Source organism: Ammodytes marinus (assembly GCF_949987685.1).
Source record: "Ammodytes marinus genome assembly, chromosome: 13".
Taxonomy (NCBI): domain Eukaryota; kingdom Metazoa; phylum Chordata; class Actinopteri; order Uranoscopiformes; family Ammodytidae; genus Ammodytes; species Ammodytes marinus.
In genome coordinates, this window is record NC_137217.1 from 19,525,698 (window position 1) to 19,669,375 (window position 143,678).

Here is a 143,678-nt window from a genome sequence, read left to right on the forward strand (position 1 = left end):
TATTATTCTGGTGTACCCTGTTATAGTTGACTCACTTACTGTATATCAATGACATTAAGTTGGGACAGTATTGCACTATTTGGTTAAGTACAACACTTGTTGGTATGTGTAGCCTACTGCATGCTTTTAATTTGAGTTTTAAATTCTCTTGGGTAGTTTTTATTTTTAATAAATGTAGTTCTAATTGCCCCCCCCCCCCCTATCACTATACGTATTTATTTAAAGATATCACTTTGCAAATTATATATTAAAATAGATATAAAAAATAACAATAGAAAACGTCTAAACCTACCACACAAAACTGAAATTGTTCCTCGCGTGACCGCTGGGGGCGCCGAGGTGCCACTACGACACGAGCATCAGTCCAAAACTGTCGGCTCTGCTGTGTCTGTGATGTGAACAGTCAAATCGTAATGGCGACTGCTGGAATAGCAGACTCGGGATCAACAGCCCCGACAGGTATATTGTTGCTTAACCTTTCCCCCTTTGTTGCCTTAAGACGAACATTCAAACGGAACGGTGGAACATTTTGGGTCGATGGAGATGATGTAACTCGTTGACTGTGGCGTATAGTCCCGCTTAGCACAGTTAGCTCGTTAGCATCGAGGCTTTCAACCCTAACAAATAAACCAGCAATGGCTAGCTTGTTTAGATAAAGCTTAGATGGTGAATGTGTTTTAGCACACGGAGCTTTAGTTAGTAAGGCTACGGGTTTTATTTCATGGTATCTATTGGGGTTAATAACACGTAAATAAATAATTCCTGGAACCACGTTGGCTCGAGTGCTTTCCCCCCCGTCTTGCTTTATTAAGCCGGTTATTTCGTTACCGTTATACGGTCTTCATGCTAAAAGAGTGCTCTGGTTGCTAGAGGATATTGTGGTTTTAGCTAAAAATCGCTCTACTGTTTGTAATAAATACATAATAAAATGAATGGGACGCGCTAAGTGGCTGCTGTTTCAAATTGGTCTTATAAACTAGTCCGTTATACCTGCTTATTACGCTTCCACGCTTGTTACACCCTCTTCCTCTGTTTGTCTGCTGTTCCAGGTTTGTGTTAGTTAGCAAGCAAATTCACTTTACACCCATTAGCCCCCACCAGTTACTCTTCAAAGTTCCGTAATTGATTTTATGTATAAACCAAAAATGTATACAGTATTTTGATCGTTCAATATGACACAGGCTTCACGTGATTATGAAGTTATTGAACAAGCTTAGTTCTTTTTGCTGTCCCTGGTCAGCTGATAAAATGTTAAGTTTCATATCTGTACACTGTGAATCCCTCATGGGCTGGTCTTTCTCTGTTTTCAGTGACCACAGAGATGGGCTGTGTGCAGTTTGAGTTTCAGAGGTTTCTTGTTTTCTGAGTCAGGACAGATGATGGCCACTTTTGCATCTCTAATCCATTTACATTGTGCGTCACTCATTAGTTGGCCTGTGTGCAAAGGAGTTGCTCTTCCCATTTAGTATCTACCCAATCTGAAATAGTGAATAAAAATAGTGGCTCCCGCATAGCCTGAGAGCCCCAGACTGTACAATTACAAGATACAGCATTCTGTAAACACACAAAGACTCACACTGTGAGTGACAGTAACATAATGTGGTGGTAACCGTACTGGCCCTTGTCTCCTTTTTGGTTCGAGAACCCACTGTATGTATGGGAGTTTTTTTACAGGCAGAAAATGAAGTTAGGGGAGTGTGTGTGTCCCATATTATTGCCTTGTGCAGGCTGCGGGCTACATGTGAACAACGTTGCAGGGCGTTGTTTAGTAAACAGGGAGGAACAGATGGTTTGCCTATTGTCGTAAGGCCCGTCTATGACAAGCTTAAGTAATTTTTAAGTAATTGGGTTGAGTTGGTTTGGACAATTCCTCTCCCTAAATCTCCTGCACTGTGTGATAGTATCCAGTTCTAGGCTGGCTTAGGAGAAAAAATGCAATGTTATTAAATGAAGACTGCAGCTACTGTTTATTTTCATCATTAATTAACATGGCATATTATTTAACAATTGAGTGAACAATGCTGTCAGTTAAATCTCAGAAAATAAATAGTACAAAGAATGCCCATTCATATTATCCAGAGCCCTGGGTGTCAAATTTCTTATTTTCTCTAAACGTCAAAGATATTGCTTACCATATATGGTAAAAGAAAGCTAATTCTTAAATTTGAGAGGCTGGAACCAGACAATATTTGGAATTTTTGCTCAAAAATTACCTAAATGATCTGTTGATTATCAAATAAGTTGCTTGTTAATTTTTTTATTGAATTATTGATGTATCGAATAATAATTTAAAGGTGCAGTGTGTAATATGACATCAAGAAAGTTCTAGAAAGTTCTAGAATGCACCACTCCCTGGGTAACCCCACCTCTTTCGAATAATAACAGAAGCTACAGTGGCCTTCAAGGACAAGAACAATTCAAAATTTTAAACAATGCACCTGATGACATTCCAACTATGACACTTTCAAGATGGCGGCACTAGGCCTTGGTCCAAAATATGCAGAAATATGGACATATATGAGACCCTTTCTAAGGGGAAAAAAATTATTCAAATTTTTTTTTCAGCTATTATGCACTAAATTAAATGTACTTATGGATATTATAATTACTTTCTACAAAATCTGCTAGGAAATAAGACCCAAAATTCTACACACTGCAGGTTTAATTAGCATATACAGTATGAAAGATATTCCCTTGTGCGTGTAATGCTTTAAATGTGTTTGGTGTAGGGGTGGGAGAAAAAAAAATCAATTTTCCGATTAATATCGATTCTCTCTCGGACGATTCTGAATCGATTCAGAAAAGTTAATAATCGATTTTTTATTTTTTTATTTTTTATAATTATTATTATTTTTTTTGTAAATACTAATACTTCCTGCGCCATTGCGCATGCACACCACACATGTGCGAGTTGTTTCCAAAGTGGCTTCAAAAGGGCTGAGAGCAGCAAACCCATGACCTGCACCGGCTTTATCTCTGTTTACGTTTTTGTATGAGAGCTGAATTCCAAGCCATACTTTTTGTACAATGTGTTGAAATGACATAGAAAATAATAGATAATAGAATATAAATCCTATAGAAACATGATTTACGAGATTAAAAATCAAATAAAACTGAATCGGTTTAGTTTTTACATACTTCCATATTGTGTTGAAATGCAAGCTGCATTGATTATTGCACTGTTCATAGAAAGTCATATTTGTGACAAGAAAAGCTTTTCTCTTAATACAATATTAGAGAAGGCAATTCATCTGTTGATTGTCTTTAATGATCATCACAAAAGTAGGAAGTGATTAGCAAACTCCGAGTAGCAAACTCAGATGTGCATATAAATATATTTTTGAAATTCACACATGGGTATGTACATAAAAAATGTTTTGCATTGAAAATCGATTTTGAATCGAATCGTTGACCTCTGAATCGGAATCGAATCGTTAGGTGCCAAGAGATTCCCACCCCTAGTTTGGTGTAGCTCAGATTCGCTAGGTTTAGGTGTTAAGGTTGACCATATTCTGCTCCACAGATATTAGGACTCAGTTCTGGAGGAGAGCGTTTCAGCGAGGTACTCGCATGGGTGTGTGTGTGTGTGAGTGTTTCTGTGTGTGTGAGCAGAAACTGCATGAGTAGTGATGGTATGGTGTGTTTTTTACAAAATTAGAGAGAATGTGGGCAGAATGATGCTCATTGTTTCTCCGGTGGATTGCCGTGTGTCCCTGTTAACTGAGGAGAGATGCATGGCATACTGTGATTCTGCCTGAAATTGAATATTAACACTCCTAGCTTACTTGGGTTGAAGTGTCCAATTACTGTGCATCGCCTAGATTGAAACTGCTAGGCGTAGACGAGTTTTCACATACAGGATTGTTACTACAGGTGTATCATCTTACTAATATCCTTTTGTGTGTATATTGACCCGAGGCACTGCAGCATTGAAGTAGGTGTTGCCATTGGTTACAGGCTAGAGGTGCCTGCAGAGTGGGCGAGAGAGTAAGTTTAAACAGCAAGTTTACGTAAGGACAGGAACTCATGGGTAGTATTTATAACTACTGTTTGCTGTTTCTGTTATCAAGAGGGTAGACCCATGTGTCTGGGTTCATGTATTACTTTTTTACATTGGTTGGCATGCCAGTTAATTTTACACACAGTCATGTCTTTGCATGACTGACTCGGACCTTAAGCATGTATTTACCTTACCTACAATATCATATTCCTGTGATGATCAGTTGATGTTGCTGAATGAAATCATAAGGTTGGCATTTTGAAATGAAGCTTTATGATAAAAGCAAAGTTACTGTGAGACACAAAGTAGGCTGTAAGTGGTCCCTACACACATGCGCAGGGACCTGATATATGTGGAGCAGCAGACTCAGGGGAGAAGTAGTTCCAGTTCACATAGAGCTGGTATATCGGGGCCAGCAGTCTGTAACTGTGGCCACATTTAGTCATGGACTCCTCATTGGCCTCATAGTCATCAGCTAGTGCTGGAAATAGCCCTGCCAATTAACCAGCAGAGGGTTTCTTAAACTGTCATTATCAAATTCTTCCATGTTAAACGCTGCCAACTCAAGGTCTGTAAAATAATTTTAAGCATCACATTTACAATGAGACTACATAGGTTGGCATAAACATTGATAACATGGAGTTGAGTCAGAAGCTGAGAAGCAGTGTTTTCCCCAATAAGTTCTCAAGAGTCAGTGTCTTCCTCACGTCATTAATCCCAATTTAACTTGTTGTTTTATGTCTTAAGGGACCAGTGGGATCCGAAAAATGGCCCCTCAAGAGGTAAGGATGTGAGAAATTGTCATAATCAATTGATAAAACATTAAACACCTTCATCATGCAAAGCTTAACACAGTGTACATTTTGAACCAGTAATCATGAGGAGGGAAGAACAGGTAAAGGGAGAAAATCCTGCCATTGAAAGTCTTAAGGATATCAAATTAATATAAGAGTCTTTGTTGGGATGGAGTACTTGTTGAATAATATTGACCAAAAGGCAAGACTAAGAACAAAACCTTTTTTCTTTTTTTTCTTCTAATTTAACTGCAATTACTTAATACAGTAAGCATTAAGGTATCGCTAACATATGAATAGTCAGGACAACTGACATTGCTTTTTTGCGCCACACAAGTTGACCCTCGCTGTCAGTCAAATGCAGGCTGAGATGCCATGGTTGTCATGTGACGATGTTTACCCAATAATACCCTAAATACAGCTAGCTTTTTGTCTCCACAAAGCATTAGGGGTGGGAAAAATAATCGATTTTCCGATTAATCGCGATTCTCTCTCGAATGATTCCGAATCGATTCATAAAAGTTAATAATCGATTTATTTAAAAAAAAAATATATATATATATAGGGGAGAACGGGGGAATCTGAGGCATCGGGTAATGTGAGCCACCCCCTGTATCTAGGCAACGTAAAACATTTGTGGTCATATATGTTTTCAAGCCCCTCTCATTTCCCCATGGCCATGAAAGAGAGGACCTCATGGTGCTGTGGTAAGCATGTTTTTTTCACGTAGAAAAACTTCTATCATACGTGTTGATGAACTATCAACATATGAAACCATGTGATGCTGATAACTGAAGATTAGCCTGAAATGCTAAGAGAGGTAGTTTTTTCTCAAATTGTGGTGGTGGGGGAAAGTGAGCCAAATGCTGTGGGGGAAAGTGAGCCACTGTCTCACTTTCCCCCACCATGAGGCACAAGTTAAGTTTAGTCTTAAACATATTTTAATGTAATATTACATGACATATGTTTTATTTAAATGTCATACACATTGTAGAAAAGCCATCATGCCAAGGAAATACACCAGGAAGACGACCTGGGGCAACCACACGGAAAGAGCACCTTCTCATCTTTCCCTGTAACCTTCAGGGCTGGAATGTAGAGTAGGCCTAGTTGTAGAGTATGACAGGCTGATGTTATAATCCAGTTGGGTCTTCTCCTGTGTTCTGAGTCCAAGGCTGTTCTCGCTGGTTCTGATTTTCCTATGCTTTGACCCCCAGACACTATCTGGCTCTAATGCCTCGTTTCCACCGAGTAGAGCGGGTCAGATCGGAGCGGCTCAGAGCGCGACAGCTCACTTTTAAGAATCTCGGTGTTGTTTCCACCGCCGACCCTACCCTTACTGGTAGGGCGGGGTTTAGGCTGGACTGCGATAGCCGCCGCCAGAATGTGGGTCAAACTATCGGGCTGTGGAACAACTGTGGTCAAGCCAGCGGTCTCTTGTTTTTGCTTGGTCAAACCAGCCGCTTTTTTATTTATTCCCCCCGTGTTGTGAGCACAGAGACGGCTCGGTGCAACTGATAAGAGACAGTGAGCGAACAGCGCTGGCTGCGGCAGCTACGTGACATCGTAGCAGTGGGACACAGTGTAGCCAACTGATTCATTTAATGACGAGGAAAAACACCACACAATAAACAGAGCCGCGCTCACATTTTCGCCAAAACTCTCTTCACTCTTGCTGAGATGACTACACATGGCGGAAATGATTCTTTCGACCAATCAAATGACGGCAGTGTGTAGCTCCGCCTTTTTGGCACCCTTTCAGGCGGCTAGTACCCCTACGGAGGAGTACTGAGATTTGGAGCGGCTCAGAGCGGTTAGGTGCGCTTAAACCGTACCCTACCCAACTTTTGGCAAATGAAAAGCCAAACTACCCGGACCGAACCGCTCCGATCCGACCCGCTCTACTCGGTGGAAACGAGGCATTAGGGTCCTGTGTTCTGACCCCCAGACTGTGTTCTAATCTAACTGGTTCTATCTTTCATTTGAATCTTATTAAAACCATTTGAATTATAATATGTTGTATTTGATTTTGTTTCAGAGTTACTTTCAAGTGTTTAGAAAATTTGCTTTGCTTAATTGACCAAACCCCATCATTCTTTTACTAGTCCGACATTAGTTCTGGAATGTGTGGCTAGCTTTCAGGATTCTTACTGTTACAATATGTGTTGTTATGGTAGTTTCAGAGTGGAAAAAGGAAGTGGATCAGTTTACCCCACAGCTGGGGTAAAGTGAGCTACATGACAACTTTTTTTAAAACAATCATATTTCCACTGCCCTTTGTCTTGAAAAAATTCTGCTAATGCCCATTTCTAGGAAACATCCTGAATGAATGGGAAATGTGTAAATTTGAGTGATAAATCATTTTAGCTCGCTTAGAGGGGAGCAAATGTAAAAAGTGGCTCAGATTACCACGTTCTCCCCTATATATATATATATATATATATATATATATATATATATATATATATATATATATATATATAGAGAGAGAGTATTTAATATTAGTATTTCCTGCGCCACTGCGCATGCACACCACACAAGTGCGAGTTGTTAAAAGTGGCGACAAAAGGACAGAGAGCAGCAAACCCATATGACCTGCACTGGCTTTGTGTCTGTTTACGTTTTTGTATGAGAGCTGAATTCCAAGCCATACTTTTTGCACAATGTGTTGAAATGACATAGAAAATAATAGAATAGAAATCCTATAGAAACATTTTTCATTTCATTTCATTTAACTTTTATTTATCCTCGAGAGACCAATTGAGGGGTTCACAAGAGTAGAAAGAAAATTAAACTGAATCTTAGAGAAGGTAATTCATCTGTTGATTGTATTTAATGATCATCACAAAAGTAGGAAGTGCAAACTCTGAGTAGCAAACTCAGATGTGTATATAAATATATTTTTTAATATCACACATAGGTATTTACGTAAAAAATGAGAATCGATTTTGAATCGAATCGTTGGCCTCTGAATCCGAATCGAATCGTGAGGTGGCAAGAGATTCATACCCCTACAAAGCATACAAGCATTTCTCTCTGCCCCCTTTTCTCAGATGCCTGGCTCTTCGGGCACCACTCAGAGTATGAAGAAGACCATAGGACACCGGGGTGTGGAGACCACCACAGGAGAGACCACCTATAAAAAGGTTAGAATTGGTCGGAGGCGGTTTCAGTGACCACCAGTGGGGTGTTTCTTTGGAAAAGGTGTTTATGTTCTAAAATTAGTTTGGTAATTCCTCTCACAAGGCGCCCAAGAATAGAGAGTGATACGGCAGATTACACACATAGGTAAAATATTGTTTGTTACCAGTGTGCTTACTATCTTTTCCTCTGTGACCCCTCTAGACCACATCATCTGCCCTAAAAGGCGCCATCCAGTTGGGCATCACTCACACAGTTGGCAGCTTGAGCCAAAAGGCAGAAAGAGATGTTCTCATGCAGGACTTTGTGGTGGTTGAAAGCATCTTCTTCCCCGGGTTGGTAACAGAAGTCTTTAGTGCAATATGTATACAGTGAGTTTGTGGTTTTTTGATTTCACATTGTGGTTCAATGGCTGTTCTGTGTCTCATGTATTTTCAGTGAAGGCAGTAATCTGACTCCTGCTCATCACTACAGCGACTTTCGCTTTAAGACCTACGCTCCGATTGCCTTTCGTTACTTCAGAGAACTCTTTGGAATCCGGCCAGATGACTACCTGGTCAGTACTCAAACACCAGTATGCACTGCCATGCTTATAGGAATTGCTCTTGTTATTGCTTCTTTTGAGAAAGTTTCTCAGTATTTTGAAAGATTTAAGGCCTTCACCAAACACCTGGCCATACATTTATGCTCCTTGGTCAAGGATCTCTGCCATCACAGGTCTGAGTGAAGCCTTTATCCAAGTACTTGGACTTAGATTTTTCTTGCATTTGGGGTTCTTTCTAGCCTGGAAATTCTGACCTGCCGCTAGGCGCTGGCAAATTAAATTTGCTGCGCCAGTTGATCTGGACACTCTCCATTGATGCTCATTAATTATGTCAAGAAATCCTGAGCTACGTTTCAATTGGTTCTATCTGATATGGGCGGGCCAGAGCCCTATGTATGTTTCTACTAAATGGTCTTCAGGTGGCACCAGAATACGTATTTTATGCATTTATTAAAAAACTTTCACGTTAACTTTATTTAACAACCTTCACAGGACCCCCTGCCACCCCGAGGTGTTCTGACTGCCCCAGTTAACAACCTCTCATTAGAGTTGAGGATGTTAAAACATGTTTACTCTGTTTTAAAAGAGAGACTAATGCAGAATGTTTTTCCTCTTGAAGTATTCTCTGTGTAACGAGTCCCTGATCGAGCTGTCTAACCCCGGAGCCAGCGGATCTCTCTTCTATGTCTCCAGCGATGACGAGTTCATCATCAAGACTGTCCAACACAAAGAGGCAGAGTTCCTCCAGAAACTCCTGCCTGGATATTTTATGGTGAGCATGACAAGTGTATATCAGAAAGTGTGAGTGTGATCAGTGGGAGGGATTCATATTGCTGTAGCTATAATTACCAGGAGAGAAGGAGGCTTAATTGAGTGGGAGCCCTAATCATTTAAGCATGTCAGATATCTAATCTGTTTCCGTATTCATCCTCCCTTTCAGAATATAAACCAAAACAAGCGCACCCTGCTGCCCAAGTTCTATGGACTGTATTGCGTTCAAGCAGGGGGCAAGAATATCCGTATTGTAGTGATGAACAATCTTCTGCCTCGGATCATCCCCATGCATCTCAAATACGACCTCAAGGGCTCCACCTATAAGAGACGAGCTTCCGCCAAGGAAAGGGAAAAGGCCGTTCCCATTCACAAAGACCTGGACTTTATCCAGGACCTGCCTGACGGCCTGCTGCTGGAAGCGGACAACTTCAATGCCCTGTGCAAGACAATCCAGAGGGACTGCTTGGTGAGTCGCAGAGAGACACTTGTTTTTCACACCTTTTTATCCAAGCCATTTCAGACCACATGGAATTAAAGGACACATTGGTGTGCCTTTTTACAATATGCAAGTGTATTTACATTTTTAAACCAGCTCAGATGATACACCAGTAGATTACATTAGCAATGTTGCCTCGCGTAAAAGATACTGTATTTTCTGCCAAATAGATGTGAATAAAAAATTACTTTCTAAACTTGACATCACAACAAATGTAAAGATGTGAAATACATTTTAGATCATGATTTTATGAATTGGACTTTTTAGGTTATAGTTAAAAATAAACACGCCTAACTCTGCTTTCACCAATGATATCAGAGATTTGTTTTGTCTATATTTTCAGTTTCTGTTGTTGGCATTTAGTAAGTGTTGTTAGACAGAGTTGTTTCTTGCTTATTATTTGGACCCACCGCTAAAGGATCATAAACGGTCAAGAGATGATTAAACTTGCATGACACTGCAAGCTAATACTTTGTTTACTTACATTTGTTTTGTTTACAAAGGAATGATACCTTTTTCAAATGCTTGAAGAGCTTGGTGGCATTCATGCAGTAAACACAGGCTGCCTCTATGTCTTGTTTATCAGACTTGGGGAAATTAAAACAACTTATATGACAGAGGCTACAAATGATTTATTCCATCAAAACTTATTTTTGTATCTGAGACTATTTGTGTAATTTGTGGTTGCTTTCTGGTCACTTTGCTTCTTGTGCATCCTTAGTTTTACATTACAATGACCAACAATGGATTTATCACCACTCAAGTAATAACCATATCTCAATGAGAATGACAGCTCTGTCTCGACTTGTTATTTTAGTCATTGTGCCATTATGTAAACAAAGTGTTGCTGTCTGATTGGTCGTTGGTGCAGCTTGTGTGCAGTTTTATCATCTTTATTTTATCAAATTCTCTAACGTATTAAAAATGTCCTACCAGCCTATATTGATATGGCACTGTCAAATAGTTTCAAATTCAACATGCCTAATCCACATTTCTGTATTGTGAATGTGAATTTTGTCATTTTAAAAGTCAACTTATTTATTGCCTTGTTTTATGTTTTGACGTAGCTCTTGCAGAGTTTCAAGATCATGGATTACAGTTTGCTTATGGGCATCCACAACATGGACCAGGCCAGTCGAGAGCGGGAGCGTGGTGGGGGAAACTCGGGGGACAGCGGGGGGTCGGATGGAGCGGTGACCCCAGATCAGCGCAGGCCACAAGCCCAGAGAAGTCTGTACTGTACAGCCATGGAGTCCATCCAGGGAGAGGCTCGAGGGAAGGGAGCCTTGGATTCTGAAGACCAGTGAGTCTTAATTGCTGACTACAATCAGAGCTGAATTTGAAACTAGTGTTTGCTTGTCGTTCCAAATCTGTGACTGCGATGTGACATTGAAATGATCTGTTCTAACCCTGGCCTCATCTTTTCAGCATGGGTGGTATTCCATCTCGTAATAATAAAGGAGAGAGGCTGCTCATCTACATTGGCATCATTGATATTCTCCAGTCCTATAGGTCAGTGTCAGCCAAGTCACTTCCTCGTAAAAACACTCATTCTTAACTCATGAGCAAGCCTCCCATCTTCATTACCCATTTATAGAACTTGCAGTAAGTTGTTTAATGATGTATGATTGTTTAGGTTTATTAAGAAGTTGGAACACTCCTGGAAGGCACTGGTGCATGATGGGGTAAGAGCCTACACACTCAATGTTCCATAAAGCTAAATACAAAAAATGGTTAAGAATCAAATAACGCTGTTTGAAGGACAGTTATGATCGCACATAGACTTGAGTGCTCAAGTAACTGTCAGCTTGTAATGGCTTGGTCTTTCGTTCGTTTTTTTCTACTTTAGGACACGGTTTCAGTTCACAGACCTGGTTTCTATGCAGAGCGTTTCCTGCGATTCATGTGCAACACAGTGTTCAGAAAAATTCCATGTAAGTATGCCAATGTGGGCTTTTGTGAATAGTCTGATACATTGACAGCTTAGAAATATAGGAGCGCTTATTGATAATTTCCACTTTGATGTCCTCCATCTTCAGTAAAACCATCACCATCTAAGAAGAGTCGGGGGGGAGGCCAGGGGGGTCTCAGAAGGGCCCCCACACTGGGAGGTGCCACCCAGGTTTCCCACGCAACAGGACAGTCAGCCGGTGAATCCAGACTGGTCTACCACAGCCACTATAAAAGTACTGACTCAGAGGCAGACAGCGGTAAGAACAATACGTAGACCTGTTTCACTAAACAACCTTTCCCTCAATAAAGTGCTTCGATTGGATATTCTGGTTTCTTAATGATTCTTTGTTCTCAGGCGTGCAGTTGGGCAGACCCGATCTTGTTCCGAGGACCCCTCCACTGGTAGACAACCCTGCTGACTATGACGCCAACCTGTCCACATCATCACTGGGCAGCACAGGAGTCGCCTCCACCTCTCCCCCACTACGGTTAAACATCACCCAGAAAAATGATACATAACATTTTAATCTTCTATCTCACTTTCACAATCCATTTTAATTGTCTTTACTCTTGACTCCCCTCCGTAGGTCTGTAGGGGTGGAAGTGCACAAATCAGCCAACACGGATATTGACCAGAGTTCTTCTCACAGGTATGAAAAACTGTGATGGGTCCTAAAATTGTTACTTCATCAGACTGTAAAATATTTTTTTATATATATTTCTATATATGTAAATTATATTTTTTATATATATTTTTATATATATAAATTATAATCATTGATTTGTCTCTTTTCCGTTCCAGTTTTGAGGCAGAAGGAGCTTTAGATAATTCCGGCAACCTTTCTGGAAATGAAGATGTAGTTTCGCTCTCGGACATCATCCCTGAAACCAACATTTGTTTTGTAAGTCAGAAAATCGATGAAACTGTCATTGAATCTGTAATTGAAGACAATTTATAATTGTATTGTGGAAGTATTCACTTTTACTTGTGCATTGCTCTCCTCATAATCTTAGTATCGTTATATCTTCACAGTAAGAAACAGACACGGTGCCACTGAAAGGCGATGATGTTTCTGGGCGAGGTGAGTCGCGTGGAAAATAAGGACTTAATGAGTGAAAGTCTGCCATCCTACATGGACCCTCCGCTGCACCTCGGTTGCTGGGTCACCCATACAGGGATCGCTGGATGAAGCAGCGAGGTGCAGCGCAGGTTGTGACAATGAAGAAAGCAAGCTGGGAAGAAGATGGTGTGTGTGTGGTAGGCTTTAGGCTTTCCCAACAATCAACACTGTCTTTGTGTGACTCCTGACCCTCATGTCCCGAAGCCTGATTGTCTTTGATATACACCTGGAAAAACAGCTTATGGCCCTGAATTTGAGGCTCTTTAGTAGCTCTCGCAGCACTACTTAAAACAAAACATTTCCTTCTTGTCTACTACATGAAGGTGGCTGCGATGCATAATAAACAAAAAAATGATCTGTATATTGTAAAAAATGAATTTAAAAAAAGTTAAAAGAAAATGCCCATGCCCCAGTCACCAGTGGATGGTGAAGACAGTCAAATTACCCACCGAATCAGCCGTCGTGTCCACTTTTCACCGCATGAAGCCATGTGAAATCGCACAGACAAGTTCAGCAAGAACACTAACAATAAAAAGCACATGAAGGGGCATCGTCTGCATTTGAAGGAGTGAACATTTTTCTCCTGTGTGTTGGTGCAGTCCATCAGTGGATTACAATTTTCAATATTGAATTTGACACTCCTGTTCCCGTTAACGCACATCCATCATCTCCTTGGCACTCCTCATGAGCACTCTGAGCTATCAGTGGTTCTTTGTTACAACACATCTTGCTGCTGTTGCCGCTGCAATCATGTATGCATTTATTTTCTTATTCTTACTAATTGTTGATATACAGTATTTGTGTGATTATGAAAAAGTTGAGGAATGGGTTGAAAGCAGACCTGTACGTCGTCTTATTTCACGTTTTGTTCTAAGTTATTCTGCTGGAAGCCATGGTCGTGCTGCAAAGGTCCAACTAGATCTAGCCGCTGCTAAATGTTCATTACAATGTTTTTCTTTACATAGAAGGTGTCTTATTAATACGGCAGACCACATTTGTACAACCCTGAAAAATGTCCCCCTCTGATGTGACCATAGGTGCTGAAGTATGAGTGAATACAGAAAGACAAGACGGTGAAAAGCTTTGCTGGCCGTAAGAGGTTGAATGAAGTCGTGCTATTCAATTAATAGAATAGAAATCATTTCAAGCTACTGTCACCTGTCTGTCATGTCTTTGCCTTGTATATGTTTGTCAATTACCTGACGTGTGTATAACTGACATTTTGTACAGGTTAGGGTTGTACTCATACAGAGAAAAAAACCTGCCTTATCACTACAGCTGAAGTCATCAAACTGCCATTTGTATTCCTGGAACAAACAAACCATAATTTGTCAGGGTTTAAACTAATTTCACATTTGACTGCAAACACTAGTACAATCCCTTTTGGTTATGTGTATGTCGAGGGTTGGGCCACTGTGGTTCATCAGCTAAGCTAATCCTTTTAGACAGTAAGGATTGTCTCTTTATTTCTGCTGGTTACAGAAATGACACTTGCCCTCATCCACTCTTGGACCAACTTTACTAACCAGGTGTATAACTAATATTTGTATTCTTTTTTTTTCATATCCAGTCTTACTCAGCTTTAATGAGCTTTTCATGAATATTATACTTTTTTAAACAATGTTTTGCATTTATCTGATTGTTAAGGGCACTAAACAAGCTACTGAGGTGACTGGCAGAGAGATATTTCTGATTCAGAAATCTAAATCCTGACAAGTCATTTAATGGAATAGGGTTTACATTTGGCAGGCACATTCGGTCCATGCAGCAGAGAGGGAGAATGGGGAAATGTAAGTTGTATGGAAAGAAGAAAAACTATAATAATGCACGGTTGAGGATTTAAGACTGTCAAAGACAGCACCAAAGAAAAGAGCAGAGAGCTGTTCAGAATCCAGTAGTTAACATGAAGATGAAATTAGACACTCCTGGAAAAAAATGCTTTGACTCATGTTGTGTATGGTAATAACACTGGGTTGGCCTGTGTTTTTTTCTATTCTTAAACTGGATGTTTTTTTTTTTTTGCTAAATCAGCTGTATCTGAATTACACCCTGTAAATATTTATTTTTTATTTAACAAAAAAATAGTTTACATCATGGCCCAAGGCATTTCAAGATTTAACATCACATTCCTGTGAAATTAAATGTACTACACTTGTAGCTCTTTGAACCTATTATTAACCATTTTCTCTTTAGCCGGGATCTTGTACTTGATATTAATCCTGGAATTCTGAAATGTAAAATATTGATTATTTCAAACGGATAAGTTTAAAGTCCTTGTTAGCTAGTTGAGATTTGAGTATAGCCACCAAAGAAAACAGTCCCAAGAACTCTCCTCATTAGAGAACTCCAGATTTAGTTTTGTGACACTTGCAATTTTGATGTTTTGTTGTAACTTTTTTTTTGAATGGGTGCTACTGTGTAATTGCTGGATACAGACCAGTTCTGTCACAGTATGTACTACACCCTGGCGCAACCTTTGGTGCTTAAAAAGCGGCACATTCATTGTAAACACTACACTATATTTGAAGTAATGCAATATGAACCACAATCTTATAGCTCCGAGAAGTATATTTATTATTGATGGGATTGCTGCAGGCTGAAATTATCAAAGTTGTATTATGTACCATAGATGATTGTACGTATACTGACTGAAGGATGTCTGAAACTTTATAGCACGTTTTCTATGAAGGGGGACTATTTCTTGTTTAGATTGTGATAGGCGATAGATACTCTCCATAATGATTCTAGGTCGTTAATCTCCCGGCTTTTTCTACATGAATGTTTCACACGGCTTACACAAGACAACGTTGCTGGTCATCTATACGCTTCAATTACTATATTTGTACTATGTATAAAATGTGGATATGTACATATGTGTCACGGAAATGCCTTTTCATGCAATATGTGCTGCCTGTCCTTCCTGCCATGTTTCAGTTATGTGGTTTTGTTTTTCATGTCTGATTTGAAAGGATTAAACATATTTTCTAAATCTTGGTTTTGGTCCCTTTTGCGCATGTGTAACTATTAAGATCAAACTACTTGTTATGCATTTGCAAATGATAGTGTGTGTGTGTAAAAAGACAATGGCCATCTTGTCAGATTCTGAAAATATTTTATTAACCTGCAGTGAATAATTTACCGTTTCACACCCTGTTACATGACTGCAGACTCCTCCTCCACCAAAGCCAGCCCATTCATTTCATACGACAGAGCTCTCCAGTTGAACACATTGCCTGGAGAAAATGCTCCGTCCTTCATATATCGGTCGATCTCAGCACTGGAGAGAACGTAGTCCCACATGTGAAGTTCAGTAATGAACCCAACGAAAGATTGTTTTTCATTGAAATCCCCGCCCAATGAATCCTGCTCCTGACCCAGGATGGTGACGGGAAATCCAGTGATGGGCTGAGCTTTGATGAATCTCTTGATAGAGGCCTTCCCGTCTAGCCACACTTGAGCCAACCCATTGTCAGAGCGCCAGGTGGTACACATGGAGTGCCAGGTGTTAGGAGCAAGTGCCAGTGACAGGAAATCGTCGCCCTCGTCCAGAGCATTCACCTTGATGACACCCTGTGAGTTTGTCATAAAGATCAAAAAGCCGTTGTTGTATGAGGGGACAGCCAAAGAGAAGAGTGCATAGTTCCTGGTGAGGTCTGTAAGAAATCTGAACAGAAATGCCAGTTGTGAGAAACAACTCTTTAAAACATTACCGCCATTGCTATTTAACCTGTTGAGTAATGCGACTTCCTCACTTGCCCCAAGTCCATACAAGGGAGATATGAGTGGCTCATGTGCCCCTCTGACATGATCTAATTGTGTGTTCCAGAGAAGTAGGATGGGCCCTAAGCCAGAGATACTGATAGTAACTTTTCATGTTGCATAGTCAAAGAGCTCCGTCTCATGTCAATAACGAGATCACAAAAGTCTTCCCAAAAACCTAAAGGAATAGCCTAAATATAAGGATACCAATTCAAATGTAACAATGAATAAGCCCCTGAATTAGTAGGAGAGAAATACAAAAGCAAGTGCAAAACAACAGCAGTAGTAGCTCTGTCTACAGGGCTTCATAAGTGCCCTGCCCCCCCCCCCCCCTCCCTCCCCACACACACACACATAAGCTTTCTACGTGCAAATTCTATAGTGATGTGGTTCATAAAAAGTAGCTATCCACTCTTTATCTGAAATTGGGCCCTTCCATATCATATAACATGAGTCTGCAGACCAATCTACTGTATTGTTTTTGCATGTCCGGGGTATCCCGCCACAGTCTCCCAAAATCCAGTGGGAAACTCTAACTTCCATAATGCTGTTGCCATTAATTGTGTGATCTTTGAAGACAAGTCAGTGTATGTGAATGGATAAGGAGGAGTGGGGGGCCCTTTAAGAGTCTGGGCCCAGGGGCCCGGCCCATTATCTCATAATCCATCTATGCGTTTTATGATGATTGATGTAACGTCAGAAAACTGATTCTCCGTGAAGTTGGGGTAGCTTGATTTTCTCCATTTTCTCAGATAGGAACCAGGGGCCTCATTTATAAAGCTTTGCGTGGGATTCACGTGGAAGCTGGCGTACGGAAGAAATGTAGGACGTACGTGCGAACAAAAATATTCGGATTTATAAAACAGTGCGCACTCACGTCCTACGCCTGTTTCCCTTTATAAATCACAATCTACTCTAAATGTGGCGCAGCCTTTGCGGGCTTCACGTACCGCCCATATTTACCCATACATAGTCATCGACACGCCCGAATTAATATCATTTACTGAGTGCATGAAGGCGGTAGTGGCAATCGCCGACTGAAAGGGAAATGGAAAAATAAACTCCACACGGTGTGGATCACTGCGGTCACCCCGAAGTACCCGTTGGAGAAGTGGCGAACAGGGAAAATATAGTTTGGTGGCAGTGTGAGCGTAAAGGCGATAGAGTGCAGCCTGTGGCGATCTCTGTGAACGCTGTGGCCGAAATAAAAAGAAGTGATCCGACATAAAAGTGGACGCAAACAAGTGCATATCCTCACACAACAGTGTTTGTGCCACGAGCGGGGGGCACTGAGACCCCCCATGAGATACAGATTCGGAGAATTCATCCCGGGGCAGTGACGGGCGGCGGAGGGTTAATAATAAACTTCACAGTCCCTTTCAAAACACAATTGCGACGTGCTTAAACACAAAGAAAAACACATAGATAAAACGGACTAAAAGCCGTGAAAAAAATCACAGTAGCCTATGTGATGTACAGTAGGCTTATCATTAGTGTATGAAAAGGTGCACTCCTGTCTGCCTGACTGAGGCATCGAGAACAGCGTCAGTGTAAAAGTAATAGGCTGTATTCCACCTCAATATTATCAGAATTAATTCCACAACATGCAGATAGGTTATTCCCAGGTCGAAAAGAAGTATACTTAAGTAGATCTTTTCCCAAACATACTTAGTGCATTTTGCGTGCTCTAATACTAAGTGCATACTAAGTGTGTTATTTTGGAACAACTTTAAGTATGATAAGTGCTCTTTTAGATATGCTAAAGTTCAACTTAAAATGAACATAAATACAATTTAGTGTACTTAATTGTGTTAAATTGGAACAACTTTAAGTGAACTTTAATGCAATTTAGTGTATTACTTTAAATTATATTTAAAATACCCTTTCAGTCACATTTGAAGTGCTCTCTGTGTAGATCTTTAATTTCATTTAAATTTGCTCTTTTTTAATGATATTATTATAAGTATACTTGAAGAGCCACTAAAAGTATAATAAAACATACAGTAAAACATACTTTAACACAACTTAATATAGACTATAGCTCATTAATAATGCATTTAAAATAATGCATTTTAAATATATTACGCTGTAAAAAATGTATTTAAATGCCAACACACACAGAGAACATCATTTTACTGAATTTAATGTAGAGATTGTTAACATAACAGACAAAATATTTCCAGAGTAATAATAATACATTTTATCTAAAGGCGCCTTTCACTGCACTCAAAGACACCATACAGACATTTAAAACTTTTAAAAAGCAGTAGTGAGCAATATAAAATAAAAGCAACAATAAAAACAACAGAGAGAAGCAGAGCAATTTACATCAAATTAAATAGGCAGTTTTAAACAGATGTGTTTTGAGTTGTGACTTGAAATGGGGGAATGAACCAATGTTTCTGAGTTGGGGTGGTAGTAAATTCCAGAGACGGGGAGCAGAGCGGCTGAATGCTCTGCTCCCCATGGAGGTGAGACGGGCAGAGTGGACAGACAGGTGTATGGAGTAAGATGAACTGAGGGAACAGGAGCCAGTGGGAATCTGGAGGATATCAGACAAATATGGGGATGGCCTTGTATGTATTCAGTAGGATTTCAAATTGGATAGGGATCTGGACCGGGAGCCAGTGGAGCTGTTGGAGGACACGAGTGATGTGATGGATGGAGGGGGTTCGAGTTATGATGCGGGCAGCTGAATTCTGAACTAGTTGAAGTTTATGGAGGGATTTGTGAGGTAGGCCGAGGAGGAGAGAGTTGCAATAATCCGGACGGGAAGTGACGAGGAGACTGTGGACAAGGATGGTGGCAGTGTGGGGGGTAAGGGAGGGGTGGAGGCAAGAGTACAGCAAGTACAGTATTATATCTTGACCAAAATTAAATGCAAATATTCTGGTATGGCAGAGCATATTTAAAGAAGCAAAATGTACAGAAATTAATATCCCATTATATAAAGCACAACAAGAATGATTATCTTAGAGGCATGCTCCGCATTGAAATGTCCTGCACAATAATAAAATGCTTTTTTCACAAACTAAAACACAAACTGAAATTAAACATTACATTCTCCCATCTTCATCTTTCCAGTGGAGTGGTTTCCTTTGAGTAGACCTGGTCTGCAAATTCTTCTGCAAATGAGGGCTTGCACTTCCGGCAGTGTTGTTTGGAAACTTCTTCATCTCGGTGTCTTTGAAAGGGACAAAAAGTTAATATAGTTAGCAAAAAAGGCTTTAATTGTCATCTTTTCGGTTTCCATTTTGATCCTCTTGTTCATCCATGCTATATAGCTACACCTGTAAAAACCTATGGTTAGCTGTAATGTGCATGATTAAATATGCACTCACTATTTAAAAACCTTATTTTTTTCTTACTAGAATATAATTGAATGTTGTGGATGAATTGAGAATTAGTTATTTCAGTGATGAATGCATTCTAACATGTTGTTACTGGGTTATTTCACAATGTGGACATGTGTCCCTGCCTAGCTAGCTGAGCTTAGTCATGCTATAACTTTGTTGCTAACGGTTAGAATTCCACACCAACATTATCCAGCTCGCAAAATATTTTATGAACTCGGAGGATGCCCATATAATAGTAAATTAACCAACTGTGTTGTCTGCCGAAAAATTTAACTTACCGTCAAGGAGAAGTAGTTTGGCTGGCAGTATTTTCGTTTTTCCATGTCGGATTCGGCTTGGCAGACACACACTGGCCCTCTTCACGGTGAAGTTCATCACGGTTGCTGACCGGAGCTGACTGATATTCCGTTCTTCTTTGTTCCCCTTTTATTATTTCTGAGCAGTCTACCTGCCGATGTCCGAATCATGAAGCAAAGCAAACCTTGGAAACGATTATTCAAACGCCAATTCTTTCTTGAAGTTGGCCCTATCCGTATGTCTCTATCAGCAACGGAAATCTGTCACGTGACTCGGTGACTGGCCCCCGATTGGCCAGTACGCACATTTGATTCGGAAACGTGGACTGTGATTGGTCGAATTAAATGCACTGTGCTGACTGTCTGTTTTTTGTTTTTTTGGTTCGGTGAAGATCTCACCATGTCACCTGTGGAAGTGCACTGCTGCTATTCGTTCAGAACAGAACCTACCTGCAAAATGCTGAAGCCATTTAAAACCATGTTTACACGTTAGATTAAAGGGGGTACGTTTAAACAATATGCCTATTTGGTATAGTGTTGTAATGAACTATTGAGATGTTTTTTTTCTTTTCTTTTTTGTAATAAGTAGGCCTAATGTACAGTGCTACATAAAATACATTTTATAAGTACAAAAAAATCTGAATTTTTTGATTAAAAGTTACATTATACTCTGAGATGTAATTATATTTATAATACATTAGGAGTGCACTTTGTTAAACTACACCTGCACGGATTATAGCTACCTACAGTATAGTATAATGAAGTTTAATTAATATGCTTTAATAAAAATATACTTAAAATGTATAAGAAAAACATGCTTCAAAAATCCTACTTCTGATAAGAAGACTGGTAAAAAAGTAATATACTTTAAAGTACTAAAAATGTACTTAATTTTTTGAAAGTACATTTCTAGCACATTTTCACTTTATGTGTTAAAATAAAGTAAACCAAAAATATATTATAAATGTATTAATTACAAATATATTATTTCCTCAGTAGTACTTTAGTTTACTTAGATAAAGTACACTATTTATTAATTCATATTAAGTATATTCATATAAAATATACCAACACTGAAATATATATAAGTGTTTGATTAGTATATTTATTTAAAATGTACTTCGAATGTGTTAAATATAAGTTTAATGTCAGTGTATTTGCATCTACTTTTATCAAGTGCACTTTTAGCACCCTTTCAATAAGTTCACTTTTATAACACTTTTTTTCATATCATTGTTAGCACAGCAGTGTTAAAGTGCACTTAAAATAAGTATATTAATAATTGAATACTACTTCAGTGGTAAATTAGTGTATTCTTCATAAGTACACTATAAACCAGAACAAATTCATCAGTATGTAGCCATCCCAGGCGAAAAAAAAGTATACTTTAACATACTAAATTTAAGCACACTTAGTGTACTTCATAAGCACAACATCATTATACTCAAAGTGTGTTATTTTCGAGTACTAAAAACGTACTTAGTATACTAATGATATATCATTATTGCTACTTAAGATATACTAAAATACATCTTAGTGTACTTGACTGTACTATTTTGAGACACCATTAAGATTAACTTAAATATACTTAAGTACACTTTTCTCTACTAATACTGTACTTATTTATAATGTTCTTAAGTTCGATTTAAAGTATACTTAAATCCACTTTTCAGATTACTATTAATACATTTAGAATATACTGGAAATGTATTTCTAATTTAATCTGAACAGCAACAACAGAGCACCTTTCAATTGACGATGTGCTTTTATTTAATGCAGCAGTCACCAGTATTTCTAATAAAAAAACAGTACAACCTTGTGTATTTCTTATCATCACATGGAAAGTATTCTAAAGCTTGGATTGTTTCACTTACATTTGACAGCAATCAGAAAACATATTAGACTTATGAACATATTAAGATGTGTAGATAACAGGAAATTTACTTTGCTGCTTTACAGAAAAATGAATCTTTGATTAATGCACAAGTGCTTCAGTCTTCTTATCAGAAGTGGGATTTTTGAAGCATATTTTTCTTATATATTTTAAGTATATTTTTATTAAAGCATATTAATTCATTTAAACTTCATTATACTATACTGTAGGTATAATCCGAGCAGGTGTAGTTTCACAAAGTGCACTCCTATTTTATAAATTTAAATATATATATATATATATATATATATTATACATCTCAGACTATACTAATGTAACTTTTAATAAAAAAATTCTGATTTTTTTGTACTTATAAAATGTATATTAGCAATGTAAATTATAGTGTAGGCCTACTTATTACAACAACAACAAAAAAATCTCAATAGTTCATTACAACACTATACCAAATAGGCCAATTTTTTTAAACGTACCCCCTTTAATCTAACGTGTAAACATTGTTTTAAATGGCTTTAGCTTTACATGTAGGTTCTGTTCTGAAGGAATAGCAGCGGTGCACTTCCACAGGTGACATGGTGACTCTTCACCTCACCGAACCAAAAAAAAACAGCCAGTCATCGCAGTGCATTTAATTCGACCAATCACAGTCCACGTTTCCGAATCAAATGTGCATACTGGCCAATCGGGGGCCAGTCACCGAGTCACGTGACACACAAGGTTTGCTTTGCTTTATGCTTCGGACATCGGCAGGTGGACTGCTCAGAAATAATAAAAGGGGAACAAAGAAGAACGGAATATCAGTCAGCTCTGTTCAGCAACCGTGATGAACTTCACCGTGAAGAGGGCCAGTCATGGCCGAATCCGACATGGAAAAACAAAAATACTGCCAGCCAAACTACTTCTTCTTGAAGGTAAGTTTTTCGGCAGACAACACAGTTGGTTAATCTACTATTATATGGGCATCCCCTGAGTTTATAAAATATTTTGCAAGCTGGATAATGTTGGTGTGGAATTCTAACCGTTAGCAACAACGTTATAGCATACTAAATGTCTAAGCTCAGCTAGCAAGGCAGGCACACATGTCCACATTGTGAAATAACCCAGTAACAACATTTTAGAATACATTCATCACTGAAATAACAAATTCTCAATTCATCCACAACTTTCCATTATATTCTAGTAAGAAAAAAAAAATAGGTTTTTAAATAGTGCATATTTAATCATGCACATTACAGTTAACCATAGGTTTTTACAGGTTTAGCTATATAGCATGGATGAACAAGAGGATCAAAATGGAAACCGAAAAGATGACAATTAAAGCCTTTTTTGCTAACTATATTTAATTTTTGTCCCTTTCAAAGACACCGCGATGAAGAAGTTTCCAAACAACACTGCCGGAAGTGCAAGCCCTCATTTGCAGAAGAATTTGCTGACCAGGCCTACTCAAAGGAAACCACTCCACTGGAAAGATGAAGATAGGAGAATGTAATGTTTAATTTCAGTTTGTGTTTTAGTTTGCGAAAAAAGCATTTTATTATTGTGCAGGACATTTCAATGCGGAGCATGCCTCTAAGATAATCATTCTTGTTGTGCTTTATATAATGGGATATTAATTTCTGTACATTTTGCTTCTTTAAATATGCTCTGCCATACCAGAATATTTGCATTTAATTTTGGTCAAGATATAATACTGTACTTGCTTTGTACTCTTGCCTCCACCCCTCCCTTACCCGCCACACTGCAACTCTCTCCTCCTCGGACTACCTCACAAATCCCTCCATAAACTTCAACTGGTTCAGAATTCAGTTGCCATTATCATAACTCGAACCCCCTCCATCCACCACATCACTGGCTCCCGGTCCAGATCCCTATCCAATTCAAAATCCTACTGAATACATACAAGGCCATCCCCATATTTGTCTGATCTCCTCCAGATTCCCACTGGCTCCCATTCTCTCAGATCATCTTCCTCTAAACACCTGTCTGTCCACTCCGCCCGTCTCACCTCCACGGGGACTACCACCCCAATTCAGAAACATTGGTTCATTCCCCCATTTCAAGTTTAATTTCTATTTCCTTTTCATTATTGTTTTTTAGTTAACTTGTTAAAGAGTATGACTAAAAAGAATTCTCTGGGGTCAGATGATCCAAATTTGAATAAAAATGTTACGATGAAGAGAAACTGTTTGAAAATGTTGTTTAAGAAGTTGTTAATGTATTTAAATGTACTTTATTATGCACATTTTCCCTGTAATGCCGTGCATGTTAAAAATAAACTTTTTTTCTACCTCAAGTATGTTCTAAATATGTTTTATGTTTACTTAAAAGTAATTTGAAATTCAAATTAATTATAGAAAAAATGTACTTTCTGTGTACTGTTGAAGTGTACTTTAATGAAATACATCTAGTATACTTTCTGCACACATAACTAGTGTACTCACAGTATATTATTTTCAATGTGCTAACAATATACTTAGTATACTAATGATATATCCTGAGTGCTACTTTAGACATACTAAAGTACAACTTAGTGTACTTATCTGTACTATTTTGAGACAAGATTAAGATGAACTATAATATGCTTAAGTAGAACTTTTTAATTTTTATTTATGTTTGTAAATATATTTAAAATACAATGGCAATACATAAAGATTAAATTAGAAATACATTTCCAGTATATTCTAAATGTATTAATAGTAATCTGAAAAGTGGATTTAAGTATAATTTAAATCGAACTAAAGAACATTATAAATAAGTACAGTATTAGTAGAGAAAAGTGTACTTAAGTATATTTAAGTTAATCTTAAGTGTCTCCCAAAATAGTATAGTCAAGTACACTAAGATGTATTTTAGTATATCTTAAGTAGCAATAATGATATATCATTAGTATACTAAGTACGTTTTTAGTACTTGAAAATAACACAATTTTTAGTACAATAATTTTGTGCTTATGAAGTACACTAAGTGTGCTTAAATTTAGTATGTTAAAGTATACTTTTTTTTCGCCTGGGTGAAGCACTTGTGCATTACATAATAATATACTTTGGTACCAATTAAAGCAAACATGCTATAAGTAGCCTATACATTTATAACACTTGAAGTGGAATTATTTTTAAATGCACTTAAACAAAGCACTATAAAATAGCACTATAAATAAGCATAAAATAAATATGTTTTGGGTAAGTACACTAAAATGTTCAAAATAATATGCTTACATTTTAGTATATTTTTTAGAAGCATAATTTAGCATATATTTAATACACTAGTAATCAAAGTATACTTTTGACTAGTATGTTAAAGTGCAAGAAAGGGTATCTTTAATGCATTTCAAGTAAGTACTTTAGAAATACCAATGTACTTCAAACATACTATTTGAACTTCCAGTACATTTTTTATGCAATTAAGTATACTTCTTTTCGACCTGGGTTCTTTAATAACTGCAGAGCTTATTCGAACGTTGCTTGTTTTCATTTGCACTCATATGTCTCCGTTTGTAGGCTATTTAAGATCCTAATTCGTTTTGTTTTTGTTGGTATCACTCCATGGAAAAATCCGTGGAGGCATTTGTTCATTAGTTGTAAGAATGGCTTCATCCGTTTTGCAAAGGAACTCCCAATATATGATAGACCTACATGGCTTATAATAGGCCTATCTGGATACATTTTACACAAACACATTCGTTCTCGCACTTCATACATGTGCCGACGGAGTCGCCGTTTCTCCTTTCTCCACTTTCTGTGCGTACGCATGGGTCAGAGTTTGCGTGGAGGACCGCACATCTCCCGTCAAGTTTGGTTTTTATAAATCCCAATATTTGCTTAGAAATTGGCGTGCGCCCTCTTCTGGGCGTACGCAACGTTTATAAATGAGGCCCCAGGACCGCTGCTAAGCTTTTGGGTGCCCTAAGCTTAAATTGTCAGTGGTGCCTCCCCCCCCCCTCTCCCCCCTGGTGCACTTTGAGAGGAAATGTTAGAGGCTATATCAACTCCTGAGATGCAGAGGGAACATTATTTTTCTTAAAGGTCCCATATTATGCTAAATGCACTTTTTAAATGTGTTCCAACATATCCATGCGTCCACGGTGTGCCTAGAGACTGCCAAAATATTAAAGAAAATAACAATCTCTCCTTTTCTCACTCTCCCCTTTTCTGAAACCCCCACCCCTCCCCCCAAAAACACTCCAGTCAGAATTATCCCCTTTTCTGACCTCACAAACCGTAAAGCCAGAAGCTTCCACTGTGCAGCCCACACCCCTATTTCTTATTGGTCCACGGCCCTGACAGACAGAGGGCGAGGCGTATCTGGCTTCGCTTCCGGACAGGGGGCGGGGGCAGCTCAAAGATTGTATATTTACAAGGGGACCTGCAACTCTTTTTTAAAAAATAGGCCATTGTGAGATTAGCTGAACATCAGCATAGTACAATAAATTATCTGAAAGTTTTTTTCAGCAAACAATTAAAGAAAAACGTATTAGGGACCACTAAGACCATATAATATGGTGTATAATAGAACCGAAAAGTGTATAATATGGGAGCTTTAAACAGGCATCACTCCTTACTCTGCAACTCTGATCCATGTTCTATGATGGAGGGGCCCATTTCAACAGATAAAGGGTGGATAGCTACTTTTTATGAACAATTTAGAATTCACACATAGAAAGCTTATTTGTGTATGTGTGAGGGGGCCTTCAAGGCCCCTCATGGAGCCCCTTACACAGAGCTAGTAATGCTGTTGTTTTTAACTTGCCTTTGTATTTCTCCCCTACTAGTTGAGGGGCCCATGATGATTTCTATCTTGTTACATTCTGATGAGTATACTTATATTTAGTCTATTCCTTTTTGGACCCTGTTATTGACATCAGTGACAGAGCTCTTTGACTATGCAACATGAAAAGTTACTATCAGTATCTCTGGCTAAGGGCCCCCCTGAGCCCCTGTGCCTGGTATGCCTGTGCAGTAATCCACTCCTGGATAGGTTGCACAATTAAGACAAAACAACAATGGGCCTGTTCATAACTAATTTATATATGTTTTGTAATGTAATGATCATCATGAAGTTTTTTTTAAAAACCTCAATGTTGGGCAGCCCCCGGATCATATATTTATCCTTTTTCATAAAAAAATAAAAATAAAATTATTTTAAAAAAAATGTTGGGGGCCCCCCAGGAACTTGGTGCCCTACGCACTCTGCGTACCCTGCGTATAGGGAGCGGCGGCCCTGATAGGAACTCTGACTTTTAAACAGCGTTCCAGTCTTATTTTCCTATAGGTCAGAAAATGACTACTTCCTAGTTGTCTGGAACACAGAATTAGGGCCCCTGAGAGAGTCTGTGTGCATGCCACTGATCACCATGAACAAAGCGGTATTCTGGTGACACCAGTTACCTGAGACAGAAGGTCACAGAGTTGAATTTGGTTTGAGACGTCAGGAGCTTAACATGATCAATTTTGCTCTCTCTGGGGAAGACGAACACCTTGTCTGACAGATCTGCAAAGGTGGAAAAATCAAACCAACAATGTATTTTGTATAGGAGGGGAGACATTTTTCAAATAAATATCAGCTATCACTCAAATTAAAATGATATTCAAGTTGATTGAACAAATGATGACTTACCTTGGGGTGTGGCACAACATGACACAATCATCACCATCAAAAGCAAGAGTTTTTCCATCTAGGATTTCAATAATGTAAGATCAATAAAAATTGTTCTTGAAGTAATTTTCTGGTCATTAAATTACATCAGCTAAACATTTTCTTCCTTCATAACCGTCTGGCAACTTCTGCAGATGCAAGCCCCACGTTTTAATTGGGGGCAATTAATACACAGCATAAAGGGCCTACCCTACGCTGTGTATTAACAATGAATTTGTCATCACACATACTGATAGGCTACAATCGTGAGGAGATATTCACGGATTTTGACGAAGTGATTTTAACAACAAGCATTCTCCTCAATCGCAGACTCCACCTTTAAGCTTTGAGATGTGCAGAGTAGGCCTATTACCTTGTGGCTTTGCTGTGTCATTTTCTTGTCTTGGCGTCTCAGTTTTTGGTTGTTTCAACTGTGGGCTGTCAAGTAAAGTTTGCTAAGCGAGGCACGGATTCAAGTCCAACACCTGACTTGAATGAACAAATCAGTGTGTCCATGATGATTCAAGCTCATGCAATCACACTAAGGCTGTGTCTTGATTCAGAGACCACGCACTTGGTAGGACGCAGTCTCGCGGTCTATGAAGGCTATAGCCTATGAAGGCCGATTTTAAGGCCGGTTTTAAGGCCAACGAGCCTTGTTAAACGAGACAGTCTCCGCAGGTCTCCGTTTACGAGCATTTCCGGTGTACGTAACAAGCCGTTACCTTGCGTGACGACTCGCCGCTCCTGTGCTGCCTAGCAACCCTGATTGCTGCCAACGGAGACGAGAGGCACCTATTTGGAGACGCATGGGGAAAGTGGAGTTCCACCGGAAGTGGATTTCATTGGTCAGAATTGTAACCTATTTGTTTTCTTCTTTTTGTTTTACTGCCGGAGTTCACCTAGCGGTGAATAATAATACACGGTTTCCACCGGTTATGATGCTAGTACACAGTAAAATACGTCAGTTTGTTAAGGGTCCCAAGTGGCCAGGACGGTGGTAAAAAGTACATGTTGAGGTAGAAGATGAATGAAGCAACGAAGCTTTGTGTACATCTTCTGAAATCCGTCTGTTTAATTCACAATCATCACGAGTAGGTCAATCACATACAAATATCAACTCTTATAAATGAAACACAAAAAGTGCCACCACATTAAAATAAATAACTCATTTTAAAAAGTGCAAACACATCAAAACACACAACTCATTTTAAAAAGTGCAAACACATCAAAATACATTTTTTTATAAGAGTTTATATTTTTATGTGATGTGTGGGCATTTTTTGTGTCTTTCAGTGACCCCCACATTATTATTTAGTGTGTGTGTGTGTGTGTGTGTGTGTGTGTGTGTGTGTGTGTGTGTGTGTGTGTGTGTGTGTGTGTGTGTGTGTGTGTTGGAGAGGAAGGTGGGCCGTGAGCATGTGCCTTTTGGAGTCGTCCTCTAGCAGAGTCCAATGGCATCTGTAGACCAAACATGCAACATGTTATTGCGTCATCATGTTCATGTGTATGAATGATCAAGTGCAATGTGGTACACATGGAGTGCCAGGTGTTAGGAGCAAGTGCCAGTGACAGGAAATCGTCGCCCTCGTCCAGAGCATTCACCTTGATGACACCCTGTGAGTTTGTCATAAAGATCAAAAAGCCGTTGTTGTATGAGGGGACAGCCAAAGAGAAGAGTGCATAGTTCCTGGTGAGGTCTGTAAGAAATCTGAACAGAAATGCCAGTTGTGAGAAACAACTCTTTAAAACATTACCGCCATTGCTATTTAACCTGTTGAGTAATGCGACTTCCTCACTTGCCCCAAGTCCATACAAGGGAGATATGAGTGGCTCATGTGCCCCTCTGACATGATCTAATTGTGTGTTCCAGAGAAGTAGGATGGGCCCTAAGCCAGAGATACTGATAGTAACTTTTCATGTTGCATAGTCAAAGAGCTCCGTCTCATGTCAATAACGAGATCACAAAAGTCTTCCCAAAAACCTAAAGGAATAGCCTAAATATAAGGATACCAATTCAAATGTAACAATGAATAAGCCCCTGAATTAGTAGGAGAGAAATACAAAAGCAAGTGCAAAACAACAGCAGTAGTAGCTCTGTCTACAGGGCTTCATAAGTGCCCTGCCCCCCCCCCCCCTCCCTCCCCACACACACACACATAAGCTTTCTACGTGCAAATTCTATAGTGATGTGGTTCATAAAAAGTAGCTATCCACTCTTTATCTGAAATTGGGCCCTTCCATATCATATAACATGAGTCTGCAGACCAATCTACTGTATTGTTTTTGCATGTCCGGGGTATCCCGCCACAGTCTCCCAAAATCCAGTGGGAAACTCTAACTTCCATAATGCTGTTGCCATTAATTGTGTGATCTTTGAAGACAAGTCAGTGTATGTGAATGGATAAGGAGGAGTGGGGGGCCCTTTAAGAGTCTGGGCCCAGGGGCCCGGCCCATTATCTCATAATCCATCTATGCGTTTTATGATGATTGATGTAACGTCAGAAAACTGATTCTCCGTGAAGTTGGGGTAGCTTGATTTTCTCCATTTTCTCAGATAGGAACCAGGGGCCTCATTTATAAAGCTTTGCGTGGGATTCACGTGGAAGCTGGCGTACGGAAGAAATGTAGGACGTACGTGCGAACAAAAATATTCGGATTTATAAAACAGTGCGCACTCACGTCCTACGCCTGTTTCCCTTTATAAATCACAATCTACTCTAAATGTGGCGCAGCCTTTGCGGGCTTCACGTACCGCCCATATTTACCCATACATAGTCATCGACACGCCCGAATTAATATCATTTACTGAGTGCATGAAGGCGGTAGTGGCAATCGCCGACTGAAAGGGAAATGGAAAAATAAACTCCACACGGTGTGGATCACTGCGGTCACCCCGAAGTACCCGTTGGAGAAGTGGCGAACAGGGAAAATATAGTTTGGTGGCAGTGTGAGCGTAAAGGCGATAGAGTGCAGCCTGTGGCGATCTCTGTGAACGCTGTGGCCGAAATAAAAAGAAGTGATCCGACATAAAAGTGGACGCAAACAAGTGCATATCCTCACACAACAGTGTTTGTGCCACGAGCGGGGGGCACTGAGACCCCCCATGAGATACAGATTCGGAGAATTCATCCCGGGGCAGTGACGGGCGGCGGAGGGTTAATAATAAACTTCACAGTCCCTTTCAAAACACAATTGCGACGTGCTTAAACACAAAGAAAAACACATAGATAAAACGGACTAAAAGCCGTGAAAAAAATCACAGTAGCCTATGTGATGTACAGTAGGCTTATCATTAGTGTATGAAAAGGTGCACTCCTGTCTGCCTGACTGAGGCATCGAGAACAGCGTCAGTGTAAAAGTAATAGGCTGTATTCCACCTCAATATTATCAGAATTAATTCCACAACATGCAGATAGGTTATTCCCAGGTCGAAAAGAAGTATACTTAAGTAGATCTTTTCCCAAACATACTTAGTGCATTTTGCGTGCTCTAATACTAAGTGCATACTAAGTGTGTTATTTTGGAACAACTTTAAGTATGATAAGTGCTCTTTTAGATATGCTAAAGTTCAACTTAAAATGAACATAAATACAATTTAGTGTACTTAATTGTGTTAAATTGGAACAACTTTAAGTGAACTTTAATGCAATTTAGTGTATTACTTTAAATTATATTTAAAATACCCTTTCAGTCACATTTGAAGTGCTCTCTGTGTAGATCTTTAATTTCATTTAAATTTGCTCTTTTTTAATGATATTATTATAAGTATACTTGAAGAGCCACTAAAAGTATAATAAAACATACAGTAAAACATACTTTAACACAACTTAATATAGACTATAGCTCATTAATAATGCATTTAAAATAATGCATTTTAAATATATTACGCTGTAAAAAATGTATTTAAATGCCAACACACACAGAGAACATCATTTTACTGAATTTAATGTAGAGATTGTTAACATAACAGACAAAATATTTCCAGAGTAATAATAATACATTTTATCTAAAGGCGCCTTTCACTGCACTCAAAGACACCATACAGACATTTAAAACTTTTAAAAAGCAGTAGTGAGCAATATAAAATAAAAGCAACAATAAAAACAACAGAGAGAAGCAGAGCAATTTACATCAAATTAAATAGGCAGTTTTAAACAGATGTGTTTTGAGTTGTGACTTGAAATGGGGGAATGAACCAATGTTTCTGAGTTGGGGTGGTAGTAAATTCCAGAGACGGGGAGCAGAGCGGCTGAATGCTCTGCTCCCCATGGAGGTGAGACGGGCAGAGTGGACAGACAGGTGTATGGAGTAAGATGAACTGAGGGAACAGGAGCCAGTGGGAATCTGGAGGATATCAGACAAATATGGGGATGGCCTTGTATGTATTCAGTAGGATTTCAAATTGGATAGGGATCTGGACCGGGAGCCAGTGGAGCTGTTGGAGGACACGAGTGATGTGATGGATGGAGGGGGTTCGAGTTATGATGCGGGCAGCTGAATTCTGAACTAGTTGAAGTTTATGGAGGGATTTGTGAGGTAGGCCGAGGAGGAGAGAGTTGCAATAATCCGGACGGGAAGTGACGAGGAGACTGTGGACAAGGATGGTGGCAGTGTGGGGGGTAAGGGAGGGGTGGAGGCAAGAGTACAGCAAGTACAGTATTATATCTTGACCAAAATTAAATGCAAATATTCTGGTATGGCAGAGCATATTTAAAGAAGCAAAATGTACAGAAATTAATATCCCATTATATAAAGCACAACAAGAATGATTATCTTAGAGGCATGCTCCGCATTGAAATGTCCTGCACAATAATAAAATGCTTTTTTCACAAACTAAAACACAAACTGAAATTAAACATTACATTCTCCCATCTTCATCTTTCCAGTGGAGTGGTTTCCTTTGAGTAGACCTGGTCTGCAAATTCTTCTGCAAATGAGGGCTTGCACTTCCGGCAGTGTTGTTTGGAAACTTCTTCATCTCGGTGTCTTTGAAAGGGACAAAAAGTTAATATAGTTAGCAAAAAAGGCTTTAATTGTCATCTTTTCGGTTTCCATTTTGATCCTCTTGTTCATCCATGCTATATAGCTACACCTGTAAAAACCTATGGTTAGCTGTAATGTGCATGATTAAATATGCACTCACTATTTAAAAACCTTATTTTTTTCTTACTAGAATATAATTGAATGTTGTGGATGAATTGAGAATTAGTTATTTCAGTGATGAATGCATTCTAACATGTTGTTACTGGGTTATTTCACAATGTGGACATGTGTCCCTGCCTAGCTAGCTGAGCTTAGTCATGCTATAACTTTGTTGCTAACGGTTAGAATTCCACACCAACATTATCCAGCTCGCAAAATATTTTATGAACTCGGAGGATGCCCATATAATAGTAAATTAACCAACTGTGTTGTCTGCCGAAAAATTTAACTTACCGTCAAGGAGAAGTAGTTTGGCTGGCAGTATTTTCGTTTTTCCATGTCGGATTCGGCTTGGCAGACACACACTGGCCCTCTTCACGGTGAAGTTCATCACGGTTGCTGACCGGAGCTGACTGATATTCCGTTCTTCTTTGTTCCCCTTTTATTATTTCTGAGCAGTCTACCTGCCGATGTCCGAATCATGAAGCAAAGCAAACCTTGGAAACGATTATTCAAACGCCAATTCTTTCTTGAAGTTGGCCCTATCCGTATGTCTCTATCAGCAACGGAAATCTGTCACGTGACTCGGTGACTGGCCCCCGATTGGCCAGTACGCACATTTGATTCGGAAACGTGGACTGTGATTGGTCGAATTAAATGCACTGTGCTGACTGTCTGTTTTTTGTTTTTTTGGTTCGGTGAAGATCTCACCATGTCACCTGTGGAAGTGCACTGCTGCTATTCGTTCAGAACAGAACCTACCTGCAAAATGCTGAAGCCATTTAAAACCATGTTTACACGTTAGATTAAAGGGGGTACGTTTAAACAATATGCCTATTTGGTATAGTGTTGTAATGAACTATTGAGATGTTTTTTTTCTTTTCTTTTTTGTAATAAGTAGGCCTAATGTACAGTGCTACATAAAATACATTTTATAAGTACAAAAAAATCTGAATTTTTTGATTAAAAGTTACATTATACTCTGAGATGTAATTATATTTATAATACATTAGGAGTGCACTTTGTTAAACTACACCTGCACGGATTATAGCTACCTACAGTATAGTATAATGAAGTTTAATTAATATGCTTTAATAAAAATATACTTAAAATGTATAAGAAAAACATGCTTCAAAAATCCTACTTCTGATAAGAAGACTGGTAAAAAAGTAATATACTTTAAAGTACTAAAAATGTACTTAATTTTTTGAAAGTACATTTCTAGCACATTTTCACTTTATGTGTTAAAATAAAGTAAACCAAAAATATATTATAAATGTATTAATTACAAATATATTATTTCCTCAGTAGTACTTTAGTTTACTTAGATAAAGTACACTATTTATTAATTCATATTAAGTATATTCATATAAAATATACCAACACTGAAATATATATAAGTGTTTGATTAGTATATTTATTTAAAATGTACTTCGAATGTGTTAAATATAAGTTTAATGTCAGTGTATTTGCATCTACTTTTATCAAGTGCACTTTTAGCACCCTTTCAATAAGTTCACTTTTATAACACTTTTTTTCATATCATTGTTAGCACAGCAGTGTTAAAGTGCACTTAAAATAAGTATATTAATAATTGAATACTACTTCAGTGGTAAATTAGTGTATTCTTCATAAGTACACTATAAACCAGAACAAATTCATCAGTATGTAGCCATCCCAGGCGAAAAAAAAGTATACTTTAACATACTAAATTTAAGCACACTTAGTGTACTTCATAAGCACAACATCATTATACTCAAAGTGTGTTATTTTCGAGTACTAAAAACGTACTTAGTATACTAATGATATATCATTATTGCTACTTAAGATATACTAAAATACATCTTAGTGTACTTGACTGTACTATTTTGAGACACCATTAAGATTAACTTAAATATACTTAAGTACACTTTTCTCTACTAATACTGTACTTATTTATAATGTTCTTAAGTTCGATTTAAAGTATACTTAAATCCACTTTTCAGATTACTATTAATACATTTAGAATATACTGGAAATGTATTTCTAATTTAATCTGAACAGCAACAACAGAGCACCTTTCAATTGACGATGTGCTTTTATTTAATGCAGCAGTCACCAGTATTTCTAATAAAAAAACAGTACAACCTTGTGTATTTCTTATCATCACATGGAAAGTATTCTAAAGCTTGGATTGTTTCACTTACATTTGACAGCAATCAGAAAACATATTAGACTTATGAACATATTAAGATGTGTAGATAACAGGAAATTTACTTTGCTGCTTTACAGAAAAATGAATCTTTGATTAATGCACAAGTGCTTCAGTCTTCTTATCAGAAGTGGGATTTTTGAAGCATATTTTTCTTATATATTTTAAGTATATTTTTATTAAAGCATATTAATTCATTTAAACTTCATTATACTATACTGTAGGTATAATCCGAGCAGGTGTAGTTTCACAAAGTGCACTCCTATTTTATAAATTTAAATATATATATATATATATATATATATTATACATCTCAGACTATACTAATGTAACTTTTAATAAAAAAATTCTGATTTTTTTGTACTTATAAAATGTATATTAGCAATGTAAATTATAGTGTAGGCCTACTTATTACAACAACAACAAAAAAATCTCAATAGTTCATTACAACACTATACCAAATAGGCCAATTTTTTTAAACGTACCCCCTTTAATCTAACGTGTAAACATTGTTTTAAATGGCTTTAGCTTTACATGTAGGTTCTGTTCTGAAGGAATAGCAGCGGTGCACTTCCACAGGTGACATGGTGACTCTTCACCTCACCGAACCAAAAAAAAACAGCCAGTCATCGCAGTGCATTTAATTCGACCAATCACAGTCCACGTTTCCGAATCAAATGTGCATACTGGCCAATCGGGGGCCAGTCACCGAGTCACGTGACACACAAGGTTTGCTTTGCTTTATGCTTCGGACATCGGCAGGTGGACTGCTCAGAAATAATAAAAGGGGAACAAAGAAGAACGGAATATCAGTCAGCTCTGTTCAGCAACCGTGATGAACTTCACCGTGAAGAGGGCCAGTCATGGCCGAATCCGACATGGAAAAACAAAAATACTGCCAGCCAAACTACTTCTTCTTGAAGGTAAGTTTTTCGGCAGACAACACAGTTGGTTAATCTACTATTATATGGGCATCCCCTGAGTTTATAAAATATTTTGCAAGCTGGATAATGTTGGTGTGGAATTCTAACCGTTAGCAACAACGTTATAGCATACTAAATGTCTAAGCTCAGCTAGCAAGGCAGGCACACATGTCCACATTGTGAAATAACCCAGTAACAACATTTTAGAATACATTCATCACTGAAATAACAAATTCTCAATTCATCCACAACTTTCCATTATATTCTAGTAAGAAAAAAAAAATAGGTTTTTAAATAGTGCATATTTAATCATGCACATTACAGTTAACCATAGGTTTTTACAGGTTTAGCTATATAGCATGGATGAACAAGAGGATCAAAATGGAAACCGAAAAGATGACAATTAAAGCCTTTTTTGCTAACTATATTTAATTTTTGTCCCTTTCAAAGACACCGCGATGAAGAAGTTTCCAAACAACACTGCCGGAAGTGCAAGCCCTCATTTGCAGAAGAATTTGCTGACCAGGCCTACTCAAAGGAAACCACTCCACTGGAAAGATGAAGATAGGAGAATGTAATGTTTAATTTCAGTTTGTGTTTTAGTTTGCGAAAAAAGCATTTTATTATTGTGCAGGACATTTCAATGCGGAGCATGCCTCTAAGATAATCATTCTTGTTGTGCTTTATATAATGGGATATTAATTTCTGTACATTTTGCTTCTTTAAATATGCTCTGCCATACCAGAATATTTGCATTTAATTTTGGTCAAGATATAATACTGTACTTGCTTTGTACTCTTGCCTCCACCCCTCCCTTACCCGCCACACTGCAACTCTCTCCTCCTCGGACTACCTCACAAATCCCTCCATAAACTTCAACTGGTTCAGAATTCAGTTGCCATTATCATAACTCGAACCCCCTCCATCCACCACATCACTGGCTCCCGGTCCAGATCCCTATCCAATTCAAAATCCTACTGAATACATACAAGGCCATCCCCATATTTGTCTGATCTCCTCCAGATTCCCACTGGCTCCCATTCTCTCAGATCATCTTCCTCTAAACACCTGTCTGTCCACTCCGCCCGTCTCACCTCCACGGGGACTACCACCCCAATTCAGAAACATTGGTTCATTCCCCCATTTCAAGTTTAATTTCTATTTCCTTTTCATTATTGTTTTTTAGTTAACTTGTTAAAGAGTATGACTAAAAAGAATTCTCTGGGGTCAGATGATCCAAATTTGAATAAAAATGTTACGATGAAGAGAAACTGTTTGAAAATGTTGTTTAAGAAGTTGTTAATGTATTTAAATGTACTTTATTATGCACATTTTCCCTGTAATGCCGTGCATGTTAAAAATAAACTTTTTTTCTACCTCAAGTATGTTCTAAATATGTTTTATGTTTACTTAAAAGTAATTTGAAATTCAAATTAATTATAGAAAAAATGTACTTTCTGTGTACTGTTGAAGTGTACTTTAATGAAATACATCTAGTATACTTTCTGCACACATAACTAGTGTACTCACAGTATATTATTTTCAATGTGCTAACAATATACTTAGTATACTAATGATATATCCTGAGTGCTACTTTAGACATACTAAAGTACAACTTAGTGTACTTATCTGTACTATTTTGAGACAAGATTAAGATGAACTATAATATGCTTAAGTAGAACTTTTTAATTTTTATTTATGTTTGTAAATATATTTAAAATACAATGGCAATACATAAAGATTAAATTAGAAATACATTTCCAGTATATTCTAAATGTATTAATAGTAATCTGAAAAGTGGATTTAAGTATAATTTAAATCGAACTAAAGAACATTATAAATAAGTACAGTATTAGTAGAGAAAAGTGTACTTAAGTATATTTAAGTTAATCTTAAGTGTCTCCCAAAATAGTATAGTCAAGTACACTAAGATGTATTTTAGTATATCTTAAGTAGCAATAATGATATATCATTAGTATACTAAGTACGTTTTTAGTACTTGAAAATAACACAATTTTTAGTACAATAATTTTGTGCTTATGAAGTACACTAAGTGTGCTTAAATTTAGTATGTTAAAGTATACTTTTTTTTCGCCTGGGTGAAGCACTTGTGCATTACATAATAATATACTTTGGTACCAATTAAAGCAAACATGCTATAAGTAGCCTATACATTTATAACACTTGAAGTGGAATTATTTTTAAATGCACTTAAACAAAGCACTATAAAATAGCACTATAAATAAGCATAAAATAAATATGTTTTGGGTAAGTACACTAAAATGTTCAAAATAATATGCTTACATTTTAGTATATTTTTTAGAAGCATAATTTAGCATATATTTAATACACTAGTAATCAAAGTATACTTTTGACTAGTATGTTAAAGTGCAAGAAAGGGTATCTTTAATGCATTTCAAGTAAGTACTTTAGAAATACCAATGTACTTCAAACATACTATTTGAACTTCCAGTACATTTTTTATGCAATTAAGTATACTTCTTTTCGACCTGGGTTCTTTAATAACTGCAGAGCTTATTCGAACGTTGCTTGTTTTCATTTGCACTCATATGTCTCCGTTTGTAGGCTATTTAAGATCCTAATTCGTTTTGTTTTTGTTGGTATCACTCCATGGAAAAATCCGTGGAGGCATTTGTTCATTAGTTGTAAGAATGGCTTCATCCGTTTTGCAAAGGAACTCCCAATATATGATAGACCTACATGGCTTATAATAGGCCTATCTGGATACATTTTACACAAACACATTCGTTCTCGCACTTCATACATGTGCCGACGGAGTCGCCGTTTCTCCTTTCTCCACTTTCTGTGCGTACGCATGGGTCAGAGTTTGCGTGGAGGACCGCACATCTCCCGTCAAGTTTGGTTTTTATAAATCCCAATATTTGCTTAGAAATTGGCGTGCGCCCTCTTCTGGGCGTACGCAACGTTTATAAATGAGGCCCCAGGACCGCTGCTAAGCTTTTGGGTGCCCTAAGCTTAAATTGTCAGTGGTGCCTCCCCCCCCCCTCTCCCCCCTGGTGCACTTTGAGAGGAAATGTTAGAGGCTATATCAACTCCTGAGATGCAGAGGGAACATTATTTTTCTTAAAGGTCCCATATTATGCTAAATGCACTTTTTAAATGTGTTCCAACATATCCATGCGTCCACGGTGTGCCTAGAGACTGCCAAAATATTAAAGAAAATAACAATCTCTCCTTTTCTCACTCTCCCCTTTTCTGAAACCCCCACCCCTCCCCCCAAAAACACTCCAGTCAGAATTATCCCCTTTTCTGACCTCACAAACCGTAAAGCCAGAAGCTTCCACTGTGCAGCCCACACCCCTATTTCTTATTGGTCCACGGCCCTGACAGACAGAGGGCGAGGCGTATCTGGCTTCGCTTCCGGACAGGGGGCGGGGGCAGCTCAAAGATTGTATATTTACAAGGGGACCTGCAACTCTTTTTTAAAAAATAGGCCATTGTGAGATTAGCTGAACATCAGCATAGTACAATAAATTATCTGAAAGTTTTTTTCAGCAAACAATTAAAGAAAAACGTATTAGGGACCACTAAGACCATATAATATGGTGTATAATAGAACCGAAAAGTGTATAATATGGGAGCTTTAAACAGGCATCACTCCTTACTCTGCAACTCTGATCCATGTTCTATGATGGAGGGGCCCATTTCAACAGATAAAGGGTGGATAGCTACTTTTTATGAACAATTTAGAATTCACACATAGAAAGCTTATTTGTGTATGTGTGAGGGGGCCTTCAAGGCCCCTCATGGAGCCCCTTACACAGAGCTAGTAATGCTGTTGTTTTTAACTTGCCTTTGTATTTCTCCCCTACTAGTTGAGGGGCCCATGATGATTTCTATCTTGTTACATTCTGATGAGTATACTTATATTTAGTCTATTCCTTTTTGGACCCTGTTATTGACATCAGTGACAGAGCTCTTTGACTATGCAACATGAAAAGTTACTATCAGTATCTCTGGCTAAGGGCCCCCCTGAGCCCCTGTGCCTGGTATGCCTGTGCAGTAATCCACTCCTGGATAGGTTGCACAATTAAGACAAAACAACAATGGGCCTGTTCATAACTAATTTATATATGTTTTGTAATGTAATGATCATCATGAAGTTTTTTTTAAAAACCTCAATGTTGGGCAGCCCCCGGATCATATATTTATCCTTTTTCATAAAAAAATAAAAATAAAATTATTTTAAAAAAAATGTTGGGGGCCCCCCAGGAACTTGGTGCCCTACGCACTCTGCGTACCCTGCGTATAGGGAGCGGCGGCCCTGATAGGAACTCTGACTTTTAAACAGCGTTCCAGTCTTATTTTCCTATAGGTCAGAAAATGACTACTTCCTAGTTGTCTGGAACACAGAATTAGGGCCCCTGAGAGAGTCTGTGTGCATGCCACTGATCACCATGAACAAAGCGGTATTCTGGTGACACCAGTTACCTGAGACAGAAGGTCACAGAGTTGAATTTGGTTTGAGACGTCAGGAGCTTAACATGATCAATTTTGCTCTCTCTGGGGAAGACGAACACCTTGTCTGACAGATCTGCAAAGGTGGAAAAATCAAACCAACAATGTATTTTGTATAGGAGGGGAGACATTTTTCAAATAAATATCAGCTATCACTCAAATTAAAATGATATTCAAGTTGATTGAACAAATGATGACTTACCTTGGGGTGTGGCACAACATGACACAATCATCACCATCAAAAGCAAGAGTTTTTCCATCTAGGATTTCAATAATGTAAGATCAATAAAAATTGTTCTTGAAGTAATTTTCTGGTCATTAAATTACATCAGCTAAACATTTTCTTCCTTCATAACCGTCTGGCAACTTCTGCAGATGCAAGCCCCACGTTTTAATTGGGGGCAATTAATACACAGCATAAAGGGCCTACCCTACGCTGTGTATTAACAATGAATTTGTCATCACACATACTGATAGGCTACAATCGTGAGGAGATATTCACGGATTTTGACGAAGTGATTTTAACAACAAGCATTCTCCTCAATCGCAGACTCCACCTTTAAGCTTTGAGATGTGCAGAGTAGGCCTATTACCTTGTGGCTTTGCTGTGTCATTTTCTTGTCTTGGCGTCTCAGTTTTTGGTTGTTTCAACTGTGGGCTGTCAAGTAAAGTTTGCTAAGCGAGGCACGGATTCAAGTCCAACACCTGACTTGAATGAACAAATCAGTGTGTCCATGATGATTCAAGCTCATGCAATCACACTAAGGCTGTGTCTTGATTCAGAGACCACGCACTTGGTAGGACGCAGTCTCGCGGTCTATGAAGGCTATAGCCTATGAAGGCCGATTTTAAGGCCGGTTTTAAGGCCAACGAGCCTTGTTAAACGAGACAGTCTCCGCAGGTCTCCGTTTACGAGCATTTCCGGTGTACGTAACAAGCCGTTACCTTGCGTGACGACTCGCCGCTCCTGTGCTGCCTAGCAACCCTGATTGCTGCCAACGGAGACGAGAGGCACCTATTTGGAGACGCATGGGGAAAGTGGAGTTCCACCGGAAGTGGATTTCATTGGTCAGAATTGTAACCTATTTGTTTTCTTCTTTTTGTTTTACTGCCGGAGTTCACCTAGCGGTGAATAATAATACACGGTTTCCACCGGTTATGATGCTAGTACACAGTAAAATACGTCAGTTTGTTAAGGGTCCCAAGTGGCCAGGACGGTGGTAAAAAGTACATGTTGAGGTAGAAGATGAATGAAGCAACGAAGCTTTGTGTACATCTTCTGAAATCCGTCTGTTTAATTCACAATCATCACGAGTAGGTCAATCACATACAAATATCAACTCTTATAAATGAAACACAAAAAGTGCCACCACATTAAAATAAATAACTCATTTTAAAAAGTGCAAACACATCAAAACACACAACTCATTTTAAAAAGTGCAAACACATCAAAATACATTTTTTTATAAGAGTTTATATTTTTATGTGATGTGTGGGCATTTTTTGTGTCTTTCAGTGACCCCCACATTATTATTTAGTGTGTGTGTGTGTGTGTGTGTGTGTGTGTGTGTGTGTGTGTGTGTGTGTGTGTGTGTGTGTGTGTGTGTGTGTGTGTTGGAGAGGAAGGTGGGCCGTGAGCATGTGCCTTTTGGAGTCGTCCTCTAGCAGAGTCCAATGGCATCTGTAGACCAAACATGCAACATGTTATTGCGTCATCATGTTCATGTGTATGAATGATCAAGTGCAATGTGGTCAGGCTGAGCAGGCTGGAGGTCAGGCTGAGCAGGCTGGAGGTCAGGCTGAGCAGGCAGGAGGTCAGGCGCTGCACCATGTGTATTAAGTTGGCATAAAGCCAAATGCCTTTCTATGTCCACTCTCTGTATGAGTGTCTGTGGACAGTTAGGGCAGTGGTAATGGCCAGTAGCTCTGCATGGCTGACTGCACCTGTGTAAGATGTCTGAACAAAAAAAGATTGCTCATGTTAAAAAAATAAATACAACAACATCAAGTCAGAGTTCATTTCAGGGAAAAACTTTAGGCTGCAAACATACCTTTGAAGCGTGGAAGAAATAGTTTCTGAAAAAGAAAGTAGCATTTTCGTGAATGCTGCATTAATGCTATACATAGTTATTTTATCTGAAACAATAGCTCAAACATTAGGCTAACGTTTGTGTAACTAATGTTAAGGTTGCTTGTGACCATAGTTCTGCCTATCTGTCTAACAAACAATTAGGCCTATTTCTATTACAGTCCTATCTGTCTAACAAACAATTAGGCCTATTTCTATTACAGTCCTATCTGTCTAACAAACAATTAGGCCTATTTCTATTACAGTCCTATCTGTCTAACAAACAATTAGGCCTATTTCTAGTATAGTCCTATCTGTCTAACAAACAATTAGGCCTATTTCTAGTATTTCTAGCCATTCTCATTACTTTTATTTTAACAGTTGACAATTAGGCATATCTGTGTAACAAATATATAATTATCCTGACTTCCAAAAGCTGCTTGTCTTTTCCAGCCATTCTGATATGTCATTTATAGCTGTCAATCATTGAATGAAGCTGTCAAACGTACCTGCACTTATAGCTGTCAAATTTTGAAATCGTCTTCTAAACCAATGAAATCGAGAGTTCATGGTTTTCGACCAATGAAATGACGTTCGGGGAGGGACAACGCTTTTGACTAATTATCCTGACTTCCAAAAGCTGCTTGTCTTTTCCAGCCATTCTGATATGTCATTTATAGCTGTCAATCATTGAATGAAGCTGTCAAACGTACCTGCACTTATAGCTGTCAAATTTTGAAATCGTCTTCTAAACCAATGAAATCGAGAGTTCATGGTTTTCGACCAATGAAATGACGTTCGGGGAGGGACAACGCTTTTGACTAATTATCCTGACTTCCAAAAGCTGCTTGTCTTTTCCAGCCATTCTGATATGTCATTTATAGCTGTCAATCATTGAATGAAGCTGTCAAACGTACCTGCACTTATAGCTGTCAAATTTTGAAATCGTCTTCTAAACCAATGAAATCGAGAGTTCATGGTTTTCGACCAATGAAATGACGTTCGGGGAGGGACAACGCTTTTGACCAATGAACGAATGAACTGAGTTTGGGGCGTACAATTCTGACCAATGGAATTAGTTTGGGGCGTGGCCCCATCTTGCTTCCGGTGTAGTGGAGGTCCGTTTTCTCCATGGACATATAAAGAAATGGACACCGGACTGAAACACGGCGCTCATTCATTCCTATGAAACTGCTCATTGGCGCAGGGAAGCCACAAGGAAGTGATATGCGGAAATTCATGCGGTCCATGGTTCATGGCGATAGGTCCATGAGCATGACGTAGCGGCATTATGGACCTATCAAGAAAGAGGGCGGCAAGCGTAGCAATGACGTAGCGGACTGGTAGCGGATGTAGAATCATTCTCGTTCTGTAGCATCCGTAGCATCTAGCATTGTAAGCTAAAGGTCTTTATTATACTATCTATGGTCTTAGCGAGCAAAGTTGTATTGCTTACCGACCATGGTCGTATAAGTCACTAACCCCCTAGTCTCGCAAAGCCAGACCAAACTACAGCAAGTAGTAGGGTCTGGAAGCACTCTGTTTAGAGCCGTCTATTCGGGTGGGGAAACCGGGGGAAACTGGGCTAGCCTGTTTGTATTTGTTTAAACCAATCACAATCATCTAGGGCGGGGCTAACCCCGGGAAGCAGCAGCGGTGTCCTGCAAAATAGTGCCGGGGGGGACTTATTTTGATGGAACGTCTTCACGTCCAGAGACTGTCAGAGAAATGGCTAAACCCGCAAACGCCACACAAAAACTATTAAAGACAAAAGGAATATACATAGTGTGTTGCTTTCTAACCAGCATGTCAAGACACCATACACTTTAGCCCCCGAGGAGCTCACGGGATAACTTAACCGGAGTTAACTAGCCACCCACGTAGTGTTATCTCTGGTAACATTATCATCGGCGGTTGAGAGGACGGCTACGGCGGTCGAGTATCATTTTTAGCATTCGAGAACTTATGTCACCACCTCCTATCGCTGTAGTCAGAGCCGTAGTCCGTCTGTTTACAGGCAGAACAGGGTTTTGACGTCGTGAGCGCTACACCAACTGCAGCAAGTAGCCGTAAGAGTTGCTAGGTGATAGTGGAAGCCGTTGGAATCTTTCCCCGTCGCTAGAACACCGCTGCATAGTCCCTAATTCACCAAAGAAAGGGAACGGCGGATCTTAATCTAGCTGGTTATAAGGTCCGGTGCTCAATTCAAACCCCCACGCTTCATTTTCCAGAGTTTATGAGGGTATTTCTGCCCGGGGGTAGTTGTACAATGAAGTTGGACAGCTAGGCTAAGCTAGGATGCATCCCGGACCGCCGCCGCCAATATTATTATCCCGAAGTATCGCCACACTTTATTTCTGTCTACAGTAATGTGACTTCTCACACCCTGTGTGTGTGTGTGTGTGTGAGAGAGAGAGAGCGCTGCACATAAGCACACGGGTTGACTGAGCGAATTGTTTCCGAATTTGAGGGGGATCACAATAGGGGAAAGCCAGCAACCGGAATAGGAGGGGGCTGCGTCAGGGCTGCGTAGCTTTTCGACGCAAGCGAATAGACGCTGGCGGAAGTGGTCATGCCAGACTACTAACCCCCCGATGAACCGCTATATGTGATCTTTGAATTACACTCCGTTTTTGTAAAGTAAAACAGTGGTGAATAAGTTCTAAACTACGACTCTGTTCAGCTGCCCACGGCTGCCCCCTCCCTCCTCCTCCCTCGAAAACAAACTGAAAGCCGTTAAAAGCCGTTGGGCTAATAAGACGCTTGAGGTGGCGTTTTGAAATGAAAAAACTTCAGTTTTAATAGTATATGGTCTAATGATAAGTATGAGCCTATGTTTGATATTCAGAAAAATTTTGCGGAGACACAATCTTGTTCGCCGCTTGTATTGTGTGGACGGGGAAATCTACCTCAGGACAGCATGAAAATAAGCTCCACCCCCCAGCCCCATTCACAGCATGCAGTACTAATGGTTTGGCCACTTGTCCATGCTGGTTGCTCGGAGAAGGCAGTGTCCTGGGGCCCTGGTTTTCTCCATGCGTCTCCAAATAGGTACTCTTGACGGAGACAGCCCTGTCAGCGGAGGAAAAAAGAAAAATAAGTTGTCTACCAGACGAAAAGAAAAAAAAGTACAAGAAAAAAAGAAAGGAAGATAAAAGTTAAGAAGATGGAGCAACACGTTGCTGTTTTGTTATTTTTTATTTTATTTTATGCAATCTCTGAAAAAAACGCAATGAATCTTGGGATATGTTGGGCCACGAAGGATACATCTGATGCAGCCTTCAGAACTGCTTCAAAACCGTGAAACGAAGGCTGCATTTCACGACCGCATATGAGGAGCCTTGCAAGGAACCTTGCAAATGGGACAGCCTTTGCGCGCCGCTATGACGCAATCGGTCTTCAAATGCAGCCTACGAGGCCGGTTCCAAGACCGCAACCCCTGAATCAAGACACAGCCAACGGCGCGGCAAGCCCTCGCCTTTCAGACGGAAACAGGAAGTTTGTTCAGTCTTTATTTCTCACCATTAAATAAAATTCCACCGCATTTATATTTTAAACACTAATATATAAATTCAGTAACGATTAGAACCTTGTATTTTTTTAGGCCTGTTTTGCTTGTCACTTCACCTACAAGTCCAAGTTATTTTATGCTTAACCTGCACGGACAGACAAGCTGGCCGAGATGTAGACGCCGCCAAACGGAAGCCAAGCTCTTGACCGTACCCTGGCATCCTGCCATGATGAATCTCAGCTCTGTTCCCCCCTAACCTCCCCCAGAGACCACCCATCTTGCTAAGTAAGTATCTCCTCACTACCTGTCCTCACTGTGTGTCCGCTGAATACAAATCGTGTTAATACACAGCCTAGGCTCTGTTAACTGGTAGGCTATGTAAAATAGTGGGCCCGGCGCAGCTATTAAAATGCCCATTTACAGAGCATAAACTGTGTATAAGAATTAGTTAAACATTTGCATTTTTAGCATTGTTGCCTCACTCTCCTGATCAAGAAAAGGCAACAGAAAACCATACATTTAGCTGTGTTATTAGCTGGAAGTAGCTACTTAGTGTTAGGGTATACCAGGCTGAATAGTGAGAGCTACCTCTGACAGACACCTAGGCAGCCCTCACTTTTCAGCCTGGTATGCTAACACTTTGTAAGGGGCAAATTTAAAATTGATTCTGCATGCACTACCTGTGGAAGAAAATGTGCAGAATTATATATTTGTGAAACTGGGACAAAAAAGTTAAATACTTACCTGAAAAAACTAGCATTCATGATGGAAGAAAACATTAAATGGCATAGGCTGAAACTAAACTGCTAACTAAACTAATTATGTGCTTGACTGAACTGACACATCAGGTACAGCCCCCAATGTGTGATCCAGTACCTTTTCTTTGCAGTAGGATGTAATTTGATTCTCTGCTTGCCAAAATTCAATATAACCAATGTCTTTTTTTTTTCTTCTCGACTACAGAATCGTGTATGCCTGCCCGTCTTCGGGTCATACGGAAGGAAGACGAACACAAACTTTATTTGCCTTTAGGAATCCCTGAGAGTTTGGAATAATTGAAAAACATCGTTCAACAAACATTTACAATTGAACCTGCTTGTAGTTTGCAGTTAATGGACTTGATTTTCAGTTGTTTACACTTTTTGGAACCCAAGACTTAAAGGGGACATATTATGCAAAAACTCGGGTTTAAATGTGTATTTCCGAGGTCTACTAGAAAAGGTTTTAATGGTCTATTGTACAAAAAGCCCATTAGTTTTCTACCAATGCCCATTTCTTCATTGCCTTTTCAGGCCTTTTTTGGCCTCTCCCTAAAAAATTTGGTTTTGACTTTTACCCCCCTCCTATCTACATGGGCGTGCATGCACCGCCCTGCTCATTTACTCTATACCTACCTATATGGGCATGGCACACGCCCAGCTGTCAGTTTTGTTTACTTTTGGCCAATGCAGCATGGAGATCGATGTTACCATGTTTACCTTCATTTCTACAGCAAATATCAGCACACTTATCACTTCTAAACCAAAAGCTTTACAACTGAACCTGGTCAGGCAGGAGTCTGAGCTGAAAACTGTGAAAATTGCATCAAGATTTCTGGTTTCCCTGACATTATCCTCAGCTAAATACTGTTTAAATATGTCACAGTCAGTAACAGAATATGAGCTAAGTATTTATGAATAAACTCTCTAAACTTGTAACATACAACGTTGTATGTATGTCTCTACAGGTTAAACTGGGGAATGATCTACAACCCAGTGGAGTGAAAAATCTTTGGTTGTGAAGCCATGCTGTAAATGTACAGTAACGTGGCAGGAAAGGAATGTATCATGTCAAGATCCACTGGAAAGACATTATCTTTTGTAAAAAAAAATATATAGAAACAATTACAGTCAGAGCTGCAAATTATCTGACACCCTTTCAATATCTAGTAGGTAATGTATCATTTGTATTGTGATCACTCATTTATAATAAAGTTTTACTGTTAAAACATGTATTGTGTTGCTTACTGTCACTGTTTGCTTCGTGTAGTAAAGGATTACTTGAAACTCACATTTTCATAGTCAGGATGTTGGACTAGTTTTCAGACCGATCTACATGCATTGACTTATACGTTTTTTAATTCAACCCTTTATCTCTCTGAAGATGTTTTCTTTGAAACAGTATCATTACATTTTAAAATGACCAAAACCATACTTAAAAATAAAGCAGTTTATTCAAAGCCAGTGAAATGGAAATATAAAGTGTACATAATTCAAACAGAAGCAAAGCCATATTGTATGTAACTGTCCAGTTGTTGCTGGTGGGCCCTGAAGAAGACCACCTGTTCCACCCAGTGAACAGTCCTCTGATGGAACAGATAGTGTGACGGTCCTTGTGGGTCAACGCTCCGTCAGGTCACCCAGATAGCTGTAAAACATGGCACATTCAATGTTACATCATGTGTAGCCTACATACATGATACATCTGTAGTTATGGCAAAGCTACAAACTAATGAAAATATATTTTTTCTTCCATTATTAAATAAGATGGGCCACTAATAAGTTCAGTATAGCCCTTGCTCAAGAAGAAACGAGTTCTGAGTGATACTGTGTGCTTTTTGAAATATAATGGACAGGAAACAAACAGCAGCAGAGGCAACTTACAGTAGGCTATTCCTGTCTATTATATGACACTGGAGATGTAATAGGCCTACTGCTGCATGTACCACGACTGCTTGCATAACTACACACTGTCAACAACAAACAAATACTCTTCAGTTTCCAACACACCATACAGTTTCACCGTCTGTTTTCACACAGGGGCTGTCACGGACAGACTCACAGATCTAACCGTTAGCATAAAAGCTAACGGGCGCTAACGCTAACTACTTAACCCAGAGACATTCTCTCGTTTCAGTCGGCGTTGGTTATTATAGGAGGGATAAATTAAAGCACATTACACACATTGAACTCATAAACGGACAGATTTGTTTTTAAATAGGACTACTTACATTTCCAGAGGAGAGATGGTGTCTCTGTCTTCCAGGCACAATCTCCTCCACACTCCAGTATAACAGCAGATCACACTAGATTGCCAACCTTTGCTGGGCATAGCCAAACAAAGAATTAAGTAAATCCATTCAGCCCCGGTCTGCTTCAAGGCTGGGGTGTGATGGTAGCTTGAGGATGAGCTAACACTGCAGCTTGCTTCTCCTCTGTTGTTGCATGAGCGAGTGGAGGCTCAGCTGTGTGTGATTACCAACGGGGCGTCTTGATTTGCCAATCAACTACCGAGTTTCTGGTAAGCTTTCCCGTGGGAGTATTTATAGTAATGAAAACCGACCGGTTTCGTCACCAGTCTGTGTTTTTTGGAAGAAACCTTCAAATCCCCCTTTTTTCTAAAAAAGCATCCCTGAAGAAACTGACACATTTGTTTTTTTGAAGCTTGTGTGTGCTGGTAGAGACCCCAATAACCTAAAAGGGTGCCCAAACACCTGCAATGTTTTGTTTTTCATAATATGTCCCCTTTAAAGGATAAGGACACCATCAAGATATTTCATGCAATATGTGCTGCCTGTCCCTCCTGCCATGTTTCAGTTATGTGGTTGTTTTTCATGTCTGATTTGAAAGGATTAAACATATTTTCAAAATCTTGGTTTTGGTCCCTTTTGCGCATGTGTAACTATTAAGATCAAACTACTTGTTATGCGTTTGCAAATAATAGTGTGTGTGTGTGTGTGTGTAAAAAGACAATGGCCATCTTGTCAGATTCTGGAAATATTTTATTAACCTGCAGTGAATAATTTACCGTTTCACACCCTGTTACATGACTGCAGACTCCTCCTCCACCAAAGCCAGCCCATTCATTTCATATGACAGAGCTCTCCAGTTGAACACATTGCCTGGAGAAAATGCTCCGTCCTTCATATAGCGGTTGATCTCAGCACTGGAGAGAACATAGTCCCACATGTGAAGTTTGGTAATGAACCCAACGAAAGATTCTTTTTCAGCGAAACCCCCGCCCAATGAATCCTGCTCCTGACCCAGGATGGTGACGGGAAATCCACTGATGGGCTGAGCTTTGATGAATCTCTTGATAGAGGCCTTCCCGTCTAGCCACACTTGAGCCAACCCATTGTCAGAGCGCCAGGTGGTACACATGGAGTGCCAGGTGTTAGGCGCAAGTGCCAGTGACAGGAAATCGTCGCCCTCATTCAGAGCATTCACCTTGATGACAGCCTGTGAGTTTGTCATAAAGATCAGAAAGCCGTTCTGGTGTGAGGGGACAGCCAAAGAGAAGAGTGCATAGTTCCTGGTGAGGTCTGTAAGAAATCTGAACAGAAATGCCAGTTGTGAGAAACAACTCTTTAAAACATTACCGCCATTGGTGTCTATGGAGTGGGAAACCGCCTCTGCTCTTTTTGATCAGAGTGCCTAAGTGCCCTTTTAAAAAAAAAATGATTTAACCTGTTGAGTAATGTGACTTCCTCACGTGCCCAAAGGTCATACAAGGGAGATATGAGTGGCTCATGTGCCCCTCTGACATGATCTAATTGTGTGTTCCAGAGAAGTAGGATGGGCCCTAAGCCAGAGATACTGATAGTAACTTTTCATGTTGCATAGTCAAAGAGCTCCGTCTCATGTCAATAACGAGATCACAAAAGTCTTCCCAAAAACCTAAAGGAATAGCCTAAATATAAGGATACCTATTCAAATGTAACAATGAATAAGCCCCTGAATTAGTAGGAGAGAAATACAAAAGCAAGTGCAAAACAACAGCAGTAGTAGCTCTGTCTACAGGGCTTCATAAGGGCCCTGGCCCCCCCACACACACACACATATATAAGCTTTCTACGTGCAAATTCTATAGTGATGTGGTTCATAAAAAGTAGCTATCCACTCTATCTGAAATTGGGCCCTTCCATATCATATAACATGAGTCTGCAGACCAATCTACTGTATTGTTTTTGCATGTCCGGGGTATCCCGCCACAGTCTCCCAAAATCCAGTGGGAAACTCTAACTTCCATAATGCTGTTGCCATTAATTGTGGGATCTGTGCAGACAAGTCAGTGTATGTGAATGGATAAGGAGAAGTGGGGGGCCCTTTAAGAGTCTAGGCCCAGGCCCGGCCCATTATCTCATAATCCATCTATGCGTAAAAACCATTGATGTAACGTCAGAAAACTGATTCTCCATGAAGTTGGGGTAGATTGATTTTCTCCATGTTCTCAGATAGGAACTCTGACTTTTAAACAGCGTTCCAGTCTTATTTTCCTATAGGTCAGAAAATGACTACTTCCTAGTTGTCTGGAACACAGCATTAGGGCCCCTGAGAGAGTCTGTGGCTGGCTGTATCCCGTTACAGAGACCGCCTCCTTGGTAGGACGCGGTCTCGCGGTCTATGAAGGCTATAGCCTGTGAAGGCCGATTCGAAGGCCGGTTCCAAGGCCAACGAGCGTTGTTAAACGAGACGGTCTCCGCAGGTCTCCGTTTCGCTCTGTTTACGAGCATTTCCGGTTTGCGTAACAAGCCGTTGCCTTGCGTGACGACTCGCCGCTCCTGTGCTGCCTAGCAACCCTGATTGCTGCCAACGGAGACAGCCCTGTCAACGGAGGAAAAAAGAAAAAGAAGTTGTCTACCAGACGAAAAGAAAAAAAAGTACAAGTAAAAAAGAAAGGAAGATAAAAGTTAAGAAGATGGAGCAACACGTTGCTGTTTTGTTATTTTTAATTTTATTTTATGCCATCTCTGAAAAAAACACAATGAATCATGGGATATGTTGGGCTGCGAAGGATACATCTGATGCAGCCTTCAAAACCGTGAAACGAAGGCTGCATTTAGGTCCATGATATGAGGAGCCTTGCAAATGGAACAACCTTTGCGTGCCGCTATGACGCAATCGGTCTTCAAATGCAGCCTACGTAGACCGCAAACCCTGAATCAAGATACAGCCGCTGTGTCTTGATTCAGGGGTTGCACCCTACGTAGGCTGCATTTGAAGGCTGATTGCGTCATAGCGGTGCGCAAAGGCTGTCCCGTTTGCAAGGCTCCTTGCAAGGCTCCTCATATGCGGCCGAGAAATGCAGCCTTCGTTTCACGGTTTTGAAGGCTGCATCAGATGTATCCTTCGTGGCCCAACATATCCCAAGATTCATTGCGTTTTTTTCAGAGATGGCATAAAATAAAATAAAAAATAACAAAACAGCAACGTGTTGCTCCATCTTCTTAACTTTTATTTTCCTTTCTTTTTTTCTTGTACTTTTTTTTCTTTTCGTCTGGTAGGCAACTTCTTTTTCTTTTTTCCTCCATTGACAGGGCTGTCTCCGTTGGCAGCAATCAGGGTTGCTAGGCAGCACAGGAGCGGCGAGTCATCACGTCACGCAAGGTAACGGCTTGTTACGTAAACCGGAAATGCTCGTAAACCGAGACCTGCGGGCTGTGTCTGAAATCGCGCACTCACGTAAGTGCACTTACATTGAGTGCACTTTATTATCCCTACAGTACACTTACTTATAGACGCAGTGCTCTCATTTCTACAGTGCACTGTCCAAACTGCCGTCGCGCACCTACCGGAAATGACTTTGTATTTTGAAGGTTCTTCTTCGGTGGTATTTTTTTTTTAACGGTCGGATACAGTCTAAAACAGTGTAGTTGTACGGAAAAACTAAACAAATGTGTAATTTAACTTTTGTAGAGCGCGTCCGTCTCCACAGTTGCTTCAAGCTCCTCTATTTTGATTTTAATGTTCCGTCCTCTCCGCTACGTAGGCAAGATGGCGGCCGTTGAGTGTGGAAAGTGTCCATCGCTCCACACTCAAGTTTTAGACCGTTTTGAGTGCACGACCGAGGAACTTACAGTGCACTGCATTTTGGCACACTCTCCGTTTTTGCGCAAAGTGCACTCAAAAAAGTAAGTGTAAGTACAGAAGTGCGCGATTTCAGACACTCATTTAACAAGGCTCGTTGGCCTTAAAACCGGCCTTAAAATCGGCCTTCATAGGCTATAGCCTTCATAGACCGCGACCTACCAAGTGCGTGGTCTCTGAATCAAGACACAGCCTCAGTGCATGCCACTGATCACCATGAACAAAGCGGTATTCTGGTGACACCAGTTACCTGAGACAGACGGTCACGTAGTCGAATTTGGTTTGAGACGTCAGGAGCTTAACATGATCAATTTTGCTCTCTCTGGGGAAGACGAACACCTTGCCTGACAGATCTGCAAAGGTGGAAACATCAAACCAACAATGTCTTTTGTATAGGAGGGGAGACATTTTTCAAATAAATATCAGCTATCACTCAAATTAAAATGATATTCAAGTTGATTGAACAAATGATGACTTACCTTGGGGTGTGGCACAACATGACACAATCATCACCATCAAAAGCAAGAGTTTTTCCATCTAGGATTTCAATAATGTAAGATCAATAAAAAATGTTTTTGAAGTAATTTTCTGGCCATTAAATTACATCAGCTAAACATTTTCTTCCTTCATAACCGTCTGGCAACTTCTGCAGATGCAAGCCCCACGTTTTAATTGGGGGCAATTAATACACAGCCATAGCGCCTACCCTACGCTGTGTATTAACAATGAATTTGTCATCACACATAGCCTACTGATAGGCTACAATCGTGAGGAGATATTCACGGATTTTGACAAAGTGATTTTAACAACAAGCATTCTCCTCAATCGCAGACTCCACCTTTAAGCTTTGAGATGTGCAGAGTAGGCCTATTACCTTGTGGCTTTGCTGTGTCATTTTCTTGTCTCGACGTCTCAGTTTTTGGTTGTTTCAACTGTGGGCTGTCAAGTAAAGTTTGCTAAGCGAGGCTATAGGATTCAAGTCCAACACCTGACTTGAATGAACAAATCAGTGTGTCCACGATGATTCAAGCTCATGCAATCACACTAATTCGATTGAGTATATTAGCCTCGTTTGAGTAGGAGCCATAGACATTATAAAGGATAATGTCTATGGTAGGAGCCGTCTGGCTCAGACCCGCGCAATTATGACGCGCGGGTCAGCAAGACCCGCGTCATAATTGCGCAGGTCCGAGCCAGACGGCTCCCACTCAAACGAGGCAAGTGTGTATATTTTGTGCATTATGGAAATTTTGAACGATTTTAACAAATGTAAAAACTTGAGTGGGGAGAAAAGAATGTGACGGCAGGTGAAAATTAAATATAGAACATTGTGAAGAACAGTACGTTTGTCTATAGGCTGTAGTGTAGCCTATGAGAAATTGAGGAGCTTGATGCTATGATAGTCCAACCTCATGGTGTTTATTAATTGCAACTGACAAAAACAACAACACAACACAGAGGTGGCCTTCATAATTTTAGCCCCTTGAGCACATCACTGGTTCAAACACACGATATGACTTGACCCCATAGAGAAAGAGAAGCATAATAGTTGATGATATAGCCTAATATATTGTCATGGATTTGGAGTTAATTGCATCCAAGCATTACATTTTTTTAAATTAATAATCCTTACAATTTGCCTCATCATTGTATGAAATATGTCGTGTTTTCTTCACTTTCTTTGTATAAATAAATAAATAAAAAAACTAAACAAAAAAACAATTACCCATAAACCATCACGACGATGACGTAGTAAAGCGCAGACATCAAGATGGGGCTTGAAAGTACTATGGTCTGGTAAGGAATGAGAGATATGTTTAGAGTTAAATTGTAAAGGCTTACTATATTCAATATAAGTTATCATTTGATAGATTAAATGTGTGCCTTTTTGATGCCGTAGGTCTAATACATCAGGTTTGCTTGTCATTTGTTGAATTGATAATGCTCGAGCTGTTTCCTGAGTCACTCCGTAGCATCCAGCACCAAACTAAACAAAGGCTTTTTGGTCAGGTTATGGCCATTTAACAAAATACATGTCTGATAACGGTCAGCATAGTATGTTTGCTACCTTACGTTTGAGGAACTGAAATGAGAACTTCATATTTGCGCTTCAAGTTGAATATTAATGCCATAGTCTAACGCGTTAGCATTAGCTTGCTAACAAAACCTACTGTCATCTACAAAACATGCAGCTCATAGGGATCTGCTGTTTACTTTATTTCACTAAGCGCACTTATAACTCAGTTATCACAATTGACGTTGTCTTTCAATTGTAGATGAATACAGAGACGGTACTCAAGATGAAAAACTTTGTTGTCAAACAACATACTTTAATCGTTTGCAAAGGTAGCAGCACTGCAGGGCTCTTTTACATTGCTTTTCCCATCACTTCAGATATGTGTTCTCATTACAGATTTATATTTTCATACTTTGGCCTGCTACCAACAGCCACTCTTTTTCCAATCTCTAACTTGTTACTAGACCAAGAAATTGTTAACACAGCTGTTCATTTTTTTAGTGTGGACAACAGTGAGTACATGCGCAATGGAGACTTTCTGCCAACCAGGCTGCAGGCACAGCAGGACGCAGTTAATATAGTTTGTCACTCCAAGACCCGCAGCAACCCTGAAAACAACGTTGGCCTCATCACCATGGCAAAGTAAGAGTTGGTGCATTTGAAATAGTGTACTGACATTTAGAAAGGTTAATAATACATTGTTGTATCCCTGTGCAGTAACTGTGAGGTGCTGACCACACTGACTCCGGACTCAGGCAGGATACTGTCCAAGCTGCATGCTGTGCAGCCAATTGGAAACATCTGCTTCTGCACCGGCATCAGGGTGGCACATGTGAGTTTGTGACTTTTGTTTCACAGTGACTTTGCTGATCCTCTTGCAAGTAACCAGTGAGTAGCTGTGGAAAAAGTTTTGATGTGTGCAGTTCATTTTAGGCACAGTAGAGAATATGGAGAGGAGTTGAAGTTACTACCGTTAATCAATAAGCACTTGAGTCTTGAGTGCTTCCCCTCTCCAACCATGGAGTATGAACTGCTTTTAGCCACAGTGCCCCTGTCTCCTGGAACAGCCTACAACATCAAATTAAAATAAATACATTTATAACTGTTAACCAATTTAAACTTATTATTTTGAATCAGCCCCACTCCACTTGTAACTGTTTTAATTAGGCTATTGTTCTGCTTCATTCAATTGATCTGAATGTTTTAATTGTTGTTCTCTCTTTGTAAGCTTGTTGTGTATTCTCATTGTATATTGTATATCTGTATTTGATTCGACGTCATTGTAAAAGAGGGTCACCCCTCAATGATCTTTCGAGGATAAATAAAGGAAAATGAAAATGAAATGAACACAGGACTAACAACATGAATGCATTCTGCTAGTTCACAAAGTCTTTTTTATTTTAATTTATTTTCAATTTGCTATGTTTCTCTCTATAGTTGGCCCTGAAGCACAGACAGGGCAAAAACCACAAGATGCGCATTATTGCATTTGTTGGCAGCCCAGTGGAGGACAATGAAAAAGAGGTAAGCTAAGTTCTGACATAATTCGATGTATCTTTCTCATGATGTGGTTATGTAATACCCAGTAAGTAGCAGATTTGTGACTTTATTTATGACTACGGATAAACAATATCAGATGGTAAATAATTTGTATAAATAGTAATACTGAGAGCTATTTAACCACTTCTTCCTGAATGCACAAAAGTAATATTTACAAATAATTATTCATACTGTTTTTCTATTTACTGCTAATGTTACTATAACATAATCAGTTAAAAACAGCATGGGCCTCCCTCACAAAGGAGGATTAAGTTCTCCTGGATATGTTTTTCATCTTGAGTTTTATTTATTGTTTTCCTTTAGCTGGTCAAAATGGCCAAGCGCCTAAAGAAAGAAAAGGTCAACGTGGACATCATTAACTTCGGAGAGGAGGTATTTATCCATCCAAGTGACCTACACACTCAAATGCTTGAATATCCAATGCGCCAGTGTTTCCCCTACCATTATACAGGCCTGGCGGGCCCGCCAGGCCAACGGGACCCCCCGCCAGGCCAACAGCTGCCCAAAAAAAAAAATGTAAAAAAAAAAAAAAAAAAAAATTAATCTTTTTTTTTTTTTTTTTTTGTCTGCGCTACGCCGCGCGATGCACGTGTGCATTCGGAGCGCACATGTCAAACAGGGAAACTGACGAGAAAGAACCTTCCTTTATAGGTCTATGGCATAGGCTACACTGGAGATATTTAGGACTCAGTAACAGGGAGTTGAACAGGAAAAAGTGATGAGCAAAACTTAGAAAGTTAAAGTCGCTACGTCGCCATGGCAACCAATATGTATCAACAGCTGAGACAGCGCAGCAAGTTATCTTGAAAACAGCAGGCTATAGTAGCCCTACAAGCTTTATTTTTTGGTATTTTCAATGCTACTTTATTTTTATGTTTTAAATTGACTAGGCTACATGAAATATAATGGGTCGGAATACAAAATGTTGCTTATTTTGCACACATTTTGATTGATAGGCTAATCATGATGTGTAGCCTAGGTTAATTCATTTATTTTAAATGAATATTTGATAAATTAAAGAAAATGTTTCATGATCCAGATTATTCCAGAAAGTAATACTAGACAGGATATACCTGTCTATATTAGGTCTTCGTGTTTATTGTATTTTATTTTCATATCTATGTGTTTTTCTTCAATAGTTTATATGGCTTGTGTCTCCAAATTATTCCATAAAATTGTTTTAGGCAGGACATATGACAGCTGTTTACAGAGCAAAAAAAATAAAATCAGATTTAGCTTCTCAAAGTGCACCAGTTTGATGCATTTAACTTTAAAAAGGTAAAGGTTTTCTTCCGCAGGGGCATGCCCCAAGACCCCACTAGAAGGTCCATTCTCCCCCAGCAGTCTCAAAAAATCCTGAGGGAAACACAAAATGTACAAACGTACCGAATGTGAAGGCATAACCCTATGCCCTGATTTGTAGCGGGCTGTCAAAAGAGGCTCATCCATAATACAGTTATTTTTGGTCAATTTCTACAACAAATTTGGTACGCACGCCGCGCGCATACTCTTTATCAGCTTTTACCACCGGGCCTAAAAACAATTCTAGGGGAAACACTGCAATGCGCTATTATGTTGGTATTTTCCCCATTAAGTCTGGTCCATGTGCTAACCCTTCATTCTTCCTCACCCCTGCAGGAGTTGAACACAGAGAAGCTGACAACCTTCATCAACACACTGAATGGCAAAGAGGGTGCAGGCTCCCACCTGGTCACGGTGCCTCCAGGCCCCAGTCTGGCTGATGCCCTGCTGTCCTCGCCCATCCTGGCTGGAGAGGGAGGGGCAGCGTTGGGCCTGGGTGCCGGTGACTTTGAGTTTGGAGTGGATCCCAGCGCAGACCCAGAGCTGGCCTTGGTAAGAGATTAGGGGAAAGACGCTACCAGTGTTCCCTGTGTTGAATGTATACAGTAGCTGGCTTTTATCACACCCTTTTGCCTCTGCTTGGCGTTTGATTAGAATGTATTTTTCCCCCTCATTTCTCTTCTCTGTAGGCTCTGCGGGTTTCTATGGAGGAGCAGAGACAACGACAGGAAGATGAAGCTCGCAGAGTCGCTGTTGCATCAGCTACTGATGCTGGAATTCCCTCCCCTGCTACAGATGGTGAGAAAAATGGCCACCGACATTGGTTGCTATCTTAGATGCCAATGTGTCATTTCGGTAGACGGCTTATGGCTCCCAACTTGAGTGTTAACATGACAAATCTTTCTCCTGTAACAGAGTCTGAGGATGCCCTCTTGAAGATGTCTGTTCCCCAGACAGACTCTGCCAAACCGGCAGTTCCAGACTTCAGCCGCATGACAGAGGATGAACAAATCGCCTATGCTCTGCAGATGTCAATGCAGGGAGAAGGAGCAGGTGAAACATGAACTTTTTCTGAATTCAGATAACCAAGAATACACCACATTAGCGAGATTTAGTTTGCATCACAATATAAAATGCATAGCATAATTATTTTACAGCAATATATTCCCACTCAGCACATTCTGTTCTGGGTTGATGCAGCCTGACAGTCTCGGAGAGTGCGTTAAGTGAAATTTAAACAATGGTCACTCAGCTTTCAGCAGTAAAAGAGGGTTAACTGTGTAGCTATTACCTTTTTAAAAGTCTAAAAATGAAAATCTGTTTCTGCCTCTGATTGAATCTAATTATTTTCTTTGGCTGGCTGGTGGTTCAAGGCGTGTTTGAGGAAACAGAAGAGCCAGTTTTTATGGCATTGTTTTATAGGAGCTGCATTGAATTATTGTTGGTCTGATTGATTGTAGAACCGTGTGTATGTAGCTGCTACTTTGGAGAATAATTACCTGGTGATGATGACATTGGTGTAATTGTTTTGTCAGTTATTGCCCCTCTTATATAATGTATTAAGTCTGTTGGAGCCTGGAAAAACCTTCCCACATACAGTATCTTGTGTGTGTGATTAATGAACGGAAGTGTTTTTTTTTTTACTGATCCGAGTGCATCATTTGAGTGCAAGCTTGTTTTTTTTTGTACATTCTAGAAAAGAATGACCACAATTGTCCATCAATAGTACATCTTTTCCCTTTTTCTTGCAGAGTTTGGTGCTGAGGACATGGACACAGGAGCAGACATGGCGTCCAGTAAGGCTAAGGTAAGCACACGCCTTTTTATAAGTTCTCATTTGTCTTTTGCATCAGTTTGTAAAGGGCAAATGAATAAGTTACCAAAAAGACATGTTACAATATTTTTTTCTTCTTCTTCTGTTTCCAGGATGAAGAAGACTACGATGTGATGCAGGATCCTGAGTTCCTTCAGAGCGTCTTGGAAAACCTTCCCGGAGTCGACCCCAACAATGAGGCCATCCGTAATGCCATGGGCTCTCTGGCTTCCCAGACAGGCTCTAAACCTGACACCAAGAAGGATGAAGAGAAAAAGAAATAAACGCCCAAAGAAAAGGACCTAATATATGAAAAATTAAATTTAAAAAAAGACCTGAGAATTGCACTGCATGTGTTATTCAATAATATCATTACTTTCCTAAGCTCACCATTATGTTTATCTTCTGATTTATGTAATTGTGTAAAACTACGTTGACCTTTTCTTAAACTTTTGGTTAAAGCCTGTTCTGATTAGATTTTTTCGTGTAAGGAAGATGTGCTAACTTTGTAATCTTTTGTAATATAACTACTCAGTATCATGGGCAGATTTCCTCAATAAATTTACAGAACAAAATTCTGTACTTCATCTGATGCTTGACATTTATTATAAACCTACTTTTTCATGATATTAATGTTCCATTTAAATATATACACATACATATTTTTACTGGTATGTCAAAGCTAGTGTAATATTCAGTGCATATTAAACTAATTTAAACTTGTGCTGAATATGGAAAAATATTTTTTTTTATTATTGGATATTTTTATTTAGACTAAATGTGGACAATGCATTAAAGGGAACGGTCGAGACAATCATGTATACAAAGAATAGACGGACCTATTAGACCTGACTTCATATTATTTAACTTTGTATGTAACTTTAGAAAGCAGAAAATGCGTTTTATGCAGATACTTTTCTTGCAGAACTTTCAGATTCGTTAAGAATAATCTGCATTTGTGTTAATGTAATATGTACAACCAAATATTTTTATTTTCGGAAATATTGTTGTGAAAGGTTAACAAATGCATTCTCATAACACCTTTTATTTTGGTGACGGTGTAAACTTCTGGGAAGTCACTGTCGCATGATGTAGTGACGAGATACGTGCGCGTCCGAGAGGAAAGTCAGGAAACCAACTTCGCTAACGAGAAGGTAATTCAAATAAACCAAAGGAGAGCCAACTTAACACGATTTAAATACAATTTATTTGCACCACGTAAGTTTTTTTCGTTGTAGTTGCAAGTTATAGTTTTTGTGTGGATGAAATTTTGCTGGTTGACGTTAGCGAGGCCAGCTAACAGTTTAATGCTAAGGTGTAGCCTGTAGCTAGCTGTTGGCAGAGGGAGCCACTTGTTGCAACATTACGTGTTAAACAGCGACTTTGTTTAACTTTTATCATTTGTTTAGACTAATTTATTTTGAATAAGTAAAGTCTGGAGCACAATAACAACACACTATAGATTGTGTTTGGCTGTAAACAAACACCATCCACATTTTTGTGACACCAGCTGTCACATTTGTGTGTTCAGTGAGCGATCAGCTGTGTCACCCCGTGTCCTGATTTAAAATAAACTTTATTTAAAATGTGTCTGTTTCCCTTCTAGGTTTTGAGCCTTGCGCTGGCGATGGGGGACATGAAGACCCCAGACTTTGATGACCTGCTGGCAGCTTTTGACATTCCGGACATTGATGCCAAAGAGGCCATCCAGTCAAGTCCAGAGGAGGAACGTGATGAGCTGGGGAACCAAGCGGAGGAGAGAGAGAGTGGGTCTCCTCCCTGCTTCCCCTGCCCCCCAGCCTCACACATGGACCACCCTGTGGTCAGCGTCATAGTGAAGAACACGGTGCGCTCCGAGTCTTTAGAAGAAGACGAGAAGCCCCTAGGAGATAAAGCGCTCACTCCTACGGGCAGCGGCTTAAACTCTCAGGTTCAGGTCAAGTTTAGTGACCTCGCCTCGCAGCCCACTCCCAAAATGCCCCCTGATGCCCCTCAGGTGCCCCAGATGGCCAATGGCTTAGAGGGATCCTCAGTCCCCAGGGATCAGGGACTGTCCAAAGCAGAGCTGTGGCCCAGATTATCACCGCTGAGGTCCACGCTGAACACTGATGAGAGTGAGAGCGATAAAGGAGCAGAGGTTGGATCGGTCCAGCAGCCGACCGATGTCATGAACAGTTTGAAGCCCCTCCCCTTCCTCCGGTCTTCGACCAATGCCGGTCCAGGCTCCTCTCCTTCTCCCTTCCCACACTCTGTCAGCCCTCACTCCCCTCAGAAGGATGAAACCTGTCTCCTCAGTAACCCACCATCCTCTCCTTTATCCAAACAAAACGGGACTATTAAGGCTGCAGTGAAGCGTGTTATACACTCGGACGACGATGACTCAGAGCCAGACTTGGGAAGTCCATTGGTGATCCAAATGAGCCCCGAATCGGTTATGTCCTCCCCTCCCAAATTTAAACGCAGAGCAAAAGTAAGGTGTCAAGTTCTTGGGTCCCCTGAAACAACTTCTTGTCCTGTTTTTCATCCTACTCCTCCTCATCTCACTTCTCTGCCACCCACAAAACCTAAACCCCAACTCTTAGAAAAAGGGCGACCTGCCACCCCCAGTTCTCCTAAGTCACAGGGCCTCCAGGACCCTGGCGGCCCTGTCTCAGAGTCAGTCCAAGAGCAGAAATACCCAGAGCATGTGATTGATGAGAGGGACTCCCCTGAGAGCCCACCGCCCAGTGAGACTGGTCTCGCCTTCCCCACGAGGAGCAACAGCCCTGATTTAGCCCAAGCATCAGGTCAAGCAGCGAACCACAAGGACTTCCATCAGCTCGAGGAGCCAATGGAAAGTGATCCTGGAGAGGAGAACAGGTCAGGTGACACTGAGGACCCGCAGAAGGCGACTGGAAACGAAGAGAATTTGAACGAGGAGAGCTGTGATGCTGGCACTGAGGATGCCGTACCTGCTACTACTGCTGCTGCAGCTGAAACCGTTTCCCCTCCGTTGCGTCCCCTCAAAGTTAAAATCAAAATGCCTACAGGAAGTATCACAAGGACTGTGACTGGAGTGGCGCCTAAAAGAAGTGGCAGGGCCACTACCAAGGGTGTGGATAGTTCAACAAAACCTTCACCAGACCGTCATAACACAAGATCCAAGAGGGAGTCGACACAGCAGTCTAAGATGCCTGCCATGGCGATGCTCAAGAATGCCTGTGCTGCCACGCTGGAAGGAGCCAGTGCGTTGAAAGACAGAAGCGCAGCGGACACCAAGACCAAAGTTTCCCCCACAGCTGTTAGCATCACCAAAGCCGCAGCCCTGCCCTCCATCTCCGTCTCTTTTCCCAGAGTCACACGAGGAGGGAGCAACACTCGCAACAGTGTGAACAATGGGACGACACTTCCTGCGCCTTCTCCTCTGCTCTCTCATCAGGGCAGCAGCAGACCGGCCTCCATAGTCAACAGCACTGGGGCCATCATATCTAAGAGTCAGACCAACCTGGTAGAGGCTTTCAACAAGATCCTCAACAACAAGAACCTCCTGCCAAGTTATAAGCCAGATCTGAGTTCACCTCTTCCTGTGGAGTGGGGCCTTCCTCTACCTGCACAGGTAAGCCGTTTAGTGTATAGTGCTCATGCAGTGGATATACTGTAGATCAAAATCAAAAGACTTAGCAGATGATTGATGCATTGTTATTTTTCATGCAAACATGGCAAACATCCAAAGGGTGCAGCATTGGCTGTGAGAATTGGCTAGCATTTATTTGTTATATTTGATAGTTGATTTTCATTAAATCAAATTGTGATGGACATGTTCACTATTTTCTGGAATTTTCTCAACAAAACAAATGAATTGAGAGGAAAAGTATACAGAAAGAGGACATGTGCAGTGTAACTTACAAAGTGCAATGGTCAGAATATTCACACTGTGACTCTTGGCAGGCTAATTCCTACTCCAACAGATCTAGGCTTTAAACTTGTCAATCATAATTTCATGACAGTCTTTTAACATAGCTGTAATATTAATATATAACTCTCTAAGAAGAAGAATCTTTGCTCCCCTTCAGGGTTACCGCTGTTTGGAGTGCGGCGATGCCTTTGCCCTGGAGCAGAGTTTGGCGCGACACTACGCTCGGCGCTCGCTAAGGATCGAGGTGACCTGTAATCACTGCGCCAAGCGCTTGGCCTTTTTCAACAAGTGCAGCCTGCTTCTACACGCCAGAGAGCACAAGGAGAGAGGCCTGATCATGCAGTGTTCACACCTGGTCATGAAACCTGTTCCTATGGAGCAAATGATTGGTCAGCAGGAACCCACGGCACTCGGTTGGTGAACATTGTTCCAGTTTTTTAATTTTTCTCTTTTTGGATGTGATTCCTGTGTGTGATTTATGTTTCTTTATTCCTCAGGTGGGGTGTCTCCATCTCTTGTGTCATCCCCTTTAGGACCTTCATTGTCCTTATTAGGCCAGTCCACATCAAACTTGACATCCCAGACACATCAATCACTATCAAACAAGAAAGCAGACGCAGTGCTGTACATCGCTAATAAATGTCCTGAGTGTCAGGCTCAGTTCAGTCGCAAAGAGGAGGTGGCCGAGCACTTCCAACAAATCAAAGCAGCGCAAACCACTGTGAGTCTTTTGAGTGTCATGAAAAGGAACAAGAAATCGGTTTTCCAGTGATATATGAAAACTAACCCCTTTCTCTCTCTGTTGTTCTCTAGTCATGTACAGAGTGTTCTCCTCCCATGCTCCTGCCCAACAGCTGCAGTGCAGCAGCTCATCAACGCATCCACCAATCCTGTGCACCGCACGTCTGCCCAGAGTGCGGGGGCACGACCAAGCAGCCGCTACTTCAAGCACATCTGGACAGGACCTGTTTGCACTTTGCACGCCGCATCGGATACAGGTGTGATAGTTCATTAAGCAAATGTATAATGTTGTTTAACTAACAGAAAAACTATTTATATGCCCCAACTCTCTTCTGGCTTTTAACACGTCTACCTCTCTCTGCAGATGTTCCAGTTGCCTGGTTGTGTTTGGAGGGCTGAACTCTGTGAAGTCTCACATCCAACAGGCTCATTGTGATATGTTCCACAAATGCCCCAACTGTCCCATGGCATTCAAATCTGCTCCCAGCACACAGAACCACATCACTGCCCAACATCCAACGCTCCCCGAAGGACAGACCATGTATATACACACACACACACACACACACACACACACACACACACACACACACACACACACACACACACACACACACACACACACACATGAAATAAGCATTTTTCTTTCAATTACAGTAATTGACCCACTTTTTTTTTATCCCTTTACAGGTTGATCTATAAATGTGTCATGTGTGACACAGTTTTCACAAACAAGTCCCTGCTGTACATCCACTTTGACACTCATTTAACCAATCAGAAAGTGCATGTGTTTAAATGCCCGGAGTGTACAAAGTTGTTTTCCCAGAGGAATTCCCTATTGGACCATTTCAAGGTAAATTCAGGGTTATATCATGCTTGTGTACCACTAGTAGCGTTCAGTTAGTGTTAAGAAGAAAAATCAGCATTATAAAGTTACCTTCTTCAATCTTTTTTCACGCCCCTCAGACCCATAAGACACCTACGATAAAACAGGAGTTGCCCTCACCTCCAGCTGCTTCCTCTCGTCCACGGCCTTCATTGAAGCTAGAGAGCTCAGATGGGGAGGAATTAATGGATGAAAATAAAGAAGAGAAAGTGAAAGCCGAAAGGATGAAGAAGCCGTCAGGGTGGAAGTGCGCACCTTGCCACGCACGCTACACAGACCGGGACCACTACATCACCCATATGGCCGAACAACATGGCAAGGTCTGGAAGTCCAACCTTTGCTCTACTGCCTGACATAATAATCGAAAAAAAAAAGTCTAATCGAATTGTGTTTTCAGACCCAGCTGTAAATTAATATATGTAGCCTTGTGTTTCTTTTGTGTTGTGCAGAATCTGAAGAAGTTCCCTTGTAACAAGTGTGAGAGTTCCTTCACCACCACCTCCAGCATGAGGCGTCACATCAGAGACAAACACAAAGCCGTCAATCGTGGTTTTCGCTGCCAGTGAGTATCCCACATTCTGCATATTTTGTTATGATACACAAGTTAGCTTTTCAGACCCTTTGTCCAAAGGTTAGAAACACTTTCAAGAGGATTTTAGTTGTAAACGCTCAAGTAGAAACTTCATTAATTTCATCTATTTAAATGACCAAAGCTGTTTATTGTTGTTGTGGCATGTTCTGAGGCCAATTATAGATCTGCAGCTCTGGGGTTGGTAACTTCGGTTGTGACTACATCTTGTGTGTGTGTGTGTGTGTGTGTGTGTGTGTGTGTGTGTGTGTGTGTGTGTGTGTGTGTGTGTGTGTGTGTGTGTGTGTGTGTGTGTGTGTGTGTGTGTGTGTGTGTGTGTGTGTGTGTGTGTGTGTGTGTGTGTGTGTGTGTGTGTGTGTGTGTGGTTGTGACTACATCTTGTGTGTGCGGTTGTGACTACATCTTGTGTGTGTGTGTGTAGGTATTGTAGTAAGGGTAAAAAAACCTTCAACAGCAGAGCGATGTTGGAGAAGCATGTTCAGCTGAGACACAGCATGGACACAGAAAGCAAGGACACCCCGACGGTAAGAGACTAGTTTTTAGTATTTCTCTCCAAAAAAAGTCAAACGTTGATCACTTCTTACGAAGAGGGTTGTCAGCAGCTACATTTTTCTCTGGTTCCGCAGGGAGGCGGAGACGAGGCCGACAGTTCCTCAGAACAGGACGTCGGTGTGGCGGTTCGACAGAGACGCAGAGGAGCCGTGAAGATGGAGCAGGATGAAGAAGGAGAAGGAGGAGAAGGGTCCATGGATGGGGTGAGTCCAGGGAAGAAGACGTCGTCCTCTGCTCCTGCCCTCTACGCCCGTCCTGAGTCCGGCTTCCTCTGTGCCCCGTGTGGCTTCAGCACGGAGGACCACGCTTTGTTCCTGGAGCATATCGGCCAGCACCGGCGAGCGGGCACGGAGGGCGGTGGTCAGCAGTGTCTACAGTGTGGCGCCTGCTTCACATCCACCTCCTCCCTGTCACGCCATCGCTTCATCACCCACAAGGTTAGAGATGCGTTCAACGACAACCAGCAACCCCTCAGCGTGCACCCGGCACCTTCCCCCGGCAACGGAAACCGAAACCCCGAAGACAAGAGTTCCGTGGACGGCTCCGCACCGGCCTCGCCCTCGTCCCAGTCCTCCGTAGCTCAGGGCCTGGAAGAGGAAGGTATGCTGGCCTGCAGGGTGTGCAGCAAACATTTTGAAAAGGCGTCAGATCTCAACACGCACTTCAGAACTCACGGTATGGCTTTTATCATCGCCAGGAACGCAGGGAAAAACACTTAGGGCAGCCAAATTACGTGTGGAAGAGCAGTGAGGGGTTGGTGATTTAAAAAAAATATTCACAAGTGCCCTATTTATTGTGGACCTCCCATCAAAGTGTGGGTTAGCACACCTATGCAATAATTTAACCAAAGTTTGACTGAGCAGAGTTAGTATGTGAATAGATTGTAGAAAAATAAAATATGATTTTCACAGGTTAAAATTAACCTTAACCTTGTGCTTCTGACACTCAGGATCTAATTCTGCATTTCTGTGTTCAGTAACAACACAATTAAGGTTAGAGCTCCCTCCCGGTCAGTAAACAGTGAGTCTGACTAGTTCACTGCTGTGACCATGTTCACATTAACAATGTGCCTGTAGAGAACTGTGAAAGTAAAAACCAAATCCCACTGTGATTATGATTGCCGTTGAATGCTGATAGACAGCGGTGCAATGTGTCTGTTTTGATGTCAATGTTTTCATCCCACTGAGCAGATTCTTAACTGGCAACCCAGGTGTTTCTCTGCAAAGTCCTTTTTATTTTATTTTAGATTTTTTTTAACAGTTTTTTAAGAGATTCGTTGTGGTGTTTTGGTTTAGAATACGTTTGCTCAGTTATGATTAAGTGTGTATACTTTCAACTTATTGCCAGCCATTTTGAAAAACATACAATAACATTTTAAAAACAGATTCCAAACTTAAAACGCAGACTGTTACTACTACAAGCTGGGGGTGTGTCAATATAATTTCAAGAAAGAAGAAGTGTGAGTCTATCTTTAAAATGTTTTGTGGCATTGACTACCTGTCAGGGAAAGTTCAAAGTCCCTGCACACATGTATATTATTTATATTGTACTTCAATGAAACTGAACCAGTAACTTTGTGAAAGATAGGTTTTGGGAAGTGGTCTGTTAAAAATGTAATGTGTACAAAGTTTGTAGTGATTGAGGTCAAACCTTTTAAAGTGGAATGTACTGTAATATCATCAGATTACCTGATTTATTCCTTTGTGCGCAATAATTGGAAATACAATTGTGTTTTTTGGGATTGTGTTTGTCAAAATCTAATATGAGATTGCTGAAAACAAAAGAATCGGTATGTATGTGATTATGTCTATTCCCTCTACCAAGAAGATTAAAACATGCTGAAACGTTTTTTGTTTTGTTTTTTCTGATAAAGAATAAGAAACAATGTGGGGAATATAATCAGATGTTCAGGCACAGATCAGGTAGTGCTCATTCTGGAGGAGAACATCTAGTGTTTTGAGTGTTATGCTGTGATTTAAGTTTTTGTCTAATGGCAGTATCTGACATGCTACTTATTTGCTGAAATATAACTGACCACAGGATCTGTAGACTGAGCTAATATCCATCTATCTGCATCTCACAGTTAAAGTAACATCTAAAAAACTAAGCATCCCTTTAATGTGCTGTAGTCATCAGTGACTAGTTTTTACTTGTGTTTACTTCCTCAGGAGATTATCCAATGTTTTAACACACTTTATTCTAATTAACATTATCTGTTTTTACATTGACAAAATAATTTCTAATTAAATGTTTATTAAAAAAAAGAAAAGGGTATATTGCCTTGTTTTTTTTTGCATTAAACACCATTTCAACAGTGAGTGAATATATAAGTCTTTATTGAGTTCTTCCTTTCCATTTTGTCAGTACTGCATTAGTATCCAGATTATGAGATTATAAAACATCCCATATAGAGGTGACAAAATATCCCTCTTCATTCCATCAACATACACTTTCTTTTAAATACAGTTTAGAGACAGACAATTTAAAACTGAACTTGATTAAAATAATTAAATATATCCTTACACATCTTGCCAGGTCATTTGATTATTTTGTGTACCTGTGCAGAAACAACCACACTCCTACATGCGCTCACACATTTAAATACTCACTGACAATCTATGATTTTACATGCCTTCATCACAAATGACGTATGGATTACATGTGTCGCATTTGCACTATAATTATAACTTTTTCTCTCTAAATGAGGCTGCTTGGTAAGCTAAGGCTCCTGCCATATTTGCAGTTGAACTTGGTGACTCTGTTCTCACAGCAGTAGGAAGCCCATGAGGAGAAACAGAAGGGGCTTCAGAAAGGCTGCGATCCCCTCCACGCTCAGCGAAGGAGCTCCTAAACGAGAGTGACATGACAAGACTGAATGAAAAGATCCTGAGGGGTTATTATTACTGTGGCAAACAAAGGAATCATTTACTTTTGTGTCTCATTCATGGGACAAGCAGATTAGTGTAGCTTTGAGTTTTAAACAAAGTTCCAAGTTTTCTGTATCATTTGTTATTTCTGACTAAATTTAACTTTAAAACATGGTTCAGTACAATTTACTAATCTATGCGGGTGTGGTTTGATCACTTTCATCAGATTTTGATTCAAATCCTGCTCAGGACGATAGGAGTAGGCCCCTGATAAATAATACCCAAATAAGTTTTATTTCCTTTCTTTTTTTTCTAAATGTAAACAGATTTTTTTATTTGGCCACATGGGGGCAGTGTAAACAAATTGTGAACACAACAACATACAGCCTTTCAAGTTAATATGATGAACATCCAGCAGCAGTTAAGGAGCAACATTATCTTTGACTTGAAGTCGTGTCTCTTGCCTGATGGATGTAAGTCCAATATTCACTCTCCCTTTTACTGCCTCTTCAGCTGCTAAATGCTCCGCTATTTCCCCTTACACATTTCCTACTGTCTGTCTGCTGTTTGATGCTGAGCAGGTAGTGGAAGATGTCAGTGGCTTTTTTTTTAGCTTTTTTATTGCCAACATCTGCCTTCTGCTGCTGAAGATGTTGTGTTGAGAGTGGTGAGAGTGAACAGTCAAGTTGCAGGCCAAACGGTTAAACAGTGAGCTGAAGCTTCCTATAGCTGAGAGGAGCTCCACATTCAGATGATAATTCAGTATTAGAAACCCCTTTCACACTGTGTATTGTCTACTCCCGTATTTAAAACTGTCACGTTTACTTTGTTGTTTGGTTATTATCAGTAATTATTGCACAGGAAATTGATTTGAAACAAAGTCTGGTTTTCTTGACAGATCGTGATGGCAGGATGACATTTCACTGGTTGCAAATGTTATGGAGAAGAAAATAATATGTGAACACTATGACATATTAATGTGAACTCTGAGGAATAAATAGATACAGTATACATCAGTGTACATCTCCTTACCGGACTGCTGTGAGCTTTGGTCTGTGCTTTGTTTTTGGTCAGGAGACCCGGTCGCGGCTCTCTCAAGAGCTGCCAGCTTCTCCTTTCCCAGGGCAGCTCGCTGTTCATTGGTTACTGCAGCAGCATTTTCAGGTCCAAGAGCCTCAAGGTGAGCAACAGAGAGGGACTGAGGGGAAACATTAAAGGTGTAGTCGGTAATACGAGAGATAGCTTGTTGATATATTTGAACTCACCACCAAAACAAATACACCCCTCCCTTCCTGCACGGACAGGCAGTGGACTGTGAGGGGATATTCACGGATTTAGAAAAAAAAGTGTTTTGGTGGAGGAAGTGTTCAGATACGTTATAATTATCGGCAACATTTTATAAAACTAGCAGTAGGAAAAATACCATCTACATCAAATGGTCCCTTTCACGGTGCTAAATACTGTACATGTATATACATCTATCAGTGATGCATTAACATCATATGCATGAAACATTTGGGTGGTAATTGGTGGTAACTTTATAATAAAAGAAGACATTGGAAGCATCTGAAGAACAAAAATCTAACTGAAATACTTGAGTAAATGTACTAATTACTTTTAATGTATGGATTTGGCTCACAGCCGAACGATGGAAAGGTTGGAGAACGTTACTTACAGCAAAGTTTTCTGGTGGTATGAGCAAGATGCAAGTCTCGCTGAAAAATGACAAGACAGATGGGTCCAATGAGGCCAATTCAGTGGCATCCAGCCCAGCTAAGAGAGACGGAAACAGACACTCAGAAAATGCTGAGCAAAATCCAGGCAACAGTTCAGTACATTTCATTAATACTACAATGGGGGTTTGGTTTTTCTGTCCAAAGAGTAAAAGTGATTATCTAACCAAGTATGGTTCCCAGGTTAGACACTTCAACTTCAGTGAAGGTGCTGGGATTTCCAAACGCAGACACAGCAAGACTTTTCAACTGCTTTGTAGCCTTGTAGGAGCACTGAATATCATCCATTGAGCCCACAGCATCCCTGTGAGACACAGACACGTTTAAATGAGATCCAGGGAATGGATTCTCTATGCGCCAAACAACACCCAGCGAATATAGATAGGAGGAAAAAGGCATTGTAAATCTTGCATAGAAAGTTGCATTTTTTTCTAAAATAACTAATAGACTTGGGTGCTTTTGTGAGGATATGTCCCCCTTTTTACCAGCTTGATAATTGGATAAAAACTAATTTGTGAGTTAATAATGAGAAGACGGCAGTGACATAAATCAGCACAAACTTGAAGGCTTCCATGTTGAGCTGTCTGGACTCGCTGGGGTTCAGGCCACAGATGAAGCGGTTCAGTGCTACCATCTCTGTAGCTTCCAGCCGCTGCGCTGTCAGGTTGTTATATTTAGCAACGGCCTTCCACACAGGCTGAATCTATTCAGACAAGTCATCATGATAAGTGAACATCATGGTAATGGCTATAGTAGTTGTGAGCATGTGAGGCTTTTGTTTTGTACTTCACCTGTGACTCACTCCAGCCACAGTGGGCAATTTCCTCTAGAGTGTCAAGTAAGAAGGGGAGCTTCTCCAGGTCTGCATCGGGGAAGCCCTGAATTATACACCCCATCTGTATCACCGCACTCTCATTCATCTGAGACACTGGTCCGAAGGCCTGCAGAAACAAAAAGAAACAACTATGAATCAGATAAATCACTGGCTGTGCTCTGAAAATGATAGTGATGATAAGAAAATGTTGGTTTTCTATATTAATACCTGGCTGGTAATACACCAACAGCCTATTCAAAATGGTAACCATGAAGTTTTTAAAGCTGTATTTGAGCTTTTGAATTTTTAATTGAGTGTGTTGGTCATTGGAATAGTTTTATTTTAATTATGGACTGTACAGAGATCATGAGGCGGCCAATGGGGTCGTCCATTGAGCAGCAAGAGCTGCTGCTACTCCCTGATTCATTTAGTAACATACATTGGTAATAACTGGACTCTTAGTAACTTATCTCAGTTAGATTCTCATCAATACAGTGGGTGGACTTTTTGGGACGTTTGTTTGCCAACATTTCTGTTGCACAATTTGGTGGATATTTTGAAAATAATTGTTCAATTTAAAAGAGGTTTTAAGAAGTGCATTATTTTCCAAAGAAGTTGTGCCCTTTCAACAGTCTTGTATTATTTTAAGATATCGAGGGGGGCGGGGTTTCAGGTTTTTTATTTCAACAAAACAATGCTTTAGTAGGGCTTTGCTTTGTTGAAAAGTGTACGAGCCTATACACCCCTAAATGTTTTCATACAATCCCTTATTGCAGTGACCACAACCTCACGATTACCCCCCCAGACTCCAAATCAGAAAAAAATATAAAAAAAAGAAGAAGAAATGACTCAGCCAAAACCAGGATCATTACCGTAGTTGCTTTTTTACTGAGCACGGCCAGTTGGTCTGCGCTGTAGTCTGGGATGTCCCCAAGTATTTCCAAAGTAGCCAGGAAAGTTTCACCTGACATCTGATCCAGCTGCGCAGCTGTCCAGTAGACGTTGTTCATTCCCAGTTCTTCAATCAACTCCACAGTGGGTTTTTCAGCATCCACAGTGTCACTGGCTGAGAGAGACAGGAGAGACACTCAGAGGTGAGAATAGAAAAAGTATAGAAAGATCAGGAATTTTTGTATACAGTATCATTAACCAAGAGAAAAAGAATAAACAGCACACAAGATATCTCACCTGATCTCTTTCTACGTGCTGCATCTGATGTGGTGGCGCTGGTGGTGAGATGGAAGAGTTTCTTTTTGAAGGCGCTGGAGGTGGAGGGCATGCGCAACTTTAGGAAATAGAGAATGTCCTTCATCCACGTCTGACAGAGACAGAGAAAAGGGAAATTAGGCAAAAAAGATATGAGGAACGCAGGTGTTAATCATAAACAATCTCTTATTTATTGATATGAATGTGAAACATCTAATGCAGGACACTGTGAGCTGCATCAGTGTCCATGTGTCCATGTGAAGTATAGGAGACAAAGGGTGCACACCTTATTCGGCAGAGCAGATGTGGCATCGTCATCCAAAAGGAGTAGAAGACCCAGTGCTTCCATAGTCTCAGCTGACCAATCAGATGGATCTCTGCAGAAGAATTATTTTAAAAAATGCATCAGACTCACTCTGTCATACTTTATAGTAAGTAGTAACCCTCCTCAAAGAGCCCCTGTCCTACCCAAAAGTCTCTTTGACCAGCTGTGTCAGGTCTGCCCTGTGGCGTGGAGGAATGTGCTGACAGGAAGCCATGGCGAGGAGGGCGGAGTTGAGAACATCGGGGGCCATGAGACGCACTTGGGAAGGCGGAAGCTCACATAAGAGTGGCCCAAGTCTGGACACGCCCTCAGTGGTCAGTCCAGATAAGTTAGTACCCTGCAAAAAAATAGCACATATATAAAGCTTGTTGGGACATACACTATAGACTCATAATTTGAAAATTATAGGTGTGGTAGTAGAGGTAGAAACAGGTGACAATTTAACTGAAAAACCTGAATGAATAAGTAGAAAAACATAAAGAAAAATGCATCTCTACAGGGTTTGATGGTATATTTATCACAAGGCCTTCAAAGTCCAAATTTATCTGAATCTCAACCAAAATTATAGAAATTCAGACCGGTGACTGTAAAAACCACCATCATAAAAACACCAAATGAGGGAATATATTTTTGGAAGGTTCAGGAGACTTGGAGTATCTACGTCAAGGAGCATTTTGTACTTCTCTAACAACTCGCATTGTCTCAACACCTTCCGGTGACAGTTAATGTCTGTTTTTTCTTTAATTTACATTGGCGAGGCAAAGCAGGGCTCTCTTGGTGAGTGTGGGGCGAGATGGGGAACGGAGTGGTAAGGAGCTTAGGTTGGCCTCTTCCATCTTGTCCAGGAAAACGGGACACACAGAGTCGGGCAGATCCGTCACCATGGAAGGCCTGTGATGGTGTAAACAGGATACAGAGATAGAGAGCTGTTACATTTTATTATTGATTTTTTTAAATAAATGAAATTAGATAAAAAAAAAAACTATTGGTACGGCAGTTGAAGAAGTAAGAATGTGGGAATGTCATCCAGCTCCTCCTCGGTGATGGTTTTGAAGTAGTCAGCTCTCACTTTTTTCAAAGTGGCAAAAAGCTTTCGGGCGGCACACCCTGCCTGAAAAGGTGTATATTTGTTAATAAATAGTTATATTCTAAACATGTTTTATTTACGTGTGTGTAAACTGTATGTGTGAGTTATACATACCTGCACTTTGGAGAGCCACTGGGGAGTCTCTGTTATGGCCTGTGCCATGTCTTGTGTATCACTGTCTGCTACCTTGTCAATCATCTTACAGGTGATTCCCTGAAGGACTGAACGCAGCTTCCTGTCACGAATGAGAATGTTTATAATATAAGCATGTAACGCAATGGGATGCATGTAGGTATGTAGGTATGCATGTTGGTATATTCCTACATATACCAACAAGGGCATGCATGCTAATAAGACCCAGAAGCTATATGATTCATCTCAAGTGGCTTTTTATGTGCTGTTAAAAGCCCTGAGAAGCTGACAAATATTCAGACTTATGGAGAAAAACCAAAATGTCAAGTGCTTATATTTCCCTAAAAATGAAAATTAAACAATTTTAGCTTTTCATAGGTTTTTGTACTGTATTAAAAAAATATTATGATATGTTTTCTCTTCTACAGTATATCTTACCTGTACTCAAGCTTCTTTAGCTCGTCCATCTTTTTTGCCAAGAAAGCTGCCTAAGGAAAAGACAAAAAAGTAGGAAACATCGGCACCAACCTAATACTACTCTCTTAAACCCATTGATGACGGCTGCTGCGCGATGCCACATTGTATCTCCTGCCTGATGCTGCGTAGCGCAGCATTGTTACTTTATCTCATTTTCATGGCATAGGAGGTGGGTTTTGTTGATTTTTTTTAAGACCACATGACCACCCAAAAGTTGTGTGGTTTGCCGAAAATCACGCCAATAACAAAAATAAAAAATAAATAAATAAAAAATAATAATGAAAAAAATAAGCCAGCTGTGTCCGCGATAGTGTATTACAGAACAGTTAGTGGCGTTTGGAGTGCAGAATCTAGGTCTACTATAGGCTACTGACGAAAATCACACAACACATTGCATCTATTTATTAACAATATTTATGAATTTAGGCATTTGCTGCTCCAACTCAAATTCAGCCCAGCCAGGCGATAGTTAAGTTTCAGTTTCGTTTTCATCTCCGTGGTATATAGCCGTTTGGACCAGCTGATCGGCTCCCGACAGCAGGAGTCAGTCTGCGTTCCAGTTGTACTGGGAAGTCGGATTTATGGTGCCAGTGATAACTGAACTAAATAATTAAATAAAGCTATCTTCTCCTTCCTATATCTGTCTATCTTTATCCCTCCACTGCACACTCAGTCACTACTATCCATGCTAAAAGGAAGCAGGATTATAACCTCATTTAGCACAGTATTTTTTAATATTTTATATAATTTATTATAATTTTTTCTCCCCCATCTAATTTTGACGATTTTTAGAAAAATGTGTTGGTTTGTAAGCGCTAAGGGAGCATGTTTAAATAAAACCTGTGAACCTTAACCTTTAAATGTATTTTATTTCATCTTTCTATGTGCTACGCAGGCTTAGATATTAAGGTTTTGGTAGACTTGACAATTCGTACAATTTTTTCAGAAAACCCTCAGGCATTAAGGACATGCATCCTAGATTGCGATAGTCATCAATGGGTTAACTAAGCTAAAAAACAATCAGCTGATTTATTTAGGAAATATTCTGTTATCCACAAGGCTTTACAGAAAATGCATCAAGAACGCTAATGATTAGCATCAATTCCACAAGAAGACAAATTATACGTAAGGAATTGTAAAAATCAAAGAATAAAATGTGTCAATAGTTGTCTGCTGTTTTTCAGGGAGGATGTTTTCAGGGAAGTTACCTGCGGACGAGTCCAAATTTTATCCTTCACTTGGTCCAAAGAGTCGATGTTTGCTTTGGCCAGGTTGTTTAGAGAAACTCTGCGAAGCAAACGGCCGGGCAACATCTGCAGCAGCTCTGAGGGATCCACATCCTCACGCAGCTACAGGATAACATTGAATTATTTCTAAAATTACGTTCACAGTGTCTATTAATGCTTTCACAGATTATATGAAGTACTTTCTATTTGAGATTGAGCTATATCTGTTGTTTTTCTTAGATTTAGTGGGTCTTCATCAATATAACAATCCTCTATTTCTTTCTTCTCCCTCCTTACTCACCCCCTGAAGCATGGCTATCAACTGCCCCTTCCTCATATACGTGGAAATGTTCTTCAGGCCCTCTGTATCAATCCCCTTGGCTTTGATGCGCCTGAGAACGCAGCTTGGCAAACCTTCTGCAATTGACCGAAGAGCCATCAGTTCCTCAGGCGACATCCCTTTACACTGAGGGAAAGCAGAATGAGGTAAGTATATAAGTGAGAGACAAGCTTTCAGAAGTCCTGCAGACTCACCGTCCTATTGCCAAGCTGTTTCTTGACCAGGGTCCGCAGCTGGCCGCGTGTCCATTTGGCGGCAGGTCCCAGGTTTTTGAGAACCTCTTTGAGGTTGTCGGCAGGGATCTCGTACAGTTGATTAGGGGACAACAAGGTAACACTGCTGCCCAGGTTGGGTAGTTCTTGGGAAACAGTGGAAGACTCCATCATATACTTCATAAGTTGCTTTTTCACCTGTAGTAAGGACAGGGTAAAAAAATATGAAGAGTAATTGAGAATTGACTAAGATTCATGATTTTCTCCTGCATTAGCTGAGTGGGACATAGGTGGAAGTTTGGGAAATGCTTAGCAAGAAAGTGATACCTTCTTGATTTTGGGGTTGTCATTCTTGTCGCAGTTGTCAAGCTCAGGCAGGAGTTTCCTGCTGAGGTCAGCAGTCAGTTTTGGAGCAGCGTTATAATGACAGGCTATTGTGCCGAGTCTGAGGGATAGGCAAAAATAAAATGTTTATTCCCACATTTAAATTGCAATGGCCCTATATAAAGTCAGTTACAGTCATTAGTGTGCATACAGAATTATTATAATTGGTACATTTTTCAATGCTCTCTCTTATCTGTTAGACTTTTCCTTCCTGCAAACCTCAAAAATCAACACACAGAGGTGTGACATTAAGGGAAAACTGAATCCAACTGGATACAATTGAGACAATAACAATATGTTCATCTGATGAAATCCTGAATTTACCTTGAAAATGTGTTATGTATAAGGCTAGGTCATTTGCCAGCAACGTTCTCATCTGGAGTTTTCGCATACTTATTTACACACACACTCATGCATTCATACACACTTGTCCACATTCTCTGCAAAATCCTTTCCCTGGAAGCAATCTTGAAAGGTATTGAGGAACTTTTTGCCCAGGCTGGGTTTCATCTTGATGCCCATACTCAAGGGGAATTTGAACTTGGCCGAGCGGAAGAAGTCACACAGCTAAAGGAGAAAGTGAAGCAACAATGAAAATCTTGTCATTTGCTATTCCTGGTTTCATTGGCTCTTCGACCTTTCTTTTACGATCCCCCTAACCTTATCTTTGGGAGAAGAATCAACATCTCTTGGTGCTAGACTGGAGAGGTACGGTCCCATCATGGTCAACGCCTCAGAGTTTAGCCATTTCAATGAAGGTTTGCAGCGCTCCATCAGCTCTACACGGAAATTAAAATGGTAAATAATAAAGTCACAAGAAACAGGAAACAAGGCGTCACACTGACCCATTGGAGTTTACTGGTTTAGATTTGGGTCTTTGTTGCGCAGAATCAGAAATACATGTGCGGCTAAGAGTTATTTGTTACCAACAAAGTTATGTTAGGTTAAACTTTATTATCCCTGTGGAGAAATTTTTCTTGGACACAGTGCATCATCTCTCATAAAAACATTCTACACGGAGAATACAACCAAGAACAAAGCAAAACAAACAGACAAACATTTGAAAATCGACAACATGCTGCTTAATAGTCTGTAAGCTAGGTGCACTTTGCTGCATTGCATATAAATGTACAGTGTATGTGCAAGTCTTAATATTTGTAGTGCCCTATTGCACTAGAACTTGCAAATAAAGTGCTAAAGCACTATCTATTTATTGCACATTGTTCATGAGCTCAATGGAGACTTGGACCAATGATAGTTTTAAGTGGTTAGATTTGCATCGTGGCACACAGAGTCTTCTCCCTGACGGCAAGGTTTCATGTTCAGGGAAAAGTCTGAAATTATTTTCGGTAACACTTTACAATAAGGTACACAAAATGTAGTAACTACTACATAGTTATGCATTACCTACTACATAGTTATTTTTTTAACTACTACATAGTTTTTTTTGAGTAACTACTACATAGTTGTGCATTAACTACACATTCTCTATTTTAATTGTTTTATTTTAGTAACTACTACAGAGTTTTCTTTTTGTATTTTTTTAGTAACAACTGCATAGTTATGCATAAATTACTACATAGGTTCTTTTTAGTTTTAATGAATAAATACTAGTTTTTTAGTTTTTTACAACTACTAGATTTTCTTTACATTTTTTTAGTAACCACCACATAGTTTTTTACTTTACTAACTACAACATCATGATGCATTACCTACTAAATCTTTTTTTTAAGTTTTTTTTAGTAACTCCTCCATAGTTATACATTACCTACTACATAGTTTTTTTAGTAACTACTACATGCATTACCTAAAGAAAACAAAAAAAAAGTGTAGTAGGTAATCCATAACTATGTAGTAGTTACTAAAAAAAACTATCTAGTAGTTACTTAAAAAAATGTAGTACAATTGTGTGTACCTTGTTGTAAAGTCTTACCTTTTTTTCTTTGCTTTGCAGTTATAGTGCGATGTTCCAACCAGCTTCACAATCAGTGCTGCCGATAGCGTAACATCATCTTTGCATTTTTTCCACAAACAAGTTAAGGATCTCAACAAGCACATTTGTTTTGTAGGATTTGCATATAAGAGGCTTCCTTTGGCTTGTCTACCACCCGCCCAGTGCTCCTCTCTTTCCCTTTCTCTGTCTGCTTTACTGTATTTCAACTTCTTCATTGACCTTTTTCTTCTGCCTATCTTCCTTTATTTTTCTCTACAGTCTCTTCATCTCTCAAATGCTTCCCTCTGTGTAGTCAGTTTAACAAACGAATATGAATTTAATGTTTTTTTTTCATAGTGGCTTTTATTGTAGAACGTGTTATCTGAATAGATGGGTTCAAGTGCTCAACTAATTACTTTCTTACTTGATCTTGGGTCAGTCGATGGCGTCGTTGTACAGTTGAAGTAGTTCTGGGTAATTTGCTCCTTTGCCCATTTCACCACTTGGGTCCTATGGTCTTCAGACATGGGACCATATCCCTCCTGAAGCATCTCCATGCTAGAACCAACGGCCAATATTACACTTTTTAAGACTAGTGGCTTAGAGGGAGTAAGAGAGATGGCAGGAATCATTAGACTGCCACTGGAGGAAGTAATTTCATGAATGCACACTCACAGCTTTTTCATGTTTTGGCCCAGTACTCTGGGAGGAAGGTTCATCGTTGTGGATGGCATACCCTGCACCACAGGTTTGGCAGCCCATAGTAGTGTGTCATAGTCGTCCAGGTCCATGTCATTTTCTTTCTGTGTTGTCCAAGCGGCCCAGGACATAGGGGCCAGGAATGCTTGCAAGTAACATACAGAGGGCTCCTGAGGGAGTAAGAGAGATGGCAGGCATCATTAGACTGCCAGAGAGCAGTTCTGATTAATAGATCAAGTTTTTTCCTCTTAAGAATTTGACATGGGGAGTAATCACCGATGAGTTCCTTATCATCTTGATCATTCTTGAAAGATTGCTGGAATTCCACATCTTGTTTGACTAAAAGAAGAGAGAGAGAGAGAGAGAGAGAGAGAGAGAGAGAGAGAGAGAGAGGAAAGACACAACACGTGTGAAACTGGGTAAGACAGGTGCAACAAATAATAAATCAAATAATAGTTTTAATGCTCCAAATAATCATTAACCGATAATAATTGACATCATCTCCGTGTGAAGAAAAGCTTATGCGGTGCAAGTGCTCCTTCGCTGTGTGTGTGTATTCACACCATTGTATCGCCTTGGTTAAGTGAGTCTTTGAAAGGAGAGCCTGGATGAAGGACGTTGAGGAAGGTAGATATGAGGGGGTTGGACTGGCCATCTTTTCTTTCCTCCATTGGCAAGTCACTGAGAGAGAAAGGAGAGAGGAGACGATTATTTAGTGAGTAGAAATTGTATTACATATAAGGCTTGCATTTAATTTTTTAGATTTATTTCCTCCTTTAATTATCTGGTGAAATGCTGAGCCTATTCCCTCTTTTTGTTCCTCTACTGAGGTAACCTGAGTCGCACAACTCACTCCAAGAGTGTGAGGAAAATAATGGACCACAGCACAAAGCAAATAAATATCTTTATAAAAAGGCAACTCGACGTTTCTGAAAGCTTAAAATATCAAAGTAAAAAAATAAAAATAAAAAAATACAAAAGAACTATCTGTAATACTTTTCTTATTTGATAAATGTATCAGACACACAACAAAGACACACTTACAAAATTACCTGTTATTGAAGACACTATTCAGCAGCGTCATCCTCGGCTCCTGGTATCCTGTAACATGGCAAACCTCCATATTTATATGTTGTACAGTTTTTAAAACACACAGATACTGTATCATCACTTGCCATACATTGGTTTTGGTTCATATTACAGAGGGCGCTCCTAATGCATTATCAAACATACACTTACATTCATACACTAACGACGAGAACTATGGGTAGGATTTGTACAGTGAATTAGCTCTGTCTAATGTTACAATAGATTTCAAAACGCACTCTCGCTCAGACACACAGATAAAAACAGAAGTTCGTCATGGGTTTCCTCACCCTTCATCTGGCACCTCTTCATCTAACAAAAAGAAAGACACATCATCATGAAAGAATGAAAATAGGTGCTTTTTTAACCATACATTTTTCTTAAAGTACTGTGTTTAACTTGAATATGTCTTTTAGTTACTCTTATGGCAAAAAACCCAACTTTAACGGCAAAACAACTGTAACAAAGAAAACCAAGCTGTTTTGGAATTGAAAAATAAAATGGCAGTAGTAGCAGCACTCAAGTTCCAGGTGTCAATCTCCTTTAAAAAAAAACAAGTTTTCAGGAGAGGACATACCAGCCTTTTGGCCACGCCTTTGAAGCCATGCTTATTCCTAGGCATCCCATCTGGGGGCTGAGCTGAACAGATAGTAATGAAAAAATATGAGTGGACACATGTAAAGCCCACTGAGGCAAATGTCTATTTGTGATATTGGGCTATACAAATAAAACTGATTTGATTTGATTTGACATGTATAAATGGATGCATTTAGCCAGTTATAAGAAACTATGAATATGATGGCGTTGTTGTTTACCCAAAGCTGCAGAGGCCACAATGAGTAGCAGGATAAATGTTCCTCCTTTTGGAGCCATGGTGAAAATATCTGCCTGTCTGTCTGAGACAAAGAATTTGCATTAATATCAGAGATTTAGCATTTTGTTATTGTTTTTTTTCTTAGCATAGCAGTACAAAAAGTTATTCTTAATAGGATGTGATGATTTTGTAATAGGCCTCTAGTTGTTATGGAACTCGTCTCCATGAGAGCCACCTCCAGTTTTCTGACACACTTCCTCCTCAGAGGATTGTGATCATACGTCCCTAGCTACCATTTATGTATCCCTTCCAATGGGACGACCCGTGGACTATGGAGGATAACATGCTGTGAAAAACATGTACAAGATGTTCTGTTGGACAACAATTTGACGCCTTTTTTCTCTTCCTCCATTACCTCTGCTCTTTGCGAACATGTTTAATTTCATTTCATTCCTCAGTTCTTCTTACCTAATAGAGTTCCCACTCAAACATTTGCATGTTGGTGTTTTGCCTTCAATTTGTTTGCGTTCCATTGATTTGACTTCTCATCTTAATATGCCCAATGTGTCATGACAGGAACGATAGAATAAGAATAACCCCTTTAATAACACACTTATCCAAGACTTTGAAAAGTCTCCTCTGAGTTCAAACAAGATTTGAATGCGTTTACATAGTAAAAAAAAATCTAATTAATTCAAACATAAAAAGACTGCTTGGACATAACTGGAATGATCAACAAGTCACAAAAACAAATACCTTAAAATTCATTTATAAACAGGAGTTATTACTTACAGATTCTCTGTCTGATCCCGTGTAGATTTTAGAAACGCTGAATTTAATATACAGGATGAATATAAAGTGATGCTATGCGTGCACCTCCTCTGCCTTTCTCCCACGTCTGATGAGAGATGCTGGGTGGTTACCTGTTCTTAACCGAGAGTCAAATCAGGTGCATGGTATCACCGTGGTAGTATCTCTGTGTGTGTGTGTGTGTGTGTGTGTGTGTGTGTTTGTGTGTGTGTGTGTGTGAGAGAGATAGTGAGAGAGAGAGGCAGGGCTGGTGAATGGTTTATTTGATAACTGTCAAATAAACCATTCACCATCCTTAGACAAAGGTAAAATGATCCTGTTAAAGTTGTTGAGGGAGTAAACATGCAGCTTTTATACTAATTGATCCGTGAAACAGCTGCAGACTTGACCATTTGACACGAAGGTCCACAATGCTGAACAATAACCTTCATCGGATAAGCAGTTGTTCTTTTATTTTTAAAGTTTCTCTACCATATCACGATTATTCCCAACATAATTTTTTTTTTTTAAAGATTTTTTTTTGGCATTTTTATGCTTTATTGATAGTGTAGAGACAGAGTTGAAATGGGGCAGAGAGAAGAGTGACATGCAGAGAACGACCACGGGCTGGAATCAAACCCGGGTCAGCTGCTGGCCGAGGCCCATGGGGGGGACGCCCTACCAACTGAGCTAAGGGCGCCCCCCAACATAATTTAAATAGATTAACAAAACAAAAGGTTTCACATTTTGTACTGTATTTTCAGTTATACTCTCATGCGTCGTAAGGAACAATCCAAACATTTGGATGTTGAGACCATTGCAGAAGTTGGTTAGGGTGCAGTTCTTGTAATGGCTGCTAAGTGTTTAATGGGAAACCCTAGTTTATCACCAGAAAGATAAAAATGTCAATACTTTACTTATATTAATGTGTCTTGAGTATTGTTCTTAGACACAAATGTGAATCCAATTTTACAATGCCACAACAATTTATGAAGTATATGTGTGTAACATTCAGGCCACCAAAGGCTGACCTCAAACACTCTGATGGTCGTTGCAGTAAGCAAACTCCAGCCTTCAGTAAATCCCTTCCCAATCATGTTGGTGATGTGAAAAACAGAACAGTGTGCACTGCGTGTAATACCCACAGGACATCCTATTCTCAGTAGACTTTAATTGCACTCATTAGTAAAGTCTGTTAACATCTTTCCTATCATCCTGCATACTGTATGTATGATAGCAGTCTGAAAATAATGCTGTCAAATGAACTATCTGTGGACATGCACAAATGCAAGTGTCTTGGTTGTAACTACAAATACAGTCTGTACATGGGTCACTGTCCATATGAATGCAGAGAGGAGATGCTTGGCGACTGCTAGGTGTGTTTCACTCCATGTTTACGCCCATTTTGGAGCCAATAACCAAATGAAGGTCCGGGTTGGAGAAATGTTCTGAAAAAAAAAACATTGGCATTGGTTAGTGGGTACTTAACTGCTTGTGTGTTTGTGTAAGTATATATTTAAAAAATAGAGGATCAGTAAAACCCTAACTGTAAGGCATTTAAGCAATTATTCAACTATTTTCACAATCTTGTATGCAGAGCCGGCCCAAGCCTTCAGGGGGCCCTAAGCGAAATATGATTAGGGGGCCCCTCTCCAATGTTAGCGCTGCTGAAATGATAGATCTTTGTTAAATATCATTCACACACCCAGTGTTTTCCGCTAGTGCCTCCACTGTGCAGCTGTGCGAAAATATTAGACAGCCGAGATTCAGACCCTCCTAGGGGGGTCCGGGGGTATGCCCCCCCGGGAGATTTTTTTAACCTTTTGAAAGTGAAATGCATGAATCTGGTGCACTTTGAGAAGAAAATTAAGAGGCTAAATCTGAGAAATTTAGTGTGAACAAATAATTTGGAGACACTGGGTCAGATGAATTAGAAGCTATTGAAGAGACTGGGGCGACTGTGGCTCAGTTGGTAGAGTGGATCGGCTGATGATCAAAGGGTTGGAGGTTCGATTCCTGCCCTGCCACCTGTGTCATAGTTGTTGTGTCCTTGGGCAAGACACTTCACCCACCTTGCCTCGTGTGAATGTCGATAGTTAGCCTGCTATCGGTGTATGAATGTGTGTGTGAATGGTAACGTGGGAAAGGAAAACAGGTCTCCCTTGTAAAAGAGTCTTCGGTCTCAATGGGATTTACCTGTATAAATAAAGGTTAAAAAAATAAAAAAGGACACATGGATTTTCCATAAAAATATTAATATAACATAAAATATTATGGAGGGTCCTCTGGGTTGGGCTTGGAGCTCTTTTTCTTTTACGGGACATATTTCTCTGTAATATAATGAATGCATTTAAATGCAGTGAGAGGAACGAAGCAGAAGAACTCTTGTCCAGCTATCTTTTTTTCCACAGACGAGGCTGAAATAGGCTATAGACTATACACAGTGCATGGGAAACTGAGGGCAGCCCCATTTCCAATTGTTTTTAAATAAACTCAATACACACTGTGCATGAATGTGAACGTGACATGATCAGATCATTTCGGATTACCTCACAGATTTTTAGGCTATTAATTATCTAGACCAACACATTTTATTCCTTTTTTTGTATGATAACTCACATTTGCATAATATGATGTTAATATCAAACACACAAACTAAAAAAATAAAATAAAAAATAATTAAATTTTTTTGAGGGGGCCCCCCTGGCGGTCGGGGGCCCTAAGCGACCGCTTAGTTTGCTTATGCCTCGGGCCGGCTCTGCTTGTATGCCCTTCTTTATGACAGCTGGTGTGGCTCATTGATGAGTGATTTTTTTTGGACAACAAAGGAGCTCTAAGTCAGGCGCAGAGAAAGCGGCCATATGAGGCTACACACACTACTTGTCAGTGGGATCAATTTGTTGTTGGATTTACCTTTTCATGGGATTTTTTGACAATAAGAGAAATCTAAAATGTAAAACAACGTTGTCCTCTGAAAAATATATAGTATAATTACAACACAATAAAACATTATAATGACCGATTGACAACAGCTGTGTGTGTGTGTGTGTGTGTTTGTGTGTATGCATAACTCACCTGCAGCAAACTCCCGGATGTCAGCAGGCCTTTTAAGGAACACATCTCTGTGAGAGGACGACAGGAAATGTGATAAGTAACGATGTCGGCCTAAGTATGACTTCAGTTTAGGAGACTGTTCCCTTTGCGGCTGCATGGAAGCTTGTGAAATTAGGCTAAAAGCAGCTCAGACTTTTATTGGAGCTAGTTTGTTTCTGATTTAATACATGATGTCTTATATTACATTTTGCACCATATTCTTTTGAATAGCATTGCGTGTTTTAAGGATGGTTGGCTCCATCCACCCAACATCTAGGGTGTTTAAAGTTTTATATAGGAAAAAAAGGTATTTGAAAGTATGTCAAATACACCCCAAAAGTGTATGTGGTTTACAAATACAGGAAAATTCAGACGTTTTTTGCCTTGAGGTATTTGCCTCTCCAACTTGAAGTTTCTTTTGCATATTTACAGGTTCAAAGCAAATGGTCGTTCGGTCCTTGTTTGATTTTGTAATGTAATATACTGTTATATGAACTTAAAAGGAAAAAAAATGCTGTATGTTTCAACTAATACCCAGGGGGCAAAGTGGTTTAATAGGCATGAAATGTTCATAGTGGTTAGATAGATATGGTTTGATAGTTTTTGTTCAATACTCTGGACCAAAAATCTGAACTTCTAAAGCACTTAAACCTGCAGTGTGTAGAATTTTGGGTTTTATGTCCTAGCAGATTTTGTAGAAAGTAATTATAATATCCATAAGTACATCTAATTTAGTGCATAATAGCTGCAATTTTTTTTTAAATATATATTTTTCCCTTAGAAAGGGTCTCATATATGTCCATATTTCTGCATATTTTGGACCAAGGCCTAGTGCCGCCATCTTGAAAGTGTCATAGTTGGAATGTCATCAGGTGCATTGTTTAACATTTAGAATTGTTCTTGTCCTTGAAGGCCACTGTAGCTTCTGTTATTATTCAAAAGGGTTGGGGTTACCCAGGGAGTGTTGCATTCTAGAACTTTGTAAAACTTTCTTGATGATGTCATATTACACACTGCACCTTTAAATAAACTTAACTTTCAATAATCATTCTTAACACAATTCCGAAAGTTATAAGGATTTGTTCACATGTTGTCCATTGTCTGATAATATGAGACATTTTCTTCTTCAAAACATGATGTTAAAGGTGCAGTGTGTAATATGACATCATCAAGAAAGTTCTACAAAGTTCTAGAATGCAACGCTCTCTGGGTAACCCCAACCCTTTAGAATAATAACAGAAGCTACAGTGGCCTTCAAGGACAAGAACAATTCTAAATTTTAAACAATGCACCTGATGACATTCCAACTATGACACTTTCAAGATGGCGGCACTAGGTCTTGGTCCAAAATATGCAGAAATATGGACATATATGAGACCCTTTCTAATGGAAAAAATAATAATTCAAAAAAAATATTTCAGCTATTATGCACTAAATTAAATGTACTTATGGATATTATAATTACTTTCTACAAAATCTGCTAGGAAATAAAACCCAAAATTCTACACACTGCAGGTTTAAAGCATTTTCAAGACCTGTAGGATACAGAGTATTTTTTGATGTACACTAAAATAAAATAAAAACTGTGTCCAAAATCTGTTCAGTAAAAACTGAACAGATTCCAGAGTTAAAATGAAATAAAGATTTTAACTCTGCATGTATGACAGCATGTTGTTCAGTATGACAGCTGAGCTCGAGCATGTATTGTCTCTCCTCTAACTAACACCAGCAGACACCGTGAGCTGATAGTTTGTAATCAGGAAATTTATAATGGAGCCAAATGAAAAGTAAGCTATGAGCTAACGAACCTCAGAAAGTCGCCTATCAACACCTCTACCTCTGGATGGGCCCTCAAATACTTCTCGTTGCCGATTCTCGTCTCGATCTGAGAAAAAAGGAAAGCATCTGAGGGTTGGCAATAAACAACAGAGGAAACACATCAAAGCTGCAGATTTTGGTGGAATAGTGTAGGCTAACTCTTAAGCAGTGTTACCTTGAACTGCCGCAGTTTCTCCTGTTGCTCAGAGCTCAGCACACCGACGTTCAACTTCGTTAAAGCGCCTTTTCCGGCCATAATGTATCCACAAATAGGCTATTCTTCTAAATGTTTTCAGTAGATGCTGCTTACCTTTCAAATTTTTCCCAGTGTAAATGTAAAGTTAGTTAACGTTTGAAGCCATGTTACGCACACACAGACACCTGTTCCAGACACAGCTTCTAGTGTCTGGAAAACAGCTGTTGCTATAGAAACGACCTCCAGCTATTAACTGCTGCGCCCGCGAGGCGGCAGCACGAGACCGGAGAAGACGTTCGCTGGGTTGCTAATTTGATTGTATTACTTACTACTTTACTAGCCTAAAGCACACAACTTTGACAATAATATAATATAATAATATAGATAAAGCCTTAGAGATCAAGTAGGCCTAGGCCTAAAGTAGGCTACTAATTTCAAGGTCGGTGTCAAAATGCTTAAAAAAGTAGGCCTATAGACAAGTAGGCCTATAGACTAGCCTATATATTTTGCTTGCATAGTTCATACTCCAGACTTGTAGGCCTGCCCTATCCTAAAAAGATCATTGATTCCTCCATGATTCTTTGGAGCAACGCAAAACCAGGATGAAATGCATCAGTTTATAATGCAAGAAAACAGATGCAGAACCAACACTTCTGACAGCAAATTATTTTTGTGAAGAATATATGGAAACTGGACAGGATTTGAGTGATATAGGCCTATTTAATAAGCCTTGACAAAGTTATATACAAACATGAGGTGGCATAGATGCAGACCTATAAAAAGACCTTCATCCAGGCTCCAGTGTATCAATACACATTAAATTGGCACGGATGTCAAGGGAGAGTAGTTATAGGTAGCCTATACAACAACAAAAAGGTATTTTAGAAGTATTTTAGGCATTAGATATAGTAGGGAGATAGAAAGACTCCTACACACTATACAAGTTGCTTGGTCCTGAGTTTTCCAATGCAAGAAGAGGTCCATTATCCTTTTGTCATCTGTGACACAGGCTCTGAAGTGAAAGACCAGGAATCCAACGATACATGTCAGTTAAAATGCACACTGGCTGGTTTTATTCCCCTTTCCTTCGTGGTCCTCCTCACTACCTCGGGAGCAAGAAATAACTTGTGTTGTTGAAGTGCTTGGCTTCCATCCCCTTGTTCGCCTGCTGATTTTCCTCAGTGTCTTTTTCCCCTTCTTCCACTCCTCTCGTTGGGGGTTCTTTGTAACACGGAGGGGTAAAGGTCACCAGGGCCTGCACCTCTGGAGCTGATGGGACGGAGGGCGGAGGAGGAGACATGTCCCCACGCTGGGTGACGGTACACAGACTCTGGAGTTTCCACAACAACTTCTCCCTGTGTCTGAGATGTATAAAAATGTTTATAAAAATAGATAGATAGATAGATAGATAGATAGATAGATAGATAGATAGATAGATAGATAGATAGATAGATAGATAGATAGATAGATAGATAGATAGATAGATAGATAGATAGATAGATAGATAGATGTTCAAATGAAGAAGTTGACTGAAACAACCTGACAGAGATTTCACATTTTGCACAATTATTTTAACTCATGCCATAAATGTATTTATGTTTTTTGTACAGCAGGTAATACAGACATACAATATGGAGACCAAGTGCATGCACTAACACTCCCTACCTGAATATGTAGATCGCCAAAATGACTGACAAGAGAGCAAAGGAACCAGGGATCCACAGGACTTGAGGTGAAACTCTCTCTGGTTCAGGAACTTCAGTAACTGCAGTAAAGGGAGGGGGAGAATGTGTGAGGATCCTTATAGAAGTAAGTAACATGATCCAAGTATATGTTTGGGTGTGACTGAATGTGTGTTTAAGATAGGTGTGTTGAGCCATGTTTCCTGTAGCTTATTTCGTTGTTGAGCCTCAGTTATTATGATGACATATGGCTTCCTGTTAAAACCCAGCGGGGCAGAGGGGATTTTCAGTGGCAACAACATTTAATAGAGTTCCCTTTCTTGTTCAGACACTAACACACACACACACACACACACACACACACACACACACACACACACACACACACACACACACACACACACACACACACACACACACACACACACACACACACTGCATCTTACCATCAGACACATTGTAATCTGTGCCAGAGCCTTCACTGTAGACTGGAAACTCCACCGGAGGAAATGCATCAGAATGGAGGGTGGGAGAGACTGGAGGTAGATCAGCCATGAAAAAGGGGAAAATTAAAGAAAAAAAAGATAAAATCATGAAGGTGTAGTGGTGTAGTGGTTAGAGTGCGCGGCTAGGTAACATCTGGATATGAGGGTGCATTGCTTTCTTACCAACTATTCGGACGGAAGTACTCAGGAGCAAACTTATTCAGAGAGATACAGACACACAACTAGAAGGGGATAACTGCATGCATATACAGTACGAGAGGATGTTTGTATACACCTTTGGAAAACCCAATCATAGGAGAAGGAAACTAGATCCCTACTTTTGTCCAGGAAGGATCATGTATTTCTGAGGTGATAAAAGTTCAATGCTTTCATCATCTTTTCATGCGTCAACTTCTTTTACTCACTTCCATGTTCCTAAAACCATGAAGTACTTTTCTACCTATTTGAAGTTTCTTCTAATCATATAAAGCTAAACGCCTGATCTCTTTGGGAAATTGGTTACATTAATATGATACTTTCTTTTTTCCGTGTGTGTGTGTGTGTGTGTGTGTGTGTGTATTTACCTGTCCAACTGCTTGCATAGACAGGTGCACTCCAGTCACTCCACTGACCATCAAATTCATCCTTAGTCCTGAGCTGTATCAGGTATTCAACCCCCGGCATGGCATCAGTGATGGTGTAGGAGCGATATTTCTTAATAAAGTTAACCTGCATGGACACATACAGATAGACAGCCACGTAAACACATGTCACACTGACATTGCTGGAAAACAGGAGAGTTTTTTTTTTATTGGTTTAAGTCATGAAAACAAAAGGTACATGGAACTAATGAACTGTGAAAAGTAAACACACACACACACACACACACACACACACAGACACACACACACACACACACACACACACACACACACACACACACACACACACACACACACACACACACACACACACACACACACACACACACACACACACACACACACACACACACACACACACATTCTACACATTGCCTGGCTACCTAACAACGTCCCAGGACTCACCTGCTCATAAAGAGAGAACATGCGAGGTTTGTATTTGATCTCATAGGTTAGCTCATAAAATCTGTCTTGAGACTTCCAGGAGGCCGGGAAACTCCAGCTGACCTTCAGCCTCGTGCCCAGTCCCTCCACTTGTTGGGCTGACACATTGGATGGAGGGTCGGGCTTCACTGAGGGAGCAGGAAGGAATATGGTAAGTGTATAGCTTCAAAATGCTATAAAGGTGCAGTGTAGAATTTATTGGCAGACTTGGTAGAAATGGAATATAATATTCATAAGTGTGTTTTTAATAATGTATAATCGCTTGAAAATAAAAGTTGTTTTTTCTTTTATTACCTTAGAATGAGCCTTTTTTATCTACATAAGAGCGGGGCTTGCAACCATGGAGGTCGGCACTTTGCACTGACATGATTCTACAGAAGCACAAAATGGACAAATTGAATGGCCATATGTATTTTTTAAAGTGGGAGTTCTGGGGAAATGCACCTGTTGGAAGACGAAGAAGAAGTACTATAGAATAAATAATTAAGTTCATCTTCACTTCATCACTTGATATTGTGGAAATGCTTAAGGCAGTGGTGGATGATGCCATCTTAAGCTTTTTTTTCTTTAAAGGCCACTGTAGCTTCTGTTATTATTCGAAAGCGGTGGGGCTGCCCAGGGAACGTTGCATTCTAGAACTTTCACCACTAGATGCCACTAAATATTCAGATATTACACACCGCACCTTTAGATAAACCTTAACAAGTGAAAAAATACACGCGTAGTCATGCACATGGCCGCCTCGACACACACACACTTACGGATGCTCAGAGGCGTAAAGTGCAGCAGGGCGCTGGTGGCGTTGCCCGCGATGCTGGTAACACACAGGTAGGCCGTGTGAGGGGTTCTCAGCTCGTCCTCGTTGTAGTCCAGAGTACACCAACAGCGGGAGAGCCGAGATGAGTACGAGCACTGAGAGCGAAGGAATGCAGCTTTCCTAAGGGAAGGAAAGATTAAGAACCAAAAGAGAAAGGTGAAAACATTGTCTTATAACATCTCTGGAGGACATGAAAAGTTTTTCGGGGTGCAGATGTGGTTCAGCTGCTCTCTATTTCCTCATTTGCTGTCATCTCCTGACTGCCAGATTTCGAATAAAGGCATTCAAAATGAATTTTCAACTCAAATAAGCACTTTAATTTCAATTAACATTCACACTGCACTGACACTTCTTCATGCAGCACTTACTCAAAAACGTCAACCTCTCTCACCTCTCCTATTTATGACTTCACCAGTTTCAAGGGCAAACTTTCAGCAAGGAGGACAGGTTTGAAAAAATAAAAATAAAAAAAAAAAGTACAATATTTTATCGCACATATTAAATAAAAAATGTTTTAACCCCAGACCCCCTGACTTGATTGACAGGTCAGAGACAGGGAAAGAAACAGCCTCTAACCTAAACTAACACTTTGTAATGTTAATGGTTTGTTTACGTCCCTGATGGTATAAAAGGAACCATAAAATATGTTATTGTGTTGTAAACTAAGTATTAAAGTTATGGCGTTATCGTCTGTCCTACCCTGTGCTGTGTAAGAGGTAACAGTTAGGCCTTGGACTGAGGGGCTTCTGAGTTTCCCCCTCACAGCGAATCTTACTGCTGGGTGACCTTTTGTAGCAAGACAGACCTGGATTTTCCAGAGGTTCTAAAAAAAAAGATAAAAAGAAAAAGTCATATAACATATTCCAGGATTACAACATGCCATTTTTCACAAAAAACTCAAAGATAAAAATCATAGTTAAATTAGTCTTGAGATCAGTGATCAAGTCATTTACACTGAGTCTTTACATTTACAATGTGTGGCATTATTCACTTTGCAGCGTCCTACTCACATCCACCAATGTTAGACTTATTGTTTTATTTATTCGTATAGAATATATTGGGAGAAATATCCCATGCTGCATTGCAACCTTATTGCCGTTGTGACTCACCTGCGACTGTTACTTTTAAGGCAAACTTCTCTCTGCCTCTGTAATAACAAGCGTACTTCCCGGAGTCCGTCAGCCTTACTGAGGACAGGGACAATGCAGCCCCTCTCCTTGCAAAAGTCATTCCTCCCCAATCTCTTTCAACTTTTCCCACTGTCCCCCCGTTCCACTTCCACTGAGGCCTCGATGGAAGGCCCCTTGTCACCTTACTCCCTTCCTCCCCTTCCTCATAATCGCCCTCGCCATCCATCTCCTCAGCCTTCCAGTCAGATTCACCCTCGACCGGTTGGCTCACAATGGTTGGCTTGACTGTGTTAGTTGTGCTGGGAGAACTTTCTCTTGTCCTAGTGTGGACCCCTAGCCCAGTGTGGTCAGCGTTCCAAGTAGTCTGTTTGTCACTTTTCGATGACACTTCTTCAGCCTCGTTTCTGATGTTTACAGGGGTTGTAATTGCAGAAATCTCTCTTCCCTTGTTATTGAAGCTGATTCTGCCCATTCTGACCTTTACTCCGTCCACCTCCACATGACCGCCGCAGGTCACAAACAATCCACTGCCCGGTGCCAAAACCAACACACCTAGGGCAGGCTCTGCAAAAGGAAAACAAACAGCCAAACACAGAATTTACAGTATACACTCACCGGCCACTTTATTAGGTACCGTACAGCGGTTCATTTTCTTGTTAACACATATAACTAATCAGCAAATCACATGTCAGCAACTCAATGCATTTTGGCATGTAGACCTGGACAGGACAACTTATTGAGGTTGAAACAAGCAATGTTGAGGGTGCCAGGAGGGCTGGTATGAGTATTTCAGAAACTGCTGATCTACTGGGATCTGCACTCTTAACCATCTCTAGGGTTTACAGAGAATGGTCCGAAAAATAAAAAATATCCAGTGAGCGGCATTTGTGTGGACATAAAATGCCTTGTTGAAGTCAGACGTCACTGGAGGATGGGCATACTAGTTTGAGATGATAGAAAGACAACAGTAACTCTAAACACCACTCGTTATGAATGCAAAACACGACCGACCTTGAAGCAGATGGGCTACTGGCTACAGCAACAGAAGACCCCACCGGGTGCCACTCCTGTCAGCTAAAAACAGGAAAATTAGGCTACAATTCTCACAGGATCACTAATATTGGACAATAGAAGATTGAAAAATCATGCCTGGTCTGATGAGTCTTGATTTCAGTTGCGACATTCAGTTGGCAGGTTCAGAATTTGGCGTAAACAACATGAAAGTATGGATCCATCCTGCCGTGCACCATCGACCACGGCATGTACTACAAAGTCACTTAAACCCCCTTTCTTCCCCATTCTGATGCTCGGTTTGACTTCAGTACATTGTCTTGACCACGTCTACATGCATAAATGCATTAAATTGCTGCCATGAGATTGGCTGATTAGCTTTTTGTTTTTATAAGCCATTGAACAGGTGTACCTAATAAAGTGGCCGGTGATTGTATACCAAATGTATGTGCTGGTTGTCTTGAATGAGTGTGTGTGTGTGTGTGTTAATTCAAGATTTATACGGTATTTTGAACAAAATTACAATTTTTTTGCCTTCATAAATGTTTGTGGCCGAATAGGCACAGCACAGATAGAATGCAAAGTTGCATAACCCAAATTACTAAAACCTTTCCTCTTTTAATATGTCTCTCACGTTTGCTGCTTCTTTTTCTGTCCTAAACCTTCTCATCTCTCACTCATTTACATTTCTGACATTCTCTCAGATTTTCTGATTGTGGTCAAAGCTCACACAGCAAGTTAGGATGTATCTATGTTGGACTGGTTTGATGTCAGAAGTCCATTGGCCTTATATAGTCCAAACACACTTTCTCCCATTTTTTTCTCCAACTTTTCCTGTCTTTCTTTCCCAGAAAATAAGATATGTGAAAATAGAGGCTTTGCTGCTGAGAGAGTGCAGAACAGCACATATACTAATTTATGTAGACTGCTCTTAGGTTTCATACATTAACTTGTTTTGAACTTTTTAATTTGTCTGAGCCTGTGCATGAAAATGTAAAGCACATAATTGTTTCACATCAAAGAAAAAAGAGATGTCTCAAATCTTTATAATTCACTATGGCAAGTCCAGCACAACAAACACAACCAATGTTATATTATAGTATCATTGGCGAGTAGAAAGTTGGCAGTGTCACAATAAATAGTAGCTACCCATTGAATACAGATCCTGAATTTAGAAGAAATATTTAGAAGAAATATTTATCATAATTGTCATAAATATCAGAAAAAAAGAATGCCAAACAGGAAGCAAGAGAAATCATAACTTTCAGACCGCTCCATCTGTTTAAATCTTATTTTAGGTTGATAGTGTTTTTTTAAGACAAGGTGAGTAATTTTTTTCTGAGCTTCAATAACAGCACACGCCAACAGAAGACAGATAATTTAAAACATTAATCTGTGTATTTTTTAATGAAAGTATCGCTCTGGATATAGAGGACATATCAAAGTTCAAGTATATTTGTACATTTGATTCATGCGGTGCAGAAAAAAGCAACAATTTTTTGAAAACACCTGCTGCTACAGAGCCCAATTGTTAACCTCTGTTTGCTTTGATTGATCTCATCTCCAGTTCAATCAAAAAACGAGAAGAACATGAGTCACGCCATCTGGTGACAATAAGGACGCTTTTAAAATGAAAGGAGTAGCCTACAAAATATGGAGTTAATGAATGAGTCAATTCACTTTTCACAAAGATAAGATCGCACTTTACAACATATTCTATTTCATAACATGAACTTTTAGCTTACCTTTTCTGAGGCAGGTTCCTTTGAAAATGCTGAGGACCGACGTGGCGCACAGAACCAACAGCAAAGGGAGAAAAATTCGCATTTTTTTTGCGCATGAATCTCCCTTTACCGAGTCCTCACACCATCACTTTCACGCAAGCCGCATCAGTTAAAGTTTGTTGTGACAGCCCTCAAACTTTTCACACGGACAACAACTGACATTCCTCTTCCACTACAAACAGGCAGGACCTTTACTTTATTTAAAGCTTCCTCTGGTTGCCGCAGTCTGCAGTACGTAAGACCCGTTATTGTGAAATCCCAGCTCTCTTCCCCTTGTTCAGCCCGTTGCACAGAGGAAATCCTTCTCAGCTTCAACAGAAAAAAACCCCAAATGAAAGCTCAAATATAGCTCTGCTTAATATTCATTTTAAAATGAGTCAAATCAGGAAGTTTATTTATAATTGTACAGAACATCATGTACTGTCTTTGACTTTTAGCCTGATTCATTTATTTTTCAATGTAGGCTACACAGTAGGCCTACACCACAGTATATTTCAATGATGTACAATTAACGTTGGAATGTTATGTAGGCCAATAGCTTGCCTTTCTTTGTAAAGTCTTGATAAGGGTTGCATTTTTTGTTTTATTTTATTCCAACGTTTAAAAAAAGAAAGAAAGAAAGATAGAACAAAGTTTTGCTTTAAATTTGGGCACAACATTAACTGTCGCTCTCTATTCTGTTATTTTTTTTTTACCCCAGGCCTTAGAAGAAAGTGATGGTGCATGATAAACTACAGAACGAAAGGGTGATTCATTTTACCTCTAAAAAAACAAAAATGTTTAGCTTATTTATCACTTTACCTTATTTTACACACCAGAGCAGTGAAGTCATTTCTGCCTTACACTTTGATTAAGGACATATGCATGGAGACAGTATGTTCCTCTCAAGTGAAATAGAGACAACATGTTTATTAACCATCTTTCAACAGCTCCATTGGCCAAATACTGCAAAGTACATTCATCATCTCCTGCTTGGTTTTGTTAAGGCATGGTTCTCACCAAACAACCGTTATTCATGTCAAATCAAAAGTAAAGCACTTTACTGGAGTATGTACACAGTATGAATCAGCACGACAGACACACAATTACTGTACATTTGAGAATTTCACAAAACAAGCATTAAATGTCTACTGCTGTCTCTTAGATTTCCACAGAGTTTCTTTGCATTTTGGTCTAATCTTAATATAAGTACTGTTTGCAACAGTGTGTCTTCTCATTCTGTTTTTCAGTCTGTGGTGGTAGGTGACATTACATCAGCGATGCATTAACATGATATTGCCCTTTGTCAGACCCCCTGCCCAAATAAAAAGACTTACAAGAGAAAAAGCACTAAGAGCTTGATTTGAGGTGCAACCCAACTTGTCAAATATAAAACACATCAATATGATGCAAAAAAAGAAAGTTAACGTGAAATAGAGAAAACAGATGAGAGACAAGAGCCAGAAGTCTTGTAACAGTCTTGCAAGGCTCTGTAACTTAAAGTACCGTTCTCACTGAGAACTATAGGATTGAGGATATTTTTTGACAAAAAAAATGTTTTAACTAATAATAATTATAATAATTCCTTCACTTCAATTAAAAGTCCTGTTATTCTACTCATACTCATTCATTCAACCCCTTGTTCATTTTGAGAGATGCTTTGGAACTTGGATGTGAGTAAGGCTAATTAACAAGTGGAAACTATCTATTAGATGATTGATAGTACGTTTATCTTGACGTCCGTTTCTGCACCTGCTGCTCTCCTTCAGTTATATACTGTAAAAACAGTTGGGAAACAGAGAGAAGGGCACTGTGTTTTTTTATAACAGTCTGTGTGCTTGCAGCATCTCAATATACAGTATCTCCAGGAAAAGCACGCAACACATCCTGTACATGTGTGCAAAAATGTGATGGACAGTAGAGAAGAAGTTATTCCTCATTTTCTTTTCCTAACAGTTCACTCTATCTGTCTGGTTTCCTTGGCAACAGATGGTGGTCCTGGGCTGTTGGCTGCAGCGACACGAGTGGAGATAGCCCTCCGACCAAACAGGGCTTCCTATTGGAGGGAAGAAGAGTTGCCCGGTTACCATCATTTCAAAGGAAAACAAAAGGGCGTCAGTGTATGAGTGTGTATGATGTTCAAATAGTTTTGTTTTTGTCCCTGATTAATAAATGGGAAAATAACAGCAGCTCACCTGCACAGTCTCCAAAGTAATCGTCCAGCCACCAGGTGATTCTCCCCCATGGGACCTCACGGCTGTGCAGGTGAGGACATCAGCATTGAGGGCTGAACCATGAGGTGCGGCTGCCTCTGAAGCTGCTGGGGCCAAGGCCAGTGAGGCTTGTGCGGATGAAGGCGGAGCAGTCTGTGTGTTTTGGGTGGGTGCTGTGGCCGTTTCCTCCTCGATAGGGGTATCTTGAGAGCCGCCTAGAAGAGAGGAGGAGTTGGAGAGTGGTGGAACTGACCCAGAGACAACACTGGGTGCAGGGCTGCTTTCCCCGGAGGCGGTGGTGGTGGGGGGTGTGTTAGTGTGGGAATGTTTCTTGCGGCGCAGCGTATCGATCCAGCTGGAACTGTGTCTGGAGGCGAAGTTGGCCAGGGCCAGGGACGAGAGCCTCATGTTCTTCCCTGAGGTGATGAGTTCTCCGAAGCCTTCCTGGTGGGCAAAGGCATAGCCCGACCTCCTGGAGCCTCCGCGGGCGCCCAGACGGCCCTCTGACACACTGCCCACCCCGCGCCCGGCCCCGCCCACACTGCCACCTGCAGGCTTACGCTTCTTCTGCCGCACCAGCTGAGTGTAGCGCACCTGGAAAAAGCACAGAGGGAGATGAAGTTAGACGTTATGAGTGAGCGCCAGAAACACTGTTGTGGTTAGTTCATCACAGTCTGTTTTAAAAGAGTGTCAGGTTGAACTGAGCAGATTTTTTCATACTAGAATCTGAAACCAAAAAATTAAAAGCTAATACAAAGAATACATTAACGGTTAATAGTAAATGGGATGCACATGTATCAAACTTCACAGACAAAGTGCTTTACACCCCAGAAATAATTCAGCACACAATAGTCACAGGTAAGAGAGCAACCTAGTAAACAAAGAGCTGCGCGCCAAAAATGTTCTGAAAACACAAAATGATTCACTCTTGTCAAGGTGATTACACACAGCAGTTTATCTCTCGAATGGAACTGACAATTCTGACAGTTGACCAGTCGATGGACTGCAGTGTGTAGCTCCACCCTTTTGGGACCCTTTGGGGCAGCTTGGTACCCCAACGAAAGGGTGACACAAATTGTTATGGCAGGGTACGCTAACTAACCTTCCAAACTTCTGACAGTGGAAACACAAATAATTGCTGTGCCGTACCATGCCGTACTGTAACTAACCCAACTGCATGGCTCATGGAATCAAAGCTATACAGAGCATAAACCTATGTAACCCTATGTGTCTTTATTTATTTATGTTTAATGTTTTTGTATGGGTTGAAACAAATGTTCTGTTCTGCCTTTTTTCCAGTCTTTGCGCTTAAATTACCATTCTGCTTTTCTCTTTTAGCACCTGTGTGTCAACTCAAAGTTATCCGCAGTATAGATACCAGTATTGTTGACTCTAGAGAATCTACCAACATATCGAAAAAGGAACTTCTTCACACCACCCACACAGTGGCTTCGGTTGGATGCCCGGCTATCTTGAGACACACCGTCTGACAAGGCAACACTAAGCTTATGTTCATGTGCTTAAAAGCAACTTGGGTCATTAGGGTACACTGATAAGGTCAATATTTGCAGAGTATTCCCAGTGCATGGGGCCAGTGACGGTAAGCATGAACTTATCATCACAGTGTGCAGTTAATCATTGGCTGAGAGCGGTTTCAGACTGGCTTGTTGGGAAGAGGCCACACTGACACATGTTGCAAAAACAGAAGATGGACACATCAGTGTTAGAAATGTTGTGTTTGTGTATGTTTTCTCACCGTGTCTGAGAGCTGAGGTTTGAGGTCCACCTTAAGGAAGCGGAATGCCAAAACTGGAACTATACATATTGCTGTTGCCAGTGCAATAGTTAACCACACGACTGGTTGCAATAACGTGCTCTGAGCGCTACCTGCACTCACCAAGACACATCACACACATCACACACACAAACACACACACACACACACACACACACACACACACGCACGCACACACACGCACACAAACAAACAAACAAACATGAGAAAGAAGATTGTTTTATGAATGTAAAGCAATTCACCAACACTTAAATGACATAAGACATCTCCAATCAATAATCTGGTGGTGTGAAATGATTTCAGAAGGTAACTACAGTAAACATGACTATGATATTATTTGGGTTGACCAATTCCTGCCTTATGTAAGTGTAGCAGTGCATGTATGTTGTATTGGCTGCATATTAATGTGTATTTGACCTTATTTTCCTTATTCAATCTCAAAACACTTTTGTTACATTTATTTTACAATGCACTGCACTGTTCAAAATTACTATTATACTGTATTTCTTTTTCATCTGAAAATTCAGGTTTATTGACACATTTAGGGGAACCTAATTTAGAAGATTAAAATTTCATCAGATCTTTTTAAAAAAAAGGTATATGATATCGGCTACACAAATGCAGAATTGGTCAGGCTCAAGTGTGTGTGTGTGTGTGTGTGTGTGACAAATATAGAGAACAGGGGACCGACCCACAAAGTGGAACTGATTGGGAAAGATCCTGAAGAGGGTCTGACTTTGCAGAGCGAACATGATGGTGAAGTAGAGGCCCAGAGAGCCCCACACAAACACATGGTTTATAACCGTCCAGAAGCCTGTGTCAAGAGAGATCTTCATAATCGCACATGGGAAAAAACAACAGAGATGTACAGTTAATACGCAACGAAGGTACAGACAGCAGTAAAATTGGAGCAACTGTAACGAAAAAATAATTCCCCCCCATGGAACAATAAAGTATTTTTGATTCTAATTCTGGAAAATAAAGAGGTTGTGATGAAAGCTTACTCTGGCCCAGCTCACCTGTACGCTGACCACTATCACCAAGGCTGTTGCTGTTGTGACTGCAAAAGTCTGGTAGTCAGCGAGTGGCACTCCATTAGCCTGAGTGGCATTGGACAGGATGGCACAGGGGACAAAAAACAGAACTATGGATGTGTAAATGCCCTGGGCGATGCATATAAAGAACTCTCTCTTGTTGAAGAGGAGATTGAGCTGCCCAGGCTCGTACAGCTTAGGATACTCCAGGCTCCTTTGGTCAGGAACGTCCTACAGTAGAAGAAATAGAGGAAGTGAGAAGCAGCATTTACTAAAATAAGACTAGCCTGCTATGCTTTGGCTGGAACTACAGATATGACTAGCAAATACGAAGCTATGAGTCTACAGCCATGCTAGCAGCTGTACGTATAGCCCCAATGGTGCTTTGAGCTGAATGGTAACATCAACAGGCTAACATACTCACAATGACAGTGCTAAAATGTTTAGCAGGTATAATATTTACCCTTTCAGTATAGCCTCTTAGCATACTTGTTAGCACAAAGTAGAGCAGTGTGTAATGGGAATTTCATTAGATGACAGGTGTTGGCTAATTAAAAAAAAAGTATTGGACAAATTAAAGGTTTCACTTGATGATGGAGCTAAACAAAAAGTTGAAGGATCTTAACAGTTTATGTAATGATTATTGTCTATTAAAATGCCTCTGGTTCTTCAATTTCATGAAAAGAACTCAGCAGGTGCAGTATGACTTTGAGCTCCATACATAGTTAAAGCTTGAACTGACCTGGTCAAATATGCCCATGGCCAGCACAGGAAGGGAGGTATAGACAATGTTGTAGAGAGTGATGAAGTACTGATCATACACCGTCTGCAAGAGTCAGAGAGAGGACAGACACACAAATACACACATAAATGCAAAGTAAAAACTCTCGATTACAACTGCCGGACCCTTGATTGTCGATATGCTGCCAGGACGTGACCACTGCTTTCTGACCTGCGCGGAGAAACCACAGAAGAAGCCGAACCAGAAGTGCACCATGGTGAATGCAAAGTTCTTGTAGAAGAAGTAGCAGAGGAATCGACACATGCGCAGGTAGGACCAGCGGCCGTGCACCAGCAGGAGGCGCTGTAGGAAGCGGAACTGGGCGAAGGAGTAGTCACTGGCCAGCACCGCCTGGATCCCCTCCTGACCTGAGATACCAACTCCGATATGAGCACCTGGAGGAAAGTGGACAGGAGAGAGATGGACCCAAAGAGAATGAAAGAGGCAAAATATTTTTAGTCAAAATAAAAATTCATATTTACCGTGACGTAATGAGAGTAGTATACATCTTCTCATTTAACACATTACCTAAAATCTCAAACTACTGTATCACTTCATTAAGAGCAACCTTTGGGTTTTTAGAAAATATTTGGGTAACATCATGGGTTTATAATTACCTAAAGAGCCACCATGTCTGGTATTATAAACGTTGTAAAAGTTATTAATAAAGCCGTATAGATCAAAATGTATGATAACAAGTCAACGGTGCATACAGTTACAATGACATCATTTTTCACAAAGGGTCACAGGTTTCTAACTTTCGCTTTAATAAACAGTCATATGTAAAGATGCTGTAAAGTATCTTATGAAATAGAGAAAGCAATGCCGCAAAAAAATAATGTTAATTTTGAGATTTAAAAAGCATAAATAACAGGATGTGAAGCGACCTCACCCTTCACTGATGCATAGGCTCGATTCCTGCTTTGTTGTTTGATAAATTAGTTTGAAAAACATGCATGTGTACGTGTTCACATGACGACTATACACAGACAAACATGCAAGGTGACACAACACTTACAAAACAGACCATTACAAACACCCCTAGAGAAGAACATCCAGTGTTTTTTTGCTTAACCTACAGTTTTCTCATTTTTTTTACGTTAAGCTGCTTTACAGTTTGTAAAAATAACTCTTATTCAAGACTGACTTTATCACCTTGTGCTATCTTATAATTAAGTTATATGCTCTATGCACGAGTGAAATATTCAAGCAAAAGACCTTCGTCAAATGTGTAAGATGTAATTTTTTCCATTTTAAACAAATTTCTTCACATTTCTGTGGGTGTGTTGCACAGCGGTCAGTAGGGTTTAAAAGGACACTCACCACATTTAAGACAACAAGTCCTTAACTTGGTGAAGACATCACACCTACCGCAACACACATTTCTTAACAGCCTTCGTTACAACGAGTAACACCATCTATATAAACAAACTTATACCACGAAACTTCTGCTGGAATTTCTATTGCCTTCAGATAGACTTTGGGCTAACCTTTCTTCATCGTTCATGCCATCACTGCGTATTGACCCTGCACAACACTCACTTTTGATCATGCTGACGTCGTTAGCGCCGTCTCCTATGGCCAGAGTGACGGCCTTCTTGTGTTTCTTGATGAGCTCCACCACCTGAGCCTTTTGCAGTGGGGTGACTCTGCAGCAGATCACTGCTTTGCACGCACACGCCGTCGACACAAACTCCGTCTCCATGTCTGCTTCTAGTGCGTGGGCCTGTCAGAGAACAGGAGAGACAAACAAGTTTAGAGATAATAATTATATACAAGGGGCCTTTAGAGTTGTAGCTGTGGAAGGAACATACTCTAGGAAGCGGGAGAGAGAGAGAGAGACGTTTGGTTGATGCAAATAACACATTTATAGCAACTTATTATTTCCTGAGAGTTGACATTTTAATTCAGCACGGCCCAGGCTGGTTTTGTACATGTGTTTGTGCGTGAACAGTATGTGAATGTGTGTGCTAGTTTTTTTTATATACTTACCAGACTGTGACCGTTGATTACAAGAGCAAACTCTCCAGAGATGTTGTCCATGAGGTTAGAGGGAGGTTGAGGAGGAGGGCACTGCAGCTGTTGTTTTCCTCTTCCTCCCTCACCATCTCTGCCTTGTCCGTCTCTGAAGCCGTTGCCCATGAAACAGGCTTCTCCCCATCCCCCCATCCCCTCCTCCTTCACTCCGTCTCTGCTTTGTGACAGCTCGATCATCCTGTCCCTCGCCCTCCTGGAGAGGAGAGCAAACAAACTCTGCATTAACAGGGCTTGTTTAGGAGAGAAGGGTGAATCAACGAGATTAGTTTGCTGTGTTTTATGTGGTGCTGTTTTTCCTGCAGCAATATGAGCACACAAAAGGTAAGCTGAGCCCCATACAACTTTTGTTACAATGGCAATGGAGTTAACACAACTAAACTCAAAATGTATTTATTTTTTTGCAATTCACATACGTTACTGGAACTGCAGTATGCAATCTTCATGTAAACTTTTAAGAGCCATGTATGACATATGAGTCGATATATGAGGAGGAAGATGGACATGCAGCTGTCCAGACGGACTGACCTGAGCTCCTGCCGTACGCTCTGGACAGTGTGTCCGCTGATGATAAACACCTCTGTCATATCATCCGTCAGCATCTTGCAGGAGTAACCAATATTGACAGCTGTCTCTATGAGAGAGAAAGGCAGAGGATTCACTGGAGTACAGTTAAGAGGTTGTTACCATTAGGATTGAGAACTCTTTACATGATCTATAGCATTGTACATGGGACATCTTCAGCTGCAGGGTTGCCTGATTTTGACCATTCAGGGGAAGGTACATTGTATGTATGTACACATTACTGTTGCAGGCAGTACACTACACACAGAGTTACATTTAAGTGTTTTTCCACCTTCTATAAGATAGAATAATCCTAGTTTTACACGTTCAACTTCTTTTAAAATGAAAACACCTGCAGGCAAACTAAATGATGTATGTCTGTAAAAGTGTGCGTGTCTCACCCTGCTTGTCTCCAGTGAGAACCCAGATCTTAATATTAGCAAGGGAAAGGATAGCGATGGTCTCTGGGACGCACTCCTGCAGCTTGTCTTCTATAGCTGTGGCACCAAGGAGCTAGACACAGGCAGACGGACACACACGCACACACACACACACACACACACACACACACACACACACACACACACACACACACACACACACACACACACACACACACACACACACACACACACAAACACAGTGTCATCAGTGTCATAGTTTGTCTCAGTCCCTACCTGTGGCAAAACTCTTCCAATGCCCAGCCCACTGCATAACGCTCTCTGTACGTGTCTTCAGTCTTTGCTCACTTCTCCCAGGCACTGTTCTTTTCCTCTCTACTCCCCAGATCTGCCACCATCAGGCTATCCACCAGATATCCTCCTCCTTTTCCAGCAAACATTATTCACCCTCCCACTTGCACTCACATCCTTCATCAGCCTCTCATCATTTTTTAAAAATGTTTTATAATGCCATTTTTATCCTGTATGACTGTATGAGCAAACATCAGCAATCAGCGTACATTGTTTGAGAAACAAATGGCCAAATGTTCCAAACACAGAAAATCAAAGTCACATTGGCGCTGAAAGCACACCAGGTAAATAAAAAAAAACACACACACACACACACACACACACACACACACACACACACACACACACACGTAACCATATACAGGCATACACACACACGCAACCATATACAGGCATACACACGCTTAGGCCTAGTAATTTACCATCATGTCTTGTTCTATCTCGTCATAAGCCGCTGCCAGTCTGTCCTCCCTGCAGTTGATGGCCTTGTCAGCGCAGCGGTAACTCTCGGCCCACGCTTCCCACTCATCCTCTGACAAGTCTCTGTAGGCCAGTGCCAGCGTCCGCAAACCATCTGCTGCGTACTCCTGGAGACATACAAAAACATAAATATACACACATTCTGACATGAGGATAAAACAACAAATGACTATGGCTTAGTGGTACTCTTGGCCACTGTCATTGTGTTCTGAATGTAGGCTATGGAAGTGTCTGTCAAGTTGACATCTGACATTTGATCAGGAAAAAAAGGCATAATAGTGAATGCTTATACTGTATGTATGTCACAGATGTTTTCAAGTGTGGAGACACTAGATGGCAGTACAGCCTGCTCCTTCCATCCATCCAGCCAAGAGTCAATGTGCTTGTGTGTGTTTACTCACATTGAGGTGGTCTGAGGTGATGTTCAGCAGCTCCTGGTTGCAGGGGTGGAGTCTCTCCAGCACCACTGTGTCGGCTCCTTTACAGTACAGACGGATCCTGCCCTCTGGGTTACGCACTGAAAAACAAATAACATACTCTAACTCTTCCATCCTCCACCTTTAAATATCCACACCCCATCTTTTATAGAATCTGCAATCGTTCATTCCTGCATACAGCGGGTCACGCAAGCTGTCTGTCAGATTATCCTTTGGCGCCGATGCAAGGATGCCTGCCCTGTGCCTCGGGGTGACGCTGCCCTTGCTGTTAGACCAAAGTTGTTGCTAAGGCGAGAGAGTGATTTACGACCAGTGCTGGGCAGGTTTCCAGCACCTTACAAGAACACCAATCACAGGAGCACGCAGTGAAATCTTATCGAGGGATAAAATGTAAACTGTGACAAATGGCCTGTCTCCCGTCAGTTTGTAGGAGTGTGGACCGTGATTTAAAAACATATTTGTGATTTAAACATAAATAACTCTATATATCAGATGAGTCCACTGCAATAAAGCCCTCCAACAACCAAAAAACTAAAACAGTTTTTGTGGGTTTATGGAATCCAAAGTATAAAAGAAGAGTGTTCCAATAGTCCCAAGATCCCAGATGGGTTTAAACTAGTTTTCACCTGAATTGTATGTCCCCTTACGTAACCCAACAAAGTGTTTTCTGCTTCAAAGGTAATGTTGTAAAAATTCTTCAGGCAATAGAAAATGAAAGGTAAATAAAGCTCTCTATTCAAAATGAACACAGATCCATTTCTAGATGTTCTTCTGTTATATACGTAAACTGAAAAAGACGATCCTTGCACACCTATAACAGACATCCTCTTGCGGAAGTTGTTGAAGTCCAGTATGGCGAGCAGCGTGTAGGTGACAGGCCGTCCCATCTCCGTGGTGGTTATGGTCCCGGGGGTTCGGGAGCGAAACACAAAGCCGAAGTTACGAGACGCTGTCACTAGAGCACCCTCGTCTGGAGACTGAGCCTTATAAAGCAGCTCTCCTAGTTACACAGAGAACATGAATGGATAAATGAACAATAAACAATACAATACATTTTTATAATGAAGTAATGGTCAGATGGTGAGTCAGTGTGTCAACCTCCCACATTGCCCTCTCCCCCTTCTCCCGCTCACCCTCGCTCTTCTCCTCGCTCATTACGGTGTGACAGAGGGAGAGAAGGCGCAAGAACTCGTGAGTGTGCAGGTCTCCCACTTTCACTGATTCCAGCAGGCTGTCGTCATAGAAACAGAATTCTGGGTCTGCCAGGGGGTTGAACGGCGTGAAGTCCAATCTCTGAAGACCCAGAGAGTCAGGCACTATGTTAACTAAGTGTAAACACGTACATTTGTATATAATGGCGTGTGAATGTGTGTTTTGAGTGTGACTTACCTTTGGCGGGGGTTCCAACGGGTCTGTCCCTTCACCTGACAGTAACACAAACAGATGTGTGAGACTTTGTTGTGTTTTTGGTTTGTGTGTGACTCTGTGTATGCGTGTGTTTGCATGTTGATTCAGCACAATCTATTTACTTTTTTTGGGGGTACATCTGTACAATGTAATGCAATCCAAAAAAAACTGTTCTGCCATTAAATGTATTCTCTCATGATGCCAAATGTGATTTTGTCAGTAGTCATAAAGGGGTTTATTGAATATGTGTCAACTCTAAAGGCCTTAGATAGTGGTGGATTCAGAAGTGTTTGTAATATTCTGACCCCCTCTAGTATGTACATAGGGAGCACAAACTAGTAGAAACATCTCAATATCATGTCTAGCACAACACCAACCTCAATGAATTAACATTATCATTTTTAATGAACACAGTTCCATCACTGTCATTAGGAAATAACATTATAAGGGTTAAGTTTTTGGTAGAACAGCTGTATTGAATGGCAGTACATTGTAAACCCTGTGAACATTGACACACGCTCACACACACACATTAATCATTGTCCTTGTTTTTATTGTTTTTATTTAATTTTAAATGTTTTGTTTTATTAATTAATCATTGTCCTTGTTTTTATTGTTTTTATTTTATTTTATTTTTATCCTTGTTTTTTTTTTTTTTTTTTTATGTCTCCTGTTTATGATGTCTTCTGTATTTTTATTCATGTGTCATTTTTAGGAAAGGCCTAATCAGGGACAGGGGTTGCAAATTAGTCTGGACTAGAAACCTGTATGCATGGCATCTATTTTATATTTCATATGAAACAATGTACAATGCATTTGTCCCTGCTCAATAAACTTCTAAATAAAAAAATACAGGTATACCTGATTAAGTGTGTATGTGTGGGTTTTTGCATAAGCACTTACCGAAGGTCTGTCCATTGATGGAGCACTTATTGAAGCTCATAATATTCTGAGTGAGAGTTCCAGTCTTGTCACTGAAGATGTATTCAACCTAAATAAAAAAAATTAAATGGTGACACTAAATCTAATATGTACATGATGGAATTCTTATTGAAAATATATTGCAAGTCTAAAAGGGTGATTAAAAAGCTGTGTTTATGTTGAACTGTGGAAAACATTTAAGAACCTAGACAGGGCCAAAAGCTATTTTCAGTCCTATAATTAAGGTATAAATATAGTTTTGATTGATATGCTAAACTGGGTTTCGGTGGGGCATTTTAATCGCGTTTTAATTGCTTAAAAGTCATTATTTAGAGATTATTGAGTGTGATGTTTTCAACCTGTGAAGCTTCCTGGTCTCTGAATTTATTTTCCTTTTAGTCTGCAGGTGCATTTATTTTGTGTGCTAGGAATCGACTTGATCCATCATCTATCTATAAAGCAAGAAACGTCTGTATGTCTGTCTGTCTGTCTGTGTTCCTGTGGCTCGCATATCTCTCTTAGTCTTAGTCAGATCGGCCTGAGCTTCCGGATATTGCTTGCACACGGCACAAAGGTTTGCATCCTTGATTTTGAAGTATTTTGGACTAAATATGTAGAAGTTATCATATTTTTTATCATTCTGGCTGCAAATACGCGTGCACACTGAAGGCCACAGTGATGGGGGAGCATGAAGTAGTCTCCGGCTAAACCCCGCCTCCCTGTGATTTGATTGGCTGCTGCGAGCAAATTTTTTGTTGACGAGCCGCGCGGGACACACACAGCAGACACAGCCTGTTGTTACTTCCTCATTCAATGCACCCAACTTTCCAAACAAACGTTCTAAAACCTTTCCACAGACATCATCAACTCCTCAAACCTGTCTGCTTTAGTGTTAAAGATCGCATATTACGCTATTTTCACTATTATACAGTTTAATCAGCGACAATTTCAGTTAGCGTGTCAATAGCGTTTTTCCATTTAAATTAGAACTGTCTCGGATAGCTCTGCTACCGGTAAATGTAAAGATGATCGCTTCCACATAATGTTTTAAATCCGTTAGAAACTAACACCTAAACGTGCTACAGACTATGTAAGATGCAAAAATGTCCTTCATCTTGGTTGCAAAAATAAATGCTGCTGCCTTCAAGCTGCAATTACCAATACAAACAATTTCCCCTGCTTTGCCTATAAAGAATAGAGGATTATATGGTGCAAAACATATTAAAGATAAACCAAAGGTGACAGAAGAGCGATGCGACAGCCATTTCTATGACTGTGTGACACTGCCTATGTGTAGGCTACATCTGTTTCTGTGTCCCACTTTTATAGACGGGTTACATTTAAGCATGCTGCATAAGTTAATACCTGCTTCATACAGGCACTGCACTAGTTCAGTTAATACAGATTGTATTGAATTTTTTTTATAGAAATGCATTTTTAAAAGGATTTGTGATTAACTGATCATCGGAAGCGACGGAGCAGCAACATAAACCAGGATGGCTGCAGGATAGACCATCAATAAAACATGCACGAAAAATCAGCATCGCACGGCGCACACAGGCTGTATTTGCTTTCGTACCTGACCCAGCTCTTCGTTCAGAGTGGTGGTCCTGGCCTCGGCTGCTGTGTTACACTGGGAGCAGAACATCTGCTGGTCCCAGTTGATGAAGTAGCTGTGGCCCAGCCTGATCACTTCCACACTGACACACAGACAGGTGTGAGAGAGAGAGGGACATGGTTACAATAATGGTAGAGTAAAAGTCATCAAACTTATCCAGAATGAGGTTCTCTAGCACTACACCTCGGCAACAGGCAGAGGCAGAGGACAACAGATACTCAAGAGTTAGTACAGGCCAGTCTGTAGTGGCATATAGAGCTATTAGTGGCAGACCCATGCACTAGTCAAGTTTATAAAGTCTACTACTTTAGGGGTGCAGGGACAATAGTTACAGTTTGGCTTCATCTGCAGCTCTTTTACCTGAGAGGGAATCTCTGCAGAGAACATAACATACACTTAATGTCTAATGCAGGCAATAGTGTGATACACTTTAATGTTAAACTTTCAGTGTGCAGCATGCAGAGTAGATAATAACAATAACTTTAAAACAATCTGATCACTTAATGCCAAATGGACATGGGGTCACAATAACATGGTGCATTTTCTTTTGTGTTTATGTTTGTCTTTCCTCACTCTTCTGTACACACTATTATTCTTGGACTTGACCTCACCTGACATACAGGGAGATAGGCACCACAGTGTTGAGAATGATGACATAGGACCAGAATGAGAGGAAGGCAGAGAACATGAAGTTGTCCACAGGGGGGTCCCAGGGCAGATAGCTCTGAAACAGGGAGCCCACCTCTCTCTCCCACACCGCATTACCCACAGCCAGGATCACACCCATACACACCAGGAAACCAAAGATCTGACAGAAACACACAGATGGAGACAGTCTCAATGTACAATCAGATATCTCACTTTGGTCAGTTGAGCCCAATTTATTGTAGTATAGAATACAGTACATTGTAAGGAGAGATATACTCTACAAGACTACATTCAAGCTACTGAGATCATGTCCTGGAATAGTTACTGTATGAGCCATGAAAGTGAGAGGTTTGGGGTTTCCTACCCAGAGGACCAGAGTGTTCATCAGACGATCAATGCTGGTACGCTTAAACTTGGTGCGGCCGCTGTTCTGCATTAGCTTGGTATCTGGGCCTGGGTACAAAAACAACTAAAAAAGTTACATCTTTACACACAACACACACTTTAACAAACAAGTACACCCAAGAGATACACAGACCTGCGAAGATGACTAGGCCGTAGCAGGCCTCTGTGTTGCGGAGGACACATCCTCGGAGCAGCACGTTCTGGTTGTTCAGGGTGTACTTCTTTTCTCTCCAGTGCAGAGTTCCAGAGAAACGGTCCAGCTTGTTGTTAGGGGGCTCACACACCGCTTCGCCTTCACACAAAGGAGAACGGGGGACAAACAAATGCAAATCTTAAATCTGATGCTACATCATAGCTGTCCACCAAATCCAATTACAGTATAAGGGCTTATTTTCCTGGCTGCATGATATAATGTTGAATAAATCGTCCCTGTGACATCATTCCATTATTGCCCACATAGACACACAGTCAAAGGCCGAAACACACACCTTTTGTAAGTGGATATGGGGCAAAGTGTGGGTTGATTTGCTGCAGTAATGCATTTTCCAGCAGGTGAGGAGTTTGTGTATGTGTGTGTGGGCGCGCTGTGCTGACACAGAAGTCTTTCGTTGTGTGTGTACTTGTGGGCGGGTGATGATGGGCTGTTGTTCGATGGATGCAGTAAGAGAAGGGCAGAAAGTCGGTGCACTCAGACCGAAAACTGTTGACCTTTAGCTACGTTATTGAAAAAAAGGAAAAACCAAACAAGGAATCGAAAGAAAAAGAAGATTAGCTATCTCAAAGCTCACCGTTGAACGAAGCCAAGTTGTTTGGGTCTCCAAGTTCAGATGTCACCGAGACGGACTGACGCACTTTCATGTTGGTCTCTCTGTAACATAATACAAACACATAAGAGATTTGGATGTAGTGTCTTGTGGATTCTTTCGGATTGTGTATACACGTGTGAGGCGATGGTTAGCTAGCAGTGTGGTGAGTTTTCTGACCCGTCCAGCTCGGCTGTCTCGATGTAACAGAGGCCGTGAGGTTCGCTGCTGGACAACAGGAGCAGGTCAGCCTGAAAAACAGATACACCAGCTGAGTTTAGAATCCACGGCATGGTACAAGAACGGAATGAGAAAGGCAAAGATGGCACAGAGATAATACTATGAATTTATGAGTATATACAGTAATTTGACTTCAAATCAGTATAATAAGCCATTATGATCACCATCCATATCTAAAATCACTTGAGCCAACTGCTGAGATGGTAGATACGGTTTAGTTAAAACGGGTCCTGCAAGACTACTGAATTGTGTGTGGTGGTGGTGGTGGACACACACTTACTGCCACAAACTGGTTGTTTTCCAGTTTAATGATATCACCCACTCGAACATTCATCCACTTTTCATTCTGTAGCCTGAAACAGCCAAAACAGAAGGAAAAGGTAACGGGAGAAAATAGTAAGAGAAGTCATTGAACTGTTGCAATTTAGGTAGTCATGTAAAGAAAAGCAGATACAACTTGAATATGAACGTCATAATTAGAGGACTCACGAGCCACGGATGAGGACCTGAGACTGGCGGTTGTTCACTTGGTTGTCGCTTTTGTGACGAAACTGCAGGAGGGCAAAGATCAGTGTGAGCTTTTTCAGGAGCCCTGTGGAGCTCACCATATTTCAAGGCCATCTGTTAACACGATACAATCAACGCACTGTCAGCTAGAAATAATCAAAAGTCCTTGTACTGTATTTCACCGTAATGTTATCCTGCCACAAGCAAGATGGTGTGAGTATGTGGTGCGAAACAAAACCCCACGTAAAAAACTCACATAGTCGTCTGTGGCATCCTTCACTGCAGTGATGCTCAGCACCAGAGCTAAAGGCACAATGGTCGTGAACCAGGAGAGGGAGGAGATCTGAGGTATTAACTAGATAGAAGAGGAGAGGAGGATGATTTGATTAGTTTTAATGGGGACACACAACCAGTGTGCAAGTCAGGGACAGCTACATCTTTGAAAAGGGTTAAATGATAATACACTAAAGGCAGTCGGTTAGCACATAAAATGAATTAGTGTCAGCAGAAGCTTATCCTGGTGGCTGTGTTAGGTTGTACATCACATCAAAATGCTAGCAGGTATAATGCTTATTAACATGCATATTGATCCTCTTATTTTAGCATGTAAGCATGCCATCATTTGCTTCTTATCACGAAACCAAAAGTACCGCTGAGGCTCAAGAATTTTGTATTAAACAAAAATATTGGACAAACTGAAATTTGGACCTGATGGTGGCACTGGAAAATAAATAATTGTGTTGGACAACGCTGTGTTCCTTTCATAATTATTTATCATCACATATTCATGCTATTGAATTTACACGTCTCAAGCCAACTGTCACCTAACATTCTTTAGAGAAGTAAACCAGTAACAGCCTCAGCCTCTTGACAATCCAGCTGCACCAGCACACAAAGACACAAATGCACACACTACACTATCTCTCACTTCATGCACTGTCATGCATACATCTCTCCTCTCCTCTCCTCTCCTCTCCTCTCCTCTCCTCTCCTCTCCTCTCCTCTCCTCTCCTCTCCTCTCCTCTCCTCTCCTCTCCTCACCTGCAGTATGAGCAGGAAAAGGAAGTAGGTGTTAGCTACTTCCTGGAACTGCTCAAACAAGTTGACGGGCAGAAAGGTGATGATGTTGTACTTGGATGTCATGATGCAGTTACTCTGGAGGAGGAGGAGGGGGAAAACATAGAGAATGATACGCACTCTTACAATACTTATGTCAACTTGTGTCAAAGATGTTTTTATGACAACTCTCTTACCGCATACTGAAACTTTTCGTTGTACTCTCTGTCATTGGCTCTGACCCGTCTCTCCTCCTCTGCAGAAACACAAGACACGAAATGAGTCATAAAGTGATGCTATCGCAGTAAAGGTATACAGAAAGCAGAAAAGATGGAGAGTAGGAAGGGGAAAAATGGCAAGAGGATAGTCCACAATGTTTGTGCATTTATTCAGAAATCAATGAAGCTAGAGTGTCTGCTGGTTGTTTGAGCATTATCAACTGAGACAGAGTGTCAGGCGCAATTATTCAGTCTCACACATGCACACATCGGAACTAATAATAAGAACATTGACCTCTGATCTGTAATTAGCTGCTGCCTCTGTCTCTTAATGACCGGATGTGCAATCTGGGCCAGAGAGGCAGCGGATAAATAAGCAACAGATGAATGTTTGTGCATCTGAGTTGACTCATCTGCATGAGTCAACCCCGGAGCACTGGGACCCATTACAGCTACTCACGGATGAAGTGCTGCTCTTATCTGCAGGCTTAAATCTATAGAGAATAAAAGTAAAACGGCCAAATGCCTTCTTCTTGAGCTTCTATGCTCTTCTCATCTTTCTGTGTTTTTAGGTTTCTGTTTATGCTGATGCAAAGTTGTTTGGGAGTTCCCCTCCTCCTCCACCACTAGGCCTGTCTCCTCTAATATTGATGAGACTGCTTTTTAAATGAAATGACTGGCCTTTTTTGCACTTTCGCGGGCCTGTACACAGTTCACATGCACGCACACGCGCATATATAAAATTCAGGGCCAAAGCATATGTAATGCATCGAGGCGATGTAGCCCTGAAACCACAAAGTCACTGACACACTTAATGACTGAGAGGGAGACAATGAGGCTCCACGAGAACGGACATCACACAACAGAGGCCATAACACCCCCCCTAATCACATGCACACACATAAACAAAGACCTGTGGTTTCCTGTGTTTCTGCAGCAGTGTCAAGCCCCGGTCTATCTCTGCACAGCTCACAGCTTACAGTGAATGTTTAAGTCTCTGCATGTATTCACCTTAACCAAACACACACAGGCCACTTAAAGAGATCCCATAATAGCCTTTGTTTTGGTTGAGATTTACAAGATAGATTTAGTGCGGCAGATAAGCTGCAGGGGACTGTGTCACAATTGGACTTAGTTAGGAAGTTAGAAAATACTAATCATTTGCCATCCCTCCCCCGATATACTGTACACTGTATTTGAAGCATTTTACATTAATATAGATAATATATTAATATTGTCTTGAATACATATTGATAAAATAACCAGGCAGGAATGTTGATCAGGTAAAAAACCTGACAAATCAAGGAACTTCGCAACATTGATGCCCACATCGAAAAATATTAAAGTGAAAAAAAAAATCATCTCACTTAATATACAGTTGCTCCACCATCAAATATGTATCAATTAACACTAGGCATATGGTGGCTAAATGGTACCAGGATTCAGAAAAACACGTTTAATATACCGGCTAGAGAAAGTATTTTAGGGCATTACCTGACCCCTATCTACTACCTATGTTAATTTGAGTGAGGGCATGTTACAGCTTTAAGCATATTTATAAAATTGCACAATATAAGAAACCAACTATGGGCATATGGTATTTGATATCTCCTCTCTTCTAAACTCTAGTTATTTTAAATATATCAGATTTGTCTGGTTGGATGGGTGAGCAGCACATCTTCCTACATCTACTATGTTGAACTCCTTCCAGTCCTGGCCCCTACTCTTTCCTTTCCCCTCTGGCACTCCTCCAGTTTACCTGAAGGTCGTTGTGTTGCTTTAGCGTTCACCAAAATGATCTTTCTGACAGGCAGTGCCAAAACTCCATTAACATTAACCCTACACGAAGAGAGGGGGGAGTGGAGCCAGGTAAGCACTGAGGCTTCCCAGCATCTGATGTCATGAGCAGGCGGTGTCTATCTGTCATGGCCCCTCCTGTGCAAGCCGACCAAACTCAAACCTGACTGCACGAGTATCTTTAGCAAACTGCCCATTAAGTGTTTAATGCTTCTGACAGCTACAAGGACACTAGAAGCCCTGACGCAGACTAGATGCTACAAAGCAAGTCTGTATAAATCCATAAAGCTCCATTACTGGGCAACTTTCTCTTACTCTGCTGCAAGCTTGGGGTTCCCATAAACAACTGACACATACAGGAGTTCATAAATATTGATTCAAACTAAAATACTTATAATATCATGCTATCTTTCACTGATCGTGTAACTGTAGCCTGATCCAAAAGCTCTCCTTTTCTTTCATCCAAAAACCCTGTCTCTTTAACACTCCCTCCCCCCTGACTGGACATGTGAGTACACGTGTCGCTGCTCAAAATCTCAGAATCTCCTTATGTGTCCATCACTGACACATGCCGTCACAACACAGAAAACGCAGATTAAAGTCATAACAACTGCTAACAGAGAGCGCAGTCAATTTGAGCTATAGGAAATGCAACCGTCTTTGCCAGGACTTTACCTGAGCCGGATCAGACTCTGTGCAAGAAGTGATCATCACTCACTGCATTTGATTTAATAAGGGGAAAATGGGATAGTGGAATTGTCTGTAGTGCGCACACACACAGTGATCTAATTGGTTGAGTAAAAATGCGAGTGACATGACAGACTGTCGGGCTGGAGGTCAAATGAAGGTACACATCAGGTTTGATTTGCTAAGGAATAGGGATGCAGACGAGGCAGTGCAGTGGCAGCGCCGGCTGGCGCCTGGAAGATTGATCAGTGTCTCGGCGACAAGGACATCATCCTACTGAGTCACTCAGCATTCAGATTCAGATTAACCACTCAGGTTTGGTTTACACATCTCACTCATGTGAACACAGATTCATAATCAGCCTTAACTATCAGGAAAAAAAGACAACTATCTCCTATTGGGAGGTAGTTGTGATTCAAAGTCATTGCTAAACAAATTGCTTAACAAAAACAAAGGTGACAGTGAACAGGTAAAGACTTAACAGTAATTATGTCATTAAAGTAAGAATAATGACAATATTGTTATTTCACGTTATTTAATCTGCTGTATGGCAGCAGATTTCCGGTGCTTTTTTTGGATGCATTGATAACAAGAACAGCAGATACAAAGTGCTACTATGCAAATGAGCCAATTACGTGTAATGTGATTAGGTTTACTGTATAGGCAAGGCTAGGCTATATACTGTAAACTACGCACATACACAAGCACAGTGGGGGTGGGTGAGTCTGATAGGCAGCACACTTCTCGGTGGGACGAGGATGAGATGAAATGTTTTTTTTTTATATGACTGATGTGCAGTCTTTTCAGTGAACAACCCTCATGATGATGATGATTATGATGATGAAGGTCAAACCCAAATGTCACACAAACTCGTACCTGTCCGGCCCGTTTTCGATTTGGCTCCGTTTAGTCCTTTCTGTTTTATTCTATGCAGGGGGAGAACGAGGGGAAACCATTTTTCCGGGATGTCTTTCGGTACTGTCATTTTGACCTCTTCTTACAGTCACCGTCTAAATTCTACATATGCCCTGCCTCAGTCGCATCTGACCGCCGCATCTTGCCGGACTGGGGATGAGGCTCTGGTCCCAACTTCAGTAAAGTTGGAATAACCGCGCGCCGTCCCATCCCTGCCTCTCTGTTGCTGCCTCTCCCTCCTCCCCTCACTCACATGCACTCAGTCCATCCCTTGCTCTATTTTCTCTCCCTCCTGCCGCAAAAACACTGAGGTCATTTAAAAATAGTAGCCTAACACCGGTTATAAAGTAATTCGGCACCAAAACGGTCCATGGTGGATGTTCTGAATTATTTCAAATATGAGGCTATTTAAGCCAATTATTCATATTACGTTTTAGGTCTTGAAGGTTGTAACGTTTTTTTCTCGAATGCTTATCAGTTGTGTTTTATCGATTCTGCAGCCTGGTGAATCAACTTGACGCATCCACGTGCAGAGTATGCGTGCTCAGCATAAGTTTCCTCCACAACATAAACACTGTCTGCTGTAGGCATTACGTAACCACTTAGACTGTGGCTTCTACGGACATTACCATGGCAACCGTCTCTGCAAGGACCCCAAGGATCAGGGCTGAGCGAGTCGCTGTTAAGGTTGAAACCGGGCGCCATTTTGGTTCTACACGGCACAAGCCGACTGAAGTGTGGATGCAGCGCTTAGCGCCAGAATGGCTCGTGCAGTAGTCCAGTTTCCTGCGCATTTCAACGGGAGGATATGATTGTGCACTGCAGTGGGCAAGACCGCGCAGGTGCATATAAGCACGTGCTGTGGTGCTGATACACTGAAAGAGTGTCGACAACACACATAGTCCAAACTTCCGTTAGGCCTACATCTTGCATTGGCCACATTAAGCATATAGGCCTTGGCCTATAAATAGGCTTAACACATGGAGAATAGCATATAAGAAGAGGCAAAACTAACAGATGGAACTGCAGGTGTTGTTTCTAGATATATCATCAGCTATGAATCTACATGTAATCTACCTGCAATTGTGTAGAACTTGGCTTATATCAAAGTAGGCTAATTAGGCCTATAGCCTGGTTAAATAATGAAACCGACGGAGTGGTTTTCCTGTAGCCTATTTATTTAGAAAGCAGAGCATGTGCATTAATAAGTAAGGTACATTTATTTTAAAGCACTAAAATGAGATAAAAGAGTTCCTGCCATTGTTACTGCATTCACACGTGTGCTCTTAATGCATGAACACCTCCATACTCAGATAAGAATCAAACCTCCATACATACTGTGTGCTTTTGTACCTGCATGTTTATGTGACTTTAAGTACAATCCAGCCATTAAGATTACTTAATAGACAGTTACTTGTGAGATTTCCAACCAAAGAGATGTTCTGCCCACCCCATCCCTTGTTTCACCACAATCAAGCCAACATAATTATCAAACTGTTGTTTAGGAAACCATGCCAGTTTACCTGGATGCACAAGTGATTAGTGTGTCGGGCACTGACCTGGAGGAGGCCTCTTTCTGAACATCTCCACTCTGCCAGCGTCCTTCTACTTTGGCCCATGGGATTGTCTGCAGAGGGAAAGGAGAGGAGGGGAAGAGAAGGAGCCCTAATGGTGCAGAAAGGCACAGAAGAGAGAAGGAGGTTGAAGTGGTTATAGAAGAAGGAGTAAGGGGGAGGGGGGGCATAAAGAGATATTTATAGTAAGCAACAGTGAGCTACAGCCTGTATTAAATTGATGCACTCTATTTACTCATGTTTTGTTTTTAGTCATGTTTTATTTTTGATTTCAGGCTGTGAATGAAAGTTAAAATGAATCAGGGATTGCCATGGCTACACAACAGGACACAACTGTATATTTGTGTTCACATTTGAACAACAATGAACACAGATATTGGTAGAAGTAAAGGTTTGGAAAACAAGCAGCAAAACATACTGTTCAGTTTCAGTCTTGAATAGAGGAAGCAGCGCCTGCTCCACATGTGACAACTGACGATGACCAAAGAGAGAGAACAGAATGGCACTCCTACCAGCTGAAGCCCCCTCACCACCAATGTGTGAACAATGCCTACACTGGGGCGACTGTGGCTCAGGTGGTTAGGCGGGTTGGCCAACGATCCAAGGGTTGGCGGTTCAATCCCTGCCCGGCCACCTGTGTCATGGTTGTTGTGTCCTTGGGCAAGACACTTCACCCACCTTGACTTGTGTGAATGTGTATGTTTGAGGTGGTGATCGGAGGGGCCCTTGGCGCTGAATGGCAGCCACGTTTCCGTCAGTCTGCCCCAGGGCAGCTGTGGCTACTCTCGTAGTTTACCACCACCGGTATGACTGTGTGTGAAGGAATAGAACCAGGAACCCTGTAAAGCGTCTTTGAGTGCCTAGGCAATAGAGCGCTATATAAAACCTATCAATTATTATTATTATTACTACCTGGCATTTGCATTTGTAGTCCAGCTGGTTAATAGCATCGTTCAACAGCTGGTATGAGGACCTTGGTAATGAAGGCCTCTTCATGGTCAAAAGATATCCCTATCTCCAAGATGGTGACTTCTCTACTTATTTGATTCACAACAACACCAGGAGCGTTCGTTGTAACATTTTAGAAGAAACAATAATCAGTAGGTTAAAACATGTTAAGAGAGGTTTTAGCAGAATGAGCAGAGTGCGGTGTAATGACTTTACAATGACTTGACACAATTCTGTCATGCCCCGCAATGAACATTCCTTTATGGCAGCCATTGAGACAATGATGAGAGAATGGTTGCGTTCCGAATCGCATACTTTCTACTATATAGTATGTAGAAAAAAGATTTAGGATGTCCCGATTCTTGTGGCCAGATTTAGGATGGTTAGAAGTACCCAGATGTCCTACTTCATGCGGCCAAGATTGTTAGTGTTGAAAAGTGCATCCTATTTGGGCGATTCTGACCCACAATCCAGTGCGCACGTGAAGTGACGTAACATCGACAAAGCCTCCATTGTGTTGGGGTACCAGAGGGACAGGTTGAGTCTGGTTGGTAGGACTTGTAATCAGGCTTTGGCTGTGAAAGTGACTTCTTCATCAACTGCAGGGTTCTCGAGTGAAAGACTGTGATCTGCAGTAGGAAGGCAAGCTCGCTTTCACTGTAGCTAGCTTGCACACACGCACACAAGCACACACATGCACACGCTCACACACACACACACACACACACACACACACACACACACACACACACACACACACACACACACACGCACACACACACACACACACAACATAGTATATAAGGTCTGTTAGAGCCATGATGAGGAAATGACATTCAGTAGAGAGCTGCATCTGTCTCTGTGGCACACAGTGTCTGGGGACTGGTGGCATGGGCCAGATCCCCTGTCAGTCTCCTCCTACAGTCGATGGGGAAAGAGTAATGGAATGGGATTTTCCCCCCTCTACCCTTGTTTCCTCTCTCTTTATTTTATGCTGACCTGTTAAAATTCAAAAACCACATCGCTCTCACTCACTGTTTTTAAAATCTTGGCTAAGTAGCAGTGCTTTGAAGAGATGAGGCTGCTGAGGCGAGGCGGAATGCATTTTTGTCTCTGGTTTGTATTGCACACCAGTAGGTACAAACAGTGTGGCAGACAGGGGCTCGAGGCAGCAAGCTTCCAATCAATACTCCTGAGAAAGAGCATCTCTCTGCCTCTCTCTAATGTGAGTAGGGCTGATCATCTTTCAGCGACACTTTCCAGCACCGTCTCTTCTTGCCCCATGCACCACCATACACTATTCTCATTCAATGCATTGCTCTCTATCCACTTTTCTACGCTGCAGTGCCACCTCCTAAATCAATCTAATCTAATAGAGACTGTCCGCCAAGAATGAGAGTTGTTGTTATCCACGTTCTCTCACCTCTCCTCATACTTTCATCTGACCCCTCCTCCCCCCAAACGCACTACATCTGCGGATGCGTCTTGTATAACCCAACAGCCCTGCAGTGCCCGTATGAAAACAAAGCACCAGGGACATTCTGAATGTCTGAACTTCTTATGCTCGGCCTCTGGGCAGAATTCCTTTAATATCTCTCTCCCCCTCTCTCTCTCTCTCTCTCTCTCTCCCTCTCTCTCTCTCTCTCTCTCTCTCTCTCTCTCTCTCTCTCTCCCTCTCTCTCTGTAGTCTGCCTGAAGTTTGAAAGGATTTGGAGCAGAAAAAAATCCCAAATAAAGTAAATATGTACACATATATACGTAGGTATAACCCTCTTAGTGTAAATTTACTTTGGTCTGCAGTGCCCAATTTGGCGTATTAGTCCTCATCATAACAAAGTTGGTTAAGAGTGACCTTTAATGTTGGCTTTTGTGATATCTGCATTGCATCCTGTTCATGCTTTGACTACTATTGCTACTGTCACAACAAAGCCGACCAACAAACTGAAAGAACGACAGACTAAAATAACTCCTAACAAAGTTACACCACCATGCACTTTGTCTGCTCTGAGCACAGGCTGTGTTTTATTTCTCGAGGAGCAATTCAATTAAAAAGGTCTCTCATCTACTCTGAACAGATACTAATGTAGTTTCTCTGCCGGTATCCATGACATCATATTACAAAAAACTACAAGTTCAGTGAAAGTCTTTACTGTAAATTACATTCAGAAGGAAGGATATGACAACAAAACACTAGAATAACTCATCATGTAATTGGCCTGCTCATTCTATTTCCTGAGAATAAAAGCAAGATCATAGATAGGTTGATGTATGTGGTTTTATAATGGTCATAAAATGGTCTAATGTTTATTTGTATTGTTTTTTTTTGTTTAAAAAAAACCCCATGAGTCTGGTGCTCAGCTTTTTTATGCTCTACATAATCAACTCATTATCTGTTCTGTTCTTAACTAAATACGTATTCAGTTTTTGTAGATTTTGCATGCAATAGTATGTCAGCTACTTCCATTAGGACGCAGAACAGAGCATCAGGCTGAAACAATATTAAACCACTAGAATAACTATGACAAAGTTAGAGTTAAGTTATGTAATTGGCCTGCTGATGGCAAGTTGCACATTCAGGAAAAACTGAGTTATTCACCATAAAGTCCACAGCCCATCACTGATGGCAGTGATGTCTGGAGACAACACACACAAATTTTAACTTTGAGTAAAATGACTAATTCCTGGATGAAATAACTTCTCCGCTACCGAGGTGCGAGGATTCAACAGAAACCCTGAAACTAACAACTGCATCTACTGTATGTGAACTGTGCATCGTTCAAGTGCATGACCAAACTGTCTGGTGCAGTAATGAGAGACTCACATCACAGAGCTAACACTTGACAGTGAAATCCGAGAACCGCGTCAAATACTTTCAGCTGATAAAAAGTACGACTGCATAGCAAAACTGGCCCCACACAGCGGTGGTGGATGGGTGGGTTAAACGCAGACCTACCTTCTCAAGTTGGCGTTATAACAAGTGTGTTGTTGTTGGTGGTGGTGGTGGTGGTGGAGGCATCGTCGCTGCTGCTCCTCTCGCCGAGGTCACGGTGAGGTTCCGGGCTTGACTTAGACGTTGGTCCGAGATGAGATACGGTCACTGGGAAGGGAGGGTGGAAGCAGGAACCGGAGAAGCGCTGGTAGTAGGCTAGGTAGTCACCGTGTCGAGGTGAGGGAGGGTTCGGCTTCGGCCAGAGGAGAGGAGGAGGAGGGGCTGCACCTTCTTCACCTTCTCCACATCCAGCTGATCCCTCGTCTGCACTCATGACCTTAAAGCACCTTCACTGAGGATCCAACTGATTTTTTTGCTCTGCATCAGTTGTGGTGTTTTATTAGCATTAGGCAACATGCCAACTGTTTGGCAATTGAATTTATTTTTCTTTATTGATTCCAACCTACGATTGCAATATTTATTTTTTATTAAAACATTTTATTTTGTTTTATTTTATTTACACACCAACACATCTTCGTTTAAACACACACTTTGTCATTTATCAAGGACCATGTGCTTTTTGTTTCCCCCTTTGTGTCACACCGCCCTCTACTGCTCTGTCAGCATGATCTGCTCCAACATCTGTTCTCTGCACAAGGTCGCAACATCTGCAATATGATATGCCCAACACATAATGCAAACACGATGGTGTCATCACTATGGGAACCCACACTGCATCCATGGATTCAATAATTTTATTGCAAACATATATGTTATAAAAAATATATGGGATAGCATCTGTGAGGTCATGTGTTTATTGAACTGTGTCCCTTTGGTTATTGTTTGGATCAAGAAGAATCTTGAAATGTTGTGTCAAAAAAGTGTTTAAAAGATGCATGCCAAGAACATTGAGGGGTAAGTGATTAAAAAAAAAACCCTCCATGGACATTTTGGCACATCATATCAGGAGAAGAAAAGCCCACTTATCTACTTATCGGCCAATTTGGTGCAATTGTGGGCTGTCAACTATCATCATTTCCAGGAACTTCATCTGAATGATGTTGGGAATACTGCAATGAAGTGTGACGGATCAAAACATGTATAAGGTTCAAAGAATAAATTAATAAAAATTGTATGTTACTAAATAACATTGATTTTGATTACCTGTCCTTTTCTGCTCTTTTTTTCTTGTCATGCCTGTGAATTAATATCACGCGTAGTTTGTGACATTGTCAATGTCACAGGCCACCAAATAAAAAAACGGTGTTGAGGCGACCTTTGTGAACATGCCTCAAAGGTTCAAACTACATCATTACTCCGCAATCAACCTATTTTTGCAATCTTCTCTTGAGTGTGTTCCAGATGGACCCAAGAGACCAAAGCAATCTAAAACACTGATGAAAAGGACTCACATAACCATAATGTAGCCCTCCAGATCTCGGAAACCTGTATTTTCTAAAGTGGGTCCCCGAAATGACCCTCATAGGGTTGAGGAAAAAAAATCCCAATGGATTTCTAACGACAAAGACACACACATGGCTACCAGGGTGAAATAACTAAATGGTTTCCCTCTGTCACCTGAGTGTGGAAAAGATAACAACATTAAACATTTTCAGAAAGAAAAAGATGCTCACAAAAATACATAAATGAAACCCTTTTTAACCTTTTACTAATCTCAAGAAGACATTTACTCAGGTTCTTTGACATTTCTGTATAACACTGTATTTCTTGTGAATCAAATGGTACAATCGTATGTTATCAAGAGTGACACTGATTTTTATTTTTCGGAGCTAAGTTTCATTACATCAACTCATCATGTGCTTTATTTTCATTATGGCATGTCATAAAAAGTAAATACAAGTCAGTAATATAACTTACCAAGAATAATTCAATATCTGAAAGAATACAGACATCAATGTAAACAACATTATCACACAATCAATATCTCTTTCAGCTGCCTTCGTGTCTACTGGCTGTGAGTAGAAGCTCACTACAGAGTATACAATACATTAGAGATATTAGAATATCATAAGATATTCTTGCTGTTGGATCATAACATCTGTTTGTGTATCGACAGCAGATAAACATACAAAGTCCCTTCGGCTTCTTAAACATAATTTACAACAATTTGTGGGACACATTTCCGCCAAAAGAGTAACACTTAAAAATATGAAGACTTTAACTCCTTTAACTCTGCTCCATTGTCCCATGTGGTGCTATGCAGCTTGACTTTGTCACTGATGGTGCAGAGAGTGGAGGTCTGGCTCTGAGGGGGGTCTGGGTCAGGCAGCTGCCACTCAATGAAGACCAAATACATGAGAGAACCTAGAACCCCTCCAATAGGTGGTGCCACCAGCGGTACCCAGAACCAGTAGTTGTAACACCTGGAGAGCAGACACCCAGATCAACATCAGAAAGGAATCTAGATGAGAGTTTCTTTGTTTGCCAAGTGTATATTATTCAGCCACTGAGATGTGCCTTCTTTTGATTAATTTATCAAATTTTTATTTTATATTGATTTGATACGGAAATGTGTTATTAGAAATAGTGACAAACCAAACAAGAGGTTTCCAAACACTGCACCTAGAGAGATACTTTTTTGTCTCTTTTAATTCAGTGTTTTGGTTTCAGGGCCCATGGTTTGATATTCGTTGCAGGGCATTATCCACAGGCAGAAACTCAGATTAACCCATTGTTCCCCACCTGCCTTGATTCAGGTCAGTCAAACAGTGAATATCTCCTCACAATTGGTTACCTGTACATATAGTGTGTGCGTTGAAAGTAAATCCAGTGCTAATCCACAGCCTACGCTCTGTAAACCAGTATGTTGCTAGCTATGGTGGACCCCCTTTGTTAACATACCCTTTGTTTACATACCAGTTTACAGAGCCTAGGCTGTGTATTAACACCAGATTTATTTTTCAGCGCACACACAGGAGATATCCACTGATTTTGACAAAATTGGTTTTGACATCAAGGGTTCTCCAGAATCACTAACTCCACTATAAACTTGTATCTGTGAGATTGCCAGAAACATGCTGTATGTGTAAATACGTTATTCACAATTATTTCCTGACACTTTACTCATAAGAGATTTTTGTCAGGGTCATGAATTAGCCAGCATGTGTTGGAGTTATTCTGCCCCCTAGTGTTATTGACTATTGAATACAGCTTTAACTACATTAGATCAGGAACAAAGAGTTTTTAACAGCTAAAAGATATAGGATTATAAAATTATATCCAGCATGGAGTCATAATCAGATGTTCAGTAATCAGCTGACACCTCATGTTCCTTTGGTCCTGCAGACTACAGTTTTGCCTGATCTCCTATGACATCAGTGATATTCTGAGATACACAAGGCCTACGACCTGTAAGGATGGCCAACAATCTTCTTCATAAAATGCCATCTTTCATGAATTGTGTAGCTTCCTCATCAGTGACACCTTCACAATGTTTAATACGACATGTGCATTCTTAAGTTGTCTGCCTGTCAAAATGTTTAATGATGTGTATATGCAATTTAGTATATGGAAGATAAGATGCTTACGTGAATACTTCAGTGCCCCAGCCTGCAGTCAATGTGAAGAGGCGTGGCCCCAGGTCCCTAGCAGGATTTATTGCTGCGCCACAGTTACCTGACATTGACATGGAGATGCCCAGGACGATCACTGCTACTATAGCAGGAATCAGCTCAGGGGGAGCGGGCGTGTTCCTCTTTTCTCCCAAAGACAGGATGCACAACATCAGCATGCCAGTGCCCACTACCTGATGAGAAGTGTGTAAGCACAAAAATGCAGCAATTACGAGTTCAACAAAAAGTAACAGATGATACAGTAGTGATTTAAGTTTAGATGAATCCTCCTCCAACTGACCTGGTCAAGGAAACTTCTGCCCAAAGTGATGTACTCTGAGGGATATGTGGCAAAAATAGACGCGGTCTCATTTGGGCCATACACAGTCAATACTCCTCCACTGAACTCCATTATAGCATCTGAGACAGAAACAGAGGGAATGAGGCAAACAACCAAAACAAAACAGACTTGCAACTGAAAAAAAGTTCTCCACAGTTAGCCTACAGAACAACTTAATACTCCATGGGTGTTGCAATGGGGTTGACATCTACTGTTTATGGACTGTGAAGGCCATAGCTATTGATTCACATACAGTAATTTTCATAATCAAACCCTTTAGTGTCTTCTCTTTCCAATTGGTCTTTAGGATTTGTTATGTTTCTCCACTCACTTATTCATGTCTTTGCCCCCAACGTTGGCACATGTCTGTACATTTCAGCGATAAGTGTTTAACGTCTAAGTAAGAAAAACCATAGGGGCGCTGGAGTGGCGTAGTGGATAGAGCGCATACCATGTGGACTGAGTCCTTGTCGCAGTGGTGTAAATCCGACCCGTGGACCTTTACTGAGTGTCATCCCCCTCTCTCTGTCTCTTCATTTCAACTCTGTTTCTCTCCATACTATCAAATAAAGCTAGAAAATGCCAACAAAAATTATCTTTAAAGAAAAAAATAAAGACAAACCATAGTACACCAGGTAGACAAGTCCCGATGCCACATAGGCCCCCAGTAGCTGGGAGAGGCAGTAGGGCACCAGCCTTCCCCATTGCGCCTGGCCTAAAGCACAGAAACTTAGAGTCACCGCTGGGTTCAGGTGAGCACCTACAGACAAAGAAAGGAGATGGGGCAATACAGGAAGGCAGTACAGAGACAGATACAAGTGAATTACAGCGAGAGACATTGGAAGGTAATGAAATCTCAGATTACTTGGAGCCATATAGTGTGTCAGCTGTAAAGAATTGTTGTGTCCCGGGCGGTAGATAACAGTCCCTCATAAGCTGGACAAGGCCTCTTTGCAGAGAGCGCCAACTACTACTGTAATAAATCTAGATTGCTGAGATCAGTGGATGACTGCAGTAATGGAGAAGCCATAACTCAGAGTGTGAGGAAGCAAACTGAATTCTGATGCTGTGTTCTACTATTTATCTTTTCAAGGATGCAGTTGAGATTGTGATATTTTTCTTATAGTTAAAAGATCACACATTGTGAATAGTCTGTTTTCCTTTTTAGAGTTATTATGTTTTGTTTTTGTTTGTTTCTTTACATTACATGTCATTTAGCAGACGCTTTCATCCAAAGCGACTTACAACTGGAGCACATATTCATACACCGATAGTAGCAGCTACCCATGCAGGGTGCTGGCTAACTATCAGGAGACATTTAGGGTTTGGTGTCATGCTCAGGGACACTTGGACATTAGGCGGTTTGTTTGTTTGTTTGTTACCTGTGATGCCCTTGGTGAGATACATCGCTGACATCACTCCCACAGAGAAGGCCATGTTGACCGATAGAAACTGGCCTTTAGTCTCTCTGCTTGTCTTCACCTGCGCGGCAGCAGAGCAGCCGAAGAGCTTCACGACAAAGAAAAGAGGGATAGAGTGAGAGAGAGACAACGGTCGGCCAATAAGGTATGAAATCTAGTGTCAACTTCAGGAGAACCAAAAGCTTGCCTTCTATGACAAGAACATATAGAGAGGACATTTGTACATTTTGTTGAATGATTAATCATTTATAGGTAAAAAAAAAACTACAGTACAAACTTATCAGTTATGACAGGCTTATTTGGGGTCGTTAAGATGTAATTAATTCCATCCCCCTCATGACCTTTGTAATGAAAATACATTCCATTTCTTATCTACGTGGCCATAAAATAAACAATATGACCCTGAACCCCACTGAGAGGATAACTAAACAAACGTCATATCTCATTAAAACCATAACTTCAGTGAGGCTTTTTCCGATGATGGGCTGTAAATAAGTATGTGTAATTGTTGTGACTGTATAATTACAGGTTGAAGTAACATTAAAGCAAGGCATTGCATCATAAGGATAAAGGCAATTAAAGCTTTTGGTGGAATGAAAGAGATGCCAGTGAACTGATGCCAGGTTGAAGGCCTTTATGGACAATCGGTAAAATTCAACCAAGATCGTGTCAATTAATTAATTTTTGATATTTTATGGTGGCTAAATTATGTTCAGAAGTTAATTAATGTGTTGTATACATGAGACTTTCCTTTATATATATATATAAAAAAACAATAAAACATGATGTTGTAATATTGCCCTTGTTAAGCAGCTTTTCGTTGTTATGCCCCTCGTGCCTGGAATAAGCTTCCAGAAATGCTGAGGTCGGCTACCACTTCACAATCTTTTAAATCTGGTCTTAAAACATTACTGTTCAACACGGCTTTTTAAATAACCTATACGTCTATATGTATTGCCTGATGTAACTTTTTTATTTCTATTTATGTATCTTATCTGTATTGTTTTTTTTTATCTTCTTACTTAAACGTTTTTTATTTTTTATATTTTTGCATACTTTTAATTGCAGTAACATTTCAAAAGTTTCTGTTTGTTTTTGCAATGACCTATTTTTTTTTTATTCTGTAAAGCACTTTTAATTGCATCTGTGTATGAATTGTGCAAGAGATTTGTTTCAAACAATATTATTAACCTGAAATTTAAGGACATAATAAACAACCTGTTTAACATGTCCTTTATATAAAATTAAAAAAAAATTAAAAAAAATCCAAATAAATCAAATTGAAAAGTAACATGGTAAATGCAAAGAAAGATCAAAAACTAATCTTGTAAATGAAGTCAGTCTACATCTAAAAAAACTACGTTTAGAAAATAATTTTAAAAAATCTGTCTGCTTTCCTGTGTACACTATTTGGGGTTTTTCACTTTAATTTTATTGTGTGTCACTTACCAGCAGGATGAAAGTTCCCAAGAACTCAGCCATGCACTCTCGCACCAGGGCATTCCTCACTCTCAGAACACGTGGCTTCAACATTGCTGCAGCTAAATCCTTCTTCTCATCTCACACTGATGGTTTAAGTGAAGTAGTTGTCAGTGCTGATTCTGCAAAAAGGTTATATGTCAGAACTTCCACCTGAGCATCTGAGAGACCTGTCAAAGCTGTCCACTTATCTGCCTTCTCTTACTACACAGCTGGCCAAACAGTATTGGTCATTTATTGGGGTGTTGACACAACTCAGGATTGGCTGGTGAATAGAGCATAATTTGCAGCAGCCGCTACTTATAAGAACAGAGGCCATAAAGAGATTATGTGTTGAGCAGTGGCAGAGGGCAATAAACAACTGAATATACAGTAGATTATATAGAGCAGAAACCAACAGACAAGTGACAAATTAAAGGAAAAACCTGGGTCGAGGTTTACTCAGCGACTTAATGTCTGGTTTCACTTTACTTATATTTAAGCTTAATTAATTAAGGAGGTTTGAGTAATGTTATAGGTGCTTTAGGAGATTATGGGGGCCATATATGAAGTGTAGGGCCATTTACAAAGATTCTAGGGGGTTAATGTAGTATGGTCTCTGTGGTTATTAATGAGGTTCCAGTGTATTCTAGGAGTTTTAGTGGCCGTAGAGGACGGTGCATATTTGATTATGGGTCTGTATATAATTGTTTGTATAAAGTGTGTATTCTTTATTAAAGAACCAGTACTGATTAGCTGTGTAACACATCTAATCAATACAATCTGCGAGGTGTCCGGTGGAGCTGACGGCAACAATGAGCTCATAACAGCCTCAAAAATTGATAATTGGCACAGGCAGGAATTGATAAAGTAACATAAAAACATAAATGGGTGTCCCATTCTCCAGATGGGCTTGATCGGGTTAAAGCCAGGCTGTAATAGGCTTACACTTCCTGTACTTCCTTCACACAATTGTATTGAGGTATACTGGTTCTTGTCAAATATAAGAACTTATTACACATTCACAATTCAAATTAAAATCTGTTTGCAATTGTTTTCCTAAGCAAACCGTAAACCGTAACCATTCTACTTTATCACAATCCTCCATAAATCTGACTGCAACTATTCCTATCCAATAAATCTTACTTCAAATAGTCTTAGTGACTCTATTTAATATATCAATATTTGACTAACAATAAGAGTTATATTGATAAGGAAATAACTCAAAGAAGTAAAAAAGCACATTTACAAAAGATATTAGGAGTCGTGTGATGAAACGTGTCTCTGTGAGCGTTAGGCAACATGGTTGATAGGGATTACCACTTATCATCAGCAAGCAAGATGTCACTATAAGTCCTCTCATTGAACTCTGGACTCTGGATGGATTATGTATCACAAATAATTACTTTGTATAATAAATATATAATTGCTGATAATTTTCTGAGTGGCCCATCACTGTTGCACAGTGAAATGGGTTGACATCAAAGAAGATAAAGCAGATAATTTGACTTGTCAAATCCAGCCTTCGTTCTCACTGGGGAAATGCTTTGATTTCTGTCTTAAACATTTTTTTTGCTGCTATTTCATCAGAAAATTGAGATTAAAACTGAGATTATAGGAATATGTAAGTGATGACCATCTCTCCGTAAAATAAACCTTGACATGTGTTGTGGAGATGGCAAAAGCTGTATCTACAGCAGGAGGCATTATCTTATCATATCTACTTTTGACAAGTATCACTGTTTTGTGGTCACCTTCACCCCAGGGCAAACTGATAAAAGGATAATAGAATATCACACTATCTCCCTCTGCTGAACATAAGAATAAAAAAACATTACGTGAAAATTAGGATTTATTAAAAAACCAATATAAACTATATATGCAGTTATCTTCTATTTACAATATATAACAACATGTGTTTCCATCTACAGGTGCAACTTTGATGCTTTTCACTGACCAAATATCTGTTACAAAGGTTCAGGTTGGGTCGACTTGGTACATGTATGAGCCGTCACTGTCAGTGCACTTTCATCGTGGCTGGTAGATACATATCTCAGTCCTTGAGGTAAATGTAATCCTGTAGAATTGATCTGGTCTTTAATATTATATTTTCTTTAGGACTGTTATGATGATCTATAAAAAATAAATGGCTGAATTTTTTGTATGACAATGGGTCCGAAATGCTCACTTAATTCATGTCACGTTAAACAATGCTGTCTCTGATGGACAGATTTTTAGGTTCTTGTCCATCATCAGTCACTGAACTCAACAATCCTCATTTTTCCAGATTGCTTGGAAGGCGACGTAGTACCACGTCCACAGGCCCAGAGGGCAGTCTTCTGATCAGAGTCCAGGCCTCCAGGCGTCTCATCCCCACCATGCTCACACCTTCAATCTCCACCACCTCATCACCGGGAAACACCTTGTCAGCAGGACCTCCTGAAGGGGAAAGTACATTCAATAAAGGGCTTTAATGACCATGCATGTTTAGAACATATTTTATCAAATCTCCAGGAACTAAATGGGTGTCTTTTTCTTAAAACTGGGTTAAAAAAACAACCAACAGTCACATTATGTCTCTTGACTTTACAATTCATTTCTTTCAGTATTTTATTTGGCAGCAAACTAGATTTACTAGATAACTAGATTTTACTTTATTAGAAAGCAAATAGAAAGAGAAGTAAAACTGACACCTGTCTTTATATTACTCATACATACTTTTGGTCTGGGGCTTTTTCATGGTTTTAGGCTCTGATTAAAGGAAATAATTGTCTAAATATTTTAGACAATTATGTGCTTTAAATATATTTTTCTAAATACAGTATATATAGTTTAGATATACTGTATGTCAACATGACTGTGATCCATAACCCATAAACATGGTTTTCTGAGTCACGTGTAGAGGGGTTTGAATACTCAGCATGAAGTCCTGATAGTCCAGGCATTTTACGCAAAAATGAGGGTCAACCTCACACCAATTGCAACAAAAGCAAACTCAACTGACTTTGTATCCTCAATGTGTCCTGAATGAGGGAAAATGTGTAAAGGAGTAGCACGAGTGGAAATTTTACAAAATTGCCTAAATATGATCCTATTATAACTGCTCTTTCTGATTGATGTGCCATTATGATGGGAATTACTCACTTTGTAATAAAAGCATGCAGCTTGGTATACTTGTACAGTTTGGGGCCCCGGAGCATTTGCAAATATGGAGCCATCCCAAATTATGCATCATAACTCCTGAACCAAACATTACAACACATAGCAGGTGATGTCTACCCCTGTGTGTTCATGGTCATGGATTACAATGATACATCAGAAACTGCTAAGGTGAATAGTAAAGGGTGAATTCAATGATGTTGCGGGAAATTAAATCACAGTATTGGAGCATCTTGGTGTTATTTTAAAATGTTGTATACTGCATGAACATTGTGGAGAATCTTATAATAATTTTGTTCATTAAAGGAGAAGTAAGCAATATTTTTTTGTTAATATACGTACATGTTAAATCACTATATGCTTTTATGAAAAAGTGAGTCATTCCCATCTCATTGGCATAATGGCGATTTTGGTAGGATCATATTTAGGCAATTCTCAAAACTTTCCACTCATACTATTGAGGATACAAAATCAGTTGAGTTTGCCTTTGTTGCAATGAGTGTGAGGTCCAACACCAATTTGGGATGAATTAGAACGTTGATGGCAAACAAGATCACCCAATGATAACAACTGAGCATTGTTTTTTTACCCAGGAAGATCTTCTGCACGGTGAGCGGTTTGTTCTCCAGACTGGAGCCTACACCTCCCTCCAGGCTGAAGCCCAGATCCCTGCTGTTCTTCTCCAGACGCACGCACACACGCTGACCTGGGAGAGAGCAGCCAAAGAAGAAACTACTTTAAATGGCTGTTTATTTAGGCTGTCTTCTCAGGCCTCTGGTAAAGTATATGACTTCTCACCTGTCTCAGTGGACTGAATGTGTGTTGGTCCCTGGTTACTTGTCTGTGCTCCTCCCTTACAGACAATGCTTGACCCTCCTCTCTTCACGACCACCACTCCCATGTCCCGAGTCTTTGCTCTTCTCAGGATCCTCAGGGCCTCCCAGTGGGCATAGCCACACAGTGCTGTGCCATTAATGGACAATACCTGGTCCCCTTCCTGTATGGAGCCTTCCCGGGCTGCAACACCCAAGGGAAACACTTTGTGAACCTGAAAAAAAGAAAACATCGAGAGACAAATGAAGAGGCTAAAGCCTTTGCATTTTTTAAATATTTTTTCAGGAGATTGGAGATATTTATTTACGGTGATTGGCTTGTTCTGGTCCACGCCTCCTGCCAAACTGAAGCCCAGTCCCACTGCCACCTCCTTGTGGAGAACCACCACCTGCACATCGTTATAGTCCTGCAAAGAGGGAAGGTAGAGGGGATGAAAACGAAGATGTAGTTACACTTTGTGACTTGGGGGGGTCAGCGATCTTGTAGAATACTTGATGTCAAAATCACTTTCTTTCAAAATCAATGAATATCTCCTCACAATCCACTACCTGTATATACTGTGTAGCCTCAGTTGTGTTAATACACAACCATACCAGTTTACAGAGCCTAGGGTGAAGGCAGCCCACACAACATATTGACAAAAAAGTGAAATTGACAACAAGCGTTCTCCAGGAATCGCTGAATCCATCTTTAAGTGGCTTTCATAGTAATATCATAAGCAGAGGAAATGCTTTAATAAATTAGAGTCAGATTTATGCTGAGAGAGGAAAGGGGGCTGAAAAGTAACAGCAAAGCATGTAAAAAAAACCAGTGATGTCCAGCTGTTTTTACCTGCAGAGTGTTGTCCCCCAGGCTCCTCACATCCTCCAGCAGCCGGTCAAGCTCCTCACTGGGCAGCACCGACACATAGGAGAGGGCCGACATGTCTGAGCTCAGAGAGGCAGTCCTCCTGCCTGAAGACTGCCACTCATCACTGTCATTCTCTGACTCATAGTCAACTCCAGCAAAGTTACACAGATCTGAAAGACTGGAGGGGCAGGGAGGGAGGATGGGGGTTTTGAGAGTAAAAAGCTGATCAATTGTTATGAGAAATATCTATTAGAAGAAAAAAATAAAAGAAGTACCCACCTGACACAGAAGCTTTTGCGATCCGACTGGCTCATGTTACTGGTGATGGTCACCGAAGACTCTCCCGAATCTGAATCATAGTTTGAATCCTCATCCCTTTGTGTACTTGCATCATCATCATCGTCATCATCATAATCATATGCATCATTATTCCAGGCCTTCATCTTTGGCTTCAAGCCGGCTACCCAGGCGTCCATGTCAAACAGCTTTTCCTTTGCATGGGCTGTGTTGATATCCGGAGAGAGGAGATCAGGGAAGTTGCCGTGGTACGAAGTGGCGAAGGGACTGGGGAGAGGTGACGAATCTCGTTCTGGAGTTTCGGCAGCTTGTATGAAAACAGAATCCATGTCATTTTCGCCATCCGCAAAGGTAGCTGTGTTTTCCGGTCGGGGGGTAGGCGATAGAAATGGTAAGTGGTTGGGAGTGTTTATTGGAGTCATGTCTTCATCAGGTGAAGTAACCCAAGAGGAGGTTTTTTTCTCCACGCCAGCAGGAGTGTCACTGGAGTTGGACGCTGGTGAGAATGGGGGTCTCTCGCTTGCCTCGTTGGGGCTTGAGACTTTGTAGAAATCTGTCTCATCTATGTTGTAGTTTCTATGCTGTCTTTGAGCTCCTCCATGTGGTGGGATTTCTAGTGTACTCTTGAGTCTGGAGTATTTATCAAAGTCTTCAGCACAATTTTCCCCAATTTCTTTTCTTTCATTTTTAACCAAATCATTGGCCTCCCTCTCTTTCCTCCCTAATCTTAGTCCAACCTCGTCCACCGATAAAGACCTTTCTGACCCCAGCTTCTTTCCTGCTTCTTTCACTTTCTCCTCAGTTTGATCACATGCCTCCCCTTCCTCTTTCTCTCGTAAGACTTTTGTTGACCCACTTATTTTCCCTCCATCACGAACCCTGCTGAGTTGTGTTGGTACAGAGAGGGCCCGCCTTGGCATCAGGATCTGTCCCGTAGCCAAACCCTGGGTTCTTTGTGACAGAGCCTCAAACTGACTGATCTTTTTTCTCACACTGGCTGCAGAGGGGAGGCCTTTCTTCTTCTCTGTTGCTTCTAGTGTGCTTTTCTGCGGATTTGACTTGAACACATCTTCATCACTGGTGCTACCCTTCATTTGATCATTTGCTCCATCGTCTGCCTCTATTTCCTGCTCTCCAAGCCACCCAGTTCTGTCTCTAAATGTCCCATTCATGTAGCCCCTTTCCTCTCCGTGGTCTAACCTGCCCTGATATTTACTTCCGCTCCCGCTCATCTCATTTAATTCAGACAAATCTCTCAAAGAACCGGATCTCTCCTCCTCCTCCGAGAAATCATTTATCTGAGCGGTTTCAGTAATTCCTTCCGCGTCCCTTACAGATCTTATTTGAGCTGCTAGAGTGCACCTGGTCCTCGCTCTATCCAGAGACATAGTGCAAACATCTTCTAAACCACTGCCCGAGCTAAGTCCCCCGTCTTCTGGATTTCTCACCGGGATCTGTCCTTGCCAATGTCCCCCTGAAATTCTTTCTCTGGTCCTGCTTGTCCCTGGGGAAAGGGTACTTTCAGAACTCAAAGCGTCCTTTTTTGTCCAATTGAGGGATTTCATGCTCTGCACTGGACTAAAGGGGCTCCCCTCCTCTGATGAGGAGCGCCTGGGGAAGGTCCCCCCTGTGGTTGGTTCTTTGCAATTGGACCCGTAGAGTTTCTCTATCCGCTCCAGTATACTCTGACCTCCTTTAGACCCGAGTGAAGTAGCTGTCCCTCTGGCACCAGAACCTTGTCCAGACTCAGACCTCAATTTGGAGGGGAGAGAATGCCCCCTACTGACCTTGTTCAAAGTCTCACTGGTTGGACTCACTGGACTCCTATACACCTTCATTGAAGACATCACCCTGTCCCTCACATCTTCAACTCCCGTCCTTCTTTCATCCAAGCCTCCAGCCTGTTCGATGATGTCACTTATTATTTTGGTTGACTGCGTGAACATGTCGGCCCTTGTGCCCCGATCCGGGTTCCTCTCCCCTGTTCTCCAATCTAGACTCTTGCTTCTACTTGCAAGAAGACGTCCCCTCAGCTCCGAAGGCGTCCCCTCAGCTCGGCTCAGGATTTCAGATGCAGGGTTTCCACTTCTGTCCGTGCCGAAATCTGTGATGGTTTTCACGGCTGTGTCATGCTGATGACCAAGGATTTTTTCATCTTCCTCTGAGTTAGGACCATTTGGGCCAATCTCTGTCCCGTATCTCTCCCTTTTTCCAAGTTCCTCAGCTCCCTCACTCTTCTCCTCTAAAACAACCCTGGGTTTCCTAACACCTGGCCTGCGAGTGAGACTGTAAGAGGGAGAGTTTGCTGAGCGGACAGTGAAGTTCGCTCCTGTCCTCTGCTCGTTGTACTCACTCGCCGGAGTAGGGAGCAAAGACAAGTCCATTGTCTGAGAGTGGTAGATTGAACTTGATATTTAAGCGACTGCAAGCAACTGTCTTTTAGACTTTAGGGTCTGGAAGCTCTGCTTAAAAAAACAGTAAAACAGTGGTACAATTACAGTCCCAAACATTTTGATATTTCAGTGACCCTGACGATTCACCGTCTTCTAGTCAGACTTCTCCAAGTCCCTCTGCCTGATTTTATGTCCCTTGGAGTCTTCAGTTCCCCAGAACCTCTTCAGCGAACAGCTGCCATTTCCTGCCAAGCATAAAAATGAACAAATTTCCAACCTCAGTACAGATCGGGCTGGAATGTGGTAGAGTGGTTAAGGACAGTGAACACACCATGTTACAGAGAAGCATGTGGTGGACAGTGAAGGGTGAAGTTGTGAAATGGGCAAAATAAATAAAAATGGGATAGCTAGAGCACAAGAGCCATATAACCAAAACGACTACAATATAATCACTACAAACTCCCGTCAGTTATGTTATTTTGACACAAGACGTCCCTGCCCTCCTAATGTTCCCCACACACTGACTTAATGAGCCCATTCACAGAACAGTGTGGGACTCAAATAATGCTCTCTGTTCTACACACACACATCATAATGCTGTTTACACAAGCAACATACTCAGGACTGCCTGTCAGCGTCAGCTGAACCTGAAACAAAAACTGGAAATACTCACCTCACAACAATCCACCACAAAAAAACAAAGGCCACAATCAGTCTGTGTGTGGCACGTATCGGTATCATAGTCAAAGAATGACACCATGTGTCACAATTGATTCAAATGATTCAACCAGATAAAGACGAGGACAAAGTCACTTCGATTTACATACAGCCTGCTGAGTGAAAGATGAAAAATGGCTCATCAGGGATATCTGAGTTTAAAGCCATACACAACAGGCATTGTCAATGGGCTAGTGAATAATAAAAAATAAAAAACTTTGATCATTATTCAAGCCGGAATTAGAATTGAATCATCTCTATTGACAATAAAGAACACTGTTGATTTACTGTACAAATAAAACGAGATAAGGGAGCTGGATAAGCAATGCCTGTATCATTTTATGAAGTGTTGGTAACAACCAGCAAGTAAGTCTCTGTGGTGCTTCCCAGGGCAGGTGATTCTAAGTGTCGGTTTACAGAAACACCTGTTCTGCCAGGTCACACAAGCTCCCATCTGTGTTACCGGGGCAACACTGCACAGTTTACTTTAAATGTTGACGAACAGCTAGAAAGACACACAAGCGCACCCAGAAATCAGCCCATAAAGTACAAATCTACTTACTCAAAGTCACATATTAGCTTATCAATCCACTCACCCGTTCACAAACATAGCTTACCTGCTCTAAGAGTTACTTCTGTTTCTTTTGTCCTAGAGCAATGTGCATTCACAGGTTCATAATGAAGGCTGCGCTCTGCAATGACATCAGCTCCTGACTCCTCTCTCTCTCCGTCTTCGTCTCTTGCCATGAGCTTTGCATGATGGACTGTGTGCAGTGACGCAAACCTGCTGCACTGGTTTATCCTCTAGTCCTCTCTCTCTTCCTTTTTCTCCTTCCCTCTCTCTCGCTCTCTTTCACGCTCTCCTCCCCCTCCCATTGTTGTTTTCTCCCTCTTTTCCTCTTCTCACAGGGTAGCATTCCTGACTACAGCTCAATGTGACACCCACTAAACAGCTCAGCAGGGAGTGCACACACAGACAGACTCACACGCACACATGCACTCTCTCTCACACACACACACACACACACACACACACACACACACACACACACACACACACACACACACACACACACACACACACACACACACACACACACACACACACACACACACACACACACACACACACACACACACACACACACACACACACACACACACACACACACACACACACACACACACACACACACACACACACACACACACACACACACACACACACACACACACACACACACACACACACACACACACACACACACACACACACACACACACACACACACACACACACACACACACACACACACACACACACACACCCTGTCCAAAATTAAAACTCCGTCTGACATCAGCACTTCGTAGCTCAAGGGAGAGGAGATACAGTTCAGATAATTGTGTGAACCAGAACAAGAATGACATTTCCCAACACAGGCTCCACCTTAGGCAAACCTGAGTCTTATAATCTGGGTTGAGCAGGTATCAAAATACATAATAACAGGGCAAACCTTTAAGTGGGACCAGAGACCACAAAGAGCTCATGAAGTCCCAGAAATACCAGCAGATATAAATATTGTTAGAAAGTACACCTCTCAAGTGACATATGTTCAACAAAACAGGGCCCCATTACAGACACACATGTTGAGAATCATGTTGTGGGATTGTAATGTATGTGGACTGAAGGGGGGAGAGAATCTGGAATGGCTGATTGCACAGAAGAAACGGAAGAAGAAAAAGAAGTATTGTTTGTGGGAAGACTGGATTCTGCAGAGTGGGAAGCTTTACAAACAGCCTTTGAGACATTGATGCACATGAAGCAAGATAGAACAATAAAACAAAATAATTACAAAATACAAGTAGGCTACTTACATGCTTATGTAGAGGCTCACGTTCTTCATTCTGCTTTTTTGCATGCACCTGCTATTGTCTTCCGTTGAGAAATAGGAAACTGTGGTCACCACATCAGTACGCTGCAAAGCTAAACAGGAGACGTCTTAATGTGACTGTGTGTCTGTCAAAATCCAGTTAACTGAGGTAGAAGCAATGACCTGCCAAGTCTTAGGATATACTAATCATCCAATCAATGAAAAGCTGTACAGTCAGAGGGCTGCTAGGTTGCATGGTCATCTCAGGACAGAGATAAGTCTGTGAGTAGGGTTAAATAGCTCCAGTAAGACTCCACACAGACACCCACCCTTGTCCCATGACAGAAGAATGGTACTCTGTGTGTATCTGCAGAATGGATGCAAATCAATGTCTGGCTCACACAGACACGCTGGTTCTTTAAATTCATGCTTTAGGCTGCAGGACAAGTGATTGCGAGAAAGGGCAGAATATGGTATTTCATCTGTAGGTCACAGTGGATATAAATAGTCTACAGGCAATGTAGCATTTAAGCAACACAAAATGAACAGTAATGTGAAAAAAGGGTAGGCTTAATGAGCGACTTAGTAGCCTATCTTTGTTTTCATGTGACTGTTGGTGCTTGAAAATGACAGGATTCACTGGCCTTCATATTCTGTCCGCGAGGCGTCTCCTTAACGTTCGTGTTCCTTTGTTGGTGTGTTGTTTGTTGGGCTGGGTCGTGGTGAAGTCACCTTCGACAGCAGGTGGCAGGAGAGGCAGGCGTAACGTCAGACCTTACGGCAACCACTCCCCCTAGCTGTCACGTGACCACCGCGGAAGTCAACAAACCAGGCGGCGAAATGTAACAACTAAGCACTTAACTTTACTTAACTTTGACTTCCTCGTCGTATTTGTGTCGCTTAAAGTCAGCTTCATTTGTTACAAAAAAAGCGAGCACTTTGACGAAACCGTGTGTCGACTGTTGGATGTAGGCCTACTTTGAACCGTGGTTTATTCAGCGTTAGGTCAGGGGAAACGTTTCAAAATGCGGAGTGACTCTCTTCTCTCGAGCGTCAATGTGGTGCTTGTAATGGCCTACGGGAGTCTGGTGAGTCTGTTTCACTTTGTAGCAAGACGAATTTGACTAAGGGCTACAATTCACGATGGCAACTATGTAAATGTTAAAAACCTCAAGAGCCCACAAACAGTTACAGTAGCCTATATTGTTACCTAACAGTTTAAAAAGTGTATATACATATTGTAATATCCTATATGTAAATCAGTTACATATCATTAAAAACTAATTGTTTAAAAGAGCCTAAAAGTCTAAAATAAATCAATCTAAAAATAAGAACATGTTTTCTGTGTTTTATGCCTGCATTCTCTATCAGTAAACGTTGCTAATGCTTTAACAAAGATTCACTATGTTCTAACATTTAAAAAAAGGAAACAAAAATGTGTGCAAAAACATTTTTGCTTCTTTATTTTTATTTTGTATTATTTTGTTCTGTTAATCCTGTTGACTACACTTAGATAAACACACTTTTGATTTTCCTCTAGGTGTTTGTTTTACTGTTCATCTTTGTCAAAAGACAAATTATGAGATTTGCCATGAAGTCTCGGAGAGGGCCTCATGTTCCCCTTGGCCACAATGCTCCCAAGGTAACACACAGACACTATGATGAACTAGAAGTGTGATGCAGATGTTTCACACACTAACTATTGCATAAAAGCTGTCTGATTTCTTGTCTGTGTGCACTGCAGGAGCTTAGACAAGAAATTGAAGCCAAACTGTGCCTAGTTCAGAAAATCCACTTTGAGCCTCGTCTGCTGTGCCCAGATGATGACCGGCTAAAGAAGAGAGAACAGTCTGGTGAGACACACACACACACGCACACGCACACGCACACACACACACACACACACACACACACACCCACACCCACACACACACACACACACACACACACACACACACACACACACACACACACAGTGTATACACCAGTGTACAGCTGAATCTGTTTATGTGTGTTGCAGGCACCTATGCCTACCTGTACAGGATGAGAGCCCTGGATGCAGTCAGAGACACTGGTAAGCTCTGGCTGTCACTGATTTTAGTTTGCTGTCATCATTATGAAAAACTTTAGAATCCCTCCCTGCTTTTACAATAGCACCTGTACTGTTTGTCAATAGATCTCCCTTTCCGGGAGCTGGGTGGGACGCCCAGCGCTGTGACGGGTAAAAGACTTCGAACATGGCTTCTACAGCTCCGAAGTTCACACTGCTTGTTTAGAGACGGCCTGAGCTCCCTCATAGACACGGTGTTGGACGGGTACAATAAAGCACGGCATGGCGCAGAGGTTTGTGTCTAAAATCTAAGATAAAATCATACACGGACTAGGCTTTATTTATTATTAACCTTATAATTTTAGTTTTTACCATACAGATAATCCTGCTGTATATTGCATGAAACGATGATCTACTGACGTCATGTTCTTTGGTTCCCTTCTTTTTTTGTCCGTAGGATTTTGGCGAAGCAGAATTTTTAAAATACCAAGAAGCTCTAACTGAACTAGCCTCAGTGTGAGTAAACTAAACCTTTCCTCACAGCGTCGCCCCCTCGTTACAGCATTCCTTTGTTTTGTTGACGCTAATCCAGTTACGAAATGTTAATCACGCACCGATTTAAAAAAAAAAAAAAAAAAAAAAACATCAGTTCTTCCCCTCATTGTTTTTTCTTTCCAGTGTCAAGTCTCACAACAACAGCAGCAGCAACAACTCTCCAAGCCATCACCACCAGTCTGCAGCCAAAGACCTGACCAGCACCACGGAGCCCGCAAGCTCCTCTTCCTCCCCCCCGACCCAGACAACCTACCTCACATCCACCATGCAGCAGCGCAGCAAGCGGCCCAGACACTTTCTGGAGCTCAAGAGCTTCAAAGACAACTACAACACACTGGACAGCTCCTTCTGATACTCTACATGACGCCCGTCCAACAGAAAGGTCAAGGGCATGGTAGTGCTGCCGCTGATGAAAGTGCCTACGGAAAGTTAGACGGGTCACATGTCGCCACATTAGTTTAGAGTGGATTGATCAAGACACCTCCTCGATGGACTAACACCTATTGCCTTCAAGAAAGTGCATATCAGACGACTTGACCCAATGTGCTTGACCTAAGTGTTGCTTATGCTCATATCCTGTGTTAATGCATGTACAGTACAGAGTGCTTTAATTAGGTCGGAAAATGACCATTCTAGGGCTGCACCTAACGATTATTTTGATAATCAATTAATCTGTCGATTGTTTTTTCGATTAATCGATTAGTGTTTTGGCCCGTAAAATGTCAGAAAATGGTGAAAAATGTTGATCAATTTTCCAAAGCCCATGTTGACTTCCTTAAATGTATTTTTATGTCCAAAACACACTGATATTTCAGTTTACTGTCATAATAGGATAAAAGAAACCAGAAAATATTCACAATTTGAGAAGCTGAAATCAGAGAATTGAGATTTTTTTATTAAAAAATTACTCGAAACGATTAATCGATTATCAAAATAGTTGGCGATTATTTTAATAATCGATTCGGTGATTAATCGTTGTAGCTCTAGACCATACCTATAGTGAGTAGGGTTGATTTGACCAAAACGGAAGCAGAGCTATGGGGCTATATGCAATAGCACAAGACAATCAGTATTTATTGCACAATGTAAAGGCCTATGCAGACTTGTTACAATTAACCGAACTGTATTTTTGAACATGCTAATTGTTAACAATGTTTGTTGAGAAAAAAAAACAACGTTAATGGTTTGCCTCGCACTGAGAAAAAAAACAACACTGTTAATGTCCCTTGTGTTTACGTCTGTGAACGACTGTGCTGTTCACTTTCCTGTATAATTTGAGCCTTAAATGACTGTTTTACAGATGCCATACTTGATTTAATGAATTTTGATGATTATGTGATTTAATCTGTTCTTTTTGTGCAATGTAATTTAACAGTATTCCTGTGCATTAACACATTCTAAATGTGAGGTATTGCATCAGGGGATGTCTCCTTTTTTTTAGAGGTAGACTGGCCCCCAGATGTCTGAACTATATGTTTCATTTGGTATTCAGGTTTCCCAGGGAGGCATTTTTGAAATGCCAGGGTGATTTTATTTTCTGTGGTGCGTATTGTACTAGTTGCCATCCAAATAAAGCAGTGACATACTGTCGAATCATTGTGCAGTGTTCTTGAATGTGGTCAGCACAACATAGGGATTTATTCTGTGTGTATATGTAGTGTCCAGCAGAGGGTGCTCCCCACTTAGAAATCTACTTTTCTTTGTGTTGCTTGATTCCAGTCAGAAGTCAAACAAAGCATCAATCATTTATATCTGGAAAACTACAAGCACAGATGAGATAAAAGAATGTACTTCATAAAAAAATCTATCAAACAATCTGTGTAGAGTTTTTATTAATATAAATACATACAAAGGAGAGAGTTGTTAGGCAAGAGTCAACA

The 143,678-nt window shown here is 40.6% G+C and overlaps 13 protein-coding genes across 13 annotated transcripts in view; 4 read left to right on the forward strand and 9 right to left on the reverse strand.

Moving 5' to 3' along the window:
- Positions 1-389: 389 nt before the first annotated feature.
- pip5k1ab (phosphatidylinositol-4-phosphate 5-kinase, type I, alpha, b) lies at positions 390-15,738 on the forward strand. Its single transcript, XM_080040002.1, has 16 exons — positions 390-459; positions 4,748-4,782; positions 7,848-7,940; positions 8,140-8,270; positions 8,374-8,491; positions 9,099-9,251; positions 9,420-9,719; positions 10,817-11,052; positions 11,178-11,261; positions 11,386-11,434; positions 11,599-11,683; positions 11,789-11,959; positions 12,058-12,190; positions 12,290-12,352; positions 12,505-12,604; positions 12,736-15,738. The coding sequence occupies exons 1-16, from the start codon at positions 414-416 to the stop codon at positions 12,736-12,738; spliced, it is 1,800 nt and encodes a 599-aa protein (XP_079896128.1). The 5' UTR covers positions 390-413; the 3' UTR covers positions 12,739-15,738.
- A 238-nt stretch (positions 15,739-15,976) lies between these two features.
- LOC307259636 (C-reactive protein-like) lies at positions 15,977-28,253 on the reverse strand (the record flags this gene model as incomplete). Its single annotated transcript, XM_080039578.1, has 4 exons — positions 28,130-28,253; positions 27,739-27,796; positions 27,510-27,612; positions 15,977-16,487 (listed from the first exon to the last, which is right to left on the reverse strand). The coding sequence occupies exons 1-4, from the start codon at positions 28,148-28,150 to the stop codon at positions 15,977-15,979; spliced, it is 693 nt and encodes a 230-aa protein (XP_079895704.1). The 5' UTR covers positions 28,151-28,253.
- Positions 28,254-49,894: 21,641 nt separating this feature from the next.
- LOC307259384 (C-reactive protein-like) lies at positions 49,895-53,978 on the reverse strand (the record flags this gene model as incomplete). The annotated part of the gene is made up of 4 exons (XM_080039200.1): positions 53,814-53,978; positions 53,419-53,476; positions 53,190-53,292; positions 49,895-50,405 (listed from the first exon to the last, which is right to left on the reverse strand). The coding sequence occupies exons 1-4, from the start codon at positions 53,832-53,834 to the stop codon at positions 49,895-49,897; spliced, it is 693 nt and encodes a 230-aa protein (XP_079895326.1). The 5' UTR covers positions 53,835-53,978.
- Positions 53,979-54,678: 700 nt separating this feature from the next.
- LOC307259230 (26S proteasome non-ATPase regulatory subunit 4-like) lies at positions 54,679-60,217 on the forward strand. The gene is made up of 10 exons (XM_080038998.1): positions 54,679-54,736; positions 55,458-55,598; positions 55,674-55,788; positions 56,394-56,480; positions 56,820-56,888; positions 58,155-58,370; positions 58,508-58,616; positions 58,734-58,871; positions 59,570-59,625; positions 59,745-60,217. Exons 1-10 carry the CDS (start codon positions 54,711-54,713, stop codon positions 59,913-59,915), a joined length of 1,128 nt encoding a protein of 375 aa, XP_079895124.1. The 5' UTR covers positions 54,679-54,710; the 3' UTR covers positions 59,916-60,217.
- Positions 60,218-60,753: 536 nt separating this feature from the next.
- znf687a (zinc finger protein 687a) lies at positions 60,754-68,409 on the forward strand. The gene is made up of 11 exons (XM_080040288.1): positions 60,754-60,785; positions 61,238-63,226; positions 63,684-63,939; positions 64,024-64,247; positions 64,340-64,524; positions 64,632-64,808; positions 64,958-65,120; positions 65,234-65,473; positions 65,603-65,715; positions 66,164-66,266; positions 66,369-68,409. Exons 2-11 carry the CDS (start codon positions 61,259-61,261, stop codon positions 67,011-67,013), a joined length of 4,074 nt encoding a protein of 1,357 aa, XP_079896414.1. The 5' UTR covers positions 60,754-60,785; positions 61,238-61,258; the 3' UTR covers positions 67,014-68,409.
- A 624-nt stretch (positions 68,410-69,033) lies between these two features.
- Positions 69,034-80,852, reverse strand: otoa (otoancorin; the record flags this gene model as incomplete). The annotated part of the gene is made up of 25 exons (XM_080039579.1): positions 69,034-69,141; positions 70,194-70,359; positions 70,837-70,934; positions 71,062-71,198; positions 71,455-71,597; positions 71,686-71,835; positions 72,581-72,774; positions 72,897-73,026; positions 73,201-73,291; positions 73,383-73,576; positions 73,989-74,130; positions 74,232-74,350; positions 74,441-74,561; positions 74,897-74,946; positions 76,144-76,284; positions 76,463-76,627; positions 76,696-76,911; positions 77,041-77,158; positions 77,525-77,664; positions 77,758-77,876; positions 79,455-79,588; positions 79,706-79,899; positions 80,006-80,068; positions 80,293-80,410; positions 80,782-80,852. The coding sequence occupies 25 exons, from the start codon at positions 80,850-80,852 to the stop codon at positions 69,059-69,061; spliced, it is 3,297 nt and encodes a 1,098-aa protein (XP_079895705.1). The 3' UTR covers positions 69,034-69,058.
- A 191-nt stretch (positions 80,853-81,043) lies between these two features.
- On the reverse strand, positions 81,044-87,585 carry riiad1 (regulatory subunit of type II PKA R-subunit domain containing 1; the record flags this gene model as incomplete). The annotated part of the gene is made up of 5 exons (XM_080039580.1): positions 81,044-81,127; positions 81,393-81,454; positions 85,494-85,540; positions 87,320-87,396; positions 87,505-87,585. 5 exons carry the CDS (start codon positions 87,583-87,585, stop codon positions 81,044-81,046), a joined length of 351 nt encoding a protein of 116 aa, XP_079895706.1.
- Positions 87,586-88,627: 1,042 nt separating this feature from the next.
- il6r (interleukin 6 receptor) lies at positions 88,628-95,642 on the reverse strand (the record flags this gene model as incomplete). Its single annotated transcript, XM_080039581.1, has 9 exons — positions 95,502-95,642; positions 92,725-93,309; positions 92,315-92,438; positions 91,560-91,735; positions 90,760-90,926; positions 90,277-90,421; positions 89,654-89,743; positions 89,191-89,290; positions 88,628-88,880 (listed from the first exon to the last, which is right to left on the reverse strand). Exons 1-9 carry the CDS (start codon positions 95,581-95,583, stop codon positions 88,628-88,630), a joined length of 1,722 nt encoding a protein of 573 aa, XP_079895707.1. The 5' UTR covers positions 95,584-95,642.
- A 1,834-nt stretch (positions 95,643-97,476) lies between these two features.
- Positions 97,477-118,415, reverse strand: atp8b2 (ATPase phospholipid transporting 8B2; the record flags this gene model as incomplete). Its single annotated transcript, XM_080039185.1, has 29 exons — positions 97,477-97,575; positions 97,715-98,326; positions 99,489-99,615; positions 100,215-100,357; positions 100,547-100,792; positions 101,304-101,387; positions 101,514-101,737; positions 102,885-103,068; positions 103,335-103,572; positions 103,905-104,010; positions 104,342-104,453; positions 105,115-105,279; positions 105,574-105,689; positions 106,421-106,609; positions 106,743-106,902; positions 106,999-107,033; positions 107,920-108,007; positions 109,517-109,637; positions 110,167-110,363; positions 110,568-110,656; positions 110,742-110,900; positions 111,397-111,476; positions 111,592-111,662; positions 111,932-112,004; positions 112,141-112,202; positions 112,415-112,513; positions 113,200-113,313; positions 113,412-113,470; positions 118,391-118,415. 29 exons carry the CDS (start codon positions 118,413-118,415, stop codon positions 97,477-97,479), a joined length of 4,077 nt encoding a protein of 1,358 aa, XP_079895311.1.
- A 6,028-nt stretch (positions 118,416-124,443) lies between these two features.
- aqp10a (aquaporin 10a) lies at positions 124,444-129,148 on the reverse strand (the record flags this gene model as incomplete). Its single annotated transcript, XM_080039582.1, has 6 exons — positions 124,444-124,666; positions 125,831-126,048; positions 126,156-126,274; positions 126,817-126,954; positions 127,577-127,703; positions 129,065-129,148. 6 exons carry the CDS (start codon positions 129,146-129,148, stop codon positions 124,444-124,446), a joined length of 909 nt encoding a protein of 302 aa, XP_079895708.1.
- A 1,810-nt stretch (positions 129,149-130,958) lies between these two features.
- On the reverse strand, positions 130,959-138,051 carry LOC307259586 (uncharacterized protein). The gene is made up of 7 exons (XM_080039528.1): positions 137,940-138,051; positions 134,195-136,850; positions 133,898-134,093; positions 133,374-133,472; positions 133,031-133,280; positions 132,822-132,938; positions 130,959-131,512 (listed from the first exon to the last, which is right to left on the reverse strand). The coding sequence occupies exons 2-7, from the start codon at positions 136,594-136,596 to the stop codon at positions 131,349-131,351; spliced, it is 3,228 nt and encodes a 1,075-aa protein (XP_079895654.1). The 5' UTR covers positions 136,597-136,850; positions 137,940-138,051; the 3' UTR covers positions 130,959-131,348.
- Positions 138,052-140,020: 1,969 nt separating this feature from the next.
- Positions 140,021-143,395, forward strand: ltap1 (lipid transport auxiliary protein 1). The gene is made up of 7 exons (XM_080038909.1): positions 140,021-140,281; positions 140,734-140,835; positions 140,938-141,046; positions 141,214-141,267; positions 141,370-141,536; positions 141,701-141,759; positions 141,922-143,395. Exons 1-7 carry the CDS (start codon positions 140,219-140,221, stop codon positions 142,148-142,150), a joined length of 783 nt encoding a protein of 260 aa, XP_079895035.1. The 5' UTR covers positions 140,021-140,218; the 3' UTR covers positions 142,151-143,395.
- A 224-nt stretch (positions 143,396-143,619) lies between these two features.
- Positions 143,620-143,678, reverse strand: part of tuft1a (tuftelin 1a) — a 17,495-nt gene continuing 17,436 nt past the window's right edge. Inside the window, exon 12 of the mRNA XM_080038898.1 lies at positions 143,620-143,678. This exon is cut by the window's right edge and continues 896 nt beyond it. The gene's annotated coding sequence lies outside the window, so the exon portion shown is untranslated.

Bases quoted from the DNA above. Each gene is read 5' to 3' on its own strand.
- pip5k1ab (XM_080040002.1), top strand. From the start codon at position 414: ATGGCGACTGCTGGAATAGCAGACTCGGGATCAACAGCCCCGACAG. The intron at 9,252-9,419 runs GTGAGCATGACA...CCTCCCTTTCAG, and splicing joins TCCTGCCTGGATATTTTATG to AATATAAACCAAAACAAGCG. The intron at 12,191-12,289 runs GTTAAACATCAC...TCCCCTCCGTAG, and splicing joins TCCACCTCTCCCCCACTACG to GTCTGTAGGGGTGGAAGTGC.
- LOC307259230 (XM_080038998.1), top strand. From the start codon at position 54,711: ATGGGGCTTGAAAGTACTATGGTCTG. The intron at 54,737-55,457 runs GTAAGGAATGAG...TCATTTTTTTAG, and splicing joins CTTGAAAGTACTATGGTCTG to TGTGGACAACAGTGAGTACA. The intron at 55,789-56,393 runs GTGAGTTTGTGA...TTCTCTCTATAG, and splicing joins CCGGCATCAGGGTGGCACAT to TTGGCCCTGAAGCACAGACA.
- znf687a (XM_080040288.1), top strand. From the start codon at position 61,259: ATGGGGGACATGAAGACCCCAGACTTTGATGACCTGCTGGCAGCTTTT. The intron at 64,809-64,957 runs GTATATACACAC...ATCCCTTTACAG, and splicing joins CTCCCCGAAGGACAGACCAT to GTTGATCTATAAATGTGTCA. The intron at 65,121-65,233 runs GTAAATTCAGGG...CACGCCCCTCAG, and splicing joins CCCTATTGGACCATTTCAAG to ACCCATAAGACACCTACGAT.
- LOC307259586 (XM_080039528.1), bottom strand. From the start codon at position 136,596: ATGGACTTGTCTTTGCTCCCTACTCCGGCGAGTGAGTACAACGAGCAG. The intron at 133,281-133,373 runs GTAAATAAATAT...TCTTTTTTTCAG, and splicing joins ACCAGAACAAGCCAATCACC to GTTCACAAAGTGTTTCCCTT. The intron at 131,513-132,821 runs GTAAAAAAACAA...TTTCCCCTTCAG, and splicing joins CGTGCAGAAGATCTTCCTGG to GAGGTCCTGCTGACAAGGTG.
- ltap1 (XM_080038909.1), top strand. From the start codon at position 140,219: ATGCGGAGTGACTCTCTTCTCTCGAGCGTCAATGTGGTGCTTGTAATG. The intron at 140,836-140,937 runs GTAACACACAGA...TGTGCACTGCAG, and splicing joins TTGGCCACAATGCTCCCAAG to GAGCTTAGACAAGAAATTGA. The intron at 141,760-141,921 runs GTGAGTAAACTA...TTTTCTTTCCAG, and splicing joins CTAACTGAACTAGCCTCAGT to TGTCAAGTCTCACAACAACA.